Source organism: Phoca vitulina, unplaced genomic scaffold, assembly GCF_004348235.1.
Source record: "Phoca vitulina isolate PV1807 unplaced genomic scaffold, GSC_HSeal_1.0 scaffold69, whole genome shotgun sequence".
Classification (NCBI taxonomy): domain Eukaryota; kingdom Metazoa; phylum Chordata; class Mammalia; order Carnivora; family Phocidae; genus Phoca; species Phoca vitulina.
This window is the reverse complement of record NW_022589772.1, coordinates 2,497,239-2,641,417: the sequence shown is the minus strand read 5'-3', so window position 1 is coordinate 2,641,417 and position 144,179 is coordinate 2,497,239. Positions and strand designations below refer to the sequence as shown.

General features: G+C 42.9%; 1 protein-coding gene across 3 annotated transcripts; it reads right to left on the bottom strand.

Moving 5' to 3' along the window:
• Window positions 1–73,528: 73,528 nt before the first annotated feature.
• On the bottom strand, window positions 73,529–138,282 carry AMOT (angiomotin). 3 transcript variants are annotated; one of them, XM_032392784.1, is made up of 14 exons: window positions 137,904–138,282; window positions 130,177–130,254; window positions 123,368–123,516; window positions 120,434–121,367; window positions 113,573–114,053; window positions 108,821–108,965; window positions 107,862–107,954; window positions 105,202–105,347; window positions 90,282–90,431; window positions 89,127–89,317; window positions 80,780–80,902; window positions 79,793–80,025; window positions 78,070–78,723; window positions 73,529–77,708 (listed from the first exon to the last, which is right to left on the bottom strand). In XM_032392784.1, exons 4-14 carry the CDS (start codon window positions 121,303–121,305, stop codon window positions 77,611–77,613), a joined length of 3,186 nt encoding a protein of 1,061 aa, XP_032248675.1. In that variant the 5' UTR covers window positions 121,306–121,367; window positions 123,368–123,516; window positions 130,177–130,254; window positions 137,904–138,282; the 3' UTR covers window positions 73,529–77,610. The 3 variants fall into 3 exon arrangements, with proteins under 3 accessions (XP_032248675.1, XP_032248676.1, XP_032248677.1); XM_032392785.1 differs by lacking the exon at window positions 123,368–123,516; XM_032392786.1 differs by lacking the exons at window positions 120,434–121,367; window positions 130,177–130,254; window positions 137,904–138,282 and having other exon boundaries at window positions 123,368–123,463.
• Between the last annotated feature and the right edge of the window lie 5,897 nt (window positions 138,283–144,179).

Here is a 144,179-nt window from a genome sequence, read left to right as displayed (position 1 = left end):
TGAGGTGATATCTGATATGAGACCTAAAAGATCAGAAGCCAAGCACGCAAAGAGCCAAGATAAGAAACTTTCAGGCAGAAGAAACAAAATTAAGAGCCCTCAAGTCATAAAAATGCATAGAGTGTTTAAGAAAATAAATCCAGGCTAAGGAAAACTGGATGTCCACATGCAAAAAAGAGAAGCTAAACTGCTACTTCATCTCACACCATATACAAAAATGAATGCCAAATGGATCAAATACCCAAATACAAGAGCTAAAACCATAAAACTCATGGAAAAATATCCAAGCATAAATCTTCATGACCTTGGATTAGGCAAAGTGTTTTAGATATAACACCAAAAGCACAAGCAACAAAATGGAAATTAACAAATTAGACTTCATTGAAATTAAAAACATTTGTGCATCAAACAATACTATCAAGAGAGTGAAAAACAACCTACAAAGGGGGGCATTGAAAATTATATCTCTGATAAGGACCTAGTATCCAGAATATGCAAAGAACACTTACAACTCTGGGGTGCCTGGGTGGCTCAGTCGGTTAAGCGTCCAACTCTTGGTTTCAGCTCAGGTCATGATATCAGGGTCATGAGATGGAGCCCCACATCTGGCTCTGTGTTCAGCAGAGAGTCTGCTTGAAATTCTCTCCCTCTCCCTCTGCCTCTCCCATCCATGCTCTCTCTTTCTCTCAAATAAATAAATAAATCTTTGAAAAAAAAGAACACTTACAACTCAAAAAGACAAACAACCTAATTTTAAAATGGGCAAAGGACTTGAGTAAGTATTTCTCCAAAGAAGATATGTAAATGGCCAATAAACATATGAAAGACGCTCAACCATCATTAGTAATTAGGAAAATGCAAACCCAAACCACAATTCAATACCATTTTACATTCAGTAGGATGGCTATAATATTAACAATGATAATAATAAACATGGAAAATATCAAGTGTTGGAGAAGAAGTGGAAAATTTGGAACCCTTGTACTTTGCTGGTGGGAATGTAAAATCATGCAACTGCCATAAAAAACAGCTTGGCAATTCCTGAAAAAAGTTAAACATACAGTTACCATATGATGCAGCAATTCTATTCCTAGGTGTATACCAAAAATAACCCCCTGAAAACAGGTATCCAAACAAAAACTTGTGCATGAATATCAATAGCCGCATATTTCACAATTGCCAAAAGGTTGAAAATACTTAAATGTCCATCAACTGATGAATAGATAAAGAAATTGTGGTATATCCATACAATGGAATATTAATCATTCATAAAAAGAAGGAAATTCTTTTCTTTTTTTAAACTTTAATTTTATATTTTTATTTTAACTCCAATTAATTAATATACAGTATTAGTTTCAAGTGTACAATATACCTATTCAACAATTCTATGTATTATTCAGTGCTCATCAAGATAAGTGTACTCTTAAACCCCTTCACCTATTTCACCAATCTCCCCATTCACTTCACCTCTGGTAACCATCTGATAGTTCTCAATAGTTAAGACTCTGTTTTTTGGTTTGTCTCTTTCTCCCCCATTTGTTTGTTTCTTTTGTTTCTTAAATTTCACATATGAATGAAATCATATGGTATTTGTCTTTCTTTGATTGACTAATTTCACTTAGCATTATACTTTCTAGATCCATCCATGTTGTTGCAAATTCCAAGATTTCATTCTTTGTTAGGGTTGAATAATATTCTACTGTGGTTTTGATTTGCATTTTCCTGATGATGAGTGATGTTTAGCATCTTTTCATGTGTATGTTGGCCATCTGGATGTCCTCTTTGGAGAAATGTCTTTTCACACCTTCTGCCAATTTCTTTATTAGGTTATTTGTTTTTTGACTGTTGAGTTCAGTGAGTTCTTTATATATTTTGGATACTAACCCTTTATCAGATATGTCATTTGCAAATATCTTCTCCCATGCTGTAGGTTGTCTTCTAGTTTTGTTGATAGTTTTCTTTGCTGTGCAGGAGCTTTTTATTTTGATGTAGTCCCAATAGCTTATTTTTGCTTTTATTTCCCTTGCCTCAGGAGATATATTTAGAAATATATAGTTATGGCAAATAGCAGAAAAATTACTGTTTGTGCTCTCCTCTAGGATTTTTATGGTTTCAGGTCTCACATTTAGGTCCTTAATCCATTTGATTTTATTTCTGTGTATGGTATAAGAAAGTGGTCCAGTTTCATTCTTTTGCATGTAGCTGTCCAGTTTTCCCAACACCATTTGTTGAAGAAACTGTCTTTTTCCCATTGCATATTCTTGCCTCCTTTGTCAAAGATTAAGTGACTATAAAATTCTGGGTTTATTTCAGGTTTTCTATTCTGTTCCATTGTTCTATGTGTCTATTTTTGTGCCAGTACCATACTGTCTTGATTGCTACAGCTTTGTAGTATAAATTGAAATCTGGAATTGTCATACCTCAAGCTCTGTTTTTCTTTTTCAAGATTGCTTTGACTATTCAGGATCTTTTTTGCTTCCATACAAATTTTAGAATTGTTCTAGTTCTATGAAAAATGATATTGGTATTTTGATAGGGATTGCATTAAATCTGTAGATAGCTTTGGGTGGATTGGACATTTTAACAACTGTACTTCCAATTCATGAGGATGGAATATCCTTCCATTTATTTGTGTCATCTGCAATTTCTTTCATTGATGTTTTATAGTTCTCAGAGTATAGGTCTTTTCTTTAGTTAAGCTTATTTGTAGGTATTTTATTTTTTGGTGAAATTGTAAATGGGATTTTTTTAAATTTCTCTTTGTGCTACCTCATTATTTGTGTATAGAAATGCAATGAGGCTGCCTGGGTGACTCAGTCATTTAAGTGTCCAACTCTTGATTTTGGCTCAGGTCATGATCTCAGGGTCATGGGTTTGAGCCCCACATCAGGCTCTGCACTCAGTGGAGAGTCTGCTTGAGATTCTCTCCCTCTCCCTCTTCCTCTGCTCTTCCTCCTGCTCACTTGCCTCAATCTCTCTCTCTCTCAAATAAATAAATAAATCTTAAAAAAAAAGAAAGTAAAGAAATGCAATGGATTTCTGTACAGTGATTTTGTATCCTGCAACTTTACTAAATTCATTTGTCAGTTCTAGTAGTTTTCTGGTGGAGTCTTTCAGTTTTTCTACGTATAGTATCACATCATCTGCAAATAGTGAAAGTTTTATTATCCCCTTAACAATTTGGATGCCCCCTTTTACTTCTTTTTCTTGTCTGATTGCTGTGGCTAGGACTTCCAGTACTATGTCAAAAAAAAAAAAATGGTGAGAGTGGACATCTTTGTCTTGTTCTTGGTCTTAGGGAAAAAGCTTTCAGTGTTTTACCATTGCATGTGATGTTAGCTGTGGGTTTTTCATATATGGCCTTTATTATGTTGAGGTATATGCCCTCTAAACCTACTTTGCTGAGGGTTTTTATCATGAATGCATGTTGTACTTTTTCAAATGCTTTTGCTGCATCTACTGAAATGATCATATGATTCTTATCCTTTCTTTCTTTTAATGTGGTGTATCACATTGATTTATTTGCAACTATTGAACCATCCTTGCAACCCAGGAATAAATCCCACTTGATGTGGTGAATGATTTTTTTAACGTATTGTTGGATTCAGTTTACTAATGTTATGTTGAGGATTTTTGCATCTATATTCATCAGAGTTATTAGCTTGTAATTCTCTTTTTTTGGTCCTGTCTTTATCTGGTTTTGGTATCAGGGTAATGCTGGCCTCATGGAATGAATTTAGAAGATTTCCTTTCTCTTCTATTTTTTGGAATAGTTTGAGAATAGGTATAAGCCTTCTTCAAATGTTTGGTAGAATTTATCTGTGAAGCTGTCTAGTCCTGGACTTTTGTTTGTTGGCAGTTTTTTGATTACTGATTGAATTTCTTTGCTGGTTACCATTCTGTTCAAATTTTCTATTTCCTCCTGTTTCAGTTTTGGTATGCTTCTAGGAATTTACCCATTTCTTCTAGGTTGTGCAATTTGTTGGCATATAGTTTTTCATAATATTCTCTTATAATTATTTGTCTTTCTGTGGTGTTGGTTGTTATTTCTCCTCTCTCATTCGTAATTTTGTCTATTTGAGTCCTTTCTCTTTTTTTCTTGATGAGTCTAGCTAAAGGTTTAGCAATTTTATTGATTTTTTCAAAGAACCAGTCCCTCGTTTCATTGATCTGTTCTATTGTTTTTTTAATTTATTTTATTTCTGCTCTAATCTTTATTATTTCCTTCCTTTTATTGGTTCTGGGTTTTTTTGTGTTCTTTTTTTTCTAGCCCCTTTATGTGAAAGGTTAGGTTGTTTATTTGAGATTTTTCTTGCTTTTTGAGGTACACCTGTATTACTATAAACTTCCCTCTTAGAACCACATTTGCTGCATCCCAAATATTTTAGAATGCTGTGTTTTCATTTTCATTTGTCTCCATGTGTTTTTTTTTAATTTCCTCTTTGATTTCTTAGTTGATTCTTTCATTGTTTAGTAGCATGTTATTTAACCTCCGTATATTTGTGCTCCTTCCAGATTTTTTCTTGTGATTGATTCCTAGTTTCATATTGCTGTGACCAGAAACAATGCATGGTATGACTTCAATCTTTTTGAATTTATGGAGACTTGTTTTGTGTCCCAATATGTGATCTATTTTGGAGAATGTTCCATATGCATTTGAAAAGAAGGTGTATTCTGCTGTTTTAATTTTTTTTTTAAGATTTACTTATTTATTATTTTTTTAGAGAGAGAGAATGTGCAGAGTGAAGGGGTAGAGGGAGAGGGAGAGAGAGAATCTCAAGCAGACTCCCCACTGAGCATGGAGCCTGATGTGGGGCTTGATCTCATGATCCTGAGATCATGACCTGAGCTGAAATCAAGAGTCAGATGCTTAACCAACTGAACTACCCAGGCGCCCCTATTCTGCTGTTTTAGGATGAGATGTTCTGAATATATCTGTTAAATCCATCTGTCCAATATGTCATTCAAAGCCACTGTTTCCTTATTGATTTTTTATTTGGCTGATCTCTCCATTGATATAAGTACAATGTTAATGTATCCTAATATTATTTGATTAGTATTGATTAGCTCCTTTATGTTTGTAATTAACTGCTTTATGTATTTGGGTGCTCCCATGTTGGGTGCACAAATATTTGCAATTGTTGTGTCTTCTTGTTGGATTATTCTGTTTATGATTACGTAGTGTCCTTTGTCTCTTGTTTCAGTCTTTGTTTTAAAGTGTATTTTGTCTAAGTATCACTACACCAGGTTTCTTTTCACATCCATTTGCATGATAAATGTCTTTCCATTTTCTCATTTTCAATCTGCACGTGTCTTTTAGGTCTGAAATGAGTCTCTTGTAGGTAGCACATAGTATAGATGGGTCTTGTTTTTTGTTCTTTTTTTTTTTTTTTTTTTAGAGAGAGAGCAAAAGAGAGAGAGAATGAGGGGAGGGGCAGAGGGAGAGGAAGAGAGAGAATCCCAAGCAGCTCCATGCCCAGCACGGAACCCGTTGTAGGGCTTGATCTCACAACCCTGAGATCACGACCTGAGCTGAAATCTAGAGTTGGACACATAGCTGACTGAGCCACCCAGATGTCCTGGGTCTTGTTTTTTTATCCATTCCATCACCCTATATCTTTTTATTGGAGCATTTAGTCCATTTACATTCAAACTAATTATTGATAAGTAGGGGGGCGGAGCAAGATGGCGGAGGAGTAGGAGACCTGGATTTCGTCTCCTCTCAGGAATTCAGCTGGATAGGGATCAAACCATTCTGAACACCTACAAACTCAACAGGAGATCGAAGAAAAGAATAGCAACAACTCTCTGAACAGAAAAGCGACGACTTTCTGGAAGTCATATTCTATCCCTTCATAGTAGTTACCCGTATTTTTGGCATATATATATAAGTTGTTCTCTCTTTAAAATCCTGAGATAGTTTCTTCTAACAGATCAAAATATACTCTAAATCTCTAGTGTATGGTTTTTTTCTACTCCCCTGCCTGATCACATTCTCTCCCTTTTTTCTTTCTTTCTTTTTTTTTTAATCCTCTTCTTTCTTTTTTCAAACAACTTATCAAATCCTTTTTTAAAATTTTTTAATTTTTCCATCTTTACAGTCATATTCCATCCCTTCATCATATCAACCCTTATTTTTGTACATATATAAGTTTTTCTTTCTTTAAAATTTTGGGAGGGACTTTCTTTTAACAGACCAAAATACACCCAAAATCTAGTGTGTGGCACTGATCTATAATCCAGCCTGACCATATTTGATCACATTCTGTTTTTGTTTTGTTTTGTTTTGTTCTGCTTTTGTTTGTTTTTATCTTTATCTTTTTCTTTTTTCTTTTTTTCTTTCCTTTTCTTTTTTCTCTCTTTCCCTTTCTTTTCCCACTGCTTCAGGTCTTTTCTGATTTGTTTAGAGTATATTTTCTGGGGACGTTGTTACCCTGCTAGCATTTTGTTCTCTCATTAATCTATTCTCCTCTGCACAAAATGACAAGACGGAAAAAATCACCTCAACAAAAAGAACAAGAGGTAGTACCGACTGCCAGGGACCTACTCAATACGGACATTAGTACGATGTCAGATCTAGAGTTCAGAATCATCACTTTAAAGATACTAGCTGGGCTTGAAAAAAACATGGAAGTTATTAGAGAAACCCTTTCTGGAGAAGTAAAAGAACTAAAATCTAACCAAGTAGAAATCAAAAAGGCTATCAATGAGGTGCAATCAAATATGGGGGCGCTAACTGCTAGGATAAATGAGGCAGAAGAAAGAATCAGTGAGATAGAAGACCAAATGATGGAAAATAAAGAAGCTGAGAAAAAGAGAGATAAACAACTACTGGATCACGAGGGCAGAATTCGAGAGATAAACGATACCATAAGACGAAACAACATTAGAATAATTGGGATCCCAGAAGAAGAAGAAAGAGAGAGAGGGGCAGAAGGTATAATGGAGCAAATTATAGCAGAGAACTTCCCTAATTTGGGGAAGGAAACAGGCATCAAAATCCAGGAAGCACAGAGAACCCCTCTCAAAATCAATAAAAATAGGTCAACACCCCGACATCTAATAGTAAAACTTACGAGTCTCAGAGACAAAGAGAAAATCCTGAAAGCAGCTCGGGGAAGAGATATGTAACCTACAATGGTAGAAATATTAGATTGGCAACAGACTTATCCACAGAGACCTGGCAGGCCAGAAAGGACTGGCAGGACATATTCAGAGCATTAAATGAGAAAAATATGCAGCCAAGAATACTATATCCAGCTAGGCTGTCATTGAAAATTGAAGGAGAGATAAAAAGCTTCCAGGACAAACAAAAACTAAAGGAATTTGCAAACACGAAACCAGCCCTACAACAAATATTGAAAGGGGTCCTCTAAGCAAAGAGAGAGCCTAAAAGCAACATAGACCAGAAAGGAACACAAACAATATACAGTAACAGTCACTTTACAGGCAATACAATGGCACTGAATTCCTATCTTTCAATAGTTACCCTGAATGTAAATGAGCTAAATGCCCCAATCAAAAGACACAGGCTATCAGATTGGATTAAAAAACAAGACCCATCGATATGCTGTCTGCAAGAGACTCATTTTAGACCCAAAGACACCCCCAGATTGAAAGTGAGGGGGTGGAAAACCATTTACCATGCTAATGGACACCAAAAGAAAGCTGGGGTGGCAATCCTTATATCAGACAAATTAGATTTTAAACCAAAGACTGTAATAAGAGATGAGGAAGGACACTATATCATACTTAAAGGGTCTATCCAACAAGAAGATCTAACAATTGTAAATATCTATGCCCCTAACATGGGAGCAGCCAATTATATAAGCCAATTAATAACAAAAGCAAAGAAACACATCGACAACAATACAATAATAGTGGGGGACTTTAACACACCCTCACTGAAATGGACAGATCGTCTAAGCAAAAGATCAACAAGGAAATAAAGACTTTAAATGACACACTGGACCAAATGGACTTCACAGACATATTCAGAACATTCCATCCCAAAGCAACAGAATACACATTCTTCTCTAGTGCCCATGGAACATTCTCCAGAATAGATCACATCCTAGGTCATAAATCAGGTTTCAACCGGTACCAGAAGATTGGGATCATCCCCTGCCTATTTTCAGACCACAATGCTTTGAAACTAGAACTCAATCACAAGAGGAAAGTCAGAAAGAACTCAAATACATGGAGGCTAAAGAGCATCCTACTGAAGAATGAATGGGTCAACCAGGAAATTAAAGAAGAATTAAAAAAATTCATGGAAACCAATGAAAATGAAAACACAACTATTCAAAATCTTTGGGATACAGCAAAGGCAGTCCTAAGAGGAAAGTATATAGCAATACAAGCCTTTCTCAAGAAACAAGAAAGGTCTCAAGTACACAACCTAACCCTACACCTAAAGGAGCTGGAGAAAGAACAGCAAATAAAGCCTAAACCCAGCAGGAGAAGAGAAATAATCAAGATCAGAGCAGAAATCAATGAAATAGAAACCAAAAGAACAGTAGAACAGATCAACGAAACTAGGAGCTGGTTCTTTGAAAGAATTAACAAGATTGATAAGCTCCTGGCCAGACTTATCAAAAAGAAAAGAGAAATGACCCAAATCAACAAAATCATGAATGAAAGAGGAGAAATCACAACCAACACCAAAGAAATACAAACAATTATAAGAACATATTATGAGCAACTCTATGCCAGCAAATTAGATAACCTGGAAGAAATGGATGCATTCTTAGAGATGTATCAACTACCAAAACTGAACCAGGAAGAAATAGAAAACCTGAACAGACCTATAACCACTAAGGAAATAGAAGCAGTCATCAAAAATCTCCCAAAACACAAAAGCCCAGGGCCAGATGGCTTTCCAGGGGAATTCTACCAAACATTTAAAGAAGAATTAATACTTATCCTTCTGAAACTGTTCCAAAAAATAGAAATGGAAGGAAAACTTCCAAACTCATTTTATGAGGCCAGCATTACCTTGATCCCAAAACCAGACAAAGACCCCATCAAAAAGGAGAATTACAGACCAATATCCCTGATGAACATGGATGCAAAAATTCTCACCAAAATACTAGCCAATAGGATCCAACAGTACATTAAAAGGATTATTCACCACGACCAAGTCGGATTTATCCCTGGGCTGCAAGGTTGGTTCAACATCCGCAAATCAATCAACGTGATACAATACATTAACAAAAGAAAGAACAAGAATCATATGATCCTCTCAATAGATGCAGAAAAAGCATTTGACAAAGTACAGCATCCTTTCTTGATCAAAACTCTTCAGAGTATAGGCATAGAGGGTACATACCTCAATATCATAAAAGCCATCTATGAAAAACCTACAGCGAATATCATTCTCAATGGGGAAAAACTGAGAGCTTTCCCCCTAAGGTCAGGAACGCGACAGGGATGTCCACTATCACCACTGCTATTCAACATAGTATTGGAAGTCCTAGCCACAGCAATCAGACAACAAAAAGAAATCAAAGGCATCCAAATTGGCAAAGAAGAAGTCAAACTCTCACTCTTTGCAGATGATATGATACTTTATGTGGAAAATCCCAAAGACTCCACCCCAAAACTGCTAGAACTCATACAGGAATTCAGTCAAGTGGCAGGATATAAAATCAATGCACAGAAGTCAGTGGCATTCCTATACACCAACAACAAGTCAGAAGAAAGAGAAATTAAGGAGTCGATCCCATTTACAATTGCACCCAAAACCATAAGATACCTAGGAATAAATCTAACCAAAGAGGCAAAGGATCTGTACTCAGAAAACTATAAAATACTCATGAAAGAAATTGAGGAAGACACAAAGAAATGGAAAAACGTTCCATGCTCATGGATTGGAAGAACAAATATTGTGAAGATGTCAATCCTACCTAGAGCAATCTACACATTCAATGCAAACCCCATCACTTTTTTCAAAGAAATGGAACAAATAATCCTAAAATTTGTATGGAACCAGAAAAGACCCCGCATAGCCAGAGGAATGTTGAAAAAGAAAAGCAAAGCTGGCGGCATCACAATCCCAGACTTCCAGCTCTACTACAAAGCTGTCATCATCAAGACAGTATGGTACTGGCACAAAAACAGACACATAGATCAATGGAACAGAATAGAGAGCCCAGAAATGGACCCTCAACTCTATGGTCAACTAATCTTTGACAAAGCAGGAAAGAATGTCCAATGGAAAAAAGACAGTCTCTTCAACAAATGGTGTTGGGAAAATTGGACAGCCACATGCAGAAGAATGAAACTGGACCATTTCCTTACACCACACACAAAAATAGACTCCAAATGGTTGAAAGACCTCAATGTGAGACAGGAGTCCATCAAAATCCTAAAGGAGAACACAGGCAGCAACCTCTTCGACCTCAGCCGCAGCAACTTCTTCCTAGAAACATCGCCAAAGGCAAGGGAAGCAAGGGCAAAAATGAACTATTGGGACTTCATCAAGATAAAAAGCTTTTGCAAAGCAAAGGAAACAGTCAACAAAACCAAAAGACAACTGACAGAATGGGAGAAGATATTTGCAAGTGACATATCAGATAAAGGGCTAGTATCCAAAATCTATAAAGAACTCATCAAACTCAACACCAAAAGAACAAAGAATCCAATCAAGAAATGGGCAGAAGACATGAACAGACATTTTTCCAAAGAAGACATCCAAATGGCCAACAGACACATGAAAAAGTGTTCAATATCGCTCGGCATCAGGGAAATCCAAATCAAAACCTCAATGAGATACCACCTCACACCAGTCAGAATGGCTAAAATTAACAAGTCAGGAAATGACAGATGTTGGCGGGGATGCGGAGAAAGGGGAACCCTCCTACACTGTTGGTGGGAATGCAAGCTGGTGCAGCCACTCTGGAAAACAGTATGGAGGTTCCTCAAAAAGTTGAAAATAGAGCTACCATATGACACAGCAATTGCACTACTGGGTATTTACCCCAAAGATACAAAAGTAGGGACCCGAAAGGCTACGTGCACCCCGATGTTTATAGCAGCAATGTCCACAATAGCCAAACTGTGGAAAGAGCCAAGATGTCCATCAACAGATGAATGGATAAAGAAGAGGTGGTATATATATACAATGGAATATTATGCAGCCATCAAAAGGAATAAGATCTTGCCATTTGCAACGACGTGGATGGAACTGGAGGGTATTATGCTGAGCGAAATAAGTCAAACAGAGAAAGACATGTATCATATGACCTCACTGATATGAGGAATTCTTAATCTCAGGAAACAAACTGAGGGTTGCTGGAGTGGGGGGTGGGGTGGGAGGGATGGGGTGACTGGGTGATGGACACTGGGGAGGGTATGTGTTCTGGTAAGCGCTGTGAATTGTGCAAGACTGTTGAATCTCAGATCTGTACCTCTGAAACAAATAATGCAATATACGTTAAGAAAGAAAAAAAAGAAGAAGAAGAATGTAGCAGGAGGGGAAGAATGAAGGGGGGGAAATCGGAGGGGGAGAAGAACCATGAGAGACAATGGACTCTGAAAAACAAGCTGAGGGTTCTAGAGGGGAGGGGGTTGGGAGGATGGGTTAGCCTGGTGATGGGTATTGAGGAGGGCACGTTCTGCATGGAGCACTGGGTGTTATGCAGAAACAATGAATCATGGAACACTATATCTAAAACTAATGATGTAATGTATGGGGATTAACATAACAATAAAAAAATTTAAAAATAAATAATTAAATAAATAAATTCTAAAAAAAAAAAGCTTTCGGTTTTTTACCATTGAATATAACGTTAGCGGTAAGCTTTTTGAATATGGCTTTTATTATGTTGAGGTAGTTTACTTCTATTCCTAGGCTGTTGAGTGTGTTTATTATAAAAGGGTGTTGATTTTTGTCAAATATTTTTTCTGCAGCCTTTGAAATGATCATGTGAGTTTTGTCCCTCATAATGCTAATGTGTTATATTACATTTTTTGATTTGTCTATGTTGAACCATCCTTATATTCCAGGAATATATTTCCCTTGACTATGGTGTATAATACTTTTAACATGCTGTTGAATTCAGTTTGCTGCTATTTTGTTGAGAATTCTTGCATCAATATTCATCATTTTGTATCAGTGTATGGTGGCCTCATAGAATGAGCTTAGAAATGTTCCCTCCTCTTCAATTTTTTTTCAGGAAGATTGATGTTAATTGATGTTAACTTTTTGAGATTTTATTTATTAATTTGAGAGAGACAGGGAGCATGAGTGAGGGAGAGGCAGAGGGAGAAGAAGAAGCAGACTCTCTGCTGAGCAGGGAGCCCAGAGCTGGGCTCAATCCCAGGACCCTGGGATCATGACCTGAACCAAAGGCAGACACTTAACCAACTGAGCCACCCAGATGCCCTGATGTTAATTGTTTTTTTAAATGTTTGGTAGAGTTCTGCAGTGAAGCCATCTGGTCCTAGGCTTTTCTTTGATGGGAAATTTTTCATTACTGATTCCACATCCTTACTTGTTATTGGTATGTTAAAATTTTCTACTTCTTCATGATTGTCTTGATAGGTTGTGTGTTTCTAGGAATTTATCTATTTCTTCTAGGTTCACTGATTTTTTGGTACATAATAGTTCACATTATTCTCTTATAAGCCTTATTATTTCTTTGGCATCACTTATAATGTTCCCTCTTTCATTTCTGATTTTAGTTTTTGAATCTTCTCTCTTTGTTTCTTAGTTAATCTAGCCAAGGGCTTGCCAATTTTGTTGATATTTTCAAAAACAATCTCTTCATTTTGTTGATTTTTCCCGTTATTTTTCTATTTTCTATTTCATTTACCTCTGTTCGAATCTTTATTATTTTCTTCTTTCTATTAGCTTTGGGTTTAGTTTGTCCTTCCTTTTCTAATTTCTTGCTGTGTAAAATTATTTTGTTTATTTGAGATCTTTTTTCTTCTTCTTTTCTTTTTTACACACACAGATTTCTAAACTTCCCTGCTTTCATTGCATCACATAAGCTTTGGTGTGTTGGGTTTCTATTTCATTTGTTTCAAGGTATTTTCCCTGTGACTTATTCTTTGATCCACTGGTTGTTTAAAAATGTGTTGTTTAATTTCCACATATTTGTGGCTTTTTTAGTTTTCCTTTTGATATTGATTTCTAGTTTCATTCTATTGTGATCAGAAAAGATACTTTGTATGATTTCAAACTTCTTGGTTGTTAAGACCTATTTTGTGACCTAAGATATGGTCTGTTTTGGAGAATGCTTCATGGGTACTTAAGAAGAATGTGTGTTCTGGTATTGTCGGGTGAAGTATTCTGTATATGTCTATTAGACCCAAATGGTCTGTGGCATTATTCAAGTCATCTATTTCCTTATTCATCTTTTGTCTGATTTTTCTATACATTTTTGAAAGTGGGGTATTGAAATCTCCTACTATTATTGTGTTGCTGCCTATTTCTACCCTGAATGCTAACAAAGTTTGCTTCATTTATTTAGGAGCTCTAAGGTTTGGTGCATAAATCTTTATAACCAGTATATCTTCTTGGTGAACTGACCTTTTTTTCACTATACAATGCCTTCTTTGTCTCTTGTAACAGTTTTTGACTTAGAGTTTATTTTTTCAAATACTAATATAGCTATCCCTGCTCTCTTTTACTTACTATTTGCATCATAGTCCTTACTTTTAGCTCTCAACATTGTACGGCCTCTTTTCAAGACCTTCAATGCTTCCCTCCTGTGGAGTGAGAGAGGGTGCCTTGAGTTCCTTCTAGAAGTTAGGTGTATGCTACTAGGATATTTTATTATTTTTCCTGTAAATCCAGTGGACTAATGAGCAAGTTCTATGGTCATCCAGGGATGTAGCTGCCCCCCACCCCAGAGAAGAAGATCTGTAGAATATCAGACACTCTTGCCTGCACATTCATGAGGCCACTTCTTTAAAACCTCCCGTTGCTCCTGCATAACCACCTCTGACCAATGAGTTGATGATTCAACAACTCAAGTCCTTTTCTAAGGGTCTCTGATATTGCTTCCCACTGGAATGGAATGGAGCTTAAAGAATTCTCAACCTTTTAAACCTCCTTCATCTCGTCTTTTGCTAAGAGTGCTCTGTGACCTTAAAATCCAGACTGGGCAGTGGTCAAGGCTGATGGAGGCCTTTGAAGTCTTTTCTGTGAAGTCAGAAAAGGGAAAGAATAAAATGAGGATTCATGTTAGATCTGTAATCATCTTCTTTGCAAGTCAGATACTCTGAACTAATATAACACTCGGCTTTCAGCGTGAACCTTGTTGTCCATATCTGAGTGCTTGTGTTCCAAGGCTGCTCTTGGACCTTTCTATTGAGTGGGACCTTTCAAAGTAATCTCTGAGAGTACCATCTGTAGGGAAGACCACTCTCTAGCTACAGCAGCTATGACTCTACCGATGGCTCACATTCACGTTTTCAGCTCCGCATACCACAGCCAGCTTCAATTCTCACTGACTTCCATCCTTTGCAGAACAACATCTTCCTGTAAATGCAAATATTCAGGTTGTCCATAGCTGGCTTTGTGCCTGTGGCTCTTTGATAGAAATAAGGCTAATAATAGAGTTTTGTGTGAAAATAGAGAGCTGAATCACATCAAATAATCATGAGGCATTCTGCTGATTAATGGGCTGATTGTCCTGAAGGTCAGATGGTCTGAGCTTGGCTAGAAATCATTACAATGTGGGTTGTTACTCAAAACAACAGCTGCCTCTTTTGAGCTTCCATTTTGGCCCAGAATAAGAAATGACAATCAAATTTTTGACTCAAAAATGGACTGTACCTTTAACTGAGGTTGCATCAGTTTGTCTTCATGTTTCCCAAAAAGGCAGCTAATCCTTGATGCATATAACCTGATTTTCCCCTTTGTGGGATTCCCAAATGTCCCATCTCCAGGTGCTTTTTCTTACTCCAATTTCTTTAAAAATTGCCTTTAAAACTATACATCAAAGTATACAAAATGTAGAGTTTATACAAAGTGTAGGGTTTATTGAACCACTTGTGTATAAGCCCTTGGTTTCCCCCCTAGTTTTTCTTACTGTCATTTATTTTGTTTTCTTCCTTTGGGCAAGGGTAGGAAAAATGCTTTCCAGTGTTTCCCCTACAGAATAAAGGAAGCCCTTAATAAAAACATTCTATCACTGAAAATAAACTATTGGTACACTTGCCACAAGGGACAAACAAAAGACATCATCAGGAAATGAAAACATCTTGGTAGGTTTCAATGTGATAGCTTCCAATTTAGTGAGTTTTTACTGGTGTGCAGTGGGTTTTTTTCTCAATTACTTTATTTTCCTTTTTTAGTGAGAGGAAGCTATTATTATATTTTGATAGAAGATGACCACTTTGGCTTTGCTAAAGCAATCATTCAGGACAGATCAGAAAGGTTAAGAGACTTCCTCACCAGTGACTGCCCATTCTGGGCCTGCTGCTCACCCTGTCCTTGGGTCTAGCCGATGGACCCTCTAATAGGGAGTTGGCCTTACCAGGAGGCCTTCTGTGTCTTGACTTTTGACAATTTCTTGACTAACTTCTTCCATTTACCCCCTACCCCCACTACCCCCCCACACACAAGAATCAATACTCCTGAGAGACTCCTCAGACCTCACCATGTAAGACACTCAAGCTGTAAAGTTTTCTTTTACAGATCTGGCATCACACAAAGGACTGGAGGCCTTCATGTGAGTTCCCTGGAATCAATGCCTTTTGTTGATTTTTTTTTTTTAGTTTTGAAAATGTTTATTTTCTTCTTTTATTCACTGATAGGAGGAATTCTTAATCACCTTCCAGGAGGAAACAAACTGAGGGTTGCTGGAGTGGTGGGGGGTGGGAGGGATGGGGTGGCTGGATGATAGACATTGGGAAGGGTGTGTGCTATGGTTAGCGCTGTGAATTGTGTAAGACTGTTGAATCACAGACCTGTACCTCTGAAACAAATAATACATTATATGTTAAAAAAAAAAAAGAAGAAGATAGCAGGAAGGGAAAAATGAAGGGGGGGAAATCGGAAGGGGAGACAAACCATGAGAGACTATGGACTCTGAGAAACAAACTGAGGGTTCTACAGGGGAGGGGCGTGGGGGGATGGGTTAGCCTGGTGATGGGTATTAAAGAGGGTATGTACTGAATGGAGCACTGGGTGTTACACACAAACAATGAATCATGGAACACTACATTAAAAGCTAATGATGTAATGTATGGTGATTAACATAACATAATAAAATTTAAAAAAATAAATAAATAAGGTAAAATCGCAGTTGTTATCCAAATATAAAATAAACACATGAAAAAAAATAAAAAACAAACAAAAAAACCAAAAAATATTTCCTTTGTTTCATCAGCCAAGACTAACTCCTGTGGGTCCTAAAAACTTAAAGACATTGTCTATCTGTTCTTTAATCTTTAAGTAATAGCACATTCTACCCACTGGGCCAGGCCAAGGGAGTCTCCTTGGGGCAGACTTGGCACTCTTGGGCTTTGTAATTTAAAGTATGAACAACTGGGAGGGCTCAATATGGTAGACCTCCCTTTTCTCATTTTTTTTTTCTTTTTTGGTGAAGGAATGGATTTCTTATCTTTAAAACAGAGAATAGTACCATGTAATTAACTAGAGCAAATGTGCAGCACACATTAGAAAGATTTCCTCATGAAGGCCTAGAGATTGCCTCCTGGACAACTGTATATTCTGGAGCCCTAAGTGTTTTAATCTGAGCATTCCTCTCCCTCTTGAACCCCACTTTCATGTGTAGCCGGTGAACCCTCAAAACTAAGAGTTTGCCTTTCTAGGAGGTTCTCTGCATTTTGGCTTTTTTTTTTATTATTGACTGGAAGCCAGACCTTTGGCATCCTTCTTGCCTAGCACCACCACAAAAATCAGTATTCTCACTCCATTATCCACTTAAGCCTTAAAGTCTTATTTTAAATGTCCTGACACCACACAAAGGAATGGTGGCCTTCAGGTGTTATCCCACAAAGGGATACTACTAATAGTTACTATATTTTTTGAGTTCTTTTAACTTCCGTTTCAACAGCAGAACCTCAGTCATGTGGTTGGTCAAGGTGAAACCCTGTTTGTCCTAAAAGTTTCTACCTTGTTAATGTCCATCTGTTCTGTTGCCTTTAAATAACAGTGAATTGCTACCCCCTGTATCCAGCCTTCTGACTGTTTCTGGACACTACTTCCATCCGGGCACACATGTGGCTGGACATGAAAGTCCTTGGTAGTTAGTATACAGGAGCTTCGTGATCATGGTATCTCCCCTGCCAGGTAAGTATACAAGGAGCTTCAAGGAACCATGGTCCCAGCTCATCAGTTGAGATGCTGAGAAGAGGTGTACCTGAGGCCCAGGCTGCAGTGAGAGTGCTTTGGAAGGCCAAGGTCAGAGAGGAGGTGGTTGTGTACTTCAGTGGCAATTTGTACTGGCTCTCCTTCTCCACCAGCCCAAGATCTCAAAGGAAGTCTTTAGCCTCTATCAAAAGATGGGAAATCAGATCCCTCTCCTTGAGCATAGGCTGAGAGGAACCTGAGAGGGAGGCCTGGAGGTTGCTAGGGCAACACTGGTTGGTGAAGAAATCCCCACCTCTTTGGCAGGGAAGTGACTAGGTTCCAAGTTGCTGGAAGAATGTGGCATGAGTGTGGTCTGTCAGGAGAACTGATTTGGTACAGAGGGTAGGAAAAGACAATGAGGCTCATGACTTTTTCATATTGAGAAAAAAGAGAATGAGACAGCCATAAAAGACATCCCATGGACTTATTGGAGGAAGCACTCCACCCCCACCCTTCACCACTGGCTCCCTTTTCCCCTCTGATTGAGGGAAGCAGATACATAATAATCTTCTTGATCTTACTCATACAAATCAGGCCTAACTGATCTGGCAGAGTCTAATGTGGAATTTTGAGGAGGAACGATAGCTGAAAAATATAAGAGAAAACAATCATCAGGGGAATGGAGCCCATGAGGCAATGAAAAGGGGAAGAATACATCATGCGAGGAGATGCCATGTGCTTCCCATCTGCCTGGTGTGGGAAATTTGGTGATGTTGACTGACACACTGTTCCAAGGCCTCCTAAATCACTTGAGCCATAAATGAATACCCTGGCACCTCACCACACCCAGGGTTGTTGCACTTCATGTGTTATCTTTCTCAATTACATCTACTATTTTGTACAGCCTTTAAAAAAACTTTTAGAGTATATTTTTAGATGCTTTCTTCTTTCTGTCCTTTGTATTTATTTTATATTTATTTCTGTTTGTTTATTTTCCTCTTTGCAATTTAAGTGGGTGCCCTTTAGGTGCTGTGGTTGCTCAGTGTGGTTCACTGCATGCATAAGCTGACCTTATTCTGAGCAGCCTTCTCCATTTTGGGTTTGCCTATTGCCAGCACCTTACCCTGAGATTTGCCCCTTTTGAACAAAAACTAAAAATCAATTTAGCCTCCAGAAATTATAACAGTCAATGAAAGAATCGATGACTGATACGGCTGGGTGTGGTAGACTCCTGTTTTTCTTGACTTTCATTTTAGTCTTATTTTCCTTTCTTGGTGAGAGGAAATAATTTGTATCTTTTAATGGAGGACAACAGCTGGTAATTGGCTAGAGAGAAAACATAGGTACTTATTCTGCCCCTTTTTTAATCAGAGCCCACTGTTCCCTTGACTTTGGGTCTAGTCAATGGGTCCCCTAAGCAGGGAGCTTGCCTTCCCAAAAGGCCCTTTGCATTAGTCTTGGTGATTCACTAGAAACCAATTTCTTGACTGACCTTTCTTACACTCTCACCAACTGCTGCAGGAATCAGTATCCCTGATGAACCCACAAGGCTTCCTTCCTTGAGCTACTTAAACAAAAAAATCTTCTGTTAAATATCCTGGCACCAAAGGAAAGAGTGGTGATTCTCAAGCATTATCCATTAAAGGAATACTTCATGGTTGTCTTCACTTCTGGAAATTTGTGTTTGTTTTCTCTTATTTAGACAAAAGCCCTTAAATCTTGTAGTCAGCCAAAGTAAAAAACGAGTGGTCATCACATCAGCTTGGAGACTCCCTGTCCAATGTCTTGAAGTTCTGTACTTAATTAACAATGATGGGTTGTACTCAGAGTGTCCCCAGAGTGAGCCTTTAGCCAATGGCCTTCTCTCACTCTTCCTTCCTGTTTCTCTTGCTGTCTTCTTGGATCCTACTTGCAGCTTTATGCCAAAAGAAGCATGCCTGCACGTGCGTGTGCACGTGTGCGCACACACACACACACACACACACACACACACACAATGTGTCCTTAAGAAATTTGTAAGTCTTTCACATGCATGTATATAAGGGCTGCATATGAGAGCCTTTTAGGGTGTTTTCTCCTCCATGTGGAATGTGTAGTTGGTGGGTGGAGGTTCATTACTTTTTTCATTATAAATTCATTTTATTCCTTGTTGCCTTTTTAGAGATGTCCTCACTGGTATCTCCATTTTTTATAATCTTTAAACAGCAGCACATGCTGTCTTCGTCAGTCCAGCAAAACTGACCTTCCTCTATCTCAAGACCTTCTTACTCTTTCTCTTCTCAATACCAGGCTTTTATTTCAAGCTTTTCCCAAAAAGTATTAGAAAAAAGTATCTTCAAAAAACAAATATTCATTAAGATGTTGGTTTAAATGACTGGCAAGTTTGACTGTCATAAATCCCAAACATTGTCCCCCTTGTTATGTTTGTTTTTTTTTTAAATGGGGAGAGATTTTTTTTCCCTTAGCTTATTTATTTAAAGATATCAGATATTTAAAGATAACAGAGGGGTATGTTGGCTCTCTAGATCAAGCGGTGGTGACCCTTCCTTAGGAGGTATAAATGACTGGGATGGTGCCCTATGGAAGCCCTTTAATGGTAAAAGGAATGAATTCTCATCTTGTAAAAAAAAAGGATATAACTTTTCAGTTAACTAGAGAAAATAGGAAGCATTCGTTTTTCAGATGGCTTCAAATTTTGCATCCTTACATGTTTTAATCTGAGAACACTGCTTCCCAAAACCATGAGTCAAACCAATAGACCCTCTTAACTGGAAACCTATCTTTGCAGAAGGCTATTAACATTTCAGTTTCCTATTGACAAAAAATGAGCTTTTTGCCTTACTCCTTTCTTTGCCATCCCCACCTGCCTCTAGCTTCCCAAAGCCACTATTAATGACTGGGGGCTGCCTATAGTATGTTAAAGTATTTTAAAAATTGGCCTACTAGATTTGCTTTCTTTGGAAGACTTTCTTTTTCTCTAGCATCACCTGACATCATATGCTCACCCAGAATGGAGACTCCTTAACCAATGCCTACCTGTGCTGCAATCTTTTAATAACTGTGCACTTCAACCTTTGGGTCCAGCTGACTGACCTTCTTCTGGACAGCCTCCTCAGTTTTTGGAGAAAAACTGAGGGAGCAAAATCCCAGAGCCTCGAGAGGAGGCCCTTTGGGTGCTATTTGACCAAGAAGACCCACACCAGGGCTGTCACACATACTAACGTTTAAGGCCAAGCCCTCGGCTGCCTCTGAACTGAAACAGAACCTGGAGCCTCTCTGAGCCTTTAATGTGGCATGGCTGTTTTTGCTTGCATTCCTCAAATGTGTAGTAACTCCTCATTAAGGATGAGCAGATCAGACCCTTCCTGTGACCAGATCTGAGATGAAAGCCTACACAGGAGGGAGTTATACTTCAGAAGGCAGCAGGACTTGCATACTTGTCTTAAAGAAGCCCCTTAAAACATGTTTGGAGAGCAACACAGAATGAGAGTGGCCACTGAGCAGTAGGACACACTTTCCCAAGGGTGTGGCAGAGTCTGATACAGACGTAGATGTGTCAAGAGGATCAGTTCCCACAGGAAAGGCAGACAAAGACAGTGTTGCTGAGATGTGTCTCTCAGGGACCTGGGAGCCCCACCTCTTTGACTAAGGAGGCCCACCTGTCCCACGGACCCAGCAGAGACAGGTGGGGGAATTAGAAGGGAACTGATCCCTAACAGGTAGAGAAAAGGATGGTCCTTGGGGGAAGATGCACCCAGGCCATGAGAAGGGACAGAATAATCACACCCCACATTAGGAGACCCCATATGTTCCATGTCTGTATGGGGGACACAGTAATGCTAGATGCGAAAGAAAACACAAACGCACTGGGGGAACAGGTTGTCTGGGACCAAGGTCTCCCCTCACCAGGCCAGTGACCTTCATTCCCCCATTTAAAGGCCTGTTTCCTTTGCTCAAATTCTCACTCTCTGGTGCTGGGTCTGAATGAACTCAGCCTTCTTCTTAGCTTTACTTCAATGACAACAGTCTCCTTTTACTGGACAATTATACACTGTTCACCATTATACACTGTCTGCTATGCACTGGAGTCAGACTCTTCGTCCAGTTCCCAGGCAGAAAGTGTGTGGGCCACCAATTCTATACCAAGGGGAGGAAACAGTGAAATCAATTTGCCCCCACAAGTGTCTCTTGGTGTGTCCAAGGTAGAAGGTGCATCCTCACACCTTGGGCAGCCTAGTTACAAATACCCTGCTTCAATAGAAAAAAAAAAAATCAGGATCTCAGAGAATTAAATAAAATGTTCATCACATGAAGGTATAAATGAAGAGGGAGCTTTTCTATGATAGCTTGCTTGTTTTTCCTTCCTTTTATCATGACAGGAAGGAATTTCTACCTTTAATGAATAATGTCTTGTAGTTAGTTAAAGCATGTGTCTGTATGCATTGTTATTTTAGGGATTCCCTCCTACTGGCTGAATATTCCGCACTTTAATTTGTTTAATATGTTTAATGGTGTGAGCTTGGGCAAATCATTGCCCCACCTAGTTTCCTCATCAGTGGAGATTCTAGATTGGAGAAATGACTTTTAAATTTTGCTGACTATGACCTACATAAAAGAAATTGATTTTATAAGGAGACCAGATTTTTTGTGTAGAGAACTAAACATTTTTTGCTGACTGGTACCGATCACTATTTGTGGGCAAGGGACTCTGATAGTTTTTGTTCTATTTACTGTTTTAAAAAATACTGCTTGTTGTACTCATGAAACTGACTTTACAGTTCAGTAAGGATAGTGACTGGTAGTTTAAAGATCATGGAAGTGGAGGGTCTTCAAGATTTTTTTTCTGTTCTAATGTTCTAAATAAAAATCAAAGGTGTGTATTGGGAATATGGCAAAACAAAATAACATTTATCCACAGTCTTAGTCTTACTGAGTCTTTCCCTTTGACCATCCTCCACTTGTCAGCAGTTATAAGATAAAAGTGAATTTTCTGTGTCTCCAGGTAACAAGGTCTCCTAGACACTGGTCCAGGCTTAATCCCCCAACCTGGACACAAAACAGCGGGTAGCTCAAGGTACTTAGCATCTCTAAACTCCAGCACCCTCATCTGTAGGAGGATATAATGCAGACTTTACAAGTTGTGATGAAGACAAATGAGATCCTAGTATGAAGGTGTCCACAAGGGCCATGACCTGTGGGTCCGTTGAGCTGAACGTGACCTGCAGGCATGATTTGTCATGCATCATGCACACCCTCCACTTTGCCACTGTCCCTACCATCCATATTTGACTTGTGAGAATAACAAAGGATGCATACACAGAAGAAACTCGAAGGACATGCACTTTATTATGAATTAGAATTTTGGTTCTCACCTTCTCCTATAGGGACAAGTGCGTATGTTTGTCTGGGCTCCTTTTATCTAAGCAGCCTACAACATAGCTTTGATCCCTTAAACTTCACTTACAAAGCAAGAGAAAGCCCCAGCCCTCCTTGCTTCATTACTCTTTTTTTTTTTTTTAGATGATCCAATATATTTGAAGAGAACTAAATAGAAGCACTTTAACCTTTTCAACCTTTTTTCTGTATACCACCATCTACTCCATAGTTGGGTATTTTATCCTTAAACATTCCATTATTTTGCCCTTAGTTCTTATTCATTAAGGGGCCAGCTATAGGAAAATGTTTAGGCCCTAAGACCCCCTTTTCTTCCAGGGCTTAGAGAATATAACTGACATTTGTTCTAAACATCTTGTTGTCTTTCTTGACATTTTAGGGCTCAATAAGCAATCCCATGTTCAAACAGTGGTGTTGCTATTCCTAACAAGGGAGATCAGTGGATTATCAAAATCCTGTGTGTATTTTGAAGCTGCATTTATAGTCTTTTCTTTTGCTGTATGTATCTTCCTGGAACCTAGAATATAATTCTCACAAGAACAGAAATGTTTGTCCTTTGTTCACAGATGGATCTCAAGAGGCCTGGCCCATAGTATGTGCTCAATAAATGTGTTGAAAGGATGACCTGGAAAATGAATAATTAAATCCTAGATTCAACTCAATTGGACTTTATTGGATGCATATATTTCTATTATTTTATTACCTCTAGAAGCCACAGGAAACGATTTACCTCAAGTCCAAAGTATATGCTGTAAGATATCCTTTAATTCTATTTCTTATATTAAATTATACATAGCTATGTTGTCCAGACTTATCAGAGTGCTATGTTTAACATGTGCAAGAAACACACACATTGCCAGTGATGTGCTACTTCAAAATTTACCTTCTCTGTAAAATGTAAGATTACAAAGTCTGTATCTTTGTCAACTCAATCTTTTGTTTGAAATTTAAAGTTCTAACAAAATTAATCTCCCCAAGATAAGTCAACTTAATAATCAAAACGCACAACTAATTGGCTAAGTAAATAAATAAATAAAACAAAGTGAATACCTTCTAAAAAATGTCTAAGAAATGTCATCCTCTCCCATTTTCTACTCATCCCGTTGTCCCAGAGGGATGAAGGATAAGTAACATGTTGAAGTCTAGGGTAAGCTCATGAGCCTTTTAAACCACCTCTGATGTTGAATTACTGCCACGCCAAATCTTTCACAATTCCATTTCAAAAGCTACAGCTAAACATTAGGAGATAGAAATGTTAGTCTATGACTATATCCACAAAAGACCAGAAACACAATCATAACCAATGTGACCACAGCAATAGCTTAATTTAGGTACCCACTCTCCCACAGAAAACATTTCCCAGGCAAAAGCAATGTGCCCCATATCCAATACATATTTAATAATCTAGGCTTCTGTTACCAAAATAGATCATAGAAAATTTTCAGGTGTGATCTGGAATGTAAGAGAATGAAAGAGAAATTTCAGATAGGAACACAAGAAAAGAACAAAGAACAAAGGAAAGGAACGCTCTTCTTATAGAGGAAACGGGGGAGCTGGGAAGGGGCTGTTGTAAACAAAAAGTCCATCGGGGTAAACTGGGAGCTGGAAATATAGTGGCTTCTCATTGGCTGAGCTCTGACTGTCTCTCATTGGCTGGGCTGTTGCTGGGGGAGGAAGAAATCTTCCTTTATCTTGCTCTGATAGTAAAGCAGTATCCCGTTAGAGGGTAAGTCTCTTCCTGTTGTTTCTGCTATTGACTGTGAGTGGTACGGCATCGGAGCTCCTTTTGCCAGGCTCCCGAGTCCATTCTAGTGAGCTTTCCCTTTATTAATTGTCACACAATTAATCTAGACTTTATTGAATTTATTGTGAAATCACAGAGGAAAAGGACAGTTGATCCAGCTGTTAGCTCTGTCAGGACCTCTGTAGTTAAATGATTCCAACTGAAATTATCTCAGGTTTCTTCTTTACTAAGTTTGGACTTCCATAGGATGACAGCGCAGCAATTTCCATTGTCCAGAGTCCAGCATCTGGGAATAAGCACAGTTAGAAAAAATTCAACCATCAGGGCCTTGGCCTTGCCCTGAGTGCTGTGACTATTATCACATGTGTGGCATCTGGAGGTGTATGGCTTCCCGGCTGAATAGTACCCAAAGGGCTCCCTTGAGACCCTGGGACTTTGCTCCCTCTGGCCTTGCACCAAAAACTGAGGGGACTGTCCAATGGAGAATCAGTCAGCTGGGTCCAAGACCCGCAGGATACTTTCATTCAAGTGTTGTAGCACAAGTGGACATTGGTTAGGGAATCTCTACCTGGGTGACCACATGACTTCAGGTGGTGCTAGGAAAAAGAGAAGTCTACCAAAAAAAAAGAAAAACAGAATTGTGATGTTCACCATACACTGGATAAAATACACCTCTGTGAACTCTCTCCTCTATGAGTGGTATTTCAGACACTCCTGTCTTCTCGCAAAATTTCAAAAATATGCAGTATGCCACGTAAACACACACACCACAGTCACTGGAGCTTGCCAATAAAGTCTGTCCCATACATTTCAAATCTGTTAATTTCCACATTTCCTATGAACTTCGTGCTTCAGAGCATCTGAAAGTTGAACTGAGTGAGGACTGTCTCTATCTAGTAACATGGGCCCTCTAGTGAGCAAGGTAAACTGCTACTCTCCAAGCAGTCTATTGCCTGTGCTCTTCACAGTGCCAGTTTCCTGCCCCTCTTTACCTATCCTTACCAAGATATTAAGGTGTTTTTATCCCTGACCTTCAGGATCTTGCTTTCTCCCCTGGAATTCTCTGCTAACATCCGACTTACTTACACTAACAGGTGACTACGTTCATAAGAGAAACTTAAGCACGTAGACTTGATTTGTCTTTTTAAACGATAACTAAAACACCCCCTTATTTTATTTTCCTCATTACCTCTGCCCAGCACTCCCTTTGAAATAGTCCCACAGTTAAACATGGCTATATTTCAGGATGGTAGAGAGGGCCCCCTCCAGACTTGGAAGAGTAATGTTCCTAAGGCAACAGGTAAGAGTTAAAGAAGTACATGCACTTTTGCTATACTTAGGGGGAAGATTGACATTTATTGATGAAGATTTACAGATTTTTCAGTGGGGACATTTTTGTCACAATTTCAGTTAAAAATCCCAAAGCTGAAGATAGTAAGAGTGAACTACCTCTCCACACATACATATTCTAAAAAAAAAAGCATCAAGCAGCTGCTAAACACCCACTCTAAGGTTTTCTAGCATATTTAAACTGCTCCTATGAACCTCACCCCACCCCCACCCCAGCTGAGCTATGGGGTAGAAGTATGTTGAATTAAATTAATTCATAAGGGCAGTGAATGGTGGGGAGATTGGGGTGTTTCTCACAGTCTGGATATTGCTCTAAGTAAGAGACAGTGGAAATGGAAAGAAAGAAGTACGCAGATAACAAAAACAAAGGCCTGTATCCTGATTCTTGGCAGTAGGGTAGTGAGGTCTCATGACTCCAGAAGGGAAATGGCTATGGGATGTGTGTCTAAGATAGGACAAAAAGAAACCTCGTAAAATATACCAATGTTCCAAATTTGGAACAGAAGCAATAGAAAAATTACTTTGTCCCGAGCAGGCATTGAACAGCAGCTCTCTACTGGGTCCCATGAGTCATCAGACAAGGCAGTAGCAACAAGGCAGTGTGGCAACTTGTGTGAATGAATAGACAAGAACCAGATGGCCCCACCTTTCCCTCTTCCCAATGCCTTAATATTGGATAAGATCTTACTTGAAGGAGTATCCATTACTTAAGCTGATTATTTTATGGGGGTAGACCCTTGATAAGACAACAAACTTTTTACTGAGGGTAATGGAGTGGGGAAGAATATAGCAGGCCATATTCTTATTCTTCTTATCAGGATACTTGGTGGAGCTAGGAAGGATATTATACTAGGATCTAAGGATTCTTCTGGGAAAGGATCGTATGGGAAGAACCAAGATGAACAAATTTGATTCAACAGAAATAGACCAGTGTTTGAAGACAGAGGGGAAGTAGACTTTAAGTATAGCATGTGTAGATCAGAATGTATTTTAGGCCAGGCCTCAGAGACTTAAGTCTGAATCCCTTAGCAAAGAGGCTGCAGTAAACAGAGTAAATCTCCATAGGACATTGAAAGCCAAAGAATCAGCAGCATTGGTGCCAACAGCTTTGGCAGTAATAGAATGTACTATCTTTGAGGCAGTGTTAGTACTCTAAATGCAGGCATCTGCAGCATTGTCACAAGGAGGGATTCAGCATCAGTAACGTTGCCTTGGTCCAATAAAGAGTTTAGGCATTAGTGTTCCTGGTGAAGCCTCAGCATCCTGAAGTCATCTGTAGAGAGTACCAACAAGAGACATCCTAATTGTAGATAGGGACAGAAATTGGTTGAGATCTTTAGAAGGAGATTATTGCAAGGGCTACAATCTGGGTAAATTCGTCAAGAAGCTTATGTTCAGATGCTATTTGGCTGATCCCAACGCATTCTAACCCCATTTCACTATCTTAGTCAAGGCTACTGACTGGACAATGGCAAGGAAGGGGGCCAAGAAAGAATGGATTTTGTAGTTACAGGAAGAAAGAGTGAGTGGCTAGAAGAATAAAACTCCTATGAGATTCTCAAAGTTGACTACAGAATTCCTTTAGATTTATGGATGAGATTTGATGTGTATCTAGTTTCTCCTTCCCTCCTTCGCCATTCAAGACAAGACCATGTGGACACAAATATTTTTTCTGGGCTACCATCAGTACTTGGCTCCTTACATTGCCCCTGCTTGACAGGAACCTAGGAGAAAGTGGTAAAGGAAACCAACCAATCAATAAGCTTCAATGGTGTCTGATGTGACAAGGGGAACAGTGGGAAATTTAAAGTAGAGTAAAAAGGATTTGACCAACAGGGACATTTACCACTTGAATGAGAAAAGGAGCAATAAAACTTTATACATTTTTAACGTTACAATCTTGTCTAGTATTACCTTAAGCTTAGTGTAAACATAGAAAATACCAGAAACTGAAGGATTTCCATTTCAGAAAGGAAGTCTGCAAACAAACATCAATTTTGTTCATTTTCTATGTGGGTGGTACCCTGAGCTCCACAGGCCTAAAATTTAGCAGAAATCATGTTATTGAGACATCTGAAACCTGCCAACGTGACCAGTAAAGAGGAGTTTCCAGTTAAAGTGTCTTCACTCCCAGGAAGTTTTAATTGACATTATTACTGCATAACAAAAATCCATGTGTAACTATTTTTATGGACTGGATGATGACATACAGATATGGAATATATTTTTTCAAACCAAAAATTGGGGCAAATGGTTTATCAAGATTTTCTTTTCTGATTTTCTAATGTATTACAAACATTCCTACAAGTGAATAAGAATTAAATCACATTTAGTCATACATTTACATCTTCTTTATTTAAAATAAAATAGTAAAAAATTGAAACTGTTCCAGAAACACCTGCATGTATTTTTTACTTACTTGTGCAATTAATATGTTGGTAACTATTTCAGCTATATTCAGCAAGCATCCTAGAATCCCTCAATTCCTCACCTTTCCCTGCTCTCTACCCTGCCACCATACCCAAACATCTGTTTTGTTTGTCTCTGCTGAGTTCTGCAATAGAAAGTTGGCTTCACTGCAAATGTATGCCATTTAATCTCAGTTCAGCATTAATTACTGATTGACAATTCCTTTTTCATCCCTATTTTGATGGCCCTCAAGCAGCTGTTCAAAATGATTTCACTTTTCATAGGCTCTCAATCCTCAAAGAAGAAAATCAAAGGAAGGGAACAACAATTTTGAAAAAGTGTAATTCATGAAAATGCCCCTGAAATAGGATTTAAAGTTGCATATTAAAAAAAAAAAAAGGAAATTGACCTAGCCAAAGCAACCAACACAGAGATATATTCTAGTAAACTTACTAGACTTTAAGGGGAAAAAAATTCAGTAAAAGCACCAAAATCACTCATAAATGAAAGGAAACTACATTATCATCAGACTATTACAACAAATCATTCTGCCATCAGAAAATGGAATAGCATATTTAAAATACTCAAGGAAAGAACATGTGAACCAAAAATTTTATACCTAGGCTGATTTTCACATAAAAAGCCACAAAACAAATCTGTCAACATGTGAGAATTCAGGGAATGTTGTTCCCACAAGTCCCTCCTTATTTTAGAGAATGAGCTTCTAACAACCAAAACACCTGGAGAAATATCATCAACCTAAAGACTGATGGCATTGATCATTAATAGCAGAAAAAAAGACAACCGAACATTACGTGCCTCCAAACAGAACACACTACCACCTAGGAAGCCAAAAGAAAAAAAAGAAAGAAACCCAAATCTGATCCTGTAGATCAGCCTGTAGAACCAGCTACCCATTTATAGGAAATTCAGGCCAGAGCAACATATTAAACTATAACAGAGGATACCACCAAGCAGAATCAAGACCGCGGGAAACTCTAGAGGACAAGACGCCATTTCTTCAACAAATAAATTACAAAGACAAGCAGGATAGTCTCTAGATTAAAAGAGATATATGGAGAAAGGGAAAGCATAACTAAACTAGTGCTTAGGAAGGAACAGTTGAATGATAAGTTTATAAAGAAAATTAAAAATTCACTACCATAAAGGTCAGTACTGTGATTACTTTTGAGGAGAGAGAAGGCTTTGTGATTAGGATAGGTGGACGGCAAAATTCTTTTAACCTACATTTGTGGTATAAAGCTGTTTGCCTCATAAAAACTGATTAATCTATACATTAATTTTTAAGGGGTTTCTTATATCTGTTAGATTTTACAATAAAAAAATTTTTTTAGAAAATACTATGTGTTCTTTTGTATTGGTTATCCTTTTATTTTATAGCAATGAGGCATTAAGACCCAGCCCCAAATACACATAATTTTATATAGTAGGGCAAGTCTAGAATGGTCTAGTTGCTTAGGAAATAAAGAACTACTCAGGGTTTATTCAGATTGCTGCAGTGAAGAAGTAGTAGCAGTAGTAGTAGTAGAAGAAGAAGAAGAAGAAGGAAAGGAGGAGGTGATAAAGAGAGGGAGAGAGAGGGAAGGAGAGGGAGAGGGAAGGAGGGAGGGAGAGGAGATAAACATCATAAAATACATTCCTCTGCTTTTGTCCATGAGAAGTATCATCACTTCCATTATTTCTATTATAAGTTGTGTTTCCTCATGCTTTCAACAAAGTAATCAACATAGAATTGTTTAAGACAACATTTATGCACAAAGACTTAACCAAATGTTGGCAGTTGATGCCATTACCTACAGAAGACCAAGGCCAACAAAAGCCATACATAGAAAACTCCTAATATTCTGCTCAAGTTGAAATTTCTCACGTTATAGTCGTACTTATACTGCCAGTTACCACCAGTGCTTATGGAAGATCAAAGCCAACAAAATCAACAACTCTGGACATTTTGTAATATCTTACTAAACTTTAAGTTTGCACTGTAAGGGCTGTACTTTAAAGTTCAATTCATCCATATGAATAACAGGAGAATTTACCTGGAAGCAAGATTTGGGCTAGCCCCAGATATGCTCTAGATGAAATCACTTAAAACTTTGAACCTGTCTCCTCACAGGATGAGTGATACCAAAATTTCCTTGAAGCTCTATATCTTTAATTGTTTAACAAATTGATTTTGAGTAGTGCTATTTTTCTATGGAGCTAGAAAATAACGCTTAAAAGCTCTTCCCAACAAGTTAACTCTAGTTGAAAAATGCTTTAAGAAAAATTAGGTTAGGCTATATTAGCACTTTAAGAAATATTTTAAAGATAAGTTTTAGCTAAATATACAATCGCTGGTATTCTGAGGAGCTACTATTCCTGAGACTTTTTTTCTAGCATAATTTTGGAAATACAAAGAAAGATTTTTCTCTAAAGAGCTGGAAAAGCATTGCCTGGCTATATAATGCAATACTCAACTAAGAAGTGTGTGGAAATAAAAAAGAAGAAGCACTTTAAACCAGGATTCTGTTTCAGATATATTTCAGAGCCAAATTTTTACCCTGATCTTAACCTCTGGAAATGATCATGTTTACACTCAAAATATGGTTAGCATTGTCATTTCTAGAAAAATATTGAATGTGAAAAATGCTTCCTGATAGGAAAAGTAATCTTTGGATTGAAAATGCTTGTTAACCATTAGTTGGGATTATTAGTGCTCCAAACCCATCCTCCTACCACCACGAAAAAAGCCTAGAGTATGGCATGACTGAGCACATTCTGAATGTTGTCCTTTAGCACATTGCAACTGTCATGTCATAGGACCATGCTGCTCAGAACAATGAGACACAACTCCTAATCCCCTCCAAATACTCACTAAAATCATTATAATAAAGTCAAATTACTTTCTGATATCTTACCCATGTAGAGAAAGGCTTCAGCTTTCGTTTTTTTTGTTGTTGTTTTAATTTAATTTTATTATGTTATGTTAGTCGCCATACAATACATCATTAATTTTTGTTGTGGGATCCACGATTCATTGTTTCGTGTAACACCCAGTGCTCCATGCAGTACGTGCCCTCCTTAATACCCATTACCAGGCTAACCCATCCCCTCTAAAACCCTCAGTTTAAGGCTTCAGCTTTCAATTCCAATTCTGATCCTTCTGTGGCTGCTCTTAACTGGGAGTGGGGGTGGAGGGTTCGACAACTCACTGGCACTTCTCTCAAAAGTCCAGCAGTCCAGTCTCCAAGATCTGTGCTTCTATGTTGCTGACCTAGCAGATCATGGTTGGCTGGCCACTCTCTGCACACATCTCTATCCACTTGAAGACCTGATCAATGATTCCTGACTACCTGGGATTCTCTGTCCTCTCCTCTTTGCCCACGTTCCTTTCCACTGTAATATTTCTGGCTGTTCATCCACAGTCGGGATTCCCTGGCTGTGCAGTTGCCCACTTTCCTTTCCACTAAGAAAACAGATTTGCTTTCTATTGTAGTTGGAATTTCCTATCCATTGACAGATTTCTCATCTGCTGCCACTGTAGCTGGAGTTTCCTGCCCATGTTAGCTGTCAACTTTCTTTTCTACCATGACCCAGGACAATGTTGCCACTATTCTAGAGTTCCCTGCCCACTCTGAGATAAGACTTCCACCATGATATGTCTATCATAGCTTGCCTCTACCATGTTCTGGTGTTTTCCTCTTGCTAGGAGACTCTCTCATGCTCCTACCTATTTTTCTTCACCAAAATTACACTTTGGGATAAAAACCAATGCCAGTTACATCCACATAGTCTTTTTGATAAACAAGTGGCATATAATTCAGCTTATCTAGCCATGTATTTGGTGGTGACTTTTGTCCCCCTCTTTCTTCAGATAAGATTTACTTATATGCATCAGGCAAAACTAGTAACTAGTCCAGAAACAAACATCACTGCAATTAATTTGAGATGACACTTTTTCTCCTCTTTCTTCAAATCAGCATTCACTTATATTGATCAGACCCCATGACTAACTTGCCCAGGATCCTAGGTCGCTGGAACCCTTTTTGGTATTAGCATTTGTCTCCCTCCTCTTTCACATAAGCATTTACTTATAATGATTAGACAACACACATAACTCATCTAGAAACAAACATCACTTCATGTAATTTGGGGAGTGGCTTTTTTCTTTCTCCCTCTTCGGAGAAGGGGTTACTTATATGGATTAGACCCCATGACTAATTCATCCAGAATCCAGTATCACTTGGATTGACTTTGGTGGTGACAGTTTTGCCCCTCCTCCTTCAAATAAGCATTTACTTCTGTGGATCAGACAACATAGTAGAGAAACAAACATTGCTGGATGTTATTTTGGTAATGACTTCTTTACCCCCTCTTGCTTCTGATAATCATTTAAATACATTCTCCAGACCCCACAACTATCTCAGCCAGCCTCAAACATCAGTGGGATTCATTTCAGTGTTCACCTAGAGCCTAAGATTTCCCCTGGATTTTTTCAGCTTCTTTGCCCAGTCCCAGCCTCAAGCCTTGCCCTTTTCCTAGTACCATTCCTATTCTTTTTACACTATTTAGCGCTGTATGTCACTTTTCTTCCCCACAAGAGTAAAAGATTCTCCAACTCGGCATCTCTAAAGTACATGGCTATCTGGTTTAAGGAGTGTCTGAGGCTGACATACTCAAGCCCTGGAATTGGATATCCAGAGTCCATATTTAAAGATATAAAGAGGGAGAAAGGAGGGGCAGAAGGAGATCAAGATTAATACAAAGAAGCTGGTCCCATAATGTGACTTATAATCAGAGAGAGCTAGAAAATGCCAGTTTTGATAAAAGAAAGAAAAGCTACATAATAAAAGAAGTTGGTCCACTGTCTATTTAGAATCTTGAGAGTCATGATCATATATCATGATCAGTCTCCCTATCCAAAAACAGCCTCTGCTAGGCTCTGCCTTTTATCACATAGCTCTTTTCCAGAAAGTTCTCTCTTCATTCTTCCACCTTCAGAGAAACACCCAGGAGAGGGGGCTTAGTGCAGTGGTTCCTCAACCAAACACATCTGACCTCACACCCCACCATTTGCTTCTTCCAGAATGCGTGTCTTCGGATCTCTGCCCTTGCAGAAATTCCTTGGGAAGGAGTCCTACTCAGCTCTCCTTGAATCAATCCTGAGCCCACCTGTGATATTTTCAACTAGCACTCACAAGCACTCCTGCTCAGTCTTTTCCTTGTCCCATAGTCCAACTTGTCTGGCCTCTCCTTCAGAGCCCTGGGCCCAGACAAGGCCCTGAAGGCATTCTCTCAGGGGCTATAGCAATGGCAACAGAGGGCTGGTCTGGAGCAAGAGGCCTTGTGGATACTGTCTGCCCTGCTACCAACATGCAGCCAGCCCTCCCCTCAGAACACACATGTGGCTAGATATGCAGGCCCTGGGGAGTGAGCCATGGATACAGCTCCTCAGAGGGAGCTGCTGAGAAGAGGCAGGCCTGAAGCCTGAGCTCTAGTGACTTTCTTCAGCTTTTCCTCACTTCCCCGTCAGTCCAGCTCAAGATTTCTGCCCACTCATCCAGACCATACACTAGCTTCTTAAATACTACCCTAATGAAATTTATAAATAATGATGAATGGTTTTATCCTCTTCCAGCAAAATAGTCCCATTCCCAGTGTGTACAGTGATGGTATTTTCATGAAGCAAAAATAAGGCATGTTTTATGGCATAAGGACTTCGTGCCAGTCAGAGATTTTGGAATTGAGGCTACCTTGGGGCGATCCAGGGTTCTTGCTTCCTGGGGAGTAGGTATAGACTAGTCTTTTGAAAGAATCTGAAGTCCACTTCACTAAAATGAACATAACTCAGTCAGCTGGACTTTATGAGGTGCTCTTGTGGTCAATGTTGTGTGCTATCAGATCAGACCTTCAACCATTTCTTTCCTCAAGAGAATGACAGAGATTGTTCCGGTTCCAAAATATTAGAAGGGGCACAAGGTTCTCCTTAAACGTGAACATGTATAATAGCTGGATCTGCAGGGATTCTGATGGCTGAACTGTGTGAACACCCAGTAAACATGCTCAGAGTGATTATTTATAAGATGTAAGTTTGTTCATATACCACTGACTGACAGTACATATTGCAAATATTTCCAAATAATGCCTTTTACAGGTACATTGATGGGTGACAAGAGCTATGAACCAGTCATCAGAACCCCAGGCATTACCATTCACTAGGTTGTTACCTTAAGCCAATATAAGTTGCTTGAAGCAGGTTACTTAAAAATCTTTGCCAACAATGGATCAGTCTGGACCTTTTCAGTTTTCAGGATCCAAAAGAAAGGAGAACAGTAGCAATTTGGATCAATAAATTCTTGGCTCTGTAGGCTCTCTTCAAGTCTAGGTGTACCTGGAAATTAGCAAAGGCATCTCAAAGGAGGACTAACTCCTCTCTTTCTCCAGACTAAGAAAGATGCTGTGGTCTACATTGCTACATTTGCTCAAACACACTGCTAATATACTCCAGAAAAGGGTTCAGGCATTTCTCTCTTTCATCCAGAACCAGACACGTGCTGATAAATGTGTAACCACTAGCTCTCTAGGGGGAAAGGGGTCTTGATTTGTAGCATCTATGTATTTCTGTGGTATAAAAATCTCCAACCATGGCCTATATCAAGTCACCGAGGTGATGTCACTGAATCATTGAATCAGTGAAGGGAGAGATATACAGAATTAGCTCTGATAAAATGATGTGATCGGCTCCAGTTCTGTGACCAAAAATATAATCCATCCAGAAGAGAAGATCAAATTAAAAGGATAAAGAGCAGAAGCTTCCAGTGGTGAAGGGTTATCATAAAAAATGGTGTTTATTCATTCTTTACTTCAATGGTGCACAAAACAGTGAAACAGTCTATTGCAGGAAGATGAGCAATTGATATAGAACACAGAAATTAGAGCCAATATGGATCCAAATCCTGGTTCTGTCATTACCAACTTGGTCAGTTAATCTTATGAGACTTCAGAATCCTCATCTAGAATAATTCAATATGGTAGTGCACGCAGGGTTCTAAGAACAATACATGGCATACTCAATAAAATATTAGCTTTCATCAACATAATCATCATCACCACCATTATCTGCAGAGTTGGTATAACAACCAGCCTGCTTTTCTCAAAAAGATATTACAGGGGTGCCTGGGTGGCTCAGTTGGTTAATCTCTGACTTTTGATTTCTGCTCAGGTCATGATCTCATGGTCATGAGATTGAGCCCCACGTCAGGCTCCACTTTGGGCATGGAGCCTGCTTAAGATTCTGTCCCCCTCCCTCTCTAAAAAAAAGGTATTACAAACTGAAATATTGCATGTGAAAATAATTTGTAATCTACAAACACTATTCCAATCATTTCCATGATGATTTGCTGACCTCAGAGATGTAAGTAAACTAAAGGTATTCTTAAGAGAAATGCATGAGTTCTCCAGAAAGCCCTAAAAATAAGAGAATCTCATTGTCTATGAAGAATCCTGTCATAGTCACAGTTACAGGCAATTTCCTTAGACTTTGGAGATCATCTGATCCAACACCCTCATTGTATAGATGTGAAATAGTTGCTGAAAGTTTAGGAAACTTAACTAAGAGTTAGCATCAGAATTAGGATTAGCATATGGGGCATTTGACTCCATATTCTTGCCACCAAAGGCACATCAATATTGGACCCTTTTGGGAAAGAAACTTCTTAGGAAAGGGAGTTGATTTGAGTCAGACACTGTGCTAAGTCCTGGAGTGAGAACCCAGGGTGATGTGGTTCCAGAGGTCAATTAGACTTGCAGGTTCTGCTGTCTAGCCAGCCAAAGAGGGATAATAATTTTTTTTTTTATTTGACAGAGAGAGACACAGCGAGAGAGGGAACACAAGCAGGGGGAGTGGGAGAGGGAGAAGCAGGCTCCCCGCTGAGCAGGGAGCCCGATGCGGGGCTCAATCCCAGGACCCTGGGATCATGACCTGAGCCGAAGGCAGACGCTTAACGACTGAGCCACCCAGGCGCCCCGAGGGATAATAAATTTTTAAAAATTAACCAACATCCTGAGATCAGAAATCAGTGGGAGTTTTGTTACAGGTTATATGTTTAATTTGGTATCAGGTTTGGGATTTACTCTCATTATATTTTCACACAAAGTGGAAAAACTGAAGGATTTAGGTTAATCTAAGTTCTACTTCCAGTTATAGTAGAATTCTGGGGTCACTTTTTGCCTATTCTTTCCAGGCGCAAGAAAAAAAGAAAAACCCTGGTCCACTGGGATCCAAAGTGTGATCTTGTCCAAAAAGTGCCATCAGTTCCCTGAGATTCAATGTCTTCAGTTCGTTTGATTAGATAATTATTTTCAGTCTGGAAAACATTTATTGAGTGCCTATTACGTGGCAAATGTTGTGCAGACTCTGGAGATACAAGGAGGAAGTAGATAAGCCCCTATCCCTATTGACTTTAAGAGTCTAATGGAGGAAACAAAGTATGCTACAGTGTGATTATACTACAATTTGTGTAATAATAGCAATAATATGTACACAGTGCCGCGGAAGAGAAAATGACTCCTGGTAATAAGGAAGGCTTCAAACAGAAGGTGATATTTAAGCTAAGTCCTAAAGGATGAGGAGGAGCTTAATAGGTGAAGAACTTAAAGTAGAGCACTCTAAGTGGGAGAAACAGCCTTCACAAAAGTAGGGAAGCATCAAAATGCCTGGTCAGTTTTGATAACATCAAGAAATTTGGAATGACCAGAAGTGAGTGTCTAATAACAGGAGCATCTAACATGTATTGAGCACATCATATGGACCAGGAGCTCTTCTGGAATCAATATAAAATTACTGATGAGATACTTTGCTTTCTTTTAAATTTGATATGCATTTTATGTCTGCTTACATCTCAGTTCAAACCAGCCACATCTCAGGTGCTCAGGAGCTGCTCAGCTCTAAGTGGCTCTGTTTGTTGTGCCGTAGTGTGTAGAGGGGTTTTGTTGTTGTTGCTTTGTTGTTTCTTCTGTTTCAACAATATCGCAGTTCATATGGTCATCCAGGGTGATCCCCTGTAGATCCTGAAAACCTAGAGACTCCCTTAACCAACCTGTTCTGTAGTCTTCAAATTTACGACCCCTTGGTTCAGACCAGTTCATCTTCCTCTGGGCAGCTTTTGTATTCTTGGGCTTGTCCAGTAGCTAAGCGATTGTGCATACCTGTACCTCAGCATAGACTGGACTGATAGCAGGAGGTATGCATGTGACTTATTCATCAGCACATAATGGGAGTTGAAGCCATGAGAATGAGTGAGGTCAGCCAAGGAAAGTATGTATATTTGGCAGAATGAGAAGACAAGATGGCTGAGGGGCTCAGAAAAGCACCCGCACTGAAGGGGAGAGCAAAGGACGAGAAATGGTTTAAAAGTTACAGACAGAGCCAGGGACAGAGTGGTGTTTCAGCAACAAAGGAAGGAGAACCTTTAAGGAAAGGCGTAAGCAAACGTATCAACCGCTGGAGGGAGGTCACCATGATTAAGGAGCCTGTTGGCTCTACCGTTATATGATTCCATGATCAGTTAACTAGTATGTTTTCAAAGATAACAAAGTTCAATTTTTAATGAAAAGAAAATAAAGATGGCAGAGCCTACATTAAATTGCCTTTATTTTCATTTTAGCTAAAAGCTCCCTCTTGTGTCCAGAATGGGCATTTCCTTGACAGCTCAGGAAAAGGTTTGAAGAACAGCATCTGCTGGCTTATATTTATTTTCCTAATATTCTTCCATAATATTCATTTTTGCCAATCCATATGTATTAATGTTATAATCAAACAGAAACATTATGATAAAAAGAAAAAACAAGACTATTTTTTCTCTAGATTTAAAGCTGCATTGGAAGGAAAGTCATCATGTAAACACAAAAAATTCCATTGAGTGGTATGCCTTTCTCAAAGGGGTAGAGGGTTCATTGAAATTTAGTAACAGCTGGGCAAGACTGACATGTTTAACAACCAGCTCAGGTGAACCAGATCACTTTGGAATTTGAAAACTATCTCTCTGGGCCCCAAAACTATCACGTCTCCAATAAAAGGAGAAAAGAGGGATAAAAACCTCCCTTTTAGGGACCCAGGAGATCTCTAAGACTCAAGAGTCCAGACACAGGGAATAGAATAGCAGTGGAAGGTGCCAGAAACAGAGGTCCTAGCCTCATTTGTTCCACTGGTGGATGTGCTGGGGAATTGAGGGAAAAACACTGTTCTAGAAAGCTGGAGGCCTAGGGACTAACATCACAACTCTGCCTCTAAATGGCTGTGTGTGTGTGTGTGTGTGTGTAACTTTGGACTGGCCTTTCCTTTCCTGGACCAGATTTTAGATCCTTCTTTGATGAGACCTTTCCAATCCATGGTCTAAGTAAGTGTCATACCACGAGGGAGGCCAGATTATAAAGCAGGTGACGTTTCCCATCTTCTTCTCTCACCTGTTTTCAGGGCTGTTATCCCTCATGAGAGTCCAAGGCCCCAGGACCCTCTATTTCAGCACCTGAGCAAACCAGGAGCACCTTGGGCCACCTTCCTCTCCACGGTACACTTTACCTATCGGACAAGTTAACAGTAGTTTGGCAGTGGTTACATTTGCAAGATGAACTGAGGGTTGCTGTGCAAGGAGTAGAGCTTTTGCTGTATACCTTTTGTTAGGCTTGGATTGTTTACCATGTACACACTGTGTCGGTGCAAGTGTGTGTTCCCGTATGTACATTAAGCCACACCCTACTTTGCTGGACAATTGGAATCTGGTTTCCTCATAGCCAAACACATGTGAGAACAGTGGATTCCCAGTGAAAGATTACCGGCACCCTGCAATGATAGAAAAAAACTGTACAGCCCAGGAGTGTTGGCATTGCTGCAGGGGCTACTCCAATAGAAACTTCTTAAGAAAGGGAGTTGATTTGAGTCAGACACCGTGCTAGGTCCTGGAGCGAGGACCCAGGGCAATCTGATCCCAGTGCCTCTCCTCCCTCCATCATATCATGTACTTTGCTTGACCCCACAATAAGGACTGGAAAAGCTGTAGCTCAAAGAAATATTCTTTGTTTAATGAAGTCCTGAGCAGCAAAGGGGGAACAGCCACACGAGCTATGTGTGCAACCTGGAGATAGTTGTTTCAGGGCTTTGCTCTTTTTCCTTTCCTTTCTTTCCACTCCATTCTCCTTTCCTGTTCTTTCCTGTCTTTACCTTACCTGGCTTGCCTTTTCTTTTTGTGCCAAAGGCTGCAAAAACACCTCCCTTCTTCTCATCTCCTGGAGACAGAGGTCAATAGAGTGGCAGCAGTGACAAGGACTTGGTGATGGTGAAGGCTGATGTGTTGGGTGTGGTAGCTGTAGCCTGACAAGGGATTAACAAGCCCACTTCAACTGACCAATGCAAGTCTTGCCTTGGATGAGAGCACAGCTGACCCGTGGAGCAGCAAAGAACAGCAGTTTTGTAGGGGAGGCAGGGAGGAACAGGCTATTGGAACATTGACTAGGGCTGGGCTTTTCTTTTTTTTTTTTTTAAACTCAAAACTGTACTTAAAAAAAAGGTATGTAGGAAACAAAGGATTCTATCCTCTTCTCATGAAAAAATCAAGGGTTACATTTGGATTGGATTGTTACTACTAGTCACTGGGAAGGAAATAGCTTTGTGGGATTTAGGACACATCTGGGTATTAACCATTACAAATACAAATCACACACAGAAAAGTAGTGCATGTCAGGGGCAATGCCTATTCTCTCCTCTCTGTCTCCCCTTCCCTCCTCCTCCTCTTCCCTTTTTCTTTTTCTTCTTTTCTCTCTCTGTGTCTCTCCTCTCTCTGTCTCCCTCTCTGTCTCTCCCCCTTCATCCCTCCCCCTTTCTCTCTCCCTGTCCTCCTCCTCCCTCCTCCCCTTTCCTCTCCTTTTCCTTCTCCTTCTTCTTCTCTCTCCCCCTTTCTCTCTCTCTGTCTCCCTCTCCCTCTCCCTCTCTAGCGTAATCCAACCAGGGAGTATCTTCAGAGATTTATTACAATTACGTTGAAAGAAAGCAGAGTAGTTTGGTTCTCTCCTATCAAACCCTATGCACAGATGGCAGCTCAGTACTCACCAGGGAGTTCTCTAACTTCCCTTCTCCCTTAGGAGGGAGAGGATGTAAGCAGCTAGTCGGGCCCGCCTGCTGAATGGAGGCCAAGTGTGGTGGAAATGACTGAGTGCTACTCCTGTGCTGTTGAACGGAGTTTGCCTTGAGAGCCAAACCCACTAAAATGGGGTCTGGAAGCTATCAGAGAAGAAATCTGATACATGTATGTTTTTACCCACAGTCGTCCATCACCAAGGATTTTTGCATTTGAGGCATGTTGCATAGACTCAGGCAAGCTGCTGTATATCAACTGTGATCAATTTTTAACATGCTGTAATAATCTAAAGGGAAACAGCCCTTGGAATCTACATACCTTTTTTTGTTGTTGTTGTTCTTTTACTAATTTGCCCTTTAGTGCCAAAAAAAAATTTTAAAACAAAAACCTGAAAGGCAAGATTTTTTTTAAAGATTTTATTTATTTATTTTAGAGAGAGATACAGAGATGGAGAGCACAAGTAGGGGGGGCAGGGGGAGAGGGAGAGAGAGAATCTCAAGCAGACTCCATGCTGGGCACAGAGCCAGACGCAGGGCTTGATCCAAGGACCCTGAGATCATGACCTGAGCTGAAACCAAGAGTTGGATGCTTAACTGACTGAGCCACCCAGTTGCCCCTGCAAGGCAAGATTTAAATTGAGTCATCACTATTTCAGAAAGATCTAACTTACTTGCCTGTTTGTCTGTAGCTACAGGATAGAGTGCGCATATTTAGGTAAATGAATTCAGGTAATGCCATTTGAATTGTGTTGGCCACCTCCTATGTTTCTAAGCACTGTGTTTGGTGCTGAGTACTTTGCGTAGGTTAAAACAAAGAGGAGGAAACTCTAACTGGGTCAAAAGGGATGTGACACTTCAAAGCATTTTAGGTCAATGAAACAAAGAAAATACATTCAATTTTCTGCTTAGAGAGGCTTTCAGGTAAGAAGCTCAGAAACCTTTATTGTGAACATTGTTGCAAAGCAATTTGCAACAATATTCAGAAAAAGGTACTATATGAGAAGTTGAAAATATGCAGTCCTAAAGTTTGTTAATATCCTCAATTATATAGGCTACAAAACTTTAACAAAGTTCCAAGAAGGAAAGATTGAGGTTACTATATTGGGGTTTCTTACCCAATCCCACAGTCCCTACAATATACAGTCCAGACAAGCACCAACCTTTCCTGGACCCTCTCTGTCTTCCCCTCGAATTGTGATAGTCTTCCAAGTTTTTACCTTTGGCCCTCCTTTGTTCTCACTGTACATCTTCTCTCTAGGTGATCTCATCCTCTCTGGTGATTTTTACCATCATCCATCTGCTGATGCTTTCCAAATCTAAATCTTCCATCTTGACATCTCCCTGGAGCTCTAGACTCATATACTGAAAAACGTCCAGTGAACATCTCCAGTTGGATGCCTCCAAACCATCTGAAACTCAGGATGACCAAAACTAAACTCATCATTTTCTTCCAGATTCTATTCTCTATTCTTTATCTTGGTTGGTGAAACCCAAGTTCACTCATCATTTAGACCATAAATCTGGGAATCCTTCTCAACTCTTTTCCCTTCAACCAGCATATCAAACCAGTCACCAAGTCCTGCCACCTTTATTCCCCCCCACACACCCCATCACTCCACTCCTCTCTGTCACTGCTGCCTGGCCTTAGTCAAGGCCCTCATCATCTCAAGTGTGAACTATTACAGTAGTTTCCTACTAGGTTTTCCTGCTTCTGTTCTTGCCTCTTTCATTCCCTCCTAACCCACCCTCCACTGCCAGTCTAATGGGTGCATCAGTACATCTGGTAAGCCCCTGGTTAGGTGATTTCAGTGACTCCCCTTCACCTACTAAATGAATCCAAACTCTGTGGCCTGGCATAGAAAGTCCCTAAACTTGACCTTTGCCTTTCTCCCTAGCCCCATCTCCTACCACTCTCTTGCCCCTTACCCTCGATGATGCACTTTCTACTCCATCAATACTGAAGCGCTTGTGGCTCCTCCCACATTCCATGCTGTTGCATACCTCTGCATCTTTGCTTGTGTTAGTCCTGCAACTAGAGTGACAACCCTATTCTGACCTTTTCTTCGCTTGGATAACTCTTTTCACCCCTCAAGACTTCATTCCAGAGGCCCCTCTTGTGAGAAGACTTTCTGAACCCCCTGCCCCCAAAGCAATGTACTTTCTCTGTGCTTCTCCAACACCCTATGTGTGTGTGTGTGTGTGTGTGTGTGTCACTGAATGTACCACATTGTACTGTAACTGTTGGTTTGCCTTTGATTTGGGGTCTGTCTTCTGCACTGTATTGTCAGCTCCTTGAGGTTAGAGTAGAGGCTGCATTGCAGTTGGACTTATCTCGCCATTGGCATGGCTGCTATGTTAGCGCAGACCCTCACTGTTGCTGGCTTGAACCCTCTCCCTGTATGCAGCCTTTCCATGTCCTTGATGATTCTCTAGAGGGTAAAGTCCGAAATCCTTAGTGTGGCATACACAAACCGGTCTCGGCCAACCTCCAGGTCTATCTCCTGGCAATATGTATGCTGCTCACGTCTGTAGTCCAACTATGCTCGACTACCATGCATTTGCCTCTGCATACTTTCATCCCTCTTGATGGACCACCTTAGATGTGCCACCCTCTGTGACGCCTTCCCAGATCTCCCCAGGCAGGATTGGACATGTCCATCTTTGTACCGCTATTGAACCTGTCTGTTGTAGCACCTTCTACACTCAATTATAATCATCATTTTAACTTCTCTCAGCCTCGGTTTCCTCATCTGGAAAATGGAAGATTATTATAACTTCTATTTCATAGAGTAGTTGTAGTAAGTAAAGGAGTAGTTGTAGTAAGTCATGTAAAGCACAAAACACAGAGCCTGGCACGTCGTAAGCACTGAATACATAGTAGCGGACATGGGTTGAGCTCTCAGCCTGTGCCAGGTACTATATCTGTGTGAACTCATTTCATCGTCCTCGTGAGGTACGTATAATTACTGCCTCCACTTTCCAAATGAGGAGACAGTGACTCAGAGGGGGAAATGACTTGCCTAAGGTCACATGGCTGGCTGGTTAGCGGGAAATCTACTTGAATTCATGTGGCCTGGCACCAGGGCCATGCTCTTAACCATTATACATCTGAGTACACTTTTCTCATTCTGACTCCTCAGAAGAGAGGAACCCCTCTAGGAGAGGAATACTTTTGCTTCCATCCAAATGTCAGACCCACAGTCTCTAACTCTTTCTGGTATGCTCTCAAGAGGAGATGTGGATGCTGGTGGCCAGCCCTCAACTCTGCTTAGACAACCAGCACTTTGCCTCTGCTCCCTCACTTGCCCCCTGCACTTCAGCCCCATTGCCCTCAAACATCTCTTAAGTGTTTTACATCTCTAGGCCTGTCTCCAGCAGCTGCTTTGCTCCCTCCCACTGCCTCAATGCATTTAATGCATTCCAGATCTACCTGAGGAGCCCGAGTGCACTTCAGGTGAATAGAATAGGGTTCGACGCTGCATAAGGATTTCAATCAATGCTCATTAACTGTTTTATTGAGTATAGTTTTATAATGATTACAAACAGAACTGCAAATGCACCACAGAGGCTGCTATTCTGACTGATACATCCAGGCCAAAATCTGGGCTCTATATACACCAGCTAAATTCAACAAACATGGTAATCTATCTCAAAGATGTTTAAAAGTTTGTATTGTTGAGCAGTCTTGAAAAAGGGAACAGCCTATAAAGTGAATGGCCCGCTCCAGAATTTCTATATGGGCATCTGTCCCCATACGTCTTCTACTGTTTGTGTTCACATTCTGTATGTGAGAAGGGGCTTGGGGAGGCTGCAGAAGAGTAAGGGGTTTGCCTTGAAGGTGCATTTGTAGAGCAAGCAAGCACACTTTTTGCAAGCTTATTTGGGGTAACTCGAGGGTGACTAATAGCCTCTTCCCCAAGCCAAATGACACTGTCACTGAGAATGGCTCACGGTCACCTAGTGAGTCTTGGGTAAAAGACAGAAGTTTCCGCTTCTCGGCTCCAATTGCCGGGTTCCTGAAAACTTAGTTTCACCATCCTTTCCAGACATTTACTAATTTGGGAGAAGATGGAAACCCTTTGCTGGTGAGAAATCCCAATTAGAAAGATAAGAGAGTTAAGCCAGGACAGGAGGGAGTGGGGGAAAAGTGGGACAGGAGCCAGGAAGAAGGAAATCACACCCACACCAGAGTCAAGGCAAGGTTTGTAGTTTCCACTAAGAAACCAAGAAAGCTCGAAACAGGAAGAAAGAGGTGAGGTGCAATCCAAAAAGCAATCAGCTCACTGACATTTTATTTATTTTTACCTGGCGTAAAGGGGCGTGGGGGAGGGGGTTGGGGCCCCAAGGCTGACCCAGCAGCTGCAGCTGCCATAAAGGAAGAGGGTGTTGGAGGGGGGGGAGAGGGGACCAGGGGGGGGGGGGGGGGGGGGGGGGGGGGGGGGGCAGGGACAGCCTGTTCCTTGCTCCCAACAGAGGCCCAGAGAATCTGAAGGAAAGAACCTGAGACTGTGTGAAGCCCAAGAGACTGAGATCTTTCCAAGCCCTGCAGAAAAGGAAGCTGCTCTCCAAGGACATGGAATTTATCCCAGTCCAGACCTGGAGACCCAGAGGAGACCTCCCTCCCCCATTGTCTTCAGACTGCACTGTTCTGTTCGCCTGGGCCATTTCAAGTCCGGGTGAAGTCAATGGAGGTGCAGAGGGGATGAAGAGAAACTATGCCAATAAAATATACAAAATTAACTGAAAACAAGACTTTCCTGGGATTTTTCCCCTGGTCTTATAGCATCTGGTTTTATTTCTCTTCCCTGAAGGGAAAAAAGAAAAGAAAAAGAGAAAACGGGTGGGGGTTGGTGACCATCGCACATGTGTTTTCAATGGAGTCCCTTTAAACCGTACACACAGGCAGCTGGGAGCTAGAGCCCCTGAGGTGGAGCTCGTGTTGCTGTGAGGGCTAACACCACCCCTGCCAGGTGGGGATACACGACTCTGAGTGGTCCTGAGTGAATCATTTTGCTCTCCATCCCAGGTGCTACCTCACAGAATGGGTAGTGAGACTTCCAAAAGAAGTACCGGAAGAAAACACGGTGAAAAGCACCATAACAATGGTACTAACATTTTCTAGAAGCCTTCTTGTGCTTGACCTGCATCTTCTCCTTTAATTCCCACAAAACTCAACGTGATTATTATTCTTATTGTCCCCCTGTATAGGTGAGAAAACTGGATTATACTGAGGTCGACTTGTTAAGGTCAAACAGCCATTAATTAGAGGCATTTGAATCCAGTTCTGACTGACTTCTAGAGCTTTCCACTCCTTGATCATATAAGGTGAGATTTGGGGTATTCTCACTAAATTGTACACTTCTGCATTTCCATATTTTGTCTGGAGCAAATGTACAATCGGAATTGGATGTTCTAAACCAACTCTGAGAGATGAGGACTGGGGTACTTCTGTCTGGAGAGTGGGAATTGAGAGAAGGGCATTTGATGCCACGACCCAAATTCTGAAGTTATAACTGAAGCAAAGGACACCCCCCCATCAGGCATTCTAGACTCAGTACTGTCAGCCTGAGCCGGTCAAGGAATACTTCCGCTAAGTACTGAAGTCCCCGACCTCTCTGTAATTGTTTTCTCATCTATAAAATGGGGTAATAATAGTACTTATCACATCAGATTTTGTGAGAATTAAGTGGGAAAAAATGCATGTAAAGCACAGGAAAGCTTCTAGAAAATGTTAGGGCTATTAGTGTATGTCTCCTGTCACTCAAGAGCACCATCCAGGAGTTACTTCCAACTGCACCCTCCTAAAATCCAGATCGCATTGGGGAAGGAGCATATCCACTGGGTATGGAACTGTGGAAAGATCTCTGGAGCGAAGGATGAGATACCTAGCTTCTACCTCTAGCTTTGCTTTTCTCTTGCAGTATAACCATGGGGAAGTCACTTGCCTGTCGGTATATGGGGTTAATCATACTTGTCCAGTCTGCCTCCCAGAGCTGTAGCCTAAAAGAGAGTGAGTCGTACAAATAGAGAGTTCTATAGTTGCTTCCATAGGCCATGTAATGACCATGCCTTGTAATATCAGAGATTGAAAAAGCATTCTGAGAAAGTGAAAGCAGCCTTTTCACAAAGTGGCCCTATTACTATTTATTGGCATGTCACACCATTTTTTCAATGAAGAGACGAGATTTCGTCTTTGTCCACACTGAACAGGAACAGGCCCCCCCTTCACTTCCTAAATCTTAAACCTATACATGGGTGGCTAGGAGAGGATATGATGATCAGAGGCGGTCAGTAGAGGAGAATGTGACCAGCCAGGAAATCACCCTGGAGAGGAGAAAATACAGCTCTCTTTTCTGGCTATGACTTAGCAAGTAAAGATGAAAAGGGAGTCGGAGAAGTGGGAGACAAAATCCGATAAAGGAACAGAGAGGCAGGAGACAGAGCCGGGAGGCAGAGGGGAGGAAGGCAGGGTGAAGGACAGAGAATTGAAGAAATCCAGATGGGAGTCTTGGGCTTTAACATATCCAGCAGATGCTTGACCCTGGAGCAGACATGGAAGGGTGTATGGATTTTAATTTCCTCTGTGGAAAAAAAAATTACAAAAGAAGCCTTTGGCTCACATGAAGATAGCTTGTGATAATTCTTGAGTCACCGATGCTTGCCTGAGCGCAGACACTAAAGAGTGTTTCTGCTGTGAGCTGACTATACTCTTCCTCCAAGTCTTTCTTATTCCCTGAGCTTTGGGCCTCTCAGCAAGTACTGGAAGCACTGGGGATGGAAGCAGAGGAGGAGAGAGGGATTCAGAACCGAGGTCAGCAGGATGAGGACGGGCTTCCTGGCCACTACAATGGTTCCCTGTGTGGCCAAGGATGCCAGTATAGTCATTAGGGGTATGGGCACCGAAGTTAGCCAGACCTGGGCTTGAATCCTGATTCTGCCACGTACCAGATGTGTGTCCTTGAACTAGTTGCTTCCATCCTCTGTGCCTCTGTTTTCTCACAGGTAGTGTAAATATAATACCAACTTCTGTCTTTCACGTAACCATGAGGATTAAATGAGTTAGGACAAGTAAAGGACAAGTTTTGGGCCTGGCCCGGGGCCCAAAACGCATTTATAGGCACTCAACAAGTGTTTGACATGACTATAAGAATTTGGTACCAAAACAAGTGCCACCTGAGCCGTATTTTGCCGACGTGTCTTGTCTCATTCAGCGGGATTACCAGAACCAGACTAGCCCATACCCTCCATGCTTTTTCAAAGGCTTTCTCAAAATCCTGAAAAGATTTTTCTTTTATGGGTCTCTCTCCCGCCTTAGTGCCCTCCCCAGCTCTCTCACGCTCTCTTGTGCTCTCTGCCTCTCTCCCCGCACCCCTCCTCCCCCGCCATCACCAAAGAAGCCCCCAGTGCTCCAAACAGATATAAAGATGTGGCGGTACACAGGCCTCGCTTCATTTGAAGCTGGATAGACTTGCCCAAAAGGGATGACAATATTGCTTTTGTTTCTCAGATCCTAGAATCTGCCACAAATCCTTAAGTGGACATTCCAGCGCCTCTTCAATCCACTCCTAGCTACTTCAGCCCAGGCTCTCAGGAATCCAACAGTGCCACCTTTAACGCCTCACTCACAATTCTGACACCTGCATCCTGGCTCCTATAGAAACGTTTTCCCTCTTCTCAATGTATGTGATGTTGAGAAAACTGCAGGATGAATGGGGAAGGCATAATCATAATGTTAATGGGACTTTAGACATGCAAATGTATGTTCTGAGCATGGGTGAGCTGAACAAAGTCGATGTGAGAGGCAGGAATGGACAAGTGCCATCAGAGCCCCAGATGTGCAATGCTGGGAAGAGGACCGAGAGATGATGAAAGGAAACACAGGGGTTATTTAGAAAAATAGGACATTTGAAGGACTCAATGAGAGGTGTGTAAATGGACGGACAGCATGAGAAAGTAGGAGAAAGAAGTCTGAGTGTCTGCAAGGAGCACAGATCAGAGAATTCTTGAAAGCCAGGGAGCAGGAGAGGAGGAGCCTGGGTGGGAAACTGCCTGCAGCTGGGGGCTTTGTGCTCAAAGCACTCCAGGATACAAGGCCATGGGAGCCTGTGCGAGCTGTTTCCACCTGGGACCAAAGGACCCACCTAGAAATGAGGCCGAAAGGATCTTGCTTCCCTCTGATGAGTTAAGCTAGACTGCATCTGGACTTTTCTTAGCTCTCTCTCCTTTGCACCTTGCATTTTTTCCCACTGCAATAATGCATTTCAAATGGTGACCCAAAACTCCTGGCTAAGAGAACCAGAAGAGGCCAAGAGGACACAGGGAGGGCCCGCTCTTGCGTCTAGCTCACATCAGTATCCATGCCCCGTTAAACTGCTCTTCTCTTAAGTGTTTTTCAGACTGTCCTCTGAGAGAATGCTGTGTCCTATGAAAACCAGACAAGCAAACAAAACAGAGTATTCTGTCACTAAAAATGAAACAAACTGAACTTTCAATGAAATGGCGGTCTTTCCCCCCAAATTTTTCAAGGAAAAGCAAAACATTGATGGATAGAGTGTTCCCATAAATTCTGTGGACATCCTGCTTCCATGGGCCCATACTAGAACATAAAAGTTAGCATCTGAGTTATCATGGAATTATACAGAGAGAAATTTTATGGTTCAAATATGAATATTTCATGATATCATTGTGATTTCCAGTGCTGTGTCACTGAAACAGGTTTAAAAGCACCAGAATCAAGGATTGGGATCATAATCTTTATCCCGCATGACAATTTTCTCCCTTTCATTTTTGCTCTGTTCCAGTTCATTCTCCATGCAGTGGCAAGAATGATCTTTCTCACATGTCCACCAGATCATGTCATTTCCTGGCTTTAACCTCTTTCCTGGTTTCTGGTCGGAATATCCTTTCTATGTGTGGTAGGCAGAATTTGGGCACCCATGACCTTCACTCCCTGGGGTCACACTCATTGTTATATAACATTACATGGCAAAATGAATTATTCCAATGTAATTATGATTACTGGCAAAGCTCCCCTTAAGATTGAAAGGTTATCCTGGATGATCCAGATAGGCCCAGTGTGATCTCACGAGCCCTTAGAAGCCGAGAGATGCAGAAAAAAGGAAGTCAAAGAGATTGGAAGCATGAGAAGGACTCGAGTGACTCTTGCTGGCTTGAAGAGGGAGGGGGCCGTGCGGAAAGCACGAAAAGGAGAAGAGCCCAGAAGTGGATTCTTTCCCAGAGTCTCCACTAAGGAATGCAGTCTGGCCTACACCTTGATTTTGGCCTTGAGAGACCTTGAGCAGAGAACCTAGCTGGGCCACACTGTGCCCGGACAACTGACCCATGGAAACTGTGAGACAATAAATCAGTGTTGCTTTCACTGACTAAGTTTGTGGTAGTTTCTTCTAACAGTGATAAAGTACTAACACATCATCCTTCCCATTTCATGGTTATCTCCTCCACATCTTTTGGATCTCAACTGAAATGTCACCACGTCCGAGGGTCCTGTGCTGACCATCCTACTCAAAATGAGTCTACTCTCCCCATTGCCATTATTCTTCTCAGCTCCCATGTTGGCTTCCTTTATGGCGCTTATCTTTTTAGCTGTTTTACTTATTTGACTTTTTTTTAACATAACCCCACGAGGACAAGGACTTTTGTTCAGTGCTGTAGTTCTGGAACACAGAAGAATGAATGGCCCAGAGTGGGCATATTTGTTGAATGAATAAATGAATTTTTTTAAGATTTATTTATTTATTAGAGAGAGAGAGAGAGAGCATGAGCTGGGGGAGGGGCAGAGGGAGAAGCAGACTCCCCGCTGAGCAGGGAGCCAGACATGGGACTCGGCCCCAGGACCCAGGGATCATGACCTGGGCCGAAGGCAGACGCTTAACTCACTGAGCCACCCAGGTGCCCCTGAATAAATGAATATTTAGTAAGCACCTACTTTGTGCCGAGCACTATGTTCTGCACTGGATCTACCTTATTTCATTGCAACCTCACAATACCAACTCAAGTTAGGCACTATTATTTTCCCTATTTTATAGATAGATGATGCTCAGAGTGGTGACATACATTGTTGAAGATCACACAGCTATTCAGTGGTGTAGCCAGAATTCAAAGCCGGGTCTTTCTGGCTCCAAAGCCTATTCCTTTCACTGTGTCACACGGACTCCCAAGTATTAACACAAAGGACTACACTCCGGCCCAATAAGAGCTTCACAAGGGGTAAAATTTTTTTTAAAAAATGCACATATGCACAGGTGCATGAAACTTTGCATACGATCACAGGGAATTCAGAGAATCCACAATCCTCACGTTAATTTATACCCTACCTGCATCAAAGAGTGTTCACGCTTTAATAGAGATTAGCTGGGCTGGATCGGATGCATCTCAGATGTCCTTCTAGTTTTTAGACGGGCATTCCTGAAGATGGGGAGAACAAGTTTCAAACCTTGAAAACTTTAAATGTCAATAGTGAGATGACAGGTATGGTGGCAGCTAGTATTTTAGGGACGAGGCTCTCTCTAATATTCTCTACAACTAAAAAACCACGTAAGTGCCCTACTGGTGAGACCCGTGGGGCTGTTGCAGTTCCTCTGGTGGAACCTAATATTCCAAGTATTTGTGAAGTCACCAGAGATTTGAGAAGAGCCTAAAACAAAGCAAGTAACAAAAGCTTACCTGTGAGTATTGTGAACTTTGAGGTAGGTCAGGATACCTAGCCACCCATCTCCTGTGGTTCAAGGTCTGGGAGCTGTAACAGTTTCCCTTTCTTCAAAAGCTCCCACCCAGCCCTGGCTCTGAGGAGCTTTCCAATCCCCCTCTGAGCACTATTTCATCGAAACCAAGTATTTATGTTCCCTCTCAGCTTTGTGTAACACTTGAAATTCCTTCCAGATAAACAACAGGACTGTGGCCAAGAAGGAGCCAAGAAAGAAGCGAGAGATAAGACCTCAAGGCTTGATTTATGAAGTTGAGTTTCTGAAAGCTGCTCATAGCCCTCAGTGGCCAGACAGCCACGGGCAGACTTCTCTCTTCCAGCTTCGCGGGCGCTGCCCCGGTGCTTGCTGAGGTCGTTCTGGTGCCCGCAGCCTTGGAATGCTACTCTCCCTTTCCCCATTTCTCCCATCCCCTTCCTCACGGTGAGTCATTATGACAGCCCCACAGTCCCAGGCCGGGCTCCCTGAGTGCAACTGAAACCCCTCCGGGACAGACAGCAAGGAGAGCTTGCGAACAACCAGTTCACGCACAGGGGCTTGCTCATTCTCCACAGATACGGGCCACCCCCAAACCTGCGTTCTCTTAAGAGTCTGGACACTTTCCAGCTATATCCCCTTCACTTGGCTAAATGGCCTCCTCGCTCCCCAGAGGCTCCCCACCCCGGGGTTTCTGCTTTGAATTTGCAAGGGCATAACATAGTGCTGAAGAGTCCAGGCTCTGGAGCCACACTGTCTAGGTTCATATCCAGCTCTGCTACTGCGTGCTAGCTGGATTGTGTGGCCTGCAGCCAGTGACCCAACGTCTCTGGGCCTCTTTCCTCCTCGGGAGACTGGAGATAGGAATGATAGCCCTGAACTTGGCGGGGTTCATAGTTAGCACTCAGTGGACATTTTTTTTTTTTTTTTTACCTATTCTGGAAGGCAAGGGATTCTTCCGTGTATCCATAGCACAAATGGATTCCTTACCCGCTGCGTTCAATGCCATTACTATGTACCACCTAGAGCGATGTGTGATGGTTTAACTAGGGACCACGCAATGCCCCACTATGATAATAATAACAGATAGGACTCTTGAGCACTCACTATGTTTCGGGACCTGCCCTGTTAAATGCTCTCAAAGCGCATTTTTTTAATTGAATACTCACTGGAAACCTAAGAGGTGGATGCTGTTGTTTTCTTCATCTACCCCATCAAGGCACAGAGAAATTAAATAACTATGTAATGAAAAATCAAAGTAAGCTTTGCCTAAGGAGTAATTATCATGGGCTCGGGCAGGAAAGAGATGCTCTAGGGAGGAGATAGAACTTTGATTTTGAATCACGTACTAGAATTTGGCTAAGCAGAAGGGAAGAGGAGGAGGAAATTCAAGCAGAGGAAACCATGGAAATGGGAGGTGAAAAGTGAGCCTAGTGTGCGTGGAGTAAAGGGTGTACACTGTCCTGATTGTTCCAGAGGTCAGTGATGGAGAAAGGCACTAACCCTAACCTCACCTCACGGATGGAGCCTTGTCCGTAGAACAGCACCACTCAGCACTCCGATCCTGCAGCAACCTTTTGCTCTCCTGCCCTACTCTATCCACTTTAGATCATCATGCTTTCTAGATCATCCCTCTGGGCTCCCCCCAAAATGACCATGTGGTATACCCTCAGTTTCCAAGGCCACAATCCCTCCTTCTTAGCACCCCACAGAGATTTGGCAAGGTGTGTGGGCTGGGTCAGGAGAGCGAGGCTCATGAGCTCTGAGCTGAAGTTTATCCATTCCCTACCTCAGGATCCCAAAGCAATTTAAATCTGAGACAGAACCTTGTCACACCCCCAGACTTGTCCTCATTTAAATTTCTTGTTTCACTGCTGACCCTGACCCTTGGGTTTTGCTCCAGGTGGGGAGAGCCCTTTAGGAAATATAACATTTATTTTTGTTACAAAAGCTTGGGAATCTCTCAGCCATGTCAGACCATTGGTGGAATCCTATTGCATATGAAATCGGGAGAGAAGAGGTAGGGAGAGCTGGATTTCCAAGGAAGGACATAGAGCCAAAACAATTTTTTTCCAGGTTAGAAAGGGTTAATGGCAGCACAGTGTTTTTATATTGCAAGCAAAATACCAATGGGAAAAAAAAAAAAAGCCTCTCCCCTTCCTCCCTCCCTCCCTTCTTCTCTCCCTCCCTCTCTTCCTCCCTCCAAACCTCCCTCCCTCTCTCCCTTCCTTCCTTTCCTCCCTCCCTTCACCTTCAAAACTGAGGACATTGCAAACAGGAAGAAAAGAGTGTCCACCTTCCCATCACCCTCTTCCCGCCCCCCCCCCCCCCCGCCACTTGACAGTTGGAGGTCCAGGCCCTTTGAGTGATGAATCCCATCTTGACAGGAATGAGAGGCCCGGCAGTATGTGAGAATTCTGTCTTCTCCTTGGAGCCTGAAATGCATGCCCAGATGTTGCCATGGTAACTCACTAGTCATCAGGCTCCGATCCACACAAGCATGATGCTTCTCTAGTGACCACCCAGCTCCATAGCTTTTATGTTTGTTTCCTCTTTTCTGGATATCAGGCACATGCTGGAGTCTTAGCAGATCACAGACTAGTCTGGGAAACAATCGTACCACCAGTAAATACAAAAGGAAGAAGAGGAGGCTAAAACTGGTCTGGGAGGTGGAAGACGGTTTTACTTGCAGCTCTGCATCAGAGCTATGCAAGCTAGCAAGACGCTTCACCTCTCCTGATCTCGCATTCCCTTTCTAGTATATAGCAGGGGTGGACTAGCTGATTTCCAAGGGCTCTTCTCTCCCCCCACATGATTCTGTGCATATCTTAAAAGCACACAGAAATGTCAGCGGTATCTGTTGCTAGAGCATCAACTGGGATCCTGAGAATTTTATTTTTTCTAAAGATTTTATTTATTTGTTTGACAGAGAGAGCCAGCGAGAGTGGGAACACAAGCAGGGGGAGTGGGAGAGGGAGACGCAGGCTTCCCACTGAGCAGGGAGCCCCATACGGGACTCAATTCCAGGACCCCGGGATCAGGACCTGAGCCGAAGGCAGACGCTTAATGACTGAGCCACCCAGTCACCCCGTCCTGAGGATTTTAAAAAGAGGCTATTTAACAAAAAGCCCGTGAAGGGAGTGAGGAAAAGGGAATAAATGGGAGTTGGGGGTGGCTGGGAGCAGAAGACAAGCTGTAACGTCATACCCTCCAGTTTGGTGGAAAAACCGTCAGGGTCAAATATAAGTGGGAAATGGAACCACCCTTCACTCTTCTGTCGCTTGCACCTTCTAGGTAGGTGGGATCCCTCACTTCACTTGGTCTCCCAAGGTCCCGATTACAGGAGCTCATGCTCACTTTCTGGCCTCTAAGTGGACCGCCTTCCCCATCTGAACTCCCTATCAGTTCTACCAACCAAATCCAACGTGTGTGCAGAGTCTAGTGTAAGTCCCAGCACCCCCATGCAAGCTCTCCGTAGCTCTCTCAGGCTACAGGGATCACTCAGCTTCCGAAGGCGTGGGGCTCTTGGGATGAGCTCCTCCTAATTCTTACCACAGACAGCTCTCCTATTTGGGCTATTTTTATTTTTATTGCCATAAATGCATTTCTTTTCAAAATTTACTTACTGAATTTCATATTAATTTTCAATATGGAGAGATACAAAGAAGGAAACAAAAATGAGCCATAATCTTCCCCTTCCTAACTCTATTGGGGTTTTTTATATATAAAAGCAATAATACAGGGGTGCCTGGGTGGCCCAATCAGTTAAGCGTCTGCCTTCAGCTCAGGTCATGATCCCTGGGGTCCTGGGATCGAGCCCCGCATCGGGCACCCTGCTCAGCAGGGAGTCTGCTTCTCCCTCTGCTGCTCCCCCTGCTTGTGCTCTTGCTCTTGTTCTCTCTCTCTGTGTCTCTCAAATAAATAAATAAATAAAATCTTTTTAAAAAAAGTAATAATACATCTAAAGGTGAGCAAATTCAAACTATGGAAAGGTACCAAATGAAAAGCAAAAGCATTTCCTTGCCATCCGGAGTCCCTTTCTCAAAGATCACTATAAAATATTTCAGGTGGTATCATCCAGACAAGAAAAGAAAGTAATATATACTGACATACATATGTGTATCTGTATTCAGGTCATAATTGCTTATCTTAAACCCTTGAGGGCAGAAAGATGTTGGAATTCAACGTTTGTAAGATTTTTTTTTTTTTTTTTAAGATTTTATTTATTTATTTGACAGAGAGAAAGACAGCGAGAGAGGGAACACAAGCAGGGGGAGTGGAAGAGGGAGAAGCAGGCTTCCCGCTGAGCAGGGAGCCCGATGCGGGGCTTGATCCCAGGACCCTGGGATCATGACCTGAGCCGAAGGCAGACGCTTAACGAACTGAGCCACCCAGGCGCCCCCGTTTGTAAGATTTTAACATGGTGATGTAGTACCTTTGATATTTAGTATGTCACTCCCTCAGCAGGGTTTGGGACAGCAAAGACATAAATTAAACATGTTCAGTATTAATCAAGCACATTAACATTTATGGAGCAAAGTGAAAATTCACACTACTTGGGATAAATGAAGATTACAAATAGCCACATGTCAGTTAATACCAGGATTTCCCCCAAATGAATCTAGGTCAAATTTGGGGGGGGGGGGAATGTTCAGTTTTCAGAGCTTTTGGGATTAAGGAAAAGCAGATAAGGGATTGTCTTTATATTAATGTTCTCTTTCTCTCTCACACACACACATGCACGCACGCGCACACACACACACACACACACACACACAAAGAGGGTATAGTACTGTACCCATGGTTCTACCCATGCTTCCCTTTCCCCTGAAAAATATATATTCTAGATCTTTTTGTATCAGCCCGTACGGTTCTAACTTATTCTTTTCAAGGCTATCCCCCAACATTCCGATGTATGGCTGTACCAATATCTACCTATTTACTTATTTATTTCTCGAGTCCCCTACTGGTGAATGTTTGGGTAATTTCCAGGTTTTTCATTGTGGTTTTTGTAGTTTGGGTGTGTTTTGGCTTGTTTTACTATTACAAAAGTTGCACTGAATATTTCTTCATACTTCCTGGTGAACTTTAGCAAGTCTACCTGTAGGGGAAATTCTTACCAATAGAATTTGGTAATGTTTTATGTGTTTGGATAGACAGCAAGTTCCAAAGAACACAGTTTGTATCTTTAAATTCTTTGTATCCACCTGAGTTTTGACATACAATAAGTGGTAGTAAATGTTAAATGACTAAAAATAATGAAGATTATGAAAAATATGAAGGTAATGAAAACCCTCATGAAGATCTTCATGTAGCTCTTAAAATATGTAGCACAAATTTTGTCTATTCTGTAGACAAAAAGATGTAACAAGAGCTTAAAAATATCATAACATTTGACCATGTAGTTCCACTTCTAGCTATATTTTTCCTAAATAAATCATTTTAAATGTAGAGATTTAAGAACAAAAATAACAGTTGGAATAGCGTTCCTAATAGCAAAACTTTTGAGAGTACCTAAATGCTCAACACTGCTGGGGTGTAGTGTGCATGTTTGCAAAACTTTTTTATGATATGGAGAAAACTTTAAGATCAAGTGGGGGTGGGGAAAATGAGCTAAAAATAACATATACAATTCTCACCTACATAGAGGTGTTTTAAAGGCGCTGGAAGAAAAGTGGACCAAAGCATGAACAGTGGCTGCATCTAGGTGGAAAGTAATAATGCTTTTATCTGCTGTTTTACACTTTCCTATACTATGCTTATTACATTTCCACACTAAGTTGTATTGTTTTGATAATTGGGACCCAGATTTTTTAAGTTAGCTAAAAGGAAAGTGTCATAGTCTATCTGAGCTGCTCTCACAAAATACCATAGATTGGGTGGCTTATAAACAACAGAAATCTATTTCTCACAGTTCTGGAAGATAGGAAGTCCAAGACCAAGGCGCCAGTAGGTGTCAGTGTATGGTGAGGGCCTACTTCCCAGTTCATAGCGCCTTCTCTCTGTGTCCTCACATAATGGAGGGGATGAAGGATCTCTCTGGGTCCTCTTTTATAAGTCTTGAATCCTATTCATGAAGGCTCCACCCTCAGGACCTAATCAGCTCACAAAGGTTTTACCTCCTAATGCCATCATCTTGGGGGTTAGGATTTCGACATATGAATTTGGTCGGGGCGGGGCAGGGGATACAAACATTCAATCTATGGCAGAAAAGATTCTTATTTCCATCTCCACATAAAGGTAAGGGGACATCTTTTGGTACTTGCTCATACATTCCCCCACTCGGTACCCTCGTGGATTTTGACAAGTTCCCCAGGATGCATTGCTGCCCATAAGGTGTGCACTGTCATGTACCCATTTTATAAACTCCAGCCCAACTTGAACTACCTTCCTCAGAAAGCCCTTTTCTCCTTGTCCCCAACTCCAGACACAACTACCCTTTGGACCCGTTCTAATTCAGATCAATCAGGTTGGCTACTTGATCATTTTAACAGCTTTTTCATTCTTGGTATTGTCTCCATAAGAGTTGGCTGGTTTCTCTTTCAGATGCTTGCCTACTTGAAGTCCCCTAAGACCTGGGGAATAGTCATACCATATATCAGAAGGACAAAATCCAAAGAGGTTAACGAGAGAGTCTGCCTGATATGGGTCACTATTTGGCACCAGCTCTCTTCTGCCTGATTGGTTTCAGATGGGTATTTTTTTCTGAGTTCTTTATTCTTGCCTTGTCTTTGGGACTTGCATAGAGGGTGGAAGCTGTTTATAAAGCCAGATCTATGTAGTATCCTACCTGTATCCAACCAATATTTTGTCCTCAAGCCAGTCTTGTCTTTATCATAGCCATAACCATGTTTTCCCAACTTATATGCATGATCATATGTCCTAACTGGGGGAAGGGAGCCTCTGATCTACATGCTACCTACCATGTTAAACATATGGATTCTCTAGGCCAAGAATTAGCCAACTGCAGCCTATCAGTCAAATCTGCTCAAGCAGCCTATTTGGGGGGCCTATGAGCTGAGAATGTTTTTAGTTTTTACATTTTTTAATGTTTAAAAAATGAAAAGAGTAATATTTCATGACCATGGAAATTATATGAAATTCCAGTTTCAGAGTCCATATATAAAGTGTTTTGCCAAACCTGGTAGTTTACAGATACGTCTATGTCTGCTGTTGCACTACAGTGCCAGGGTTGAGTAGGTGATACACAGACTGCATGCCCCACAAAGCCTAAGTATTTACTATCTGTCCCTGCTCTAGTGCACGCTCATCTATTAATTGCTAGTGTTCTCCCAGAGTCCTGTACTTGGGAAGTGCCAGGCTATTGACATAAATGAGTGAAGCAGCCTGGATATAAAGCACTAGGGAAGGATGTGGCAAACTAAAGAGCACACGTCTATCTAAAGATGACAACCATGACTTGTGACCATTCATGGTGTAGGCTCAGCTTCGCCATATTTTCTTATTTTCCAAGAGAGGACAAAAATCCAGACTTTTATGTGAACTCTCCTGAGTTTTTATGTTGGCAAACACTGTTCAGGTCAAATAAATCATGTCTGCCAACTACCAGTTTACAACTCCTTCTCTACAGCTTCTAACATGTGAGGAGCCGGTTCAGGTTGTAAGTCAGAGCCCCACACTGCACCATCTTTGCAAACCAAGGGTGCAAGCAAAGGACAAGGAAGCTCATTATGATAGTCTGTTCTACTGCAAGTGCCACAGTGCTTGGCAATATGAGCTAGAAATGAAAATGAGGAGAGAAGCCCGTCAGTTTCTTCTGCTGGCTTAGCTATGGTGACTTCTCTGGTGGCTTTTCACACTAGTCACCACTCTCTTGAAACTCTCCACACTCTGGGATTTTTGTCTTCCCTCTCTAGCTTGTTTTACTCTTTGTTTCTCTGGCTCCTCTTCTGCTCTCATCTATTTTCTGTCTTTGATTAAACTGGGGTCCTCTCTTTCCTATGGCCACTCTTTCAGGCACCGGAATTTTCCCTTGGCTCTGTTGTTCTTGCAGCTTCCTCCAGATCTACCCAGAAAGTGATAGAAGGAGATGGAAGCCCTACTTAGGCCTGTGACCTAAGCTATGTACACCAACCCAACTTTCCTAGAGAGCCATGCCCTGAGTTTTCAGCTTTTCTATTAAGTGATACTTTGTCCCCCAGTTGGCTACTGTTCTCTGCAAATCTTTCCCTAGGGAATCTCATGAGGGCAAAGACCTAATTGGCAGTGAAGGATTTGAACATGCCCAAGTACTGTGGACAAATGCCATCTAAATACTCATAAAATTTCACACCAGATCCCAACAGAAATCTTCCCTCTTTGTTCTCTTCTTTCCTTTCTGACTGTTCCATCCCAGGCTCCATTGCTAACCACTCTTCTTGTGCCCACCCCTTAAATGCTGCTGTGAGCCAGGGTTCTTTCCCTGCTCCCTTTCTTTTTGCACTCTGTATACCTATCCTACACAATCTCAACTGATCCTGTGGTCTTAAATACAACATACAAGTTGATGATTCTAAAGTCTTTATCTTCAGTCTACATCTCTCTCCTGAGCTTCAGATCCATATATTCATCTGTCTACTAGTCATCTCATCTCAGATGTCCCAAAGGCACCTCAAACTCAACATGTCCCAAACTAAATCAACTGTCTCTACTCCGTCCCCTCAAACTTTCTTCTCTTCCTGTGTACTCCTAGTGCATTGCCCCACTATTCCCCAAGACACACAGGCCAGAAACCTGGGAGTCATCTTAAATTCTCTCTCTACTTTCCCCTACCACATTCAATTACTCACTGCGTCCTGTAAATGCCGCCTCCTAATTATCTCTGACATCCATTCCTCCTCTCCATTCTCATTGCTTCTGGTCGCCCTAGTTTAGGCATTAATTATTACCTATTGAAAAAGGAGAAGATAAAAAAACAAACTACGGGAACAAGGTGCCTCAAGTCTGTCCCCTCACAATCCATCCACCAGGGTGCTGCCGAGTGACGCTCTTCCAAATGCAAAGCTGGTCACGTCCCTTTCCTGCTTAAAACTTTCTGTACCTCTGCAAAGGGTCAAGTCTAAAACTTTGTGCATGGCATGTGAGACTATATGACACGACTTCTGTTTGGACACTCTTCTTCAAATACGCCCTGCTCCAGTTGTCTTGAGACCCTTGCAGTCCTCAATTCCAAATACACCATGCTATTTCTGACCTTCATGCCTTTGCCTGGAATACCCTTCTCCATGCCACCTCCACCCCTTCCAAATCTGATAGCACTGCTTATCAGAGCTTTGCTAGCTGACAAGCTAGCTAATATCTCATAGACACTCAAACTGAAATGTCTGGTGGCCACTTCTTGTCAGAGAACAATGCTAGTTACAGCCAATACTTACATGGTGCTTATCATGTAACAGGCGTTCTTCCAAGTATTTTCTTATATTAATCCATTTAATCCTGATCATAGCTCTATGAGATAGATACCACTAGCATCCTCATTTTATAAATGAAAGCAATGATTCAGGGTCACAACAGCTTGAAAGTTGTAGAGCAAATTTAAACCCAGGCATTCCGGTTCCAGGGTGTGTGCTCTTAACTCCAGGTCTCTTGTTATTATGTTGCCTTAATTGTGTTACCACTTTGTGGAAGGCAGTATAGTATAGCAGTTAAGAATCTGGGCTCTAGGGTCACGTGGGTGCCTCAGTCGGTTAAGCATCTGCCATCAGCTCAGGTCATGAGCCTGGGGTCCTGGGATGAAGCCCTGAATCAGACTCTCTGCTCAGCGGGGAGTCTGCTTCTCCCTCTCCCTCTGCTGCTCCCCCTGCTTGTGCTGGCTCTCTCCCCACCATCACCACTGTCAAAAAAATAAATAAAATCTTTTTAAAAAAAAGAATGTGGGCTCTTCAGACAGAACTTGTTTCAAATCAAAGCTTTGTCACTTGCTCACTGTGCAACCTTGAGCAATGAACTAACCTCTTTGATTCTCAGCTTCCTCTTTCTGAAATGAAGATAGTTGTTGTAAAGGTTAAGTGATAAAGTCATATATGTTAAATGCTTAGTACAGTACCTGATACGTAGTAAGATTTTAATAAACATTACCATTGTTGACTGTTATAGTGAATGAAAACAATGACTCTCTGATGGTGGAGATTCTAGATATCAAAGAGAAGGGAATATAAGACAGCGGTTAAGAAAACGACTTTGACCCTTAACTCTGCTTCTTGACAACTTAGGCAAGTTACTTAATCTCTCTGTGTCTCAGTTTCTTCATCTATAAAAGAGGATAATAATAGTACTTATTTCTTGGGATTATTTCGATGGTGAAATGAATTAATAGATGTAAAACATTTAGACCAGTGCCTGGTACTTAGCAAGTACTACGTAACTGTTGGGTTATGGCAGTGAAAAGATTCCTTTAAGGCTCTTGTCTCTTCTACCCATGTGTATGGTCTACCCTATAGTCAACTTTGTTTTGGTAACATTGGTGCCAGACAGCTACTGCTTCTTTTTTTAATCGTTAATGTCCTTAAAGGCAGATACTTAACTTCTTCATTGTATCTCCAAAGCCAGCACAGTATCTGGGACATGGTTTGATGAATGAATGAATAAATGAATGAATGGGTGTCAATCAAAACACAAATAAATACACAAAAGAATGAAAAATTTGGTTGAAGTTCTGGAACTGTTATAACCTTAGCAGGTAGGACCAATTTTTCTGACCAAACAGTAGAATGGAAAATTCCTTCCTGCCCACTCTGGGGATTTATTAAATATTTACTAAATGGCACTGAAATAGCAATATGCACATGACATATTCCCATTCCATTTAGCTCAATGTGCTACTTCAGAGTTCTTCATTTGAAAGTAAGCAAGACAGATCATTCACTTGCCTTACATATCAAGTATCAGCATGAAATAACTGCGTTTTTTCAAACCATGGTGGCCTGAGGGTCTGGAACTGATCTACCTAAGGAAAGCTGAGGTTGGCTCTTCTCCAGTTACGTCCACCTCTTAATTTTGGAGACCCTCTAAAGGCAAGCGTTTTCAATCCTGACTATGCATCAGAATAATTTGGGAGTTTATTCAATAGGTGGATACCCAGGTCTCGTAACCAACCTACCAAACCATATCCTCTGGGAACAGATTCTAGGACCCTGTGTTTTGAGAAATCTGCCCCAATGACTCTAAAGCAGTGCCTTACAGATAGTCAAGATTGGCCAGTAGATGTCACTGAATCCTTCCTAGCCTACATCACCCACCTGTCCTGTTGTCCTAAACCTTACACACTTACTGAGAAAATGGTCTATACCAAGTAGCTCTGACCATATCCCGGAGGCATCCATAGCTTAGGTCACACAGACCCTGAGAGGGAACAAGGGCCCTGTCATACACAGCATCTGGAAACCAAATGTTTCCCTGGGCATCTTGGTGAAGTAAACTTGGTGCAGCCTTTACAGGAAGCAGTCCTCAAGCCTGTGGGGGTTTTGTTGTTGTTGTTCCATCTTGATGCATTGACTGCTAAGGTGATATAGTCTGAAGGAGCTACTGTTAGCTTTAGATGCCTGGAAATAAACAGATCTGTTAAATGGAGCACAGAATCAGAAACAGCAATAGCAATACTTAAAAAAAAGAAAAGAAAAGAAAAATAGTTTAATTTCTACATGGACTTCAATTTTGAATTTACTTCTAGTTCTAAAGAAACAGGAAAAAAAACATAGCAGAAGAAGGTACAGAAATAATCCCATCTGCTACAGAATGCCTCTACAGAACTTGACCACTAAAAAAAGAAACAGACTGTTTCTTGCTTCAGCAACTCAGCTTCTCATGGTTCAGTCGAGCCAGCCTTACTACAGAAGGTTTCAGCAATTTGCTCAGAAATGTGGCTTTAGTTTAAAACACAAATGACCCCCTGCTGGAAAACAGTTGTTGATTCCACAAACCTACCACTGACTTTCAGTGATCCTTGTCTGGGAATATAGGCACCACTCATTCACACACCACACACCACTGCTCCCCATGTTTAAGGACCTCAAATCAGCGTGGAGCTTCCATTCCTCTTGATTTGTAGCCTTTTCCTCCACTGCTTCTGTTTACAAGTCTGCATGTGCCCAAAGTGTGATGAGAAGAGTCTTAGTCAGCTAGGGCTGCCATGACAAATACTGTCAACTGTCAGGCCTAAACGACAGGTATTTCTTTTCCCTCGTTCTGGAGGCTGGGAAGTCCAAGATCGAGGTCTGGCAGGGTTCGGCTTCTGGTGAGTGCTCTCGTCCTGGCTTGCAGACTGCCACCTTCTCTTCGGTGTGTTGTGTTTGCATGGCCTTTCCTCGTGGCTTGCTCATGGAGAGAAAGAGACATCTCTCTTCCTCTTCTTATAAAACCACAAATCCCATCAGATTAGGACTCCGCCCTTATGACTTCATTCTACCACAATTACTTCCTTTTAGCCCCATCTCCTTTTAGTCATATTGGAGGTGAGGGCTTCACCATATGAATTCTGGGGGGCCACAATTTAGACAATAGCAAGAAGGAAATGTAGGAAGACAGAAAACAGACACTTAGCCCAGCTTGCAAACAGCTTCTGAAAAGACCAACCGAAGAAAGAGAAGCACACCACAGACAAAGGAAACAGCTCCCAAAAGGCCAATCAGCACTCCCTAACTCCCATCCTCCACCCCCACACCCACCCTGCTTCCATCTCCAATGGTTGGATGTGTATGCTCTGCCAAGGAGTGCCTGCTTTAACCCACATTTCAAAAGGGACCCCAGACAGTAGATTTATGCTCCCTACAGCTCAATTTTCCTCCCTCCAAGGAGAAGGGGTAAGGGAAGTTGGATAAATTGGGTACCAGCGATCAGCATAAGTAATAAAAACGAATATTAACTATGTAGCATAAGAGCAAAGACATGAAATGCTTGTACAGAGATGATTACAATTGCATCTGTAGAGCATGGCTTACTTTGACTAAGTGCATTTTAGTCCATTACCCCATTTGGTCCTCAAAGTAAACCAGGAGTTATTGTTCCCATTTGACAGATGAGGATAGAGATACAAATGAGCTATGACAGTGCCCAAGATCACAAACCAAGCTACTGTTAGAGTCAATACTGAAGTCTTAAGGAATGTCAGTAGTCATCAATAAATAGGGACACACTGGTTCCCTGAGCAGCAGAGGTGCTGTCATGTAGACAGCACTACACATTTAGTACTGAAGTCCTGTCCTATTATTTCACATATATTTATTCATTCTCCTTAGATGGTGAGCTTCTCAAAATCATGGACCTAGGTTTTTATATCATTGGACTGCCCGTGAGGTCTAGCACAGGGCTGGGCCAAGAGGATGAACTCACTAAAAATACTTAAATGTTGGTATAGTACTTCACAGCTTGCAAAGTGCTTTCACATATATTATTTTATTCCATTTTTATGGCAACCACCAGAATAGTGTTTTAGGGAAGGTCATGTTGTCTCCTCATCCTCTTGATGATTATTTTCATTCTTTCACAATGCGCTCATTTTATGAAACATTAACTGAGATCTTGCCATTATTTTTATCATTAATAACTAACACTGATTGAGCACCTACTATGTAGCAGGCATTGAACCAGGCATTGTGCCAAATGCTGAGAATACAAACATAAATCTTATGTGTCCCTGCCCTGAAGGAGTCTTGTGAATAATTATGCAGTTTGATGAATTCCTGTTAAGTGATCTCTTGGCCTCTGGACTGTACTGTTCCAATGATGAGGATCTAATCATCCTCTAAGCAGCTCATTCCATTTTCAGATACTTCTGATAGAAAGATTTTCCTCACCTTGCCTAAATCTTCCTCACTTTTGCTGCCACTCCTAGCTCCTAGATCTAGCCCTTGGGGCACAGAATGTAAATCTTCCTTTTCATTTGACAACCCTTCAAATATTCAAAGGCAACTATCCTCATCAGCCACCCCCTCTTCAGATTCCCTGTCTTTGTCTCTGCCTGTCCCAGCTCCCCACAGCTTGGCCTACTGATCTACCCCAAGGACCGAGTCCAGCGCGTTTCCAGAGCAAGTGAAGCTTGAGGTAGGAGGTGCTCAAGTGGCCACCCTCAGCCTCCTCCATTCCAAATTCCAATCACAGCTCACCCCCTCCCCCCACATTAGGGCATTCTCCTTGTTCTTTTAGTTCCTTTGCCTTTGAAGACCCGTCTAGCAAGAAGTTGCTGTCCAAGGTCAAAGAGGTTGCTGCCTGAGTTCCCCTCTAGAATTTTGATGGATTCATGTCTCACATTTAGGTCTTTCACCCATTTTGAGTCTATTTTTGTGTATGGTGTAAGAAAACGGTCCAGTTTCATTCTTCTGCATGTGGCTGTCCAATTTGCCCAACACCATTTGTTGAAGAGACTGTCTTTTTTCCATTGGATATTCTTTCCTGCTTTGTTGAAGATTAGTTGATCATGGAGTTGAGGGTCCATTTCTGGGTTCTCTATTCTGTTCCATCGATCTATGTGTCTGGTTTTGTGCCAGTACCATACTGTCTTGATGATGACAGCTTTGTAATAGAGCTTGAAGTCTGGAATCGTGATGCCAACAGCTTTGGTTTTCTTTTTCAACATTCCTTTGACTATTCAGGGTCTTTTCTGGTTCCGTACAAATTTTAGGATTATTTATTCCATTTCTTTGAAAAAAGTTGATGGTATTTTGATAGGGATTGCATTGAATGTGTAGATTGCTCTGGATAACATGATAGTCTATGTTGAAAACCCAAAAGACCACCTCAAAGTTGCTAGAACTAATACAGGAATTGAGCAAAGTGGCAGGATATAAAATCAATACACAGAAATCAGTTGCATTTCTATACACTAACAATGAGATAGAAGAAAGAGAAATTAAGGAATCGATCCCATTTACAGTTGCACCAGAAACCATAAGACACCTAGGAATAAACCTAACCGAAGAGGTAAAGGATCTGTACTCTGAAAACTATAGAATACTTACGAAAGAAATTGAGGAAGACACAAAGAAGTGGAAAAACATTCCATGCTCATGGACTAGAAGAACAAATATTGTTAAAATGTGTGGAATACTTTCTGAAGGGAACAAGAAACTGGCCAAGGGCAAATACAGAAGTTCCCAGCTGAAATTGAAGCCTCTGAATGTGTAGTGGCACCAATTTATTCATCTTTTTCTAGGAACCACAATAGCTTAGATACAGGAGTGGAGAATGTAGTTTGCTGGATTGAAAAAAAAAGTTAGTGAGCAGTTACATTTTTTTTTTTTTTAAGTAAGCTTCACAGCCAATGTGGTGGAGGGGGGCGGTTCAAACTCACAACCTTGAGATCAAGAGTCAAATGCTCAACCAACTGAGCCACCCAGGCACCCCAGTGAGCACCTACTTTTTAATCAGGCACTATTCTAGGCTCTAAGGATATAATAATGAGCAAAAATAGGGTCATTTACGATATTAAAATAGGGCATGTAAGTATTTTCTCGTTCACTCCCTGGGAAATCACGCAAAGGTAACAAGGAGAACAAAAGAAACCTCACAAGCTTCATCTATCCACTAAGACAGATATATACAGGCTCAGAAATAAAATTACAGCTTCCAAAAGTATCTGAGATAGAGGAATAGGAAGAAGGGATGGGAAATGAAGAACTGAGCATGTAGCAAGCATATAGCAGATCTTAGGAAGCTTCAACAAAAATATACTTCCTGTAACTGACTGGTACATCCTGAGTTGTAAAAGCTGTGTCCCTAGTTTGCAGCAACAGGTCCAGGCACTGGGATGAGTAGAGCAGGGGCAGATGTCTTCCTGAACTAGGTTTGGCTCAGAGAGACTGATGATGTGGGACAAGCCAAAGAACCACACAGAGGAGCCACATTTGCAGTAAGATATCTGCCTCTCTGCCTGCAGGGGATAGAGCTTTTGGATAGTGAAGCATGGAAGACTACTCTGCCCCATTTTCCATAGCCGGAATCTTCTGCAAATAGCTGAGACCAGATAATCCAAATCATTCAAGGATGGGTAATAAAAAAGGAACTGACACAGTATTGACAAAAGTATACTATCTTTTAAAAAGTGGAAAAGCGCGACAAAAACAAAACACCATAAAAAATTGTACCACCGAGTAGATGAAAATTGTATGCAAATATTCCTCCATAAAATTAAATAAATAGTGAGGTAGCCAACTCGGCAATACAAAGCAGACATGGAGAAATTGGAAGAGATGGTGATACAACAGAAGGCTAAAGCAGCAGAACTCAGTGGGATCATCAGATTCTGGGTATATTTTGAAGGTGGAACTGATGAGATTTGCTGATGGATTGGATATGGGATGTGAATTGCATGGGCCCATTCCAATGCCGTGGGAGGGTCTCTGCTGTGATCGTTAACTCTGTGTGCCAACTTCACTAGGCTATGGTGCCCAATTGTTTGGCAAATACCACTGGAGGTGTTGCTATGAAGATATTTTTTAGATGCGATTAACATTTAAATCAGTAGACTGTACAAAGCAGATTACCCTTCATAATATGGGTGGCCCCCATCCAATTAGTTGAATGCCTTCACAGCAAAGACTGAGGTTTCCCAGAGTAAAAGCAATTCTGCCTCAATATTTTGGACTTACCAGTTTCTCTCTCTCTCTCTCCATATACATATACATATACATATACAAAGGTGCAAAGCCAGAGGTCTTATCACTATAAGAATGTGTCTTATGGTCCTTGACACTGAAAATATGTGGGTACCGAAGTAAGGTTTGAAATGTATGGATCCAGAATCTGATCCATGGAAAATGCCTTTGATCACAAGGGATGCAGAGTATTCAAATCTCACTAATGTATAAAGACAGAGGAAGTTTTCTTCTGTTAGGAATATACTCAATAATGTAGTGTATACAGCTATGAGTAGTACTTTTATTCATTCTGTGATGGGAATTGCATACAATACATATTATGGAAACAGCCAAAGTGTCATCAACTGATGAATAGATAAAGAAGAGGGGGTATATATACACAATGGAATATTACTCAGCCATCAAAAGAATGAAAGGATGCAAGGATGTGGATGCAACCAGAGGTTATTATGCTAAGTGAAGTAAGTCAGTCAGAGAAAGACAAATACCATATGATTTCACTTATATGTGGAATTTAAGAAACAAAACAAACGATCATAGGGGGAAAGAGAGACAAACCAAGAAACAGACTCTTAACTCTAGGGAACAAACTGATGATCACCAGAAGGGAGGTGGGTGGGGGGATGGGTGAAACAAATGGTGAGGATGAAGGAGGGCACTTGTTGTGATGACCATTGGGTGTTGTATGGAAGTGTTGAATCGCTAAATTCGACACCTGAAACTAATATTACACTCTGTTAACTACTGAAATTTAAATAAAAACTTTTAAAAAATGTGTTGTTTTTCTTATTATCATGTTTGTGATATTTGTCAGCTTTTAAAAATTATAATTAGCTGTGATTTCTCTTCCTAAATAAATACTTTAGTGTCTAGTGTATGCATAACTTTTTAAGGTCCTTTTTTATTAAGAGGGTCTTCCAAATTGTCTAAACTTCAAGAATCACAGATCAGATCTCCCCCTGGGCATGAGAGGAAGAAAAGAGTTTTAAAAAATACATGCTTTTAATTTTTTGGATCTTTTAACTTTGGTCGTTGGGAAGAATACATACTTCTTTTAGATTTATTTATTTATTTATTTGAGAGCGAGAGATAGCGAGAGAGGGCACAAACCGGGGGGGGGGGGGGGGGGACAGAGGGAGAAGCAGACTCCCCACTGAGCAGGGAGCCTGATGTGGGGCTCGATCCCAGGACCCTGAGATCATGACCTGAGCTGAAGGCAGACGCTCATCCACTGAGCCACCCAGGCGCCCCGGAAGAATGCATATTTTATGTGTTTGTTGCGCAGCTGGTTTCTAACACCTAACGGGTTACAAAAAAAGTTATTTCCCTTTCCCTAGCCCCACTTAGTCCTACGGATGTAATGGTGGCTCAGCAACTGTCATTGTTTTCTTGGCCATCTACTGCAACGTGACACATGCCTTGATTACTTCCCTTCTACCCTCCCTTGCTTGTGCCACCCAGTCTCCTACAATTGGATAAATGCAAATTACCATTGACTCATGGCTTAAAAGAAATGTAAACTACCCTGCTTTCCTCCTGTTTTGATCTCAGATTTTCCTGGGAAATTTATTCTTGTGGACATGTCTTCTTTGGAAAATGATAGGCCTAGTAGGAGAATAAAATGTCAAGCGTGGGCACAACCAGTGGGGAAAAAATTGAAGCTTGGTGAATAGATCTTAGGCCTGTAGAATATTTTCAGTATATTCAGATTTTAAAATGTCTTTTATCTGTGCCGCATAGCCAATTTTGGATGCATGTGAAAGAATTTATGACCTCAGAGGTAGTATTTAGTCTCATGGAATCAAGGAATGTAAGAGCCAGAAGGGACATTAGAGATCATAATCCTGTGACCTCATATTACAGAACGGTCACTGGGGCTAAATGAGCTGGCCAAGATGATAAATATGGTTGTGGTTGTTTCAAAGACTATACACCATGTAAACCCATAACAAAAGTAACCAACAACATGTCTTGTTTGATCAGAGCAGTAAATCCACCTACTTAAGAGTCATATCTGGGGAAGAAAAGACAGCCATTTTGCCATCAGTATTAAGGGTGAATGAAGAAAATAAAATGGCTGCCGATTAAAGTAAGGTTATGTGTGATAGCTAATGTCCAAACTGGACTTATTCATTTAACTATGTGCAACTGGGTGTCAATTATGTAGCAGGGGGACTGAAGAGGGGAAGGGAAGTAAGATATGCCAGGAAATTCTCAGCCAGTGTTCGTCCAAGTATATAGTCTCTGGATGAGCTCCGTCAAAATCTCCCAGGAAGCTTGTTACAATGTAAATTCCAGGGGCTTATCCTAGAACTACAGGGTAAACTGCTCTGGGGGTAAGACCACGGGGTGTGCAGTGAATAAACACTTGAGGTGAGTCCAATACAGACGGTTTGGAGATGACTTCAAGATGTACTGTTTTAGGTTAACATCAGAGAAAATAATGACATCATGGCAGTAGTGTCCTATAAGCATGAGAACAGAAGATACTCAGAACAAAGCATGATGATGATCCTGCTGGAATAAGAGTCCAAGATATCTGGGTTTTAGTTTTAAATCTGTCAACAGTGAAACTTTGGGTTAGTTGTTTTACCTTTTGTGGCCCCATTTTATTCACTTTGCAGTGGGAAGCTTTCAAAAGATTTTAAGCAGGAGAATGACATGATATGAATATTTGCTGCTGAATAAATATAAACACAAATACAAGTATAAATATAAATATTTGTTGCTAAATAAATATAATAAAGTAGTAGAACAAAAGTGGACGTGGCAAATAAGTTAGTATACTATTAAAATAGGCTAGGTGAGGGATGCCTGGGTGGCTCAGTCAGTTAACTGTCTGCCTTTGGCTCAGGTCATGATCCCAGGGTCCTGGGATCAAACCCCACATCCCACTTCAGGCTCCCTGCTCAGTGGGGAGTCTGCTTCTCCCTCTCCCTCTGCTCCTCCCCTGGCCCATTGTCTCTCTCTCTCTCTCTCAAATAAATAAATGAATACATCTTTAAAAAAAAGAAAAGAAATAGGCTGGGTAAAAGATAATGGTAGCTTAAAATAGATTGTTGACTATAATTGGATAGTGGATGGATTTTGTTCATTTTGTTAGGATTAATGATAGATTGGATATCAGCCATGAGGAAGAGAGAGGTGTCAAGGATGACCCATGAGGTTCTGGCTTGCAATGAATGGTTGAGATTCTACAGGCTATGTATGATTTGAGGGTTCAGGTGATTGAACATGAAGTCCAGATTAAGTAGGTTGGGGCCAAAAGCCTAGGAAGAGATGGGGACATCAAATGATTTCAGGTCTCTTGGAAGTGAAAGGGCAGATAGAGTCAGAATAGGAGAACTGGGAGGATGGGAGCCTGTGGACAGAGAGTGGGGTACTGGTGTATGTAATTTCCATGGTGGATCAGTTCTACTTGATGACCAGGTCTGGGTTAGGCATGAGCAGAGCAGGCTGAGGTGGAGGGGATGTGGAGGTCAGTGGAGTTGGAAAGGACAGTGAGCTAATAGGCCAGGATGCTGATTGGGTAGTTTGGGCCTGGAGAGGACAACTATGACTTAGGGGCCAAAATCATCAGAGAGCTTGGGATAGTGACCAAATCAGTAGATGATGATAAATAAGGAACAGGTGGATGACAGGGACTTTAACGAAGCTGGAGCTTTCTATATGAGTGGAGGAAAAATAATAGCTTAGAACCTGCACTGGGGAGCTTTTAAAGACACTGTATTCCCCTTTGATATTGGGATTGTGGGAGAATGAACCCCTCCATTTTTGAGAAAGTAGGTTTTGGTGTAAGGCAGGAGTTGTGAGATCAAAGAAGCTTTGTCGGTGCCAAAACACAAATGTGCTATCGTCTTGTTTGGTTATATATTTTGGTTCCAGGAGTAGCACTTTACACTTTTCATCATCAAAAATTTCATTTTTATGCGTACTGAAATATTTATGGATGCAATGCTATGACGTCTGGGATGTGCTTCAACATAATACAGGGCTGATGGGCACGGGTGATAAATGAAGCAAGATTCACCATGCATTGATAACGCTAAAGCCCAGTAATGGACACATGGAGCTGCCTTGTCCTATCTGTTTTGTGTGTGTTTGAATTTTTCTTTAATAAAAAGTTACAGAAACCTCATCCTTATAGATTCGGCCCATTGTTTTTGACTGGCACTTTTATGTTCTCATTTTATGAAGCTCTCTTATTCCCTCTCCATGAGGTCCACAAGGACAGATACTTATGCCCATTTTACTGATAACCCTCTCTGATCCTGTTAAGGGACTTATCCAAAGGTAAATATCTGTTTAGCTGCAGATTTAGGACTAGAACTCCCATGTTATTTTGACTACTGGACCAGTACATTCTACCACCTAATCGAGGGAGCTTGTAAGTTTCCATTAAGAGGTGTTAAAATTCAGGGTAATTCTCTCGGGCCTTTGATCTTAGAAACAGTGATCTTCATTTGATTGCAGGTCCACCAAAGGGACATTGCCTTTGCACATGCTATTCCTTCTGCATGGAATGTTCATCCCCATCCCCTAGCTCACCAGGTTAACGCCAATACATCCCTCAAACCTCAACTTAGTCTTCCCCGCCCCCCACACACATACTCTGTGCCATCCCATCAATCATTCTGGACATGATGTACAACTCGTACATGCCTGAAACCATTGGTAGAGGCATTCAGCAAATGAAAAAAACATGGGGGACTAAATAAATACTCTGGATTTAGCCAGTTCGTGCATCTGAGGAGTATTTGTGACGTGGTATGAAATTTTGGTGTCATTTTCTTTTGGGAAACTAAGTCCTGTCCCCTGGGGGTCTTCACTCAAGTATCAGGGTGATTGCCAAGCAAGGTAGAAAGTATTCTAAAACTAAATCACACACTTTTTTTTTTTTAAAGATTTTGTTTATTTATTTGACAGAGACACAGTGAGAGAGGAAACACAAGCAGGGGGAGTGAGAGAGGGAGAAGCAGGCTTCCCACGGAGCGGGGAGCCTGATGCAGGGCTCGATCCCAGGACCCCAGAACCACGACCTGAGCAGAAGGCAGACGCTTAACGACTGAGCCACCCAGGCACCATCTAAACCACACACTTTTTTCCTCCCATAAAAACCTCCCTGCAGGAGAAGAGGGAGATGAAGAAGGTGGGAAGCAGCAGGTGTTTTTTTTTTTTTTTTTTCTGCAACTGTGTAACTCATATAGCCTCACAGTAGGGGAGGCCCACCGCAAGGGGAGATGAAGTGCTCACACAGATGATCAGATCAGTTATAATACCAGCTAATAGCTACAAAGCTCCTACAAGGCAATCTCAGTCACTTTTGAAGGAACACTGTTTTTCTCTCCCTATAAATGACTGTTCATTAAGAACTGGGCACAATATACTTCTGAAAGAAATGCTTCACAGAGCTTTGTAAGGTGTGGTTGAGGGCGCCTGCGTGGCTCAGTTGGTTAAGCATCTGCCTTCCGCTCAGGTCGTGATCCCAGGCTCCTGGGATCTAGCCCCACATGGGCCACCCTGCTCGGCGGGCAGCCTGCTTCTCCCTCTCCCCCCGCCCCTCTCTCTCAAATAAATAAATAAATAAAATCTTATAAAAAGCTGTGGTTGACTTAATGCCATCTTCGTCCTGAAAAAGAGGAGTGGGCTTTCATACCTCGTGTGAGTTTCCAACACACTCATCCTACATATGGAGGGAATGTAGGCCGACTTCATCATAACGAATCAAACTTAGAGTTTCATGAAGTCTATCTCCTCTTCCCATCCATTTTGCAACACCCATCCAGCCAATTTCACTGTAAAAAGTGTCATTTCAAAGCCCGTGGGGGGCTCTTACCCTCCCCAGTCAGGGTGGGACCCAGTGGTAAACGGGAGGTGCAGGGAGGGCAGTGTGAAGGCGGCTTTAACATTTTCGGTGAAAAAAAAGCCAACTTGTTTGCGGTTTTGATTTGCTTTTAATAACAAGCTCCTTCAACCAAAACTGATGAATTGGCATAAGAACAAGGGTACAAAAGAAACATCAAGGGGGCCTTCCAAATTGCTAACTAAAGGATGAATTCTCTGCTTTGGGTGGCCATCATTTTATTCCTCGGAAACAGGAGATAAAAAGATGCAAAGCTTTTAATATATGCTGCCTGAATATAGAAAGGAACCAATTAGAGCATGTGGCCTGTGGTGTTGTCTTAATACTTTATAATCACATTCCATACTTTAAGCAAATGCAAATTGTCTTGCGCGCTGCCCTTGAAAGGCAATTTCACTGCATACTAAATTCGAAGTAATCACCGATACAGTGTAAATAAAGCCTCTGTTGGGTAAACACCAAAGCATTTTCCACGCGGCACTGCATTTTAAAATAGCTAACTTTATTGTCAGTGAAAAGATAGGCACAAAGTGGATTCAAACCTGCTTAACTTTATTGGAACTAGCTCAGTCGATTACAGAATGGGGTCTCAATCATTACGGAGCCACATACATTCCAAACAGAAGGTGCTTCTTCTCTAGCCATCTGCCAACGCCAGCTATCCATTTTATAAACACATGCCATTAATCACAAGGGAGGCCAGAAGGAGGTTTGATGATTCCATGTAACCCATCGTTGCTACTGGGAAAAAATAAACAAACTCCCACCACTTGTCCTACTGATGATGACTGACACTTGGGAGATCTCTTTCCAAGGATCATGGCGGGCTGAAATGGATGGCAATTAGCCCATAGCTGATGCCTTCCTTTGAAAATATGTTCAGGAAGAATGCACACATTTGAAGTAACCCATTCCATATGTGAAATGAGCAATTGAGATAACAGGAGATTGTATGGCTAACAGACATGAAAATATCATTTATAAAAGTTAGTCCATATGTATGCACTTTAAGCTGCCGCATTATGAGTGTTTAGGCTGTTCATAAAAAGTAGTCTGCACAGTCGGTTTGTTCGTTTTCCAACTGTTGTACCCACCCAACTGCGTAACAAGAGAACACTTGGTGTTTCCTACGGCAGATGATGGCAGGTATTTCAGGTTCCTGCTATCCTGTCATCCTGAAGCTCGAAAGCAGCATGGAAAATAAATCCTTCATTGAAACAACAATCCAGATACATGATTTTAAAAGAATATTCAAGCTACTTTTATTTAATAAAAAATCATTAATAGGAGTTTTATATCAAGTAAAGTTCATTCTAATGAAGTTTTTCTGTACATGGGACATTGGGGTACAACTGACTTAAAAGGTCCCCAGAGACCACCAGGCAGTACACGTTTAAGACAACAAGGTCACCCTCCTGTCCTGAGGTGCCGGTAAAATGCATAGATAAGTGGGAGTCCAGAAAGATCCCCCAAATGTTTCATATCCACACAACTGTGGAAAGGTGACTAACTTGACGTTCCTCCCATAAACCTGAAATTTTAAAAGGACACCTAGTAGAGATTTTCTGAAAAGGCTGAATCTACCTTCTTCGTAAACATAATACACTGACATGGACTTCTTCCATCCCTTAGATGTACGATGTTACTTTAGCAAATTACCTGGGAGTAAAAACTGAGCCAAAAAGGACTGCCTCTGGTGTGAGGGGGCAGAGATGCGGCAGAAAGTTCAAGGTAGCACTCAGCCAAGAACTTCTTCCTTTCCCGAAAATACATGAGTCTAAAGAGATGGCTGCCACACAGTGTGGAATGTATGACATTTGTCACCTTACAGAATGTGATTAAAATCATGGCTCCCAGAGCCAGCAAAAATTCTGGCAATGTGTTATAACCACAAAAGGAGTAGATGAAAGGTTTCAATTTATTTGGATTTATTTATTTGGCTAGAAAGTAGCAGTCCCGAAGTTCGCTACTTGTGGCTTCTACTAGTTCAGGACTTTCCCCCTTATGACTAAAGGGTAGCATGAACGAGGATTAACACAACTGCGCTTTTAATTTCTATTTGGGATTCACTTGATGACCGAAGACTAATGCGTAGGATGATCACTTCATTACTGAAATGGCAAGACTGGCTGAAAATCACATCACTCTCCCTCTCGTCTCTCCCTCTGCCCCACCGAATGATTCCTCTGGAAGAGAATTAGGAATGGTGCAAAAGTACTGTTAAATAGGCCGCCATTCCTGTGGTCACAGAAGAACCCTGTAAGATGATCTGAGACAGCCAATCCCATAGCAACAGAAGAAGAGAGGTCGATTTCTTCGGGGGGAGTTTCATGTGACTCAGTGTTGAAATGAGGACCAGGACAGGGAAGACCTTGCAAAAGGCACTGCAGGAGAGGCAAGGTAGGAAATCAGAACCCTGGATAAACTATTACTCAAGCCAGGGACGTTTTACAAAATCCGTATGCCCTGGTCCGTGAAGATGCCTTTCCTTAAAACGAGGCTTGCTGTAGATAAGGGTTTCCTGAAAGAAGCATGGTAATTCGGCAAAATGGAAAGCTGTGTTGTGTGATCTTGAAAAAGTCCCGTAACCTCTCCGGGTCTCAGATGCCTCATCACTCAACTGAGGGGGTAGTTCTCTACTGCTACAGCTCCTTCCAGCCACTATGCCTCACAACGTAATATAGCAGGCCTACTCTTCTATTAATCTGGTTTCTAACTAACACATCCCCGAACTTCTACCCCCCACCCTTACCTAACACCCCCCCACTCCCCTCACCCTCCCATACCCCTGAAACCTGATCTTAATGACATTGTCTGCGGATCTGTCACCTTAATGAAGGGCAGAGAGGTGACACAGAGCAGGGACCCGTGGCAAAAAGCAGTCCTTTTGTGTCCCTGGAGGCAGCCCCATGGCAAAGCTTGGAGCCCTGGCCTCCTTGGTCCCTGTCCACATGCGCATTTCCTGCTGCTCTCCAAAGGTATTCCGAGATGGAGTCACTGGCAGCGAGAAGGGGTAACTAAGGGTACACCGCAGCGCCCCTCTCCCCCCGGCTGCAGCATAGTACTTTGGGCTTCTGATGCTATTCCCTTGGAGGTGATAGTCAACGATGCCTTTTAAGACGTATGCTAAGAATCGGGGAAAACAAAAGGAGTTATTTCCAAGTAGCCACCAGAAAGTCAAAGCATTCGGCCCGTCACCGAAAATGCTTCCTCGTTTTGCCAACGATTGGAAATTTGAGACTGGTGACACAGCCAGTGAGTTTGTGCTGGAGAAGAAATAAACACTAAGCAGATTGGTCTCAGGAAAGGCAAGCGAGCTGTGTTCGTGGCCACACACAGCACCTCATGCAACTCTCCGTCAAGGCCTCTGATGGTCTCACTCCCTAAGAAAGAGGAAGTTGCCCATCACACAGCTAATTTACTCTCCTAGCATCTGAAAGCAATATATTAATTATCCAAATGCATAAATTACTCCAGAGTATATATATGAATGTATGAACCTCCACGAGGGAACCAAAAGAATCCACTTCCAAAGCACCACTGAAATGAAGATAAACACAATCTCCTGGCACAGGGCAGCTGGGAAATTGGGAAGGAAAATTAGCTCCAGCACCCTTCCACACCCCAATATTCCCTGCCTTTTCTCCAGCTTACACAGCTCCCGAAACTATTCCCTTTTGTGAGCCCGAGACGAGAGCTCTCTCTCTCTGGATGCTGTCTAGATGGTAAGTATACAAAACAGCACACGTGCAAATTCTCTCCGACTTCCCACTTCTGAACTACATGTTACACACTGTCTTCCAAACGTACTGTGCTCTTCAATCGAAATGATCTGGAATATGGAAATGCGAAATAAAATTACGCACGTTGAAAACATTCACGTATATCCAGCTATCAACAGTCCAAGGATTTGTATAAATCCACACAATAAACTTTAGAGCACATTCTGATTAATCGGTCTTTAGAGGTACTCTCTAAGTGTGTACCAGAGTAGACTGGAGTTTGTATGGTATTACTTAAGTACTACATCGTTTCAATAAAAAGTCCCTTTAAAAAACATCCCCCCCCAACCCTTGTCCTCACCCTCAAAATAAGAACAAACAAAAGGGAAAAATGATTAAAAGCACTCTCGCTGATAAACTGCAGCTCTCGAACACGCCGTTTAGATGAGATATTCCACCATCTCCGCATCAGGCTCTTGTCCCAGGATCTGAATGGGAGCTTTTCTTTCCAGAGTATTGGAGTGGAAAACAGGGCCATCTAAATGGAAACGGGGTTAGAAAGCACTCAGGCACAAGGTAAAGATGCAGATTCCTAGAAATCGACAGCTTGGGAGCCATGAAGCCGATGGCGGATGGAGACTTGCCCGCCCGACACCCCCTCCCCTTGTTCACCTGAGCATTTACTTCTACTGGAAGAATGGCCTTGGCTCATCCCTGTTCCCATCCTGGTGTCCCAAGGAGCCACTGACAGACTCTGCCCTTGTGTCTTGTGATGGCTCCCCTTTAGCACACGACCAGCTCTGGCCAAATGACCAACAGTGTCTACGCAGCAGCGTGCCAACAAACAACCTGTAATTGAGGGCAGAGCCCAAAACTGCCCCGGCATGGAGAATCATTACCTGTCTTATCCGGACTGCAGGTCAAACTTGGTACAGACAAACGACGCGACCCAGAACCGGCAGCTGGACTTGCAGAAGCCTCAGCCGGAGCCACAGCCGGAGCTGGAGCTGGAGCTGGAGGAGCAGCCGCAGCCGGAGCTGGACTTGGCGCTTGAGTCTGAGCCGGAGCCGAAGCCTGAGACGCTGTCGGAGCCGGAGCCGGAGCCGGAGCAGCTGGAGCAACCTGAACAGCCGCGGCGGGAGCAACAGCAGCCGCCGCCGCAGCAACGGCAGAGGCCGCGGCTGGAAGCTGAGCAGCGGCGGCTGGAGAAACGGCAGCAGCGAGAGCGGCAGCAGCAGCAGCAGTTGCCGGAGATGGGGCGGCGGCGGCGGCGGCGGCGGCTGGAGCGGCGGCTCCCATGGTGGTGCTGTTGGTGGCAGCGGCGGCGCTGTTGGCGGCAGCGTTGGCAGTGATGGCGGCGGCAGCGGCCGGCGCGGGAACCGAGACTGGAGCGACAGCTGCGGTTTTGCTCGGTTCGGTTCCCCGTTCCGTTTGGGTGCTGCAGTCTCGGCTGCCTGTCTTGGAGTGAGCCGAGAGCAGGGGAGTGGACGGCGGCACCGGCGACGGTGTGGAAGGGACAGACTCAGCGCGGTAGTCTCCACCCAGGAGAATACCTAGGAGGCAAAGAGGGAAAAGAGGTGAGAGAGGTACAGGCTCTTCAAACGCAGACCTCTGGTTGCCTCTTCTTCCTTGCAGGAGGTTCAGGAGAAACTTCCCCTGTGCCTCCAGAGAGCCCAGGAATCGGTTGGGCAGGCACTGTCCCTCCTGGTCCTCGTTCTCTAGCCCAGCACAAGGTATGAAACCTTGAAGTGTCCTGCGAATCTGTTGTGACTCCTTTTTCCGATGGCGACTGACCTCCAAGGAGCTTTCAGAATGCTTCTACTTGGTTCCACTTATTGCCAACATCATCCGCTACCGGATGGCTGGAAAAGGATTGGGGGAAGAAGTCTGTGGTCACGGATGAGTGTCATGGTAATTGTGCAACCTAAGGTTCTAATCAGGACCGTGATCCCCAGAATACCTCCTCTACCCAAAAGGACGCTGCAAGTCAGAGGGCCAAGAAAGGTATTCGAAGCAACAAAAAGACCTGAAATTAAAATACAAAGGGGGCTCTCGCAGGCTCTGAAAATGTGCCTCGTGATATCCACGATATTTCTGGGCTTTTGATCCGAGGGGAAGGAATGGACAGGAATGGAATGAAAAAGTACACTCAGTTCTCATCTCAGAACATTCTGGTAACAAAACCCTGCCACCCAGCTCCATTCAGCTCAACTAGAACTCTGAGTCCTCCTATTCTATGGGGGCAAAGAACAGAGAAAAATCTGGAAGTCTGACATTTTGACTGACGTGGAGGTCACGTGGGCTCTGGACAAAGACAAAAGGTCTCACATGGCAAGGCCAGATCTGAGAATTTTTTTTAAAGGAAACTGAAGTTGTCTTCCTTCCCACCCAAACAGAACTCAGAATTCTTATCTTCTGAGGCCTTGGCTTCAACCAGTGTTCTCTCAGTGAGACGTCAAGAGTGTGGAGGAGCTCCTCTCAGGAGAACAGAAACCCAACCTGGTATATCATCCTCTCTCTAGATTCTGGACCCTCACTCCTTTTCCTTGCCGAGTGGCACATATCTAAGTCGGGGCTCCCTTTAAACACGTCACTCGCATCTTCTTTATTTACTGTCATTACCTAGGCTCCCCTTCCAATTCTTGTCATCCCGCTTCTCCTCCATGATGGGGGTGCCGGTCAGGGCGGAAGAATGTGAGAGCAAGCCTGACCCGGCGTTGGAAATGGACATCAGAGACTTTGCGGGTCGCATGGATGACAGCTGCTCTGTCTTACTCGGCTCCTTCCGGGAACGCTGCTGGAGTACTTTGATCATGGCATCCTTCTCAATGATCTGGGCATGGAGGGTCTTAATCCTAGGAGCCAAAGACAGAGAACGTATAAAAACGTTGTCGCCACCTCCATGTTCTGGTCTCACGGCCTGCTTGGACTTGAGCTTCCAGTATCTTTTCGACTGAGGAGTGGTTTAGTTATTTCTGGGGTGTAAAGCAAGGGGCGGTGTGCTACGTTTCTTAAAATGCCTTTCTCCACGCCCAGATGAGTAGAGCAGAGCATCCAGGAGTTGTTGCTTAAACCTCAGGAGGCCAAAGTAAGGTCATGGTGGAAAAGAAGGCTGTAGATGAGAGAGTAGACTGATGTAGTGGGTGCCAAAGTGAGGAATCGGAGTCAATGGAACGATGTATTTAGTGAGAAGATGAGAACTACGAATGGGCCACAACTGCAGCTAATAAGTAAATGATCATGAGTTTATTAAGAGGTATCAGGGGCCCTACGTCCAAGTTGGAATGGATATTCTCTTACTGTGCACTCTGCTGTATCACAGGGTTGAAGTCCAATGCTAGAAAGAATACCCCAGAGTGCAAATGCCAGCAATACAGTTCTGGCAGAGGGAAGATGGAAAGCAATTACCAAGGCCAATGGGGAAAGCAAGGTAAAGGTCATTGCATTTCAAATCCCAAGTAACAGGCTGGCAGGGGTGCAGGGGTCAGGGGAAGCTGCATTATCGGGTTTCCCGGTTGTGAATGAAGATGCCGCCTGCCCTTCCCTTCTGACCTATCTGGTCTTGATACCTTCTTCTCAGATCTACCAGGGTCCAGATCGGTATTTTACCTGCCCTCCATGTCAAGGCAGCGCTTGTTGGCCATCAAGATTTCTTCCTCCTCTTTCTGGATGCGAGCTTCCAGGGCCGTGTCATAGCTGGTGTTGGGAGAGTGGCTGATAACTGTTGTGTCCCTGGAAGGAAGATGGCAGTGATGATGATGACAAGGCAGCAAAACCAACGAATCCTATCGTCTCCCTCCCAAGTCAAAGGTATTGCTGGAAGACAGTCAAACTCATTAGGAATGGCTGGTTTCTGGATGACTTATTGAAAAGAACCTCCAAGGGGCGCCTGGGTGGCTCAGTCGTTAGGTGTCTGCCTTTGGCTCGGGTCATGATCCCAGGGTCCTGGGATTGAGCCCCGCATCGGGCTCCCTGCTTAGCAGGGAGTCTGCTTCTCCCTCTCCCCCTGCTTGTGTTCCCTCTCTGGCAATATCTCTCTCTGTCAAATAAATAAATAAAATCTTAAAAAAAAAAAAAAAAAAAAAGAACCTCCAAGATAGGAAGGTGCAGCTTTCAGAGCTAGAAGAGGTTTTTGGCATGAGTACAGTTGCAAAAGTCGACGAGGGATTCTACGAGAGGTGCACAGGCTTGCCTTCAGGACTAGACAGACGGCCTCCCAAAGCCTTCTGGCAGAGTCCCTTCGAGGTTTTAGATCATGGCCAGGTAATAGGAAGATATTTATATTTCCACTTTATATTATTATTTATATTACACATAAGATAGTACCGATTTCCACTTTATTCTCATGACAGTTATAAACGGGAAAAGGCTAGACTTTGCTGAAAGACAGAGAATGTACTACTAGACAGCTCTTGCTATAGATGTAGAACAACTACACTGACTGCTAGACACAAACTATAGACACGTCAACAGTGAAGGTCAGATAGAGCACGCAAGCTGAGTGAGAAGCAGGGCCTTTGAATCAGTGCCACTTCATTCCTATCTGACCTACATCAGAAACATTCTAGTGCCAAATCGAAAAGTCTCTTCCCCAACTACAAGACTGTTCTCTTGCCAGAGTCCCAACTGCACGAGGCACCATCCTGTTTCATTTGAAAGTGTCTCAGGCCATTAATTCAAAGACTAATTAATAAGTAGTAAAGTGTGTGTGTGTGTGTGTGTGTGAGAGAGAGAGAGAGAGAGAGAGAAGGAGAAGGAGAGGAGGAGGAGGACGTGGTGCTGGGGAGAGGGTCTAGCCCATGGGTGGCTGATGTCTAAACAGCACAAGTCAAAGATATATGGGAATCCTATATCGTCCTGATAAATGAGGTCATGCATCTTTCTTTAGTTTATTTAGAACTAGTGGTAGAAAAAAGAGGGAAAGGAACGAAGAAAACTGGATCTTCCTTGAATCACTTGGAGAGAAAAAAAAGGGATTAGGAAGAATATTGATGTAATTATATGGGTCTTCAAGGAAAGCCAACAATAGACCAAGAAAACAATGAACTGGCACAGCTTCATTATACTTCCTTTGAGAACGAGGATCTGTGGGAGAATTTTCTGCTGGCAGCTAGCTGTGTTCTCTTAGCTTAGAGATTGTGACCAGTGCAGATGGGAAGGAAAGGGCAGGGGAATGAAGAGGCAGAGAATTGGTATTAAAGTTAGGGAAATTGGGTGAGTTTCTACAAAACTACTGTTCCCCCAAATGCTTGCACTTTTATATGCAAGGCTGAAACAATGTATTTGAGTGGTGAAATAATTGGGAGAGCAAGAAGGACGAGGACTGCAGTGGCTCTCATCAGTTGCTAAATTCGAAATATTTTAGCATCTCAGAATTCCACACTTGGCTCTGGTGAGTTCACCTGCTTCCGGTCCTACCGGGAATGGCTCTTGTGTTCCAAGGTACCCAAGGGGAAATGGCATTGTGTAATGTCTGACTATAGACCACACCAGGGTCAAATCCCACTTTCCCAAGTACTCTGCCACTAACAAATGGTATGAGCTCAGGAAATCAGTTAACTCCTCTAAAGCTCAGTCTCCTCATATGCAAGATAGAAATCATCATCATAACCCTTATCTCGTGGCATTCTGGGGGGATGACGTCAAAGTATGCACGTAAAAGACACAGTGCCACACACCGGCACTGTAAAAACACTCAACAAAGTTACCTGTTATTTAAGAAAGAAAAGTACCTAGGTGGAAGGAGGGTAATAAACAAGAGAGGATGACTTTAGAGAATTCCAGCTCCGGGATTCTATCGTGGAGCCAATTCCTGCAGTGCACAGTTCCAAGGGGATGGCTGCTTCAGAGCCAGGCCTCTCTAAAGAGTGCACGGTGTCTATGGACACTGGGGACACGAGCGTACGGTTTGTCACTGGGGGAGCCAGGCCACTTTCGTTGCATAAAAGACCATTTCGGGGACTCAGAGCCCTGCCAGCTAATTGATATGGACACTGTGAGCTCCTAAGGAATGGAGCCTGAAAATGTGGGGCGCTTAGTGAATTCCTACAGAGCTGCCAGGACGGCCTTCAACATCAATCTTCCTTCTAGAAGACTGGGGCTACTAAGCCAATGGCTCAGGCAAAAGCAAGCAAGCACAGTGTTGGAAGGAGCAACCTGACCTAACTTCCAATACTCCGAGATGACCCTTAGGCACATCTGGAGTGAGCTGCTGGCTTGAAAACACCACCTGTGTACTCCAAAATGTAGATCCCTGAATTTGACATCCTACATCTAAATTCTTTTTTTTTTTTAAAGATTTTTATTTTATTTATTTGCGAGAGAGAGAATGAGAGACAGAGAGCACGAGAGGGAGGAGGGTCAGAGGGAGAAGCAGACTCCCCACTGAGGAGGGAGCCCGATGCGGGACTCGATCCTGGGACTCCAGGATCATGACCTGAGCTGAAGGCAGTCGCTTAACCGACTGAGCCACCCAGGCGCCCCTACATCTAAATTCTTAAGTAAAGGAGTTTCTGGCGACTCTCCCCCTCCGGTCATCTCTCTCCTTCCTTTGTCCGATGAAGTTATCCCCATCACACTGCTTACACTGCTTTCTCGAATGTCACCCCTGATTTCCTCATTAAAACATCTAGTGTTTTGAACTTTTAAACTTCAAATCCGTCTTTTCCTATCGGTAGCATCTGTTTGTTTATTTAATATGTGAACTCGACCGTGAGTGGAGCACTGTGTTTGAAGTTACTGCGATGCTAAAAAGTGGCTAGACATGCATAAGACTAGTCCCTGATGGCAGGAGACTTGCAAGGCGAGGCACACACACACAAAAAAGACAGGTAAATAATTAATTATTACAGAAGCAAGTCTGAATTTTCTTCCAATAGGCACTGAAAATCATTAGAGCTTTTTGAAGGGAGTGAAATGATCCAAGCTGTGCCTTAGAAAGACAGCATTATCTCTGGCTGAAATACGATGGGGGGTTGCGGGGAGAATACACTGGACTTGGGCAAAGCAGTCAGAAGGGTTATTGTAATAATCTCAGCCAGAGATACTGAAATCATGAACCAATGCAACAGCAGGGGGAATGGAACAGACCATAGGAGGCAACTTGGAGACTGTTTAAATGTGGCTGTTGGAGAGAGGGAAGAATGCATGAGAACTTTGTTGTTTCTAAGTCAAATGACTAGAAAAGATGGCACACCACTCATTTTCTGCGCTTGGAAAGTAAGGAGAGATCTTTGGGAAAGCATTATAATGGGTCTTGATTTTAGTTACATCAGGGTTAACATGTCTTATGAATAGCCATATGACAATATCCAAGTTGTTGACAAGTCTAACTTTAATCTAAGGGATGTCAGACTTACTATTTGAAGCTGTAACAGAGAACAAGATAAGTAAGACAGAAGGTAGAATGAAGAGACAGCTGAGGACGGAAACTGAGGAAAGCCTACCGAGAAGGAACAGGTAGGCATGTATAATGTGTGTGAGCAGCTTCTAATTTCTGCTTTCCCCTTCCTTCCTTCTTTCCCAGATTTACATCACCCAAAATAAAAACAAAACATTGCACGTTTGAAGAAGGTTAACAACCTACTTCAGGAAATGCAAACTTGTAAATGGCATGGCTGATCGGGTTTGTTACCTTTTTATATCCTTTTGCTGCTATTCAGAAATCTATTCACCATTTGTGAACTTCAATCTGCATTGACAAATCCGTTCTTCTAGGATGAACTACTCGGTAATAATTTCCCTCATCTATATTAAGCATCTAGAGAATCTCTAGGAGCACAACAACATGGAGTTATAATCTGGGCCATATTATTGTAATTATTTATAGTATTTTTTTAAAAAATTTACTTATTTGAGAGAGAGAGAGAGAGAGCATGAGAGAGGGGAGGGTCAGAGGGAGAAGCAGACTCCCCGCGGAGCAGGAAGCCCGATGTGGGACTCGATCCTGGGACTCCAGGATCACGACCTGAGCTGAAGGCAATTGCTTAACCAACTGAGCCACCCAGGCACCCCTATTTATAGTATTTTTAAGAGACTAAATAATAAGCCTCAAATAGTACCTCTTGAACAGTTCATAATCCCTATTACACCATCTTGAAATCATCGTATCTGGGGCGCCTGGGTGGCTCAGTTGCGAAGCGTCTGCCTTCGGCTCAGGTCATGGTCCTGGGGTCCTGGGATCGAGCCCCGCATTGGGCTCCTTGCTCGCTGGGAAGCCTGCTTCTCCCTCTCCCACTCCCCCTGCTTGTGTTCCTGCTCTCGCTGTCTCTCTCTCTGTCAAATAAATAAAATCTTTAAAAAAAAACGGAAAAAAAAAAAAAAAGAAATCATTGTATCTGGGAAGCAGCAGAGGATAGTGGTGGAGGTGTCAAAATGTCATTTTCAATCCCAGTTCTTCTTCTTAGTAACTGTGTGTGATCTTGGACAAATTATTTAACCTGTCTTTGCTTCAGTTTCCTCATCTGTACAATAGATAATAATACTTCTCTCAAAGAATTATTGTGAGGATAAGCAATAATTGTAAAGTACTTAGCAGAGTACCTTATATAGAAAAGACTACATGTGGGCACCTGGGTGGCTCAGTTGGTTAAGCGACTGCCTTCGGCTCAGGTCATGATCCCGGAGTCCCGGGATCGAGTCCCACATCGGGCTTCCTGCTCCGTGGGGAGTCTGCTTCTCCCTCTGACCCTACCCCCTCTTGTGCTCTCTCTCACCCTCTCTCTCAAATAAATAAATAAAATCTTAAAAAAAAAAAAGAAAAGACTACATGTGATTTCTTGCATTGACCACTTTCCCTTTGACAAGGGGTGCTTCGTAGAACATAGAATTCAAGTGCTAACAGGGGTATAAATTGATCACCTAATAGGTTTTCTCACCTGAGAAAAGACAGTTGTCTGTTATTATATTCAAATCTGTATTTTATTATTCACAATGGCCAAAAAAGGGAAACAATCCAAATATCCATCATCAAGTGAATGGATAAGCACCTGTGGTATGACCCAAACTATGGAACACTACTCAGCATCGAAAAGAAATAAAATACTGATACATGCATCAGCTTGTACAAATCTCAAAATGATGATGCCAGGTGAAGGAAATCAAACATAAAGAGTATACACTATATGAGTCCTTTTATACAACATTCTAGAAAAGGCAAAACTATAATGACCAAAAAACAGATGAACTGTTGTCTGCGGCCAGGTGGGGGAGGAAGGGATCAAGTTGAAGGGGCACAAGAGCACTTTAGAATGTGTCCTCTATCTTGACTGTGGTGGCGGCTCCATTACTGTATACACCTGCCAACGTGCATCAACCCATACACTTGAACTAGGCGTTTTCTTGATATGTAAATAATACCTTAATTGAAAAGATTCTACAACTACCATTGATACCACCCAAGCAACATCTCCTAAATGTGCAACCTGTTATCTCCCTATGGGATATTACACTGGGAATATATTAAAGTTTGAGATACTAGCGGAATACACAGGAACCAAGCAGGTCATTAAAATGTGGCACTAGATTTAGGGATTTTGTTATAGAGTTAGCAATCATTTCCCTCTCTTTCACTTCTTTTCTCCTTCCTTCCTTTTTACTTCTTTCTCTCCTTCCTTACTCAAATACATGTTGAGCACATTCTATCTTCAGCCAATACCCTAGGCACTTAAAAATTATTTAGAAAGAAAACAATGTAAAGCTTTTACCACAGAAAGGGGCAAAGAGCAGAACCTTGGTCAAAGTTTTAGGGCTGAGAGGAGACAGAATGGACAGAAAAGGAATGGCAAGAGATGTTGGAAGGGAAGGTGGAAAAGCTCACAGGTTCTGAAAAAAAGTTTTCTGAATGTTCCCTTCCAAATTTGAAATCTCACTGAGGAAGGAGGAAAAGGAAACTAGTCTCTGTGGCCAAGCCTAAGAGGCATTGTCTTTGAAAAAAATAGTATAGTCCTGGAAATAGAAGGTTCTGGAGGAATTGCCTAGTCCAATTTTCTCATTTTGCAGGAATTTGAACACAATCTCTCAATTTCTCCTGTGGGCTGGATTAATAGGCATGCAAAAAGTATACAGTCCCGATACACGATGCTTGCCTGAGGAACTAACATAATGTATTTCTACTAGGTGGAAACTCGCTGCTTTTTATCATATGAAATGATAAGCATGCACATTTTACTAAAAACAGTGATTCCATGGAAACTTTCTACCTGGTGATTTAAAAGAATTTGACTTAAATCTACCTTACGGAAGGCAACAGATGCTGGAAAGAAATCTGTCTGAAAGGGGTTTTCCCCCAGTACTCAAAACTTTCCAGGGAGGAAGGAAGGGGGGGTCGTTTCTTTATACAAGGATCCCGGGGACAACGTTCTAGCTTTCCTGCCTTTCCTGACCTGAAGTCTATTCTGGAGTCAGTTTTAGCATCGAACGTCCCAGCACCGAGAACCTTGGCTGTCCAACATTTTCTCACACGGCACACCTTCACGAGCGGTATCTGTCTTGGTTTCTGTGCAATGATAATAGAAATCGTCCTGCATCTCCTTTACAGATTTAGGGTTGCCTGAATAACCTTTGTGAAATAAGCACAGGCCACAGGTGTTTCTCTTGGGACGTAGCAGCCAAAATGACACTTAATTGTGCTTCTAATCTGCCTACAAACTTCCCGACCATCTTCGAGAGCAGCTGGGGCTTCCGCACACTCTGCTACCACCCTGGCATGTACTGAGCACACCGTTTGCAGAAAACGAAGACAGGTAAGCTTAAGCCCATGAGGACCTCAAAATCGGGGCAGAGGCGATTCCAATCCATTTAAGGTTTATAGAGGATACCTGGAGATGGGCGGAGTGTGTTAGAGAAACGTAAGATATCTTCCTGGAGAACTGGGAGTAGGTTTTCAAACCACCAGCCCAGCTCTTCAGCACTGCCTTCCCTCTGATTTGGCATGAGAAGGAATCACAGATAAAATGTATTCGCCAGCCCCTCCGCACAGCACACACATCCCAGCCTGCACTCTGGCAAGCGTTTCCAGATTCCTCCAGCTTACCATGTTTAGGAGAACATTAAAAACAGCACCGTGGTTCTTAATAACTTTCTGCGTAGAGACTCTATGGCCTCTCTCAGATACCCAACTGCAGACCCAGGCTCTGTCCATCTCTCCAAGCCAGGCCATCTCCTGATTCAAATTTAGTTTTTGCTGTTGTTTCTTTCTTTCTTTTCCAACTCTCGATTCTGAACAGCGGCAAGACAGCCAGACAAGGTAAGAGCACAGTTTCCTCCAAAGACCAATGTTTAATGTTTTCACGTGAAAGGGGCAAGGAGGCAAAAAAAAAAAAAAAAAAAAAAATCCTCCTGCCACTTTCTCTCCCTGACCAAATGGAATGTGACCGTTTCCATGTGATGCACTCATGGCCGCAGAGAATGTGGCCTTCAAATATAGACCTGCTCAAAGGGCAGGGATGGATCCATGTTGACCACAGCCTTTGGCATACCTGGGGTGAGCCAGAGCTATCAAATGGCGGCACCACTCCTGAGTGACATTTAATTTCTGAGTGGCATTTCTCTGGCGAGGCCTCCACTCCAGTCCCAGGGCTCAACAAAGAAAGCTAGACACGTGGCTGCAAGAAGCCGTGGCTCTGGTGAAAAGAGGTGCGCGAACGTTCAGTTGATCCCACCTGCAATGTTTCTGGCTCCCGAGGAAAGCCGAGCTAGGATTCCAGTAAGTTCATAAGTCAACATTAATTTTCAAATTCTTGACCCTCTGCCCTCACAGTCCCTGCTTCACCAGATGAAAGAAAACACATTTAAGCAGAAATTGGGGAGGGGGGGCGGGGAAGAGCATTACAGGAAAAACAAGAAAAAACACTGAAAAATCTTTTCATCAGTCACCTTTCTGTTCTGCCCCCCCCCCCGCGCCCCTCCCCCTACCCCTGGGCCCTTCAAGCAGTGACTCTGGCCGCCAGCTCCTTACCTCTGAGCAGCTACGGTCGCGGCAGCATCTAGAGCGAAATGTCTCATCACATTCTCCTCCAAATACTTCTGCTCCCACTTAGTCATATCGGCTTCCAGGGCCAGGATCCTCTCCTCCTTCTCACGGAGGAGCTCCATCAACGCCGTGGCATTGTATTCGGAAACGTTGGTGGGCTGAGAGTTGCCCTGGCGCTGGTTGGGGAGATGAGGGAGACCCCTCAGGTTAGTGCAAGAAGCGTGGTGGCCGAGTCCCGTTCGAAGAGCCCCCCATTCTTGGAGAGGATTACTGCCCCAGCCACTTCAGTTTGGATTCTGATTCAGAAGCAAAGGAAATTCAGATTTCCTCCTAAGGCCCGGGACTCTCAACTTTGGGCTTGAATAGGAGACTCCTTTGATCAGGAAAGAAGCTTGTCATATCCAACGGTCATGCTGCTCAGAAAGCGGATCGGTGGCTGAAAAAAAAATCGCTATCCCTGCCTGCCAGCATGGTACACAACAGAAAGGGACATTAAAAATCTAGGATTTGGGCCCTACCTTGCTCCTAACTTGTTGTGTGGCCTTAAGTGAGTCATGCAACCTTTTCTGAATCTTGATTTTCTCCCATCTAAAAATGAGGAGGGGTACGGGGCGCCTGGGTGGCTCTGTCGGTTAAGTGGCTACCTTCGGATCAGGTCATGATCCCAGGGTCCTGGGATCGAGCCCCACGTCAGGCTCCCTGCTCAGTGGGAGTCTGCTTCTCCCTCTCCCTCTGCCTGCTGCTCCCCCTGCTTGTGCTCTCTCTGTCAGATAGATAAATAAAATCTTTTTAAACAAATAAATAAATAAAAATGAGGACAGGCATGGTCAGATGATTCTAAAGACCACATCCAATTCTAAAATGTCTAAGAGTCTATTTGCACAGCATCTTCACTTCTTACAGGGTCTACTGCTCATCTGAAGATAATAGGCAAGGGATAATAGGCATTAAGGATTTTGCTGGGACAGGAAGCTAAGGAAGCCGACTTCGTCTTTACCATGATGAGGCAGTCTGGAAGTAAGGTCGGGTGGGACGGAAGACCGAAAAGATGAGCCAAAGTGCGGTTTTTGTCTTCACGTCAGACACCAAATGAAGCATAACCAAACCAGGAACGATCTCATTTTCTTAAGTTCTCCATACCTGCTGAATCCTGAGGGACTCCAGTTCCCTCTCTAGCCGTGTCCGGAGACGATGCTCCAACTGCTCGCGTTTTTCACATGCTGCCTGGAGCTGTACAAGGGCTTGCTGCATCTTCTCCACCTTATCCACATACACCTGCTTCTTTTTCAGCTGAAATTCCAGGGTGGGAGAGTTGCAAGATGGAACAAAAGAGAACAAAGGGGTCAGTTATGCAGCCCCCAAATCCAGCCTTGTGTTTAGATCTCTTTCTGTCCAGCTCCAAAAAAAAAAAAAAAAAAGAATGAATGGCAAGAAGGTCCTTCGTGATGAGTGGTATGCTGCCTTGTATTTAGCATACAGAGAATGTGACGAGGAAGAGGAATTAGGAGCTCCCTTTTATTTTTGCTTCTTTCCCCACCTCTCTGTCCTCCCCAGACCTATTTCCATCAGTGGAGTCTGTCTTAGATGGCAAGCTTTTAAAATTATTAAAACAATAATCCTGATGGGAAGGTCCTCACCTCTGCTCTTCTTCACTCTAAACTGGAATACTCTGGGGGCAGCGATATCTTATTTTGGTCATTAGAGTAGAGAAATTCTAAAAAAAATAAAATGGGGGCTCTCCAGGGAGAAAACCTTAATTTGGTATGGAAGGAAACCTACCCCCCCGCCCCGCCACATAGGTGTCTCCTCTCCAAGCGACAGAGAATGGGTGCTGAAGGTACAAGGAAGCCAGAGTTGTCTTTTTGAAGCCCGCGGTCCTTGTAATTACCCAATATGGGCATCGCTGCTCTCTTGGACAGTTTCTGCTTCTCAAAAGTGAAGCTACCATACAATGGTTTTAGAGTTTTTAATCTCCTCATTGACTAGCACTGCCCCACTAGATATTTATTAAAAAAACACAGGTTATTTGCAATTTCTGCCTCAGTCATGAGCCTGAGTGGGTAACAGTGGGCCATAATTTCTCAACTTTATTCTGGGACCTTTAAAGATATCTAAAGACTCGAACTAATGAGTCGAATCTAAGACAAAATGAGTCAAACACGATTCTTCCTCTTTCCAAGCCTATGAGCCATAACTAAAAGCAAAGGGGGAAGCAGGTTGGGACTAAGAAACTGAGTTCTTTGTATCCTTGTAATTCATAACCTAAATCCTCGCTCCAGTGGAATGGAGGAATGAGGAGGATCTCGGGGCTCTTTACAGAAGGCGTACACCGCCCCAACACTTAAGAAGACAGGGTTAAATGCAGCCTTCCCAGCTTGTTAGTCAACAAAGAGGTTCTGCTTTCCATCATATTTGTGGGGTGCCTCTTGCTAATAAAATCAACCCATGGACTCTTTCTCAAGCAGAAATTCCTCCAAGCCGGTCACATCTGTCACTATCATTTTCATGGAAGCTGAGGTTAGGGATACTTTCACTATTAAGATCCAAATCAAAATATTATTGATAACCTTGTCAAAAGGAAATTGAAGAATTCAGCTCAACTCTAACTTTTCAACAAATTCCCAAGCCCTTGAGCTACCTAGGCAGAGAGTTGCAACGTTAGACGTTACCCAATGTTCCCGCCTTGCTCACCCCCATTTAGCTGGGACCAAGCCAGCAGGACCAACCCGTGACTCCCCCATTGCAGAAACCAGGTAACTTCTTAATGGTAATGAGTCCAAATCACTGCTGTCTAGAAGGTCCAGTCAGACAGCAAAAGCCTGTGCTGAACTGTCCTTGTCTTATATCTGTCTTCTCCCCAAATCAGAATTGCTAAACTTTATCTAGGTTGCAGAAAACCTATCTTATATTTTCCCACTAGACCTGTGGTATGCTTTGCCTAGGTGACTGAGAAAAGAAAACTTAAAAATTTTTTTGCCTATACTTTCTTTCATTCCAAGACCTAGTTCAATTTAGCCTTGTAAACCGGTTGAGGTGAGCTGGAAGTCTACATGTTTTTATCTACTCGACCTTTCCCTAGGAAATAAAACAGACCATAATCACCATTCTCTTTCTCTCAGTAAGCTTACACTTTTCTTTCCTGGGATGGGTGACTATTTGTAACAACACTGACTAGGGCAATGAAGACTGTTAGGCCATGGATGTTTCTGCCTTCCTATTTGCTAAGCTTTGAATAACTGGAGAGCAGGGAATATTCTCTATCTTCACCTTTTAGGTTCTATAATCCTCATGAGCTATTTAAAGGTGAATGCATTTATTTGTGAATCACTCTGAAAATCCTAAGGGAGCAGTGCAATGTTAATGCAGAGGATGTTAACTATAATTACTCAGGCTTACAGCAGTTATACTTAAAGGCAATTAAAGTGAGCATGCAGTTCTTGCCTTGATGGTAAAGTACTCTGGTGTAAGCACAGAGAACTGAAAAAGCAGCAGTCCAGGGCTAGGTGGATATCTCCATGTCCTCCCTTTCTTGAGAAAGGAAACCTTAACATCTTAGCAAAAGCATCTCCAGCAGCAGGAGTCACTGAGCCAACCCTCTGGAAGGGAAAAGCAACAAAGGCCCAGGGACCTTTCTGAGTTGGCTGAAGACAGGCATGCAGGTCAGACAACATCCACAAAACAGGCCGAGAGAAGTCCAATTATGCTTTGTCACTGGGATGATTATACATAAGGTACCAGGACCACTGCTGCTGGCATAATTCTCCTCCTATGTCTTTTACAAGAAGAACGAGGATAGCCCACCCATAAATACCAGGGTCACCTAGTAAATGCTTAATCCCTAGATAACTTATGACAGAAAAGGACAACTCTAGGATGCTACCAATGCGAGACCCTATAGATGAAATCAACAGGTCAGCTATATTCTAAGTTATGTACTCTATGTTTTCTAGAGCTCATCTTTCTTCCTACCTTCCTTCCTTCCTTCTTTCTTTCTTTCTTTCTCTCTCTCTCTCTCTCTCTCTTTCTTTCTTTCAGAGAGGGAGGAGAAGGGGCAGAGGGAGAAAGAGAATGTTAAGCAGGATCCATGCCCAGCAAGGAGCCCGACACAGGGCTCAATCTAATGACCCTGAGATCATGACCTGAGCAAAAATCAAGAGTCGGATGCTCAACTGACTGAGCCACCCAGATGCCCCTAGATCTCATCTATATTTAGAAAGGACCAAAGGTCTATATGGTTTATTAATTCCTCTACTATCATTATATGCTTCACTTTTACCTTCCTCATGATAAATCCCCTTTTCTTTTCTGACTCACCTCTGTATACTTATCTCCTGTGCTAAGCTCCTCAAATGTTAGATCAGTAATGAGGACATTCTGGGTCCCCAGCTTCACCTTCCAATGTCATCAGAAATGTCAGTGGTTCCTTCTTAGGTAAAGAGAGAGGCCACATAGTAAAGCGGTTATGGTTATGAGCTTTGGCCTCAGACTGAGTTCAAATCCTGGTTCTCCCACTCACTAGTTATGCAACCTTAGGTAAGACACAATCTCTCTGAGCTTCCATTTATTCATTCATCAACAACATGGAGATGATGATGATGTGATATATCTCTATAAGAATCAAATGAGATAACACATGAAGTGCTTAGTAGACCACCCAGGACAAAAAGTACTGTTCTTTTTTTTTAAAGAAAAAGTTAATGCCAAATCACACATGCTCTAATCCTTTCAACTTGGAACATTCATGCCAGATAGCCTTGATATGGTTTTCATTATTTCAATCTCTCATTATCACATTAGTGTCTAATTAAGACAAACCAAACAGACAAATAACAACAAAGAGAGAAACAGATTGATAAATACAGAGAACAAACTGGCGGTTGCCAAAGGGGAGAGGAGTGGGGGAATGGGCAAAATGGGTGAAGGGGATTAAGAGGTACAAACTTCCAGTTATAAAATAAGTAAGTCATGGGGATGAAAAGCACGGCATAAAGAATGTAGCCAATAATATTGTAATACACTTATCATGGTGAGCATTTTTTCATGTACATAATTGAATCACTGTGTTGTACACCTCCAACTAATATTATATGTCAACTATACTTAAAGATAAAAAAACTTAAAGACATTAAAAATACAGCCATTTTCCCCTAGGAAGATGTATAAAACTAAGCCTTGGGGCAGTTGGGTGGCTCAGTCGGTTAAGCGTCTGACTGTTGATTTTAGCTGGGGTCATGATCTCATGGTCGTGAGATCGAGCCCCATGTTGGGCTCCACACTGGGCGCTGAGCCTGATTAAGATTCTCTCTCTCTCCCTTTGCCCCCCCCCCCCACAAAAAAAAACTAAGCCTCAAACACTTCATATGACAGAGCTTCAGATATCTTTATAGGACAAGGCCATTCATTGGCGGTACAATTAAAAGCAAGCACTAAGTTGCTGCAAGGACACCATCTTTGCTCCAAATGACCTGATTTTGGGGGCACCTCCACTTTATGAGAAATAAATACTTTACTTATGGTCAACGGTACTGTTGAAAGAGCCGTAGGCAGAGCTCATTCCCCACCACACGCACGCACACACACCATCAGATATTTCTACTTGACAACAAATGAAAGGTAAAGGAACAAAGTAGTAACCAGGAGACTTGGATTCTAGCCCTAGCTCTGCTACTGATGGTAATTTGCTTCCCTGTTTTCGGCCTCAGAGTCCCCATTTCTTAAAAATGAGGACGGTTGGGGCACCTGGGTGGCTCAGTCGTTAAGCGTCTGCCTTCGGCTCAGGTCATGATCCCAGGGTCCTGGGATTGAGCCCCGCATCGGGCTCTCTGCTCAGCAGGAGGCCTGCTTCTCCCTCTCCCACTCCCCCTGCTTGTGTTCCCTCTCTCTCTGTCTGTCAAAAAAAAAAAAAAAATGAGGAGGGTTTTAGGAGTCAGCCAAGCAAACTGGTCAGCAGCAGGCCAAATCCATTCATCCCCATCCACGTCTATACTGGTTATAGATGCCTTCCGGCTAGAGTGGCAGAGCTGAACAGGCCTATGGTCTACAAAGCTGAAACTATTTACTATCTGGTCCTTTGTAGATAAAATGCCAGACCCTGGAGTGATTTTCAAACTGTTCTGTGAAGTGCTTCAGAGGCCACTATGGTGCGTACGTTATATCAGATGGCTTCTCTTTTTTATGTGTTTTATATATTAGGGTTCTGCGTAAAATTTAATTTCCAAAAAAGATTACTACATTTATACTATATTACCTCACTCCGTCATCTTTCATACTTAACTCTTCAGCATGGTTAAATAATTTAAGGTTCCTGAGGACCCCATGGCATTTCACGCCTCATTGCCTTTGGGTGTGGCATTCTCTCTCTTAGGAGAGGACCACTGACCAGTAGGTTTTAAGAAGTTAAAAAAAAAAAAGCTACATAGGCTAGATAGACAGTCTCAGTTGGTCTCTGATAGTCTTTCAATTCACAGGTATTTTATGGATCTGCTCTTCCCCTTTTCACCTCCAACACTGACCAATAACTAAGAAAGGAGGCAAAATGAAATCCTAGAATTCTGTATGGGCACATTCTTGGAGGTAAAAACAAAATAGAAGTTGTGCCTCAGTTTGTGTGTATGTACATGTAGAAGACAGAACATATAACGTGTGTACTCTCCATAGGATCCTAGATGATTTGTTTTTCTATGTCTTCAGTATTCATGGAAGTGAAAGTTCACTTGAAAAGTTTCTAAAGCCAAGGTGGTGGCTCAGGTCTAGAGACGAGTACCCATGCACCTCCACAAGAAGCCAAGTAAATCCATCATTTAAACCAAATTCCCTCCGGATATTCAGTGAATAGGGGAAATCATTCTATCCATTCAAGTTTTCTTACCAAAGGCCAATTTTCAAAAACTTGTCAAAGCTTCCCTTCCCTTGCTTTTTTTTTTAATTCTATGTTCTCCTAACGTGGTTCCTTAAATCACTCTTACTTTCTGTCTTGATACTTTAGACCCACCTTCCCTTCCAACCCCATCCCTACCTCTTGCTATACCACAAAGGTCTAATCTACGATAGTTTATTCTTTTGCATCTGTACCAATGGTTCTTAACCGGGGGCTATTTCTCCCCCAGGGATCATGCAGCAATGTGTGGCAACGTTTACAGCTAGGGGTAGGTTGCTACCAGCTTCTTGTAGGTAGAAACCAGGTAGACTGCTAAACATCCCACAGTGCACAAGACAGCCTCCTCTATTACTACCAGTGAAGAATTATCTGGCCCCAAATGCCAATAATATTGAGATCGAGAATCCTTGATCTACACTTCAGGACTACTGGAGATCTCATTCATGCCACACTTTCAACAGCTGCTTATATTCACATTTTAATGTTATCATGCTCTCTTTAGTCACAGACCCCTAGCTGAGTGCAAGACTTCTCACTCTGACACTTAATGTGTCCCGGACTGCTTTCATCATTCTCCAAAAGGCTATCCTTTTGATAGTTCAGTCATTATCATCACTTACTCTATTTTTCAGTCTCAAAATCTTGAAATTATTGTTCTTCCCTCCTTCCTCTGTCCACCATACCCAATCTCTCACTATTACTATGTGTTAATTTTAACATATCTCATATTCTTTTGTTTCCTTATATTTTCATGGCCCACATAGTTTTTTTCTTTAAAGATTTATTTATTTACTTTAGAGAGAGAGAGCACGAGTGGGAGGGGCAGAGGAGAGGGAGAGAGAATCTCATGCAGACTCCGCGCTGACCATGGAGCCTGATGCCGGGCTTTATCCTACGGCCCTGGGACCACAACCCAAGCTGCAACCAAGAGTCAGATGCTCAACTGACTGTGCCACCCAGGTGCCCCTTTGGCCTACACAGTTTTAAGTCCTAATTTCACAACTAAGTTATTATAATAATAACCTAACAGATCTCCTTACTTTCAGTTGCCCTCTCCCATCTACACATAAGCACATGTACGCACAGACACACACGCACAATCAGTCCATCCTATATATGGTGGCTGTAACAGACTTCTTCAAGTAGTACATTATGGCACTGCTTTATTTAAGAACAAAGCAATCTGCTGCTAGCATATCCATTCCAGTAGTACTGATTAGGTACCTACTATATCCAAGGCACCTGTATACCTCCTCTCTCACTTCGTTAGGTCAGAGCTCTTCTCTCTCATCCATATCTCAAGCTACTTGATGCTTTTCATTTCATCTCCAGTCTGCTCTCACACTGTCCCCTGTCCAGTCTAGATATGGCTCTTAAAAATGTTTTTATCAAAATGTTGCTGCCTCCTACTGCCTTAAAATTCAACCAGGCCTACCCTGCAAATACTCAATCTTTGTAGTAATCTGATCACTTCTTCTTCTTTCTTTCTTTCTTTCTTTCTTTCTTTTTCTTTCGTCTGATCATTTTTTCACCCCTCCTCACCATATCACTAATCTCTCCAGGAGTTTTTCCTTTACTAATCTTATCTGACCCTGATTGCTGCTTTTCTCAAAAGCCTCTCATAATGTGTACTCTACTAGCAGTCATTGTAAAAGATTTTATTCATGTGTGGATTCATTCATTCATTCAACAGATATTTACTGAATGCTTATCATATGTCAGACCCTATTCTACATCGGAGAGCAGTAGTGATATAATGGGAAGCAAAACAAAGTCCCTGCCCCATTGGAGAGCAGTATCCCATAAGCCCCATAAGAGCAGGGACGTTCTACTCCTTTGCATCTCTCTGAGATTCTAGTTCTAGTTCATTGTTCACTACCCTCTTGGTAACCAGTTAATATTAATTAGCTGTCAAATAGAAGAATAAAAATGAGCATAGCATATCTTAGCTATAACACTACAAATATATGAACAATAAACACATACATTCATCAATGTATTTACTTTGTCTGGCAAGTCAAGGGTTTCAAGTCATTGTGAATCAGAGATAAATTTTTATTTATTTATTTATTTATTAAGTTTATTTATTTGACACAGAGAGAGAGATAGGAGAGAGGGAACACAAGCAGGGGAAGTGGGAGAGAGAGAAACAGGCTTCCCGCTGAGCAGGGAGCCTGATGTGGGCCTCTATCCCAGGACCCTGAGATCATGACCTGAGCCGAAGGCAGACGCTTAACGACTGAGCCACCCAGGCACCCCCAGAGATAAATTTTTAAAGGGGAATCATAAAGTGGGAAGAACAGCAGAAAGGCAATCCAATGAAGAATAAGGCAAATATTCTTGAGCTCAATCAATCATATTTTTCCATTGCTCTTCTGCAATAATTTGAACCCATTCCCAAGCATTTGGCAGATCTCTTAACCCCCTTCTGACTCAGGAAAATCTGATCCCTGCAAATGAATACCACGTGATGGCATCCCTTCCCCTCCCTCCAACAACTGTGGACGTCTTTCAAATTTATTTTTTAAAAGATGGCTATATACAAAATTACTTCTAGGGCCCCTAAAGCTACCCATTTACCTCAGCCATTTGCAAGGAAGTCATTTAATCATTGACCTTTTCCATGTATGCACTGGTGGACAAAGCATAGGGTAGGATATTTTGGAATTAAGAGATCTGGGTTTTGTCCTAGATTTATCACTAACTGTATAATCTGTCTGCACTTTAATTTCCTAATCTGTTAAAAGAAGACAAAACTTGCAAGGTTCATGGTGGGAGATATAATAATAGATTTGGAAATGTTTTCAAAAAGTTAAAAAAATTACATAGGGGGTAGGGATGAATAAGCAGAACACAGAATTTTTAGGGAGTGGAAATACTCTATATGATACCATAATGGTAGATACATGTCATTATACATTTGTCCAAACCCACAGAGGGTAAAACACCAAGAGTGAACCCTAATATAAACTATGGACTTCAGATCACTGATGTGTGAACATAAGCTCATCAGTTGTAACAAATACGACCTCTCATTTATTCATGTGTGGATTCATTCATTCACTGGTGGGGGGTGTTGATAACGGCAGAGGCTCTGCAGGTGTGGGAGCAGGGGGTAGATGGAAAATCTCTATACCTTACCTTCTCTTTTCCTGGAAACCTCAAACTGCTCTGAAAAAGTAAAGTCTTAATAAATAAAAAATATACAGATGGATAGGTGGGGGGGGTAGGCTATTATTACTGGCTGGACGAACACCATCATAGGCACACACTTCATTGGCTATGAGACACTAAAACTAGTTATACAGAGCTAAGTCCAGTGCCTTAGAGGACATCCTTCACTGTGTTTGATTTTCATCTTCCTTTCCATTGCCACAACTCCACTCACTATGTCACAGATGTCACAGTTCCAGTGTACTTTCTTTGGTCCTCTCCTTCATACAACTAGTTCATATGTTGCTCCATGACCCTTCAGTGATTTCTGTGTGATCTGAGTTAGTCTTACTCAGGAGCCCCTGGCTCCAAGTAAGATTTCCCTCTGAAGCAATTTGGTAACACTACCCTGGTATTAGCAAGCTGCCTCTGTCCATTGCCAAGAGGCTGTGGTCCACTGGTGGATATTAAAAGAACTGAAGAGTAGAAACCACCTCTAGAAACTTGCTACCAAGACAACAGAGTTCATTCTGTTAAGGAGGCTAAAGAAGTTATACAAGGCTTCCAACTTGGGAATTTAAAAAGTGAAAATCACAGGAAAAACAGAAAATCAAGCTCTGAGAGGTCACTCCATCTCTTTTTGGGGGCAGAATTTCTTAACATATTGGGTGGAGCAACACCTACTTCAAAAAAAAATATGTTGCCAGGGCGCCTCGGTGGCTCAGTAGGTTAAGGGCCTAGCGTGGAGCCTGCTTAAGATTCTCTCTTAAGATTCTCTCTCTCTCTCTCTCTACCCCCCTCAGGCTCTCTCTAAAAAAAAAATGCTGCCACAAATATGGGGAATGTTATCCTTAGATGAAATGCCCTTCAAATAAGTCAATAATCCATCAGCAGAACACCTTGGAAGATTCCTGGGTAGATAACGTACTTTATCTGAATTCCTATCAACAGTCTAAATGCGCACATAATTAGTACCCTCAGACCTTCCATCCACATTTATAATCCATCATAACTATTGGGTGAGTTTTACCTACTCACACAATATGCTATTGTGTGGAGATGATTTTGGATGAGACATAAATGTCTATGCCTAGCACATCTTCCTCTAATACTGGGAAAGGAGACTAGTTATGGTACTGTGTGGGTAAGTGTGACAGCAGAAAACTGTCCATCTCCAAAAGCAAAATGACAAATCAAGTAAGTGGCAAGGGAATTAGAAATAAGAAAAACTATCAGCCATAAAAGAATAATGGTGGAAATGGAAGGAAAGCATACGAATTTTGTTTTGAAGAACTGAGTGGAGTGGCAAAAGGACACTGGAAAATTCACTGCCTTCAAGAGTTATCACTGTGATGTCTAAATCATCACCAGCCACTGCAGTTCAGAAAAGGTTAACACTTGGGCCCCTTTTCCCTGAATCTCTGTGGCTGTCATTCTAGCCTAAAGCCAAAGAACGAGGCTCACTGGCTTTTTTTGTCAGCCCTCCCACATTCCGCTCTCTCCCGTCCAGTGCACTCTGCTCAGTAGGCAGCCCACCCGCAGCATCTTCCCTCTTTGATCCTGCCAGGGCCTTTTTCCCACCATGCCTGAAACAATTACCCAAGCAGTGGCTCAGCTCTGGATCATGATAAGACAGTAGCCAGCCAGAAGCCTGGGCTGCCTTGAGCCTTGTGAGTGGATATGCCAGGCATCTGTCGAAACTCTTCAGTGAGGTCAAATTAGTGGTAGTGGGTGGGGGGGGTTGGGGGAGGTCCTTTGCATGGGAGAATGCCACGGTTGCTGTGGGACACAGAGTTCTTTTGACTTGGAGTTTAATGAGCCTCCACTTCAACATGACCTACGTGTCCCGAAAGATAAGGGCAAGGATGGAAAGGCACCATTTACCTTGGCTGCTACTTGCTGCATAGGGCTGCAGATTGGTGGCAAGACCCAGATTATAGTGAATCACCACAAAACCAGGTCTCTCCTTTAGTAAAAGTGCTAGCCCCTTCCAGCAAGATACCTCCCCAGATGTCAACAGAGCAGGGTCCCTCAAGAGAATCTCTGCTGAGCTTGGAAGAGGAAGAAGTTATGATTGCGGGAGAAAGTTCTCTGTAAGCCTGAGGCACATTTCTGTATAGAGCTTAGAGCACAGTGAAGAGTATCATGGGCAAGAGACTTAATGGGATTAGAAAAATGAGATGAATTTCAGGAAGAGCATCTAAATGAGGACTTTGTACAGAGAAAGACATAAATACATGCAAGGGTCCTCGGACTATTAAACTAATCATAATATTTCCCTGGCCATCTTCTTTTTAAATGAGATATATTTGACATATAACATTATATCAGTTTCAGGTAAACAACATAATAACTCGATATATGTATTGACCTGACATTGCACTTAGTAGGCTAAGAAAATACTCCCTAGACCAACGACTTAATTTGGGAAAGTTCCCCTAATTCTCATTTGCTAAGTAGAGTGCAGAGGTTTCCCATGGAAGAACTTCTAAGGAAAATTCATGGTACCATTTGTAAGCCATAACTAAATTCTCTGTTTATACGAGACATAGCAAATGTCTGACATATCCCTCTGTCTTCAAAAATGATTTTATGTGAGTTATCTCCAACAGATAGTGGACTACATTTTCTATTCATGAATACCCTTCTCGATTTGGAGATGTTCACTAATTTTGTGAACACTGAAGACTCCTTAGATCCAGAGCTACCTTCTGTAATGTTCCATACTTAAAAATTTTACCCCAGATAGAAGGAGCCTAATGGGGGTTGAGTTGCAGCAGACGAGGAAAACTTCTATAATCTGTTCTTGTATTGGGGACTAAAGAAAAGGAATGTTTTCCTTTGAATATTATAAAGGAGATAAGGCAAACACCACCCAGGAGCAAACCCAGGTCTGATAGGCTGCTAAGACAGAAAAGAAAAGAAGAATCAGTGGATTTTTCCTGAGACATGGTTTCAAGCCCCTACATGGGCTTGAGAGTCTGGGAGACATTACATGACCTCTGTCTTTCGATGCCATTGGGTAGAAGGCTCCCAGCCCGCTCTCTCCATCAAATATCCCACCGCCTTTAGCAACAGCAACTCAAATCTCCCAACAACTAGACTCTGAGCAGAAGTACAAGTGGGAGGAGGACTAAAAAATTAACAATAATTGATGAACTCATTTAAGACACCTGGACACTAGATGCCATGACTGAATCCTAGCCCAATTTTCAGAACTTCTTTTTTAAATTGTAAATCTATGTGTTTCGGGGGCAGGGCCCTGGAAAACGACTAAAAATCTCTGGAACGAATGCCCAGAAAAGCCTCAGGAGCCAGAAATATATTTCAGGCAACTGTTGCAGTGAGGGCTGCCCAGTGGGAACTACAAATTAACATCCTCTCCTTAGATGTATATTGTATATTATTTTCATGATTAACAACCAGTTACCACTGAGCCCTAGGACACAGCAAACCAAGAGAGTTGCATAGTCTTTGTCCCCATTTATCTCCTACCGGATGGGCACCCTTCCTGGAGGGGCAGTAAGGCTGTGTCTACACTCCAATCTCAAATCACTCTGGACAAGCTTCTCATGGTCTTGTTGAAAAAGAGGGGCCCAACGGGTGAAGCATTTTTTTTTAAATGAAAAGATGCAGGGGTTACTAAATTTGAACAAGCGCCCACATTTTCTCTTTGGGAATGGAACCAAAGGATGATTCAGACAGGGAGACAGGCAGCAAGGTCTAGGGAATGAAGAGTCATGAGATTCCAGTTTTATTCCTGGCTTTACCCAAGACTTGCCATGTGACCACCAGCAAGCTACTTCTCAGCCAGTCTCTCAGTTTTCCCTTCTCTAAAAGAACACAGTCTTATCCTTGTCCTGTAATTTACTCTGTGATTTCCTCACAAAAAGGGGAAGGAAAAGCACAGATGAAGTATAGCAAAAGGTTAAAGGGTATGCTCCTTAGGTCTGGATACCAGACATATACAAGTATTCCTCATGTTCAATAAAGCAACTTAGCAGTATTTCTGATGTAGACAACTGATGAAGCTGGACATTAGCTTGATTTTATGCAACCTGATGTTTAATGATTAAGCAAATCAGGTCAAGGACATCATAGGTTAGGTGACATTACCTACTGGAAATGTATGAACCCACAAGCATTTTTTTTAAAGATTTATTTATTTGAAAGAGAGCAAGCAGGAGAAGGGCCAGAGGGAGAGGGAAATGGAGAGAATCTCAAGCAGACTCCCCGCTGAGCGTGGAGCCCACTCAGGGCTCAATCTCACAACCCCTGAGGATCATGACCTGAGCCAAAATCAGGAGTCGGACCCTTAGCTGACTGAACCACCTAGGCGCCCCTCCAACAAGCATTTTAATCCCCACCCCAAAAAGCAAAGGATATCTGGAAGTCAAGAGATCTCTAGGAAATAGAACCATTCTTACTGAGGGAGAAGAAGCAGGCAATGAATGAAGGTAGGAAAGACAGCTCATACATACAAAAGCCACAATGCTGAGGGCTTGGTCACTAAACACTTTTTTTTTTTTTTTTGGTCTCAAGTTTATAAAGCTTCCAATGTTACAATGGAGGCTATTTCTTCTCTTAAAACAATTCAAATTTTAGAATAGTTAGTGAGATGTGAAATTTTCTTCACCAAGTTACACTTTGGCATCAATTTTTGCTGGAACACACCCATTCCCTGAAGTACAAAACACTGAAGACTTAGTAGTACTTCAATACAATGACAACTGGTATGCAAGATTAATTAATGACAGGCCAGCAGCAATATTCCCTCTATTTCACATGAACACAGTTCAGTGTTGCAATCGAGTAACATCTACATCAAGACTAATCAGATACATATTTATCATACGCTTAATAGCTTGGGGGCCCCTGTATTTGTCAAAGAAAGACTCTATACTCGCACACACAAAAAAGTGACCATTTCACCCCACCACGTACCTCCATTCCACAACCTAGCCAGGAAGAGCCAGGGCACAGCTCCTGGCCTGCCACAAACTGTAAATTGTCCCTGGGTCCCATCCTGTTCAAGACTGCTTCTATTTGAGGGGCGCCTGGGTGGCTCAGTCATTAAGCATCTGCCGTCGGCTCAGGTCATGATCCCAGGGTCCTGGGATCGAGCCCCGCATCGGGCTCCCTGCTCTGCGGGAAGCCTGCTTCTCTCTCTCCCACTCCCCCTGCTTGTGTTCCCTCTCTCGCTGTGTCTCTCTGTCAAATAAATAAATAAAATCTTTTTTTTTTAAAAAAAAGACTGCTTCTATTTGAAAACCAGTCTGCAAAATAAATCCTAGGATAAGGGGCATAGCCATCAAGATTCATTTATTTTAGTTTAGTTTTTTACCTAAGGGGACCAACTTCCCACTGAGTATGGGGAGACAAGGACCATTTTGATGTTAATATCCTTGGAGTACTTTAAAATATCTGGAATCATTTTTTTAGCCCTTCTAAAAAAAAGCTTTAAAGCCCTATAACGGCAGGAATTAAAAAGTATGTATCTGTCACAGGCTTAAGGCAGGGCTAGGTCCACAGTAAGAACTTGGAGGGGGGTGGTTAGCTTATTATATGAATGAGCAAATGGAAATTCCTCCTTGACCTTGGTGATTTTCTATTCGGGAGCCAAAGGAAGGAACTTGCAGAGAAGAGAAAAGAAATCAAAGTGTACTCACATCAGCGCAGCTATGACTAGAAGTAGCAGAGGGCGGGGCTCAGTCACTTAAGTGTCCGACTCATGATTTTGGCTCGGGTAGTGAGATGGATCCCCGAGTCAGGCTGCGTGCCCCGCGGGAAGCCTGCTTGGGATTCTCTCTCTCCCTCTGCCCCTCTCTCCGCTTGTGTTCTCACTCTTGCGCTCTCAAATAAATAAATAAATCTTAAAAAAAAAAAAAAGAAGTAGCAGATGGTACCTTCCTATTGGGGGATTGTGTAGCTGCCAGTTCACCAAACTGGGGAGTCCCCAGTGCCCTTGATCCCTTGATTTCCCAGCCCTTCCCCACCTCAGGCTCATATACCTAAGGAAACTACACATACCTCTTCTTCCAGCTTGACCACCTTGGCCTGGGCGTTGCTCAGGGCCTGGTCTCGGATTTCGATGTGTCGCCGTTGGTCCTCATTGGTAGAACGGGCAGTGGCCAGCTCGGCCTCCAGCTTCTCCTTCTCCCTCTGGCTTTCCTTATCTATCAAGACATGAATCATCATTACTGCCATTCTGGGGCTGGCTCAAAACCTTACCTGGGTAAAACTGACAATCATACCCATTATTAAACATTGTCTAACACAGAGCCAAAAGAACCAGCACACCCAAGATCTGGACTCTCTCGCTGGCTCTGCCACCAACTTGCTATGTAAATTCAGAAAAGTCACTTAACAATGGTTGTGGTGCAGAAGCAATGTGAAAGTAGATGTAAAGAGTGTGATGAAAAGTACAATGCAAAGAATACACACACATCAGAAGAACAGGTAGGTTTGTCTCTTCAATTTTATTTCTTCAAGTGGTTTTGTATTCACAAAAGAGCCACTGAGTCCCCCAGAGTTTACCCTATTATCTTGTGACAGTATATTAAATCAATCTAAAAATGGTATTTCACAGAATGTATAAAACTCAAAATCCTACTCTTTACTAACATTATTTTCCAACTGAACTAAGTCCAGGATTGCACTGTAGGTACGGAAGACCAAGACACGTGTAATCATCCCCTCGGCCTTTCTAGGACCCTCCCCTTTTACCTAGGACAGCCCTCATGCCCGAAACTCAAAGGAGCAGTTCTGATTCTCATTTGGAGGTAGAGTGCCCTTCCTCTGGAGACCATGATACTTAAGTTTGTAAGAGAAACTTTAATAGGGCAGCCTCGCCTTCCTTCCCACTCTGATGTTACTTATCTATTCAGCTGTACCTTGGAAAAGAAATGAGCATCTGTCGAATACTTATTGCCTACCAAGTATTGTGCTAACTTAGGCCTCAGAAAGAGTCCCCTGCAAGGAAAAGTGTTATTCTCTTCTCCATTTTGTGTATGAAAAGACAGAGACCCAGAGGGCCTGAATAACTTGTACGAGGTCTCACAATTAGTAAATGAGTACACAGCGGAGCCCATACTGAAGGCCAGGCTGTTCTGAACTCCTTCTAACCAGACTGCCTTCTCCTAGGGTTGCGTTGGGTTTGGCCTCTCGAGGGTAAGTGGAACACATTCCCCAGGGAGGCTTTTCAAGAGGGCTTTCTTGCCGCTTGCCACAGTTCCAACCACGCAGCACCCTGTCGATGTCCAAAGGCAAAAAGAACTAAGAGGCCACAAGTCATGCCCTCGCTTCTGCTTGCTAAGCGGAGTCCATTTTTCCCTTCTAGAACCATGAGACAGCCTTTCCCCCTGCTGTTAATACACTTTTTATCTATTAAGTTCCCACATTTTATAAACCAGTAGCCGAGCTCCCAGGACCCCTGAAATACCATTGCCACACAGGGAGGAAGGAGTATGAACTAGCAGATCCGGGGCAAGAATCCATACATTTTCTCTTTTGTTTTGTTTTGTCCTGGGGGGCCACCACCTTCTCCACCAGGGAACCTACTTCCAGGGTCACCGTGACACCCCAAAAGCAACAATTTACACCAGGTACTGAGGACATCAGAAAAACTGCATTCTTCCCTCTGAGACAGACTGACGAAGGAACAGGAGGCTCAGGGAAATGAGGAAGAAAAAAAGCCCCACTTCTAAGGCCAGTGCACAACAGAGCAACCCAGGGAGGGAGGGGGATATTGTAAGTGAAGATCAAACAAACTTGTAAAAGCTGACTGGAAGCTGCATGGAATGACTTGAAAGAGGCATGTGGAGGCCCCGTGAAGATGGGGCCTGACAAGTCCCCACCGTGCGCCACTCCAGCTGGGAGCCGCAGGGAGGGGGGCAGGGGGTAGGCAGCACCAATCACGGGCGTCTGCAGAGTGAGGGTAGTTCATCTGTTTCCCCCTATGGGCTCAACCCACTGCAGAGTTTTTATTGCTGGTTTTATTGTGGCAATTGGAAAGAATGAGGCATTGTCTAGCTGGGTGGAGTCTATTAGGGACCGATAAAGAAGAGGATTAGTTCATTGTCACGGTCCTCGGAGTATTTCCAGACAAAGGAAACACTATTATGAGGAAGATGCAGTTCTGCCCTCCCCCACATCCTCCAACTCTGTGACCAGAGTCAGTAGCTCAGGCCATGGCAGTGGTCCTCCTCTAGCTCCCTTTGCCCTCAGCCAATATGGAATGATATGATGTAATACGGGGCGTTTAACTAAGGGAGCCACAGGTGCCGATTAGGTATTCCAAACGCTAATCATCGATTGCACATGTTAATCCTGTCTCTACCACAGCCAGCCCATGGAGCCTTCAACAATAAATCCCTCCAACATGCAGAGACCCCATGTTCACTAAGGTCCTTTTCAGCTAGCAGTGACAAAAGCAGGGATTTCGAGGGGCTTCTCTGGTCTAATACAGAAGGAGCCATGTTGATGTGGCTAAATGTGGCAAGCAGCCTTCTTGGCCTCGAAGGAAAAAAGAACAAGAATCCCAACTTTATGCTTGAACAGGAAAAAGAATGCCTAGATGGCATTTGCTCTGTCCCGGCTATTCTAGAAGGATATGCAGAACTGTGTAACCTTTTTACACATCTGGCTCCCAACCACACATTAATACCTGCTGCCGGAGCTTTCAGACTTACTTTTTGCAAAGAGCTGAGAGATGGTTTTTCTGGTATCCTCTGATCCCTCATATTCCTTCTCCGCAAGCTGCTTGTTGGCAGTCTCTAGACGCTCTGTGGAATTCAGAGACAATCAACAGGGCCTCATATACAAACTTCCAAGCACATGGTGTTTGCCCTCTAAATACTGATCTTGGGCAAAACAAGCCTGCTTCTTCTTGTTACTCAGGAATAGGTGACACAGACATAGATTTACAAATGTGGAGCCCCAAACAAAACTAAACCATGGTTGGGAAGGAGGAGGTGAGCACTTAACACTTTCACCCCTCCCTGACAAAACCGAGGTGCCGAATTCTTAATTCCGATGAAGGAATCTATCCCTGAATATATGACATCTTTCATTTGCCAGGACAAAGAGCATCAAAGTTATTATGAAGTCTTTAAAATCATGTAACATCAAAGCTAGAAGGGGACCATGGGCAGTGTCTAGTTCAGTTGTCTCACTTTATCAGTAAGACAATCTAAGTCCAAAGACAGAAAATAATATCCCCAAGGTCATCAGTTTTGAAGGTGTTGAAGGTGGTCATTTCTCCCCATCTTCAGTATTATCGTGTTAAGGTAAAAATAAAAGGAGGGAGTCCCAGGAACAATGGAGGACATCATTATCTCAAGCTTGCACAGCCCAAAGACAGACCTCTGCAAAACCTATAAAGGAGAAAGGCAGCATGGATTGTGGGGCAGGCCAGGCGGGTCCAGGAGTCCCGGGGGGGATACTGTCTGATTAACACCTCAGCTCATCCCACTCTGATTAAGCAAGCTTGGGACCAAGTTCTGTTGCAGTCCCCAAAACCTAGCTCGGTCTATGCCCTGCAATTTACTGGCCACACTAGTGGGCTGGACAAGCCCTGAGAGCCTCAATGTATACTCCTCAGCCCTTCCCTTCGCCATCTTGGCCAATGCTTCAGAAGTGACTCCCTCACCTCTCAGATCCCTGTTGAAGTCATGCATCCTTCGAATTTCACCCTCAAGCTTGTTTCTCATGGCTTTCTCCAGGGCCTCTCTTTTGGAGGATGATTTTACAAGGTTCTCATATGCCTCTGAGACACGCTGGATTTCTGTCTCCACCTGAAAAAAAAAAAAAAAGAGGAAAGATAGTGGGGATGGTAGGAGCTTAATGGGATAGATGGTCTGAAAGCATATATGCAAATCCTTAGTGACAGCTTCTCCCAGGGCTTTACAGATGGCTAGGAGGCCAGCATAACACAGTCAGATAAGAAAAGTTTCCCAGAAGGATTTCTTAAAAAAAAAAAAAAAAAGATTTATTTATTTGAGAGAGAGATCTGGAGTGCATGGGCAGGGTCAGGGGAGGGGCAGAGGGAGAGGGAGAATATATCTCAAGGAGACTCTGCACTGAGCACGGAGCCCTACATGGGGCTCAACCCCAGAACCCTGAGATCACGACCTGAGCCGAAACCAAGAGTCGGACGCTTAACCGACTGAACCCCCAAGTGCCCCCCAGAAGGATTTCTAAAGTCAACGTTCAGCTCAGCAACTAATTCACAGGGTCATGAGATTCCCTCAGGTTAAAAACAAATACAGTTTCTGCCTTCAGAGAAGGTGGTAGGAGAGAATAAATTTCATATGTATAGTTATAAATGATTCTCATTTCTGTGTAAGAATTTTCTTAATTTTGGCGTGCCTGGGTGGCTCAGTCATTGGGCATCTGCCTTCGGCTCAGGTCATGATCCTAGAGTCCTGGGATCGAGCCCTGCATCAGGTTCCCTGCTCTGCGGGAGGCCTGCTTCTCCCTCCCCCACTCCCCTGCTTGTGTTCCCTCTCTTGCTGTGTCTCTCTCTGCCAAATGGATAAATAAAATCTTTTTTTAAAAAAAGAATTTTCTTAATTTTGAAAATACTATTGACACTGTATATAGTATGTAGATAACATTATTTCAGAGTGTCCAAAGGGCTTTCACATGTTTATTTCTATTTGCCCTGCTATCCACCTTTACAAGGACACCTCTCCCCCGTCGTAGCAGAGGGAAAAGTGAAATCGACCTTTCTGAGATCAAGTCAGTGGCAGAGTCGAATCCTAAAAACTCTAAGCCTCAGCCCTTATGCAGTAGTTCAATTCACTCTAACAAACCTTCACCATGGGCCAAATAGTTACAGAGCTCTTTAAAATGTTCACAATAGCCAAACTATGGAAAGAGCCTAGATGTCCATCAACAGATGAATGGATAAAGAAGATGTGGTAGATATATGTACAATGGAATATTATGCAGCCATCAAAAAATGAAATCTTGCCATTTGCAAGGATGTGGATGGAACTAGAAGGTATTATGCTAAGCGAAATAAGTCAATCAGAGAAAGATAAGTATCCTATGATCTCACTGATATGAGGAATTAGAGAAATAAGACAGAGGATCATAGAGGAAGGGAGGGAAAAATGAAACAAGACGAAACCAGAGAGGGAGACAAACCATAAGAGACTTAATCTCAGGAAACAAACTGAGGGTTGCTGGAGTGGAGGCGGGTTGGAGGGATGGGGTGGCTGGGTGATGGACATTGGGGAGGGTAAGTACTATCGTGAGCGCTGTGAACTGTGTAAGACTGATGAATCACAGACCTGTACCCCTGAAACAAATAATACATTATATGTTCATAAAAAAAATTTTAAAAAAAGATAGTCAGAAAAAAAAAGGAAAATAAAAGTAAAAAATAAAATACCCGTGGGGTGTGTAGGTATGAATGAGGACATTATTGTTTCCCTTCAAGGAGCTTTCGATGTAATCAAATAAAAGAATAAAGAGAAGGATGCCTTATTGAGAGCAGTAGAAGTAAGTGCTACAAAAGTGCAGGAGAGGAAAAGGTTATTCCTGATTGGGGTGAAGGGAGAGGAGACCAATTTCAGGCAGGCGGTGGCATATCAAGTCAGATCCTAAAAGCTAGGTCAGATTTCAATGAGCAGAGGTGAGGGGAAGGGTGTTCTATTCTGAGTGAGTGAATGCATTCCCAGAATGACCAGTAGTCTCATTTGGCTGGACACTGTGGGGTACACGGAGGGAAGCTGGTGAGATCTGGCTGTAAAGATAGACTGGAGTCAGATCATAAAAGGGCTTAAATGCCAGGTATTTGGACTTTATCCCGTAGTCAGTGGGAAACCAGTACAGATTTTTGAACAGAAATTCATGATCGGAGTTATGTTTTATGACACCACTGCAAATCTTATAAAATGGGGGAAAAAAAAGAAACCATACACACAAAACCTCAAAGAGAAAGGGTCTTGCCCCAAATCAGCGCAAATCGGGAAGAAACTAAGAAATTAGACTCCAGAGTCTTTCTGTAACCAGTAGAGCTTCATTGCACATGAAATAACCACAGAGATATTTGCATATAATTTGTATAAGATAAATAAACCCCGTGGCCTATGAGGCAATTTGCAAATTAAATTTGACTCCTGCAACCATTCTGCATTCCTTCTCAGTTTCCCACTATCCTCCTTAACAAAGCTCAGGGTATTTTATGGGGAGAAATATCAGGCCCCCAGTGGGATACTGGGGGAAAGGTGGGGTTACCAAACAACTCAGATTCCACTTGCCCCAGCTCCAAAATTATGCCCGAGGCAGGACTGCCTGCAAACAAATGAGGCTTACACCACAGAAAAGAGCAGGCTCCAGAATGTTTTTCTCCTCGCAGATGGCACCAAGATAGCAGCACAGAAGGTGAAAACTGGTGGTGAATGGCATTTAGAGACAAGATCTGCAAGGCCTGGGCCTGATCAAGCTTTTGCATGAAATTCAAGTGCGGGGTACAGAAAATAAACATTTCCATTTGAAAGAGCAGGCTTGGTCTTAGTCTGCACTGGGCAGCCTTTAGAGCGCAAGGCTTTCCAGTTCCCCACAGAATGCCACACCTGGAAGGCAGGCCCTTTACTCACGTTGTTCAGAGTACTATTTCGAGATCTGGTACCAATCTTTCTCTCCCCCCCCCCCCCGCCCTGCCCCGTGTAGATACTCCAAATGGGCGAGTTTTACATCCGTCAACAGGACCTTCCAGGAAAGGAGTCACAGAAGGGCAGACCCACTGGTTTGGTCGGGGATGGTGGGGGCAAGGACGAGGGAGGTGGTGGTGGGTTTCTGTCTCATTATTCCCCTCATGAGCCTCGGGCCTCTGTATTTTTTTCTAGCACCAGCTGATATCTCCCATACTCTTCCCACTTTCCTTTTCTTCTTCTACCCCACTTAGGCCTCTAATCCACTGCAGCATCGGGTCAGCCTTCACTTCCCCCAGCACTCAATTACACTTGGTTGAGGCATCTTGCCCCTCGCTGGGGAACAAGCAAACAACAATGCCACAAATCCTATTTGGCTCCTCTTCCCTGTCACCCACCTTCCCGATTACTGCATCAAAGGTGGGGCCGGGGCCACCCTGAATAGAGAGTTTGGGGAGGGGTGTCAATAGTTAAACCCAATCAACCAAACAGGGCCAGTCTGCTTTTAGTGCATGAATAGGATTAATTTGTTGCACCGATATGATTTGGGGGGGACGGGGGTTGGCGTATAGTTAAATGAGAGGAGGCAGAAAATGGAAAATTGGGGGCAAAGCCAGGGAGAAACAGTTCTCACTGAATCCCAACAAACCCCACCCAGATTTTGGGACACTGTGAGGGGGGTGTTTCTGTTACATAAAAATACTCGGCTGACAGTAAGCCCTCCTCTACTTTAGGACCCAGATCTGGTGTTTACAAATTCTCAGTTTCATTCGGGCCCCTAAAATTTCCACTCCTGGGTGTCTCCTAAGGACAGAGTTGCTGAACAAAACCGGGCAATGTCCCCTCCCTCCCACACCTTCACCCTCACCTCCCCGAACAGTTCACATTGTCGGGAGATCAAACCACATGAGCTCCACAATGACAAAAGCTGCAAAGAGGCTGCCAAAGGTATAACCCTATTCACCGACAGCCACTGGAAGCCAAGAGCTAAGGTTCTTAGCTTAGGGCACTCGAGAGCTAAAGTCCCAGCTGGAGGAGACAGGAGGGGCCCAGGGAAGAATGTGAACTCTATGGGACATACACTGCTTTTTCTACTTCCTCAGCCTAGGGCTGTCACCTGTCACCCAGCTGTGGTGCTAAGCCCCTCCTGCCACCCCCCCCCCCCAACCACACACACACCAGAGAAAGCCAGCAGATGTTGAATGTGAGCTGCAGGGAAAAGCCAAAGCAAAGAGGAGGCAAAGGACGAGGTGTTGAAAAAGAGTTCCTATGAGAACTCCCACTCGGAAAAGTGTTCTAAGCCCCTTCCAGAATGAGGCAGGGCACGATCTAACTTCAGTGGTGAGATGTTTGTGGGAATTATGGTTTTACATTTAAGATCCAAATCCAGTTATTTGGGAAAATATACTCAAGACACAAGGTCTTTAGGCTGGCAGGACCTTCACCTATACAGGCATCTCCAGTGTTCTTGACCTTATGAGGAAGTTTCTCGGCCTTCCAGTATTCGAAAACAATCAATTAAGTTTTCATTAGGGCTACGGTATCTGGGAAAACTGTACGAATATGTTCTTTTCTCCCCACATAAGTGTCAAATGTGACTCCTCCTAGAAAGACAGGCAGAAGGCTTTTTGCAAAGTTGGGTCCATATCTACCCTTCAGATACGAGAATCTAGAAGGCCCGCGCCTAACACATGAGGAGATCGAAGGAAGACTCGGCTACCCTGAAACGGAGGCCTCACCTTCTGCAGTCTCGCCACCTTCTCGTAGCATCCTTCCAGTTCCTGCCGCAAGTTCCGGTTCTCATCCGACAGGATCTCAACCATCTGCTGGGCTCTGGAAACAATGGCAAATGGGTCCGCTGGCATTGGCTGATAGGAAGCAGAGGACTGCTGAGCCCGGGGCATAGCTGAGTAGGCTTCACCTGGCTGCGGCTGCTGGTGGTGGTGGTGGTGGTGCGGCTGCGGCGGGCTCAGGCCGGGCTGAGGTGGCCGGTAATGATCGTTCTGGTGAGCCGGGGTCGGGAGGAAATGCTGCTGCGGCCTAGGCAGGTGAGCTGCGTGGTCTCCTTGGCTTGGCACCAAGGGGTGTTGGGCAGGAGACAATCTCGTGGCTGGCGGAGACTGCAGCAAGGACAAGGAACCCCCAGACGTGAGGGAAGAAGTAGGACTGTGAGGCCGTGAGCTCCGGGCCGACAGTGGCAATGAGATGTCCTGCGCTGGCCTGGAAAACATGGTTTACACGCTCAGGTTAAGCCTTCTCCCACGGCACTGGGGCACAAGGGCGTGAGAAAGTGAGATGAGGGGGCTTCTGGTGCCCCCTCCCTCAAGGAGACCCACAAACTGAGCAGCAGGCAGGGTTAGACTCAGAAATCTCGGCACAGAGCTCCACAGCCCTTTCCAGGCCTGACCTGTGAGTGCCTGACGGAGGTGTGATCCCATGGAGGACGGAACCAGGTGACCTCCAGGGTCGCTTGGTGAAAATCTAAGTGACGTGCACCTGTGCTCTTGTTGCTCAAATGTAAGCATTTTAAGTGAGTCTTCCAGAAGGTAATTTTCATGTCATTATTTTAAACGAAACCTTCTCTGACATTCTCTATGTGGTTAGCACATGTAAAGAGTCAAATTCAGAAAATGTGTTCCACTTGCCCACAAGGAAATGGCAAACTGCAGTCAAAATCAGTCCTCTTCTTGCTATTGGCCACTCTCTTTCTTAATTCCTATATTCACAAAACATTACTGGAGGATGTGTAGATCCTTATTATGTTAGAGACACCAAATTATTATTGTTGATACAGTTAATAACTGAATGAGGCCCATTAGCAGCAATGATACCAAGGTTTGGAGGGGATGACAGGCAACACTATCATACTATTTTTGATGAACTGAATCACAAAATGTAAGGACTGGAAAAGCCTTCAAGAAATAATTTAATCCACTCTGTCACTGGACAGACGGGGAAACTGAAGTCCAAGAGAGAGGAAGCAATCTGTCAGATATTACAGAATGACTTATTGGTAGTGCCAGGGTAGAACCCCTATGTCCAAATTCCCTTTTTCTGCTCCTTCCACTACCATAATACATTGACTTCCACACAATGATGTTCAGATCCCAGATTGATTTCTTATAGAAGGTTCCACAAAGAGAACTTCAGTACATGGTTTAATGTGGCTCTCCCATTTTTGTACCTACTACCGGACTGTTAGCCATTAAGGGAAATAAGGACAGTATGTAAATGGATCACTTCCACCATCTCCACTACCAGCAAGAATATCTGTAAGTATACACTGAAGACGAAAAGCTTGTTCATCCCCCAGCCCATGCCCAACTAACCTCATATACTCCCACATCCTGTGGATGCTTGTCCTACAGTTGATATTTCTCAATCCAGGGAAGACAGATGGCTAAGAGCATGGGATTTGGATCCCAACAGAATTTGGAGACCTTTTCTACTGCCTACTGGCTGTGTAACCTTGCTCATGTTACTTAATCTGCATGAGCCTGTTTTGTTCCTGAGGTCACAAATGAATTACAAAAATACTGGGCTCTTCTCATTTTTGAGCTTGACAGGAATTACAAAGAGTCTCTTATCTACCTCCCAGTGAGATAGGTTGACCCTGTTAGGGATTTTACTTATGGGATATCCATTTAATCTTTGCACTAAATTGCATAAAATTCATGGTGGAACTGGGACAAATCACTAGGAGCAATTAACTTTTAACTGGCATTCCAGATGCTAAAGCACATCCCTCCCACATACATTTCAGTTATCATTATTGTTCACGGATCTATCCCTACAAGAGATCCTCACTGTAAGGGCTTTTTTATGGCTGCAAAGTCATTCCAAACACTTGCTAATGGATACCCAATAACCCAGATGCTTGCCAGAGCCCTCAAACCTGCTCAAGCCCTGGGTTCTGTATCTCAGCCCCATCGATGCTCTTGTTGTACTGACGTTCTTCCAATTCCATACATACGGCACTATCAGTAATTGCTGAATACTGAAGAGGGAATGCAACCTATTTGTGGACAGAAGAATTTACATGGTTCCCATTATTACACCTGGAAAGTTGCTACCGTACATTACCTTTCTTTGGAAATGCTCAAAACACTCGTCCTATCAAAAGCCTTGGAGCTATTTATAAATTTATTTGGGGAAGAGTCTTTCCCCATTTTCTGTACCGTGGATCTTCGGGTTCCTTAGGGGTAAAATGGACTCTGTGCACTCCCTCTTCTTTGAGTAAGAGCTATTATAATTTTTATACATCCCTAGAGTTAAAATATTATGTACTGGGATTTGTTAGGGCTTTTGGCTCTCCTGGGCAGAAGAGAGGGGCTTAAATTTCATGTTCTCCAATCCAGCTCTCGTAATTTAAGGAAAAAATGACAAAATTAATCTTCATCCTTGTTGCCAGGATTTGGAAACCCCGGGCCTGGGAGGCGTTGTCTTTTAAAGACTGAATGCCCAGTTCGGAAGTGGGCTTCCTCCCCCCAGCTCCTCTGGGCCCCATCGGCAGTCCAGGCCTCTCTCTCAAACAGACCGGCCACTGGCCTCCCTCCTGCCTGGAGGCTGAAAGGCCCCTCCATGCCCTGGACAGTACATGGCCTCCCAGGGGCCTCGGGAAGGAGGAGACCACAAGGTCTCCGGAAAGAGGTCTCTGGAGTCAGATAAGCCCAGGACAGCAACGGCTCTGGCCTTGACTCTGAGCTCTACTTAGAAACAACGGAGACAAGGTAGCTGCCCCTCTCAGGCTCCCCAGGCTGGAAAAGGAAGCAGATTTCAGTGCACCATGATGTTGGGAAAACCAAGGCAGTCCGTCCCTGGCAGGTTTGCAAACATGAAGCAAGGCTTGGGCAGTCACAAAAGGAGAGAAAGCCCTCCAGCCAACGAACTCCATCTGGGCTCCAGCATCCACCCACCACAAAAAAAAGCAGGACTGTATTAACACTCCGGTGAAGTTCCCCCTGAGAGAAGGGGACTGAGGCATGACAGGGATGGGGAAGAGGCCGGGGGAGGGGGGGATGTCAGAGGAAGCAAAAGTACATTCAGGATGAAATAACAAGAGTAATAGTAAGGACCGTAATAATACAGGTGGCAGCTGGGCCAGCACACTCCCCAAGTGCTTCTAAGGCACAGCAGTGTGAATGGCTTCCCGCTGACATATTAACCAGGAACAACAAGTTGCCGGCAGACAATAGAATCACATGATCCCGTGGAAGCCCTGACCTGCCTCCCTACCCCTTCCCTCCCTTCATCCAGCTCTCTCCTAAGACAACCTGGGCCCCTGGGGCTCGGTGGAAAAGGGGAGGACGAGGCGTACACACAGGGCAGAGACCAATGACCAAAATCAGCATCCTTCCCTAAAGCCGGGGTGGGGGTGGGGGGGGACTCCTTCCCGAAGACGGCTTCTGAGGACACAAAGGGAAAGCAAAAGCCTGTCCATGGAGCTGACACAGCACCTTCCACCCTGCCACCTCACTGGGAGCCCCCGCCCTCCTCAGTCACATACACACACATACACACACACACACACACACACACACACGCCTCCTCCCCACACACCCACACACACCACTCCTAGCCCACACGTGTGCAAACCCACACATGCACACTCTCACCAGAGCAGGTGCCACCAACAGCCTGGAACCCAATTTATTCTCCCCACAGAAACTGCCTTTCCCAGGCTCTGTGACGGTGGATCTGTGAATCCTGGAGGGGCCTGCAGATTCTCGATTGTTTCTCTTGCACAACCAGCTCTGCTCTGAACTACAGCGTTAGGTCACCCTTAGATTCCACTAAACAAGGATTTCAAGAAACCTCAGATCTGGGCATGATTTCAACAATTGAAAGGAGGTGGCTGCTTCACAAACAGAAAGGTTTTCATTTTTAAAAAGCACTTGATAAATGTGTAAACCCCAGACGCAGAAAGGCTCAGCACTTAGAAAGACAAAGATTCAGAAATTTTTTAATTCTTCAGATGGCTTGGCCTTGTTTCCCATCTGGAGTTCTGGGCATTCGGGATATTTATTTTTCAAGTGGGGAGGAGGGCACAGGGAAGATGAAGTAATAAAAAAAATTGTTTATAACATTTTGTTAATTCGAACAGCCAATCTCTAGCCTTTCACTGCACCTCTAAAAGCAAACAAAGGGTTTCTGAACAGCAATTTGTTCAAAGAGCTTGCTGTTCATTCTTGATCTGTAATTTATGGATTAAGAACTAAGAATTTTGTCATCTAATTGGTGCTAGCAGCAGTTACTTGGAAAGGTACTCACAAAGTGTCTAGCAAGTTGGTTCAAGGAAATAAAGGAGGAAAAATGTGTCACCACCTAAAAGCAGTCCATTTCTGGAAAGCGGTTCAACTACCTCCCCTTGCCAGTAATTTGTCAACAGGTGCCACTCCCTCACCCCAGGCCCTGAAGAAATTTTATTGCCAGAATTTGTCTAATGCAGACCCAAACTTCACACAGAGCATCTTCTGATGAGGACCGTTTTAGGTTTGATTATTCACCGAGCATATCAAGTACCTTGTTCCTCTCCCATAGAGGGGAAAAAAAACTATGTAACTAACCTGTGTATTAAAATTCTGCTCAAGAGAGGGGGATCAGCATGGGCTCTACTGCTTCTGGGGATAGGGAGAGAGCTCCACAGATAACACAGGAGGAAAGAGAAACTACAAGTATCTTCCTGTAAAATATATGCAGCTAAATTTCTCTGGTGGCTTAATCAGTATGGGAAGAAAAAAAATCCCTCTTTGGGCTCCTTATTATTTATTTAGGCAGATCAAAGGGCTTTTCCATCTAGCTTCAAACACTGTGGGAGTCATTTCAGATCACAAACAATACTGGTGAATGAGTTCTGAAAATAGCTTTCCTGGGAAGGCGGGCCTTGTGCTAAGCGGGGCTTTGGATTCTGCTCCACACCCCAGCCAACATGCTCCCCTCCCACAAAGCAACAGACGTCAGCCCATCCACATAAGGGACAGAGTCCCACAGACTCTTCCATGCTGATGGCAAGCGCAAAACAAAAATCCCCAGCTTCATTGACATTTTGCTGGCTTGGATGGGTTTCCACTAAGCTAAGCAGTCCGACTGACCAACCCCTCCCTGGGTCTTCCGTTTCATTGGGCAGATGGGAATCGGGTTCTTGCTCTCATTTAAACCGGAAGGGCCCTGTCCGTTACCCCATATCCTGTTCTAAGGCACTTATCAGAACTTAGGCTCCTGCCCTTTGAGAGCTGCATAGAAGAGGTTGAAAAAGGTTGGGAAATCAACCTGGGTTAAGGCGAAAAAAAAAATCCTAAACTGGCCAAGTTACGGCTGGAGCTCAAAGTGAATTGCTTCTGGCTATAAAAAAGGACCTGGAGGGGGGAAAAAAAACAACAACGAAATACCAGGAAATGCCAGGTGCATTCTCTTACCTTCACCCTACTCCACCCCCTGACTGCCTTCTCTCCTGAGTCACCCAATGAACTTCAAGCCAAGCGGTTCTTTCCCAAATAAGTGAGAAGGAGACAGGAGGTGAAGAGTTAGACATCGAAGAGATCACAGGCCTAATCTGGGAAAAGGCTCCCCCCCAGGTCCAGGGACTTCAAACCTCACGGTCACCCATAATTACCCATGGTAACAGGGCAGGAGTGCCACACAAAACTGCCATCGTTGTCGGCCATGGTCAAAACCTTCCCCTCTGCCCCATATGCTGAACTCCTACGGATCAGAGACATGGCCCCAACAGTAACAACAGGTACAACAAAGAGAATCATGGCATCATAAGGTCCGGTTGACACAGCGGTGGGACAACGGGCCTCTGAATAATGCAAAAGTACATTTAGGAGTAACTGGACAATATGAAATAGTCCTCCTGAACTAATGACACGTGGTAAAGGAGTCGTGGGGCTATGATTCTTTCTGCATTTTAGCATCTGACCAAAAGTTCTATGTGACACGATGTGAGTTTAACTTAGATGGTTCAAAAACGTGACAGGCAACTAACAAACACTCTGCAGAAGAAAGATGAAGCAGTGCAGAGTTCATGAACTGCCAGGACATCCAAGGCAAGTGACATTCTGAACGTGCACATATCCCCCCCACCACAGTAATATCTAGGTGTCTAATTTTTAGTGTCTGAAAGAATCATAGGAATTCTGTAGGAAGATTCGTTCCTAAAAAAGTGATGAGAGTTCTGTGGAAGGGAATAACTGAAAGTGATAGGCTACTCCAGATTAAAGTCCAGGAAAACTTGCTTCTGCTCCTCCAGGAAGGGCTTAATAACTCACAAGAAGAGGCACACTGACCCTTCCTTCACAATCCCAGGAGACAGGACAGCGTGTAGCTGTAGAAATCAAGACTTGCGTTCCTGTTCATCCACTAGGCATTTGGGGCCATGCTCAACCTATAAAGTCAAGGGAATGTTAATACAGCACTAATTATGGCTGAAGAGGCTAGAAATTCAGGTTGGCAGGAAATTTACTAAGCCAGGGGCCAGCCATGCATTGCAGAGTTTGTTATACCAAACACCTGCCCATTCCTTCCCTTCAGATTCCCAACACACAGCAGAAGCTGGTTGGGTATGAGGCCAGGAAATGACAGAAAGGGAACTCTCTTACCTGGCTGCTCCATACTCAGGGGGATGCTGATACCTCATCAGTTGCCCCTCTGTTCTCCCTGGCTGGTTCAGACGATGCTCACTATAGAAGTGCCCTGGCTCTTGGGGCTTGCACACTACAGACTGGGGTGGCATGCCCTTGAAGGGATACTCTGGTGGGGGGCCTCGGTGTTCCATGCCCTTCAGGCTATGCTGGCTGGGAGGTGGCCCCTGGGCCTTGTAGAATTCACTGGAACTTGTGGGAGTCTTGTAGAGGTCACTGGGTTGTGGTGGGGAGAGGGGAGCGCTGGTGACAGGTGGATGGGCCTTAACTCCACTGGTGGCCAGTGACATCTGCATTAGTCGTTCACTTAAGGAGCGGACATGTCCTTGCTTAAGGTCTCTGAGTCCTTCATCCTGGTGCATCTTCCCAGGATTGAGCCGCTGCACCGATGGGCGTCCCTCGGTCCTCATCTTCTGGTTGGTGACTCCAGTGACGTAGAAGGCAGCTCCAACACTGGCGTGCTGTTGGCCCCGAAAGTACTGGGATTGGACCTTGGCTTCTTCATAGGTTGGGAGTTCTTCGTTATTCTGCATTCTAGGGGAGAGCTGCTTCTCCATGATGATGTTTTCTGCCTGGATTTCCTGCCCCTGGGGTTCTTGTCGAGCAGCATGAGCCACAAGCTGTTGGTGGTGGTCTTGGGGACTCAACACATCATTCTGAGGGCCTGGATTCCCACTGCTACTGGGGAAAGGAGGGCCATTCCCTGTGGCTTGCTGGTGTATGGCAAGCAGGTTGCGATTCTCATTAGGATTGCCATAGCGAAGCTGCTCTTGTAGCAGACGCTGCAACACTGTGGTTCCTCCACTTGGCTGTTCTTCAGAATTTCTCATCTCTATTGCTGGTGGTGCCTTGTGAAGAGAGAGAGAAATTGGGCACCTGGGCTGCCCTTGACCTGGGAAGGGGAAACAGGAAGCTTAACACCCAGTTGATGGATAAATCATTCCTCTAAAGGGGAAGAAAATGGGTATTTGGGGGTGAGGATTCCACTCCAGAGACAAAGGAGAGAATTGAATCTAGAATTAACAGGTTAATTGTTGGTGACTCCTGGCTCTAGCATTGATATGAGGAACTTGGGGGCATAAGAGCTCACTGTTTCCTCTTTCGCTTTTAGCATGGGTTAAATATCCAATCTTGACTTAACTTCTAAAAGAACTGGGGAGACCTGGAACAGTCAGGTAGGATGACCAGAGAGGGCAATTCTCCTAGGTCCTTACTCAGAAGGTTCATCTCTCTGTATTCTATTTAAATGAAAAATCCAACTCTTATGGCCGTGACACTGGGGGCAAGCCAGTAGGGAGAATTTACCCCACAGGCAGGATCTGTAAAGCAGGTCATCATGTGAAGGGAGCTACAAAATGCCAAATAATAACTAAAATAAATAAGAGGTGAAGAGAGCTTGGCTTGCACTGAGTAGAAATGATCCCCGCTTGACGCAAATCGTTTTCTCTGATCTCATAAAACTCTAAAACATAGCTTTTTAAAAAAAAAAAAAATCCTTTTTGTATTGTCCATTTTGGATTCTCCTTGGCTTAATAAGAGAAGGGCTTGAGATAACTGCTATTGACAAAGTTTCTCTTTCAGCCATCCAGGAATAGTCATTGAGGTGTTTTTTTTTTTTTTTTTTTTTTTTGGTGTTGTTGTTGGCTAGGAGGAGCTTAAATGGGAAGCCCTCTTTCATTTGAAGTGTGCCTCTGACAGCATTTAGAAATTGAAAAAGAAAAAAGGTCATCCTTCTAGAAAGGGTACGATTACCGTATCCCTCCCCCTCCACCACCACCACCACTAATTCTTCTTAAGGAAGAAATATGGGTTGAGTGAAACAGGTATCGGTAGTAAGACAACTCAAGATTCAAATTCTAATCATGATAATGGATTTATAGGGTAACCTAAGCAACTGATTCCTCTTTTCTTGTCTTCTATTTTCTCACCTGAGAAACTAGTAGTAGGTGACATCTCTATTTCTCTCTCTCTCTCTCTCTCTCTGCAGGGTATAGGACACACAAATTCATCAGAGGCTCATAAACTCTTTGGACAGAATCTGTCATGTGAAGTACTGCAATTCAACACTCATGTTCAGTAATGAAAGTTTTACTCTAAGGATCTTAAGTGGTGTTGGAGCATGGGCATGATGTCACAGAAAAAGTCACAGTAAAGGTCAACCTAACCAGCCTCAGGTTCTTAGATGAGAACTCTGGAATCCTGGTTCTTCCCAGGCTCTGATTTCTATGATATCAAACAGCCTCCAATCTCTCTGGAAACATGATCCCTTTCCTTTAGTCGTGCATGGAATGGCCAGAAGATGTGTATGGTGGATAGAAAATGGTCATCTTCTCTTCTTTTTTGCACTTCTTGCATGATTACTGCTACCTGGTTTCCAATTGTTCTAAGGAGCAGTTTGACCCCACAGTTAACCTTCCAAAGGCCCTTTTTAAATCCCATTCATCATATTCTCTGGGGAAAGGGTGCACCAAAGGGCCGAGCAGCCTGCCCTTTCCCTCCCTTCCTCCCAGTGACCATCTGGGACTCCTGGATTTAAACTGTCAGACTGGGATTTTCTGATAGGCTGACAAACATAACATGTAAATCTCTTTTGGTGCCTTTAAACTGGGAAGATGACTACCAAACTACCTTTCCTCTCTCAGAAAATGGAAACGGGAGCATGTATGGTTAAACAAAATCACTTGCAAATCCATCCTACAAGGCAGGGAAACCCAGACATTGAGCAGCCCCGGACCCTGAAAGTACACCACCCCCTCCCAGTCCACACCCGCCCCACCCTGCACACACACATACGCTCACACGCACACACAGGCGTGCACGTGTGTGCGTGCACGTGCGCACACACACACGCTCACACACACACACACACACACACACACACACGGTGCATACCTATTTCTGCTTTCTTTTAGGCTTAAAGCCTTGATCAGGATAGGGAATTCTTGCTTATGAGCAGCTCCAGAAACCGCAACGGCAGATTCCCTCTCCCCTAACACTCAGGTTCAGGGTAAGCGCCGCCAAGAGTCCAACCACTGGTCACTCTGAAATGTTCAGGAGGGGGAGGGAGGAAGAAATAAAAACGTCGTTTCTATTTTGCCACCAACGGCCAGAAGTTCACCAAACCAGTCCTTCCAAGGGAATGACTTCTCCTCCCGTATGTTTGCCTTTTATGTGAGTGGCAGAATCCATTTCCATTAGGACAAAAAGAAACCTCACTACCAGCAGCTGTGTTCAGGAGGTCAGCCATTTTCCAGAAGATGGAAATGTTCAGGTCTGGGACTGGAAAAGATTGCTCTGTTCTAGCCTCATGGCCCCCAAAAGCTGCTGCTTCCACTCTGAGTTGGAATGGTGGCTGAGGACAAAAGACAGACCCAACGTCACCTGTAGGGTGTGACCTTGAAACTGCTATCAGCAGGGGGGCACATGAGTGAGGCTCATGGCCCCACATCCCAGGAGGGAAGGCAGTCATCAGAAGGCAGGTTTTTGATTTAAAAAAAGGGGGGGCGGGGCGCCTGGGTGGCTCAGATGGTTAAGCGTCTGCCTTCGGCTCAGGTCATGATCCTGGGGTTCTGGGATCGAGCCCCACATCGGGCTCCTGGCTCGGCGGGGAGCCTGCTTCTCCCTCTCCCTCTGCCTCTCCCCCTGTTCATGCTCTCTCTCTCTCTCTGTATCTCTGTGTCTCAAATGAACAAATAAAATCTTTAAAAAAAAAAAAAGGGGGGATACTCTGTGAAGCTCCCAATTTAACTGCCACAGCCTCAGACGGGCAGAGGAAAACCAAAACTTCTTTTCCACCAAATCATTAAGTAGTTATTGCATGCTGGCTATTCCAGACGTTCGCCAGCCTCGTGCTAGACACAAGGAAGGATACAAAAGACACACATCTGGTTCCTACCCTCACAGAGCTTACAATCTGATTGCCGGCCGGTCCATTCTTACTGGAGTAGCAAAGGTGATCGCTCTTCTCAACACACAGCAGCAACTTTTCTCCAAGGACAAGATGCCTCCCTCCACTTGCTTTCTCAGCACTTCCATGGCCCCAGCATCTCCCCAGAAGTAAACTCCTAGGCTCACATTATAAGGGCTAGATGCAAATGCCCACCATGTATGGATTTGCGATAGTCCTCATTTCTAATTACTGCGTTGGCCCTCTGATAAGCCCTGCAGGGCCAACCAAAATGATTATGAAACTGAGGAGTTTGTGTTTAGGTGAGATGCACATGATCCACATTCCTATTTTCTGTCCCAGCCTAGCCATGACTCACTCATGTCACTTGAAAGAAAGGCTTTAATCCACATCAGAGATGCCATTTGAAGAGCAAGGCAATGCAAAGGAAGCGCACAGCGTCTCTGTATTTTGGGAGCCTGTCCAAAACATCCAAGTTAAAAAAAAATCCACAAAACCACACAGTGATTAATTTAACATTATTTCCTTGCAATGTTGCCAAAAATAAAGTGAAGAGATACAGAGTGAGCAAACACGGAAATCTGTCTTTCAATCTTGTTTGGGCCCAACATATAATCACAATCAAAAGCAAAATCATCTCTAATCTGCAAGGTAATTATTTTAGGGGGTCTTCCCTAATTTCAAAGCAGAGGAACAACTTCTAGTTGGAATCAAAGCTGAACTATTAACAGAGTGTGGTAAATAACCACCGTGCTTCTATTGTGCGATTCTGAACAAAACAGTTGTCTTTTTTTTTTTCAACCAAAACATGCAGAAAACAGCCCGAGGCCTTTAAACTTGAGCCCCTGGCGAGAAAGCACCATACAATTATTTTCCAGGACGATTTCGATTCTTCATGCCGATTTTGACTGGCTTGCTCCTCATACCTAGCTTCTCACAAAGAAAACTTTCCTTGTCCAAAATCTTACTCTCTTCCCTTAATTTTGTCCCCTCTCGTCCATATCCTTTTCAAAACCCAAATCACTTTATGTCAACCGGACACAGATTGTCCCTCCCCACCACCCCGCCCCCTGGCCTTTTTTGTTTCTGTCTGAAAGAGGAAAAGAAATCAGCCTAAGAAAAAAAGCTGTGCTGATTCCTCTCCACTGTACTGATTTCTTTTTTTTCTTCAAGAACTTATGTTCGTCTACATGTTAAGAGTCACATAAGAAGGAAAACACTACTCCATTTATTTATTAGAGAAAGGAAGGGAAAAGATTCCTTGTCTCATGCGCAAGAACTAAAATAGTATGAACTCTGCAACCTTCAATCTGCCCGCAGCTTTAATCACGCCACTGCCAGGGTTCTGACGTCATCTTCAATCAATAAAATAACCTTGTTTCTCCTGGACAAACAGACTGTCCCCGAGGATATTTGATACGGGAAGAAAGGCTTTCCAATGGTTCTCTCTTTAAAAATACAATTGGAATCTATATATTCAACTCTGCTGTTAACGACAACAGGGCAGCAAGGCCAAGCTAAATTCTTACTGTATCTGCAGTCATCGGCCTCTCCCAGTATACCTCGGTCAAACCCAGTTCTGGTTGAACCAAAACACATGAGTGAGAGCCCAGATGTTTCTCAAGCCACGTCCCAGAAAAAGCAACATTACAAGGTGGCCAGGGTAGACCAAATTCCTACCCTTCAAATAAATTTTGAAATATGCCTGTAAGATTTTCTTTCTATCCCTTCTACCTCCTCTTCCTATTCTTCCCCCAACCTTCACTCCACCAACCAAGATGAAGAACCTAAGTCTAGGAAACCTGTTTCTCTGCTAAATCTCAGTCAACTTGTTCTGGACAGTTCTACTTTGAGCTAAATGTAAAGGAGCCAGTTCAAAGTTTCCCCTATGTCTACATATCTACGTGCATATATTTGTGCAGAACACACACACACACCACACACGCGCGCACACACACACACACGCAAAACCTCCCACACAAAGAGAGAGGCAAAAAAGCCCTCTAAATTCTCTCGTGTCTCCTCAGGTTGGTCCAGGTTTTGGCCTGAAGTGTCCTAGAGAACACCTTGCCCAACAGTCTTGCAACCCAGGATACTAATTCATTTCCTCTGGGAGGTAAGAAATAATAATCCCTTTGCAGGTTATCTCTAACCTTTCAATGCATGACGGGCAGAGAGTATAAACGCTATGGTTAAGGGCCTGGGCCTAGATTCACACTGCTTAAGTTCAAATCCTGGATCTATAGCTTATTAGCTGGCCTCATACATTTCTTTTGACCTCCTTAAATCTCATTTCATCATTTTCAAGATAGGGAGAGCAGTGCCCATACCTCACAATGTTGTTATAAAGATTAAGGGAGGTAATTCATGTAAAGTGCTAAGCACAGAGCCTGGCACAAAGTAAAGGCTCAATAAAATCTATTAATATTATTATTTCAAAGTGGCTTTTTTTTCCCTAGAAGACTACAGCAATTTTATGAATTAAGGTTTTCTTTAAAACCTTTACCTGCAACTCAGTCTTTGTGCAGGGGTTCTCAGATCAGTGAAGGCCAGAACTAGAAAGACTCTAAGGAGACCATCTAGTGGTCCAACCCCCTCTTTCTGTATATGAAGGTACAAGAGCTTAACAAGGGTCAGAGCCTGGGCCAGAATGCAGGTTTTATGACTCCCAGGGCAATAGTCCTTCCACTCTAATATATTATCTAGCATATTAGTGTGTACATAGAAGATGCTTAATAAACATTTATTGAATTGAACTGACTCTGGTTTTAACAGACTATAAACCTGGCTCAATGTTACTACCAATTTTCCAATTCCATCAGAAGTCAAATGTTAACAGCAGGGGGAAAAATTCAAAGAGGTAAGAGAGACAGATGTGTGTAGGTAGAAGCATGGCAGAAGGCCCTTGCAAAATCTTTCTTCTTTAGGTCAAGATTTGTAGGTGGGATGGAGAGTAACATGAACCTCCACTGATCAATGTCTCCAGGCCCATGTTCTTGGTCCTACCAACATCAAACCAACTTGGAACTTGCCCTTACGTAAGTCCAGTGCTAAGAAAAGGCTTTGAGTTGGTCCCACCTCTTTGCTTCTAGCTCTACCTCTATCTAGATTATGTTGGAAGATTATTTTAAGAACCACAGCAAGGCCTTGGCATTTCCAAATCTTACTGACAATCAGTGTCAGGTATCTGTTTCTGAGATGGTTAACTCAAAGGTGTGGCCAACTGGATCCCAGTTCTACTTTTCTGTACTCTAAAGCAATTAACTTGAACATGTTAATAGGCAACAAAGGTGATTAACCCTGAAGTGTACATGAACAGTGACATACTGAGTAACAAGAAGAATCCTGTTGCCACCACCACACCATCTCCCTCCACACACACCCATTCCAAGGGAGGAAGAGGGCATGTCATGACATCCCATTTCTCTTTACCTCAGAAAAAGGAAAAGCAGTCCATGAAATCAGACTGAGCATAACCTGAGAAAACTTTAGGAATATACCTAGAAGATGCCTGCTTTACCAATTTCCTATCTTCAATGCCATACTACTCACTTTTATTTTTGTTTCTACTTTTACAAATAATATAAACACAATGTGCAAATATTTATAATAAAGAGGAAAAAAATTGCTCAAGGTCCCAGCACCTCAACCTAAACGTTGTTACCAATAAAGAATATTTCCTTCAGTTGTTTCTATGTGTATTTGTGTTTTTACAAAGCCATGAAATATTGACATATGTACAATTCTGGATCCTACATTTCACTTCCTCATAAGCACTTTCTCCATGGTATAGACTGTGGTGTAGACTTCATAACAAACATTGCAATGACTGTGTAATAGTCCGTGACAGGAGTGTATCAAGACTCACTTACCCATTCTCCAATTATTAAGACATTTAAATTGCTTTCAATTTTGTGCTAGTCTAAATAATGTTACAAAAACATCTTTAAGACTTAGCCCTTTTCGATATTTTGGATTGTTTCCTAATGATAGAATCCCACAAGTGAAATCAATGGGTCAAGGTGCATGAATGTTTTTAGACGGCCCACTAAAAAAATAAAAGTAGCAAAACACCAAAGCCCCATGAAATCTCTCCTTCATTTAATGAAGAGTTCTCCTCTCCCATTTTTCCACCAGGGCAGAGCAGGACTCCTGGGAGGGAAAGAAGCCAAGAGAAGCAGTGTAGTATCCCAGCGACTTGTGAAATGGCAGAGTGGAATGTGGGCTCCCCTGTGAATCCAGCTTGCATGCACTTGCCCCAAATTGCCACCCGGCCAAGAAGCTAATTAGTAAAAGCATCAGGTGGGTGAGAACAGGTTCATGGCCTGTAATGGCTTATATCATGTTTCATTTTTGCCCTTGGAAAGATCTGACAGTCAGCTTGAAGACATTCAGTTCTAGTGACCCAGCATGCTACTACAGTCTGGGAATTAAATTTGTTAGTTTTCAGATACCAATCTTTCCTATATCTTAAAGGGTATCTTTCTGTATAGAACTAAGCATACATGACCAATGAGCCTCTGTTTTCAGCCACAGGGAAGGTGGCACATTTAAGGTCAGCCCTGTTTAATGTTATATGACTAAGTGGCACCTGTCTGAAATGGTCAATGTGTTATAGACAGAGGTTTATTTGCGGACCCAGCTGTAAAAGTCATCCAGTCCTAAGCAGAGAAGGCAACAGGCCAGAGATGCCCTGGCTTAGCAAGAGCAGACCCAACAGGCATTTCTTTCCTGGGCTGCTTAGTCAGAGCCCTCAGAAGAGGACAGGTCCACATGCCACCTTCCCCTTGAAGGTTTTTCTCTAATCCTCCTCCATCTTCCCTCTGCCCCCAACTCGGCTCAGTATGGAAAACTAATTCTCTCTCATTGGTGTTGCCACTGGACTTTGTACACAGCTCGACTGCAGGACTGTCACACACACGATGTAGTTTCCACAAACTTTTACTGAGCGTTTGCTGTAGCCAGGCACTGGCTAGGCCCTAGGGTGGATAAAAAAGAGAAATAAACCACAGTCCAGTCCTCATGAAGCTCCCAGTCGAGCAGAGTGGGGACAATCCAATGGGAAGCTCTGGCAACGCAGAGGACCCTGCCAAAAACTCTGGGCCACCTGAGCAAAGCTTCCCAGAGGAAAAGACCATTGAGCTGAATAGGAGACATCTGATAGCCAACTTGATGTTGGGGAAGTTGGAAAGGGAGGAGCCTAAGATAGGATGAGATAGATCTTTGGGAGTCATTACCATACTGATAACAGGTAAGGTCAAAGAGTGGGCTAGAACATGTAGGGCGGGAGCAGAACAGAACCAAGGATGAAACTAAGGACGGACCCTCGGGAGAAACCATCACTCAAGGGTCAGGTACTTTGCAAATGTGGTAGTGAGAGGGAAATTTCTTTATTTACCCCAGTGCCTTGCCCACCCCGCCTCCCATACCTTCAATCTAGATGTTGGAATACATGCTCCAGGGACAGAAGTCCGCAGTTACAATGCAGAGAGGAAGACAGAGAGAGAGAAAGAGAGAAGTTAATTTTGTGTCCTAAGCTTCTAAGTACCAAGGCAGAAATCGCTCTAATAGTTTGAGCCAGAAATGGAAGATCTTAGAGATCACCGGCTGGGTGCATGATTTCCCTCTGTATCCTTCCCAACACCTACAACGTTAACTGGCACCTGAAATACCCAGAAGAACTGCATATTGCATATTGAGTAAATCACAACTCCCCAAAGACTTTGCTGGAGGCAACAGAAAGAGAAGACAAGGGATGAAAGACATGGAATAGCAAGAACAATAATTCTGTTACCTTTAGTTTCTCAGCTTTTCTTCTAAGGAGACAAAACCTCTTTCACTTCTGTTATCCTACTTGTCCTTCTCCACCGCTCTGTGAGGAAATAAAGGCAGATGTGATTGATTCCATTTCACAACTGGAGAAGCTTTAAGCCCAGAACAGATAGCTAATGATAACTCATTTGACCAAGGTTTCACCGTGGCTTACTTGTGGGGCCAGGATCAGAACCTAGGTCTGGTGACTTCCTGCCCTCTGCAGGGTTACCAGACACAAACCTCTGTGGACCTGACTCTCCATTTTTTAAGAGGACAGTTCACAAGAGAAACTCGTTAGGAACGCGAAATTCTCTCAGGATTCTAACCGTATCTTGAGCAAGCCAGTGCGCTGCACCCATAAGAAAAAACCTAAGACGTTTTCCCGTATCGACACTGGAGCGGTGAGATGTAATCTGCAGTGATGCTGCGCTAACATAATTGGGAGTTCCCTGTGCTGCTGTACCCCTTTTGAAGGGAGCCCCATCTGCCTTCAGTCTGGTTTTTGTGTCTGAGTGGGGCTCAGGTGCTGACTGCCGGTGTGGCATCCAGCAGGTGCATGGACGGGAGCCAGAGTTTCATATCTTCATACCAAAGGGCTTGAGTCACTCCCCAAAGGCAGCCCCTCCTCCTCACACTGACTTGCAAGCCCCAGGAACCTGTCTTGACCGAGTTGCCATTGCAAAACTAAATCTAGACTCTGCCTTCCCAGGAAGGCCTAGGGTAAAATCAGTTAAAGTACAAATCTTATAACCCAGCCACCTTTCTCACTCTCTGAAACTAGTGTAGGCAGAGCATCAGGGGATATATGTAAAGAATGACTGTTCCCTACTAGCTATGGAGAAAAGGAGGACCACAGCAGGCCCATATTATGTGTTTAGTACTTATTCTATTGCAGATGGCCCTGAAACCTCATGTGTAAGTATTCATTCCTCTAAAAAACACAGAGTACAGTAGAAAGAACGCACTAGGAATCCTGGACTCCAGTTGCCATCATGACCGGTCTCCTCCAGGCTGCCAAGAGACAACCACTTAGCCTAGTCACAAAAAGTACCAGGTCAAAAAAGTCATCACATTGCCCTCATGGAAGCCCAACTGAGAGCCTGGGGCAGAAAGAATGCTCTTTGGGGATAGCAGGGGTCATCCAAATTTCCTTAGCTGCAAAACTTGTTTGCTTTTAAAAAAACAATTTGCCCCCCACCAAAGACACACACACACACACACACACACACACACACACACACACACGAGCAAAGAGAAACTAATTGCAGGAAAAAAAAAACCCAAATGTTACCTTAATAAAATGGCTTATTGTCATTCATCATATTTTTCCAGTTCATATGGAAGACTAAATTAATAAGCTTTGGTTTACAGCCGGTGATCCCAAAAGTAAAACTGGTTACTAAACTAAAATGTGATCACTGTATATAAACAGAGTGAAACAAAATTCTGAAGTGAAAACCTAAATGTAATAAAGAGGAAATTAGACTTCTTCAAAATAGGCTATCTAATAATTTTCCCCATCTGTGATTTTTATCTTAGTTTGCTGTCACATGGAAAGAAATGCCATTAAGTCAATGCAAATCCTGCCCCTTGAAAACAACCAAAATGAGTAAGTGATGTACTAATTAGCTTCCTAATGGGGAAGGTTTTAATTGAACTATTCTATAACAACCTTCATCAAAGTTTCCAGGGCAACTTCATAAAAGGATGTCAAACCTGGCCCATATTTTTATCCCCTTAAAAATAATTCTTGATGCACAGAAACACAGAAAGCTTATTTCTCTTCAATGCTGTTAACACTCAGGCCACTACATTTTCTGATGTCAGCAATCCCCTTCCCACAAATATTCCAAGTATGCACCACCGTCATTCTCCTTTCAATTATGTGGTTTCTCTGCTCCTTTACTGATTGAGTCCAGGCCTCTCGGATAATGAGAAGCATGTGCAGGGAAAATATGCTCTTAAAAAACACATACATCAGTTTCATCTGCATTATTGGGGGGGAGATCATTTGTCCGTATCAAAAAGATCAAAATGTGAAGTTTGCTATGGGATATATAAAGGAAAAAAAAGATCAGCACCAATGCCTAAAGTTGGGGGGCAGTTATGGTGATCTGAAGCAACACCAGTAAGAATAAGGGAGACCCCCCAAAATCCACCCTTTCTAGCTTGGCCACATGTATATTTAATGTTATCTTAATGTTGCTTTGGGGGGTATTTGAGTTCTGACATACACATGGAAATGAGCCACGAATTGTACAGCAAGCATAAATATTCCATCATTAATAAAAACCAGCTGTGTATAAAACACTACAACGGCTGGGTTTCAGTGACTGGCTATCATCAGTATGTGTCACAAGCAAATATTACTCAAACCTTTCTCCCTTAAAATACACACACACATTCACATACACAGACACACGCAGAAATTTGTTGTACTCTTTTTAATCTTTTGGAAGAGCTTTGAAGAACTCACTGATCTCTATGGCACATTTCAACTAATGTCTCTTTTCGAAGCGATTTTTCATCACCCTGGAAGATGCCAGAGTCCTCTTATTAGAACTTCAGCTTACCACATAGAATGAAAATGTTTAATTGTTTTTTAAGAGCCAAGAGGGTCAATAATACAAATGTTGGGATGATCAGTTATAGTCAGTAAGGCAATGGGGCACCAAAGGGCGCTGCAGGCTGTAAGAGAGCAAAGCTCATTAAAAGCAAACACCTGCTCAGGACCTTATAATAAACCTGCTCTGCCATCATGCAAACACCTTTCATCCAATGACCTCGAAGCATGTGTCCAATATGAAGCATGCCCAACCACCTCTGTGAAGTATTAATATCTCTGCTTCCCAGAAGGGTAACTGAAGCTCAGAGCAGCTAATTCATTTATGCTTGGTCACATGGCAAGTCAAAGAGGGTTGGGCACAGAAACCCAGATCCTGGCTTCAAGTCACACAGTCTAACAATATTTCATGGAGTTGGGGCAATAATGAAAGTGACTTTACAAACATCAAGAGCAGCCTATAGCGTTAAAAAAAAAAAAAAAAGGAGATTTTCAAAAACTGTCTTCAGAGGTATTAGCAAATATATCCATCTGCATTTTCCCCATGAATACATATCATAAAAAATGTACTTAACTTGGAGCTTTCTAAGGACTAAAAACCCATATTTCACTTTCCTATTCTGGTTAAAGAAATTTAATCTAATTTACGATGAGCCACTGGTTTCCAGGAATGAATTCATCCAAAATGGAGATCATATGTATATTATACCTTCTCTTTTTCAAAGGAAAATTAAAAGACCGGGTAACCGAACTCCCACTGTACAGGGAAGGCCTCAAATGAAGAACCCATTATGTGTGGGTCATTCTGCCACACCTATACCTCTTTAATTGTCTCAAATCCTTAGTTTCCTTACTATTTTTTAGTCTAATTTCAACATTATTTTCAAAGCCATGAAACAGAACATTTGTGCTTTCCCGCTTTTCCTTTCTCATTGGGGAAATTTTATAGTCTACTCAAATTTGTACTTTCTTGATGGGCTATCATGATACAGTGATTTAAGAATCCATTGCTAATGGTTTAGACAAAGTAAACAGCGGAACCTAGTTTTCTTTTTTGCTTAAATAGAATGGGGGAGGGGTAACAGGAGGTCAAGGGAGTGGACTGAACAGCCTTGCTAGATACATGAACACCCTTAAATCACAGAAAGGGTTAGGGATTACTTACTAAATCTAGAGACTAATTAAATATTAGTCTCTCTTGGCATTCGAGGAACATACATACATGATTCTGCATGCATACTCAGTCAGGTTCTCATTTCATTCTTCCCCACAGGTTTACAAAGCTAAGTCTTAGGTGAGCACTTATTTAAAAGAAACTTTGTAAATTTCTGTGACCCACCCCCAACTATGTAAAGGAACTAGGAAAAATGAAAGTGGGTGATCCGTTAGAACGATGGGATTCTTGATGAAGTTTTGGGCAGGATCCTAGCTTTTTAATTTGATATGTTGTTAAAACACAAAACACAATGCATTTATATTGATATATCTTCTTAGGCTTTTTTTTTTTACATCTAGATTATTACATGATTGTATTTCTAACAATTATTGCACCTCATTCTAGTAGAAATCATTCACATTCACATCACAAGTAGAGGTCTAGGAAGGGCACCATAAACTTTTGAGAAATGGTTCTCAAAATCACCCTGTCCAACTTCTCACAATTTACAGAGGAGGACCTGCCAAGCGTGGTAAACTAAGTTAGAGGTGGGCCTAGAGCCCAGGTCCCATTCACCAATAGGCTCACTAGGAAAGCTTATTGTAGATTCTTCTACTAAAAATGGCATTAGTTGCTGTTATTTACCAGAAACAATTTTCTGGATCCTGGGATTATTCAAATACAATAACTAGAATTAAATTTTGTAACCTATGTGGGCTAGACAGTCCCATCCTTAGACTTATCAAAATCTGTGAAGTCTGATTTATCTCCAGAAAGTCATACTAGCTCCCTTCTACAAGTGGTTGTAGGCTGGGGCTAAACGTGGCCAGCATTATTACAAGCCAGAATGATTTAGACAATTAACTCCATCCCATATAACAAAAAGATTTCAAAGGCCAAATAATGGCCTCACTTAATTCAAGCTATAATCATTACAACAAAATTCTAATGTCTTCCTTTATGCAATAAATATGTTTCTGAGAAGGCCCAGTTATAGTGAATTTTTATATATCAAGTCATAGCTCAAAGGCACGAACTAGGAAAGCTAGTTTTTCCAAAGAAACCTGTAGTGGGTTCTTTCAGAAAGCAAGTGACCTCCTTATTTTCCTTTTTTTTTTTCAGTTCAGATTTTGTGTGTTGTGTGAGGAAGGGGCAACTTCCCTCCTTTCTCTGGGTTCAAGGGGGTCAGAAGCCGACCATGGAGGAGAGTGGTGCAGGGTGGGCAGCCTGTTTTAATGCCGCCTTAGGTCCTGGGACCAAATTCTAACCTTTGACTTGGGGGTGGGACCCTAGATTTTGGACCAAAGTCCACAAAAGGCAGCAAGGAACGAAGAAGTAAGCAAGACTAAGGACAACACGTCATAGAAAACCACCAACAAAAATTCCTGGGGACAGGAAATCAATGGAGCACAATTCTGAACAAATTGGTTTAGTCCCAAGCTAATTAATTTGTCAAGCAGATCTCCAAACCCACTGAATCCATGGGGGAAAGAGGTGATGTAATAGGAGATTGGGGAACATTTACCCATTTACCATCTTAAAAGGCTCAGCCACGACCACACACACCTCTCTCCACCCCTTTCAGTGGGTTTTAGCTGCACTTAATGGGTGCAAAGGACAATTTCTTCCAGACAGTCCCTAAGAATAGACTGTTCTCATGCATTCCAAATGCTCAGTCTCCATGGAGGAGGCTACCTGGTCACAAGCATTTCCCAAGAGGGAATATATCCTCTACTTCGCCTCACTGGTAACATCCCCTCCACCCCAACAAAACAAAACAACTTCTAACCATCCTGAGAACTTCGAGGGACTTTTTGGGGGCAAAGAAAAAGAAACCTTAAGAGGGGCGTAGAAGAGTGTGAGAAACTCCTCTTGTCTCCAAATGGAAAAAAAGGCCTTAAAAAGCTGGATCAAAGGAAGAAAGGGGGATGGGGGAGACAGGCTGCTTAATTACAAAGACACCCTTTTAAAGAAGGCACAGGCCCTGGGAGAGGGCTCTTAGGATAGGCACAGAAGCAGATGTACCCACTTAGCATTCTGGCACTCAATGGGACCTCAAGGTCATAGCATCCATCCCTCTGCGTTCTGAATAGACGGTTTTTAAGGGCATTCTAGAAAGAGTCTCATTCGCTCTTTACAAAACTTCAGAAAAAGCAACTCCACAAAATGCCTTGGGTATGCCTCTGTCTAATAATTCCTACTTCACAAACCAGAAATGAGCTTTCAATTTCCAAATCCAAAATAGTATTGAAAAATAATTTTAAAATTTCCTTCTAAAATCTTTTAAAATAGGTAAGCAGATCCACAACTTGCACGTAAAAGTTACTCTACATACAAGCATGGCCAGAGGTTTTACTGCATATCTAGACCATGAAGTTAGAAAAAGCACTTTCAATTTTACAGAGCCACACAGTTTTCCAAAGAAAGAAGTATCTTAAAATGAAGTATGATGTAGTGACAGAAAGTGTCTGTAAATGACACCGGATAAACCCATACAGAATAACTGGAACCTGAGTTATCATCTGTAAATAGATGCAACTACTCTACAACCACCTGGCTATTAAAATGTCCCAGGCCAGTTATAAAATGTAGTTTGGTCAGGCCAACTTTTCCCTCCCAGCTGATCTGAAAGACGATAGCCTTTAAAATTGTCGCCCTGGCCGGTTCCTTCTCTCCCTTCCTGCTTTCCTTTCCCCCGTTAAAATCAACCAACACAACTATTTAAAAATGTAAGTAAATAATTTGTTCCCAAATAAGCAACGGGTTGGTGACATCTTGATAACAGGTCTTTGAGTACCACCACCCTTCTCATTTTGCCATGCTCGCCCAGTTGGAGATAGGTGGGAGATGGGTGAAAATTTATCCCGCATCCAAAATGGTATTGCAAAGTACTCTTAGCTACTAAATGAGGGTGCGGAAAGGTCTAACCGAGAAGGCTTCACAAAGGCTGGCCCAAGGAAGGGCTTTTCTCAAAACCTAGTTCAAGGAGACTTAAATAACCTTAGCCCTCCATTATTGAAGATTATGGTGACTAATTATCTTCCTCTCTGAATAGAAGAGGGTTATATTCAAAAAAAGTTTTAAATGCCTCCCAACTTCTAGTCTTAACGTGGGGGTGGGGGACGGGAGGAGGTTAGGAGAACTACATCAGAAACAACTCTCCAGTTCTTTCTAAACTACATGCTAGAGATTGAAAATGCTGTTTCTCACAAACATCCCCTTTCCTCTCTCATTTAATTGTATCTAGTCCCTTGCTGCAGATTATTATTACACTACTATTAGTGGCAATTTACCAGACTACAAAGACTGTCACTCTCCCTCTCACTTTTCCTTTTCTTTGTTTTCATGTATCGATAAAATCCATCTTGCTGTTGAAGCACCAGTATACAGTGACCCAGGCTTGGGACCCTCAAGACACCTGCATGATCTTGCAAAACTGGTCACTAACATCTATAAAGCAGATACTGGGCGATCCCGTCCTCACCACATACACACACACATATACCCAAAAAAAGTGTAGCATTGTAGATTACTCCCAGACTTTAGGACTTCAAGAATTCACAGCCCCCGGGGGAGGGCAGTGTGAGCCCCCACCCCAACTCTAAGCATTCAGGAGGAACGTATCTAGCAATCTGAGATAAGCGCAGACATTCCTTCTAGGTAAATGTAGACCTGAAGTTCCCTCACTCCTTTTGTGCTTAATTACCTAGAGACCTACAAGGACCCCAGGAGGCAAGGAAGTAGAAGTACCATCAAGTAGTGGTACCCACTAGCATCTCTGTAGGACGGGAAAGGAGCGCACACTCTTTAACCGATTTAAGTTGCTGCTCATCCCGGAAAACTCACGGCCAGCTGCAAAGAAAGTAGAACACACGGGCATCCCCACACGCATCTAGACCGACTCACTCACGCCGAGGGCACGATCAAGTTCATGCCACCATGGATTCCTGCCCCAGTTCCCCGCGAAAAGTAACCATGCGTCTCCTACCCCTGAAGGCACCGAAGACAAGGTGACGACTCTCTGCTCGCTCAAGTGGCTTCAGTCCCGGGCCGGAGGCCAGGGATGGGCAGGGGGAAGCCCCAACTCCCCGCTGCTCCGCTCCTCGCCGCTCCGTCCGGGCTCTCCTTGGTGGCAGTGGACAGGCAGGATACCGGGCCGGAGGGTGGAGCAGCGGATGGTCGGAGGCAAGACAGGCTGGAGGTGGGGGTGGAGGGGGCGGTGAGAACTAAGCGAAGATGAGGCGAAAGAGAGCGGAGATGGAGGAATAAATCAGGGGGTCTACCAGCTTGGGCAGCCAGAAAGCTCCTCGGAAGGAAGGGGCGTGACTGCGATGAAGGCAGCTCCTGGGCAAAGGATGGGAGGTAGGGGAGGGGGACGAATGGGTGGCTTTTCTTCTTGCGGTGAGCGGCTAGGACCGCCCCGGAGCGGGGGGTGGACTAGAGAGTGGGGCGGAGTAGAGGGCGGGGAACGGAGGGAGGGAGCCGGCCCGGACCCTGAGCGGGGGGGGGGGGGGGGGGGGGCTGGGGGCGGAAGAGAGGCGGGGCCAGGGGGCGGGGAAGTTTCAAACAATTGAACGGCGGGGTCCAGCCACTCTGGCGAAAGCGGGGGGTCCTAGCTCTAGTCCTCCCGCTAACGTGGCTTAACGCGCTCACTGCGGTCCTGAGAGGCTACGCAAGCACTGGCTGGGAGGAAGGAAAGGGTTCTGCAAAGATTACAATCATAATCTACGACATGAGCGGAGCGGAGGCGCGTGGGAGAGCCCGTGCCGCTCCCCGCCCGACAGCGGGAGGAAGAAACACAAATAATAGAAATGCTGAAAAGCAGCTTCTCGCAAAGCCTGCTCAAAAATAATGCAGGAAGGAGCAGCGCTCCTTCTTTTTCCTTCCCCTCTTGCTTCCTATTACCAGCAGGCCCCCACCCAGGTCGCAGCTCTGCGCGACACCCTTCTTTCTTCCTCCGCTCCCCCTAGCCTCCCCCTTCCATCTCACCCCCGCGTCCCCGCCCCCCTTCCCTTTGGCGGGCCGCGCTGGGGGTGGGGGTGGCGTGGGCGGAGTTTCGCGGAGTCTCCGCCTCTTGGGCGGGCTGGGAGGGCTGGCCTGGGCGGAGCAGGCCGCGAAGAGTAAGTCCCACCCACCAATCTTTTCCTGCTACCGGTTGGCGAATCCTGGCCCCGGATTCGCTCGCGATTGGTCACTTGAGTCGTCGATCTGACCTTTTTGTCCCACCCGCCCTGAAAATTAATAAAACTGAACAAGAGACTATTGTCTAGCTCTCCGTTCTCCCCCAGCTACTGCTGAGAAGAGAAAGAAGAGACGCTTGGTTTCTCAGTCTCCTGAGAGAGTGCGACGGTGTGTCGGCTGGCTCCCGTACACCTTTGTGGCACTGTCCGGCCCTCTGGGAATAGGTAACTTTTCTTCCCCCTTAATTCATTAGGCCAGGAGGGGGAAAAAGTACGTGAAGTGTCAATGTGGTGTTCACGTTTCCCGGCTGCCAAAAAAAATGATACTGCCTGAGAGCACAGAGGGTTGAGAACGGCATCCTGGGACACTGAAAATCTCCCATTTTACATCTGGGGAACAAAAGCACAAAGAAAACAGTGTAAGGATAGCAGAATAACATGGAATTTGGAACTAAAGGAAGAACTCATTTTGGACTGTAGCACTTACCAGCTAGTTGTGCGACTTTTGTTGAGTCGCTTAACTTCTCTGAGCCTTGATCTTTCTATCTGTAAATAAAGGCTGTAAGACATTCCCTATTAACTTGACACTGATGTATGAAAATAAAATGAATTGTGTGTGAAAACTCTGTAAACCACAGAGCACTCCACACATATATGTCTTCCTCCTTGCATATGTCCCATGGTGGAGAGTCCTGCATGTGTCCAGGAATCAAATATTCTGCTCCTGTGTTTTAAGCATCTACATCCAAGGTGTGTAGGTTTTGTGGCTTTATTTTTAAAAAGTCAACTCTTTTCCTACAGTTTTGAGGGTGGATATGAAGTCAGATCCCTGCAGTTAGAATAATAAATTGTCCCTTTTCTAACCAGGGTGGGTGAGATTTCTCTTTTAAACAGTTCTGAAGTGGCGCCACAACCTACATCTATTGTGGTGCTGGTACTGAAAGAGGAAATCATGCTGTGTATCTCCGAAGTGAACTTGAGAAAACAAACATGAGGGAACACTTATCATGGAAATCACCATTCTCCACAGATCCATATTTCCTAGAAAACGTTACAAGGTGGAAATGAGTCTAATTGTAAAGGTCTTGACAATGCAGAGCTATTATAATGATCTCATGCCAATAAAAAAGTGACATCCAATTCAAGCCCCCCCCCCCAAAGGGAGCCTTCTGAGAGGCCATGGATCAAGGCACACAAGGAAACACTATCTCACTGTGAACGGGGTCCCAGAATATAACGGGGTCCAGGAAGAGTAATAGGCTGGTGGCATGCTGTGGGGTAGCCTGGATGTGCAGGTTGCTCTGCTAGGGCTGCTCAAAGATTCAGAAGCAGGAACAAGTGCAAAGTAGATTCTTGGTGTGATTCAGGTTACAGGTGAGGTGAAGTTATTTGGGTGATTTTTAATGGGGAAAATAAGATTTTGAGAGTTCAAGACATGGGCACGTGGCTTGTGAGGCAAGGGAAGATTATCCCAGCCTTATTTGGAGGGGTGGACAGCAGAGCTAGATTGGGTGGGTATATGCTGCAGACTACTACTGATCACAATGGCAACAGGATACTTTTTAAAATGAACAATGCTGGTAAAATGGAAAAAGTAACATATGCACATGGTAAAATCAAAACTGTAATGAAAGGAGTAAAAAGTTCCTCTCTACCACTGTTCTCATAGTCCCTTTCTCCCCTTCTCTCTCTGCCTGTGTACAATCTTCAAAATATATTATTTACTTATAGATGTTCCATTTTGGCATCATCAATCACAGCACACCTTGCATTTCTTTACTCAACAATGTCTCCTACTACTCTTCCATCTCAGGATAACTTCTGTTACTTCATTCTTTTTCATGATAGCTCAGTGTTCCATTGCACAAATGTGCCAAAATTCCTTTATCCATTCCCCTATTGAGAGGCCACTGAGGCTAGTTCCCATCTTGTGCCGTTACAGAAAACACTGGGAAGCAAATCCTAGTAGCAAAGGCATGGTGGCTCTTTGTCGGCTGGCTGTCCCTGGCTTTGAAGTTGCCCTCAAAACACTTTTCCAGCCTGTCTTCCCTACAGCTACAGGGGCCTTCATGCAATGGAAACCCCTAAAACACTTAAATCCTTTAATACCCCCTCCTCAGATCCCACCTGGGGCATTGCTGCTCTTCTCCAAATGTGACTTTTGATGGAGTAGAGTCAGCAAGAGCTCTGAATTTAATGGTGGATTCAGGCTGTGCGTGAGTCACTTCTCAGGCCTGTGGCAAACAACAGGTTTTGTGGTACCTGGGCTTGGCCCAGGTCTTCAAGCGTCTTAGGTGTTCCTTCTCTCCCGCCACGCAAGACTTCCTTTTGTTTTTACCCTGAAAACCCTTCAGTTTGTTTAAACTGGGCTTGAATTTAAAGTTATGCTTTGCCAGCTCTACTTAAAAGGAAGGGGGAGGGGGAGGCCAACATCAACAAACATTGATCAAGCTGCTATTATGGACAGGACTGAAAAAACAAAGAGGGATGAGACTTGGCTCCTGCCTTCAAGGGTATATACAGAAAAAGACAACTAACAAGCATATGCTAAGTGCTAAATGAATGGGATTGACAGTAAAAGCTGTGGAAGTTGAGAGCAGGGAGCGAAAACTAGTTCCAGAGAGTGAGTTTATACAGCAAAGTATGCCACACACATTTAACTAATCCCCAGAGCATCCCTGTGTCTTCATATCCTGACTATAAAATATGGAGAGGCCTCTGGGGGATACCAGAAGAATTAACCACTAACTGTAAAACACCTGTGTAAAGACACTGGGTTGCCTAAGAACATTAAGACCCTCCGTATATTAATAATGGATATAATGATCATCTTAAGCTTATAAATAAAGAGCCTCTACACAAAACCACCTGTCCTGTTTGGCCTTTTTTTCTCTAACAAAATAAAACTCCTCCTTTAACATGCAATAAAAATCAGTGTCTATGCTCTTAAAAAAAAAAAAAGGGCACCTTAAAAAATCAGTTTCTCCCTTAAAAGAAATTATGCTAAGTGAAAGAAGCCAGACACAAAGGGACAAATGTACGGTTCCACTTACATGAGGTGCCTAGAATAGGCAAATTCATAGAGACAGAAAGTAGCATAGTGGTGATCAGGGCCCAAGGGGAGGGTGGAATGGGGAGTTACTGTTTAATGACCACAGTTTCTGTTTGGAATGATGAAAAAGTTCTGGAAATAGATTGTGGTGATGGTTGTACAACATTTGGAATGTATTTAATGCCACTGAATTGTATGCTTAAAAATGGCTAAAATGTTAAATTTTATTTTATGTGCATTTTACTGCAATAAATTTTTTTTTTAAAGGTAACAACTCTCAGGCTAAGTGTCAGGAGACAAGACTGATGATGAGGCTACCTTCTTCTTGGCAGGAAAGGGGGCATGTAAAGGGGACAGCTTGGTTAACACCATGGGAAATGCAGGCCCAATGTGTCCAGGACTTCTGAAAGAGAAACCAGAAGTGAAATGTTTTAATGTAAAATTTCCTGGTTTTTAATTTTGGCAATTAAGAAATGTTCAAACTTTTGAAAATCTGCCCTTTGCATGCAAAATTTTGCCCAGCGTACAGGCAAAGTAGGAAGGAGAACGTGGCTTACTGTAATCTATTCCTCAATCCCTGGCTAGGTTCTTCTAGAGGAAAAGACCACAAAACCATAGTGCTTTGTATTGAGTGGCATTCTCCTCCACCCACCAAGTCAACTGGGAGTGTGAAATGAGCACATCTTCCTCTAATTGCCTGGTGAACCACTAAATCATTTAAATGCATTTAGAAACAAAAGCAGAGGCAAGCACGTACACCAGGGAAAATAAATCCTAAGGATTTATGGCTCCACATAACTCTCCCCTCCCCCTCCAAAAAAGCACCCTACAAAATACATTGGCCAAACACTGGAAAGGAAAAGTAGCCTTCTTGAGGACATCTCCTAAACTCACTCCTGTTTATTCACAAGGATATTAGCCCTGCACATGCAGAAGCCAGCTGATCAGAATATAGCACAGCTTTATCTGAACGGGAAAGGAACAAAGGGACACATATACAATATAAACTCTTCGTTTTGGATTCCTTCTCCCCCCTCTCCACCCTTTGCAAGCATATAAACACCACACACACACACACACACACACACACACACGAGTGCGTGCGTGCGCATGCACACGCACGTGCCTATGCTCACAAACGGTCCAGACACAGGAAGTTTGAAGCCCGATCCATGTGTGGAAAACAGCAATGTGGGAATTCAGGAAACAACACCACAACTGTGCTCCAAGGCCAAGACCTGCTCCAGCATCTGGGAGCCAAGTTACTCCTGGGGTACTTGTGGGCCCCAGCATTTTGGAAGTAAATCGGCTGTAGAAAAATAAAGCTGCCTGCAAGACTATTCCCCAAGCACTTCCTAGGGTCCTGTTTGAGTAACCCGGGTTCGCCTCTTTATGATTTATGCAGGGCTTCACTTCAGCTTAACTAAATACCATATCTCCTTCAGCAGCTTGAGTTTCTGGAAAGGCCCAGGCTGTCCATACTTCTCAGTAGGGTTTGTTTGCAAAGCCCTAAGTTAGCTGGAGCAAGAGGGAGGTGGCAAGACCTAGGAACACACATCGAAGTCTGCACTCCAAAAGGTAGGTGGTGGGATGAGAGAAAGAATATGATTTAGTCAATGATAAAAACAAATCCCTGACAGCAAATCAGAGGGAAATCAAATTTCCTGAGCCAGTAAGCTCTTTAACTGTACAGAGTTAGCAGGATTTAAAGGAAGTCCGTCCTCTGACATTACCCTTTACAAATAAACTCTTGATTGATTCGGCTCTCTCTGTTTCTATAGTTGCCAGAGTGTCTGAGAGCTGTTATCCCAGTTGGAGGAGAAGAATCCTGGGACAGGAGTGGAGATTTATCTTCCCTGGCACACTGCCCCACTTTAGGAACTACAGGAAGAAGGTAGGTCAATGCCATTCCGGTGTGATTTAAGGCAGGCCCACCCTGCCGTCACCAATCAGCCTTCCTTCCCAGTCCGCCATGGTTCTGTGAGATTCACACAGGAAAGACCCTTGTTAAAGTGCAAATATGTAACCAGGG

Excerpts from the sequence above, each read along its gene's own strand:
- AMOT (XM_032392784.1), bottom strand. The coding sequence starts at position 121,305 with ATGAGAAATTCTGAAGAACAGCCAAGTGGAGGAACCACAGTGTTGCAG. Across the intron at positions 105,348-107,861 it reads CTCTCAGCTCTTTGCAAAAA|ATAAGGAAAGCCAGAGGGAG; the intron begins GTAAGTCTGAAA and ends ATGTCTTGATAG. Across the intron at positions 90,432-105,201 it reads TGGTCAAGCTGGAAGAAGAG|CTGAAAAAGAAGCAGGTGTA; the intron begins GTATGTGTAGTT and ends CTGGAATTTCAG.